This window comes from Ranitomeya imitator, chromosome 3, assembly GCF_032444005.1.
Source record: "Ranitomeya imitator isolate aRanImi1 chromosome 3, aRanImi1.pri, whole genome shotgun sequence".
Lineage (NCBI taxonomy): Eukaryota > Metazoa > Chordata > Amphibia > Anura > Dendrobatidae > Ranitomeya > Ranitomeya imitator.
The window spans coordinates 425,962,361-426,106,539 of NC_091284.1; the positions used below are offsets into that span (position 1 = coordinate 425,962,361).

At 43.4% G+C, this 144,179-nt stretch overlaps 1 protein-coding gene across 1 annotated transcript; it reads right to left on the bottom strand.

Annotated features, from left to right (window-relative positions):
• Nucleotides 1-19,044: 19,044 nt before the first annotated feature.
• CA4 (carbonic anhydrase 4) lies at nucleotides 19,045-108,409 on the bottom strand. The gene is made up of 8 exons (XM_069757229.1): nucleotides 108,296-108,409; nucleotides 65,961-66,005; nucleotides 61,462-61,626; nucleotides 43,769-43,923; nucleotides 33,245-33,328; nucleotides 30,131-30,194; nucleotides 28,904-29,061; nucleotides 19,045-20,275 (listed from the first exon to the last, which is right to left on the bottom strand). Exons 1-8 carry the CDS (start codon nucleotides 108,354-108,356, stop codon nucleotides 20,096-20,098), a joined length of 912 nt encoding a protein of 303 aa, XP_069613330.1. The 5' UTR covers nucleotides 108,357-108,409; the 3' UTR covers nucleotides 19,045-20,095.
• Nucleotides 108,410-144,179: the final 35,770 nt, after the last annotated feature.

Here is a 144,179-nt window from a genome sequence, read left to right on the forward strand (position 1 = left end):
CCCCTTAGACCCTAGTCCAGAGCCTCTCACCTAGCCAAATCAGTTCTCATGCTTCGCACTGACGAGGGTCAACAGCCCGAAACACCGTGTCTGCGAATTGAGATATTGATTTGGCTTTTATCCTAAGTCATATTGCACGACTCGTTAAAGGGTTGATTGTGACTTGTAGGATTGCTACTTCCAACAGGTGGCGCTATAGAGTTTAAGTCCTCTTTTTCTCAGAAGAGGCAATTTGCATATCTCTAATTTGTGTAATTAACAGCACCTGTAACTTACTTGTGGCACCTAACAGGTAATAACTAAATCACACTTGCAGCCAGTTGACATGGATTAAAGTTGACTCAACCTCTGTCCTGTGTCCTTGTGTGTACCACATTGAGCATGGAGAAAAGAAAGAAGACCAAAGAACTGTCTGAGGACTTGAGAAACCAAATTGTGAGGAAGCATGAGCAATCTCAAGGCTACAAGTCCATCTCCAAAGACCTGAATGTTCCTGTGTCTACCGTGCGCAGTGTCATCAAGAAGTTTAAAGCCCATGGCACTGTGGCTAACCTCCCTAGATGTGGACGGAAAAGAAAAATTGACAAGAGATTTCAACGCAAGATTGTGCGGATGTTGGATAAAGAACTCGACTAACATCCAAACAAGTTCAAGCTGCCCTGCAGTCCAAGGGTACAACAGTGTCAACCCTTACTATCCGTCGGCATCTGAACGAAAAGGGACTGTTCGGTAGGAGACCCAGGAAGACCCCACTTCTTACCCCGAGACATAAAAAAGCCAGGCTGGAGTTTGCCAAAACTTACCTGAAAAAGCCTAAAACGTTTTGGAAGAATGTTCTCTGGTCAGATCAGACAAAAGTAGAGCTTTTTGGTCAAAGGCAGCAACATAGAGTTTACAGGAGAAAAAAAGAGGCATTCATAGAAAAGAACACGGTCCCTACAGTCAAACATGGCGGAGGTTCCCTGATGTTTTGGGGTTGCTTTGCTGCCTCTGGCACTGGACTGCTTGACCATGTGCATGGCATTATGAAGTCTGAAGACTACCAACAAATTTTGCAGCATAATGTAGGGCCCAGTGTAAGAAAGCTGAGTCTCCCTCAGAGGTCATGGGTCTTCCAGCAGGACAATGACCCAAAACACACTTCAAAAAGCACTAGAAAATGGTTTGAGAGAAAGCACTGGAGACTTCTAAGATGGCCAGCAATGAATCCAGACCTGAATCCCATGGATCACCTATGGAGAGATCTAAAAATGGCAGTTTAGAGAAGGCACCCTTCAAATATCACCTGGACCTGGAGCAGTTTGCCAAAGAAGAATGGTCTAAAATTCCAGCAGAGCATTGTAAGACACTCATTGATGGTTACCGGAAGTGGTTGGTCGCAGTTATTTTGGCTAAAGGTTGTACAACCAAGTACTTGGCTGAGGGTGCCAATACTTTTGTCTGGCCTATTTTTGGAGTTTTGTGTGAAATGATCAATGTTTTGCTTTTTGTATTTTTTCATTTAAGACAAATTAAATGAAGATAATAATACCAAAGAATTTGTGTTTGCAATCATTTTCAGGAAGAAACTGAGTATTATCTGAAAGAATTGTAGGGGTGTCAATACTTTTGGCCATGACTGTATAAATATATACATGCCGTACATATATATATATATATATATATATATATATATATATATATATATATATATATATATATCCCAGTATGATAACTGCCAATTCCACAATAACAAAAGTAAATACTACTACTACTGCCACCACCAATCGTTTATTCAAGCCAATTGGACACCGGTTACAGGTAGCGTATGGCTTCAGGGATGCGGTTTACAGAGCAAGAGCAACAAAAATATTACATTTTATATATTTAATCTGGAAAGGTAGGCAGTGTTTAAAAAAATATACAAAGATGATACAAAATGGGATAAAAACAATATGGTATATACAATGGCATGCGATAAAAGGGATAACAAAAGAAAAGTACTAAAATCTGTGTCACGAAAATGGTACTCCTTAGGAAAATGGATAGAACTACAGCAAGCTGGATCTTCCAGGACTGACAAATTACAGAAAGCCAAACTCTGATTTGTATTAGATCAAGGTTATGCCCACATACCTCTCCTTGGTGAGCTAATATGAGAGATGGTTGTGGGATATGCTAACTGTTCTATATGTTTATGAGATCCACAACTTAAGGATATCCTTGCTTCTGCAGGTCCCAGGTGGTAGATTTAGTCATCATGTTTCCTATCACGGTTTTACCTTTCTATACAGATGAAATATGGCATCGATAGCATCATCCACCTGTTCAATATTAAGTTGGAGGCACTCAGCTGGCCTCAAGGTGATATAAGTGAATGTGTTATGTTCATCCCTTGGCTATGATGCCGAAAATATGCCTTCCATAAATGTCAGATCGATCGATGCAAACCTCAATATTCATCACTGGCCACTGGCTCCAGAGCGTCTGAGACAGATCCTTTGAACAGAGGAAGCTGATTCCTTTGAAGACAGAAAGTGCTTGCACTTCTCTGCCTCTGAGTATATGAATCCTATACTTGTTGGCTAGTTCTCATCAGATTCCCGTGGTAATTACCTGTTCACTTTAATGGAGGTTGAACTTTCCGCTCTTTTTCACTTCCCCAGTCATAGTTAACCCAATGTGTTCAATGGGAGTGTGATATGTTCCCTCTTCGGAGATGTCTTTATGGATTTTACAATTTTTCTCTACGACAAGGGTGAAATTTCCTAAAATATAGATTCTATTCTACAATAATGCAATGTCACCACTGACAGTGGTAGATATATTGAAAAAAGTTGCTTAGTACATAAAATAGTAATTCATAGAAAATTAACTGAATAAATAATACAAAGTATAATACTATACACATACAGGTCCTTCTCAAAAAATTAGCATATAGTGTTAAATTTCATTATTTACCATAATGTAATGATTACAATTAAACTTTCATATATTATAGATTCATTATCCACCAACTGAAATTTGTCAGGTCTTTTATTGTTTTAATACTGATGATTTTGGCATACAACTCCTGATAACCCAAAAAACCTGTCTCAATAAATTAGCATATCAAGAAAAGGTTCTCTAAACGACCTATTACCCTAATCTTCTGAATCAACTAATTAACTCTAAACACATGCAAAAGATACCTGAGGCTTATATAAACTCCCTGCCGGGTTCATTACTCAAAACCCCCATCATGGGTAAGACTAGCGACCTGACAGATGTCAAGAAGGCCATCATTGACACCCTCAAGCAAGAGGGTAAGACCCAGAAAGAAATTTCTCAACAAATAGGCTGTTCCCAGAGTGCTGTATCAAGGCACCTCAATGGTAAGTCTGTTGGAAGGAAACAATGTGGCAGAAAACGCTGTACAACGAGAAGAGGAGACCGGACCCTGAGGAAGATTGTGGAGAAGGACCGATTCCAGACCTTGGGGAACCTGAGGAAGCAGTGGACTGAGTCTGGTGTGGAAACATCCAGAGCCACCGTGCACAGGCGTGTGCAGGAAATGGGCTACAGGTGCCGCATTCCCCAGGTAAAGCCACTTTTGAACCATAAACAGCGGCAGAGGCGCCTGACCTGGGCTACAGAGAAGCAGCACTGGACTGTTGCTAAGTGGTCCCAAGTACTTTTTTCTGATGAAAGCAAATTTTGCATGTCATTCGGAAATCAAGGTGCCAGAGTCTGGAGGAAGACTGGGGAGAAGGAAATGCCAAAATGCCTGAAGTCCAGTGTCAAGTACCCACAGTCAGTGATGGTGTGGGGTGCCATGTCAGCTGCTGGTGTTGGTCCACTGTGTTTCATCAAGGGCAGGGTCAATGCAGCTAGCTATCAGGAGATTTTGGAGCACTTCATGCTTCCATCGGCTGAAATGCTTTATGGAGATGAAGAATTCATTTTTCAGCACGATCTGGCACCTGCTCACAGTGCCAAAACCACTGGTAAATGGTTTACTGACCATGGTATTACTGTGCTCAATTGGCCTGCCAACTCTCCTGACCTGAACCCCATAGAGAATCTGTGGGATATTGTGAAGAGAAAGTTGAGAGACGCAAGACCCAACACTCTGGATGAGCTTGAGGCCGCTATTGAAGCATCCTGGGCCTCCATAACATCTCAGCAGTGTCACAGGCTGATTGCCTCCATGCCACGCCGCATTGAAGCAGTCATTTCTGCCAAAGGATTCCCGACCAAGTATTGAGTGCATAACTGAACATTATTATTTGTTGTTTTTTTTGTTTGTTATTAAAAAACACTTTTATTTGATTGGATGGGTGAAATATGCTAATTTATTGAGACAGGTTTTTTGGGTTATCAGGAGTTGTATGCCAAAATCATCAGTATTAAAACAATAAAAGACCTGACAAATTTCAGTTGGTGGATAATGAATCTATAATATATGAAAGTTTAATTGTAATCATTACATTATGGTAAATAATGAAATTTAACACTATATGCTAATTTTTTGAGAAGGACCTGTACATCCAATAAAGTGCAAGAGGTTATAGAAAATAGGTAGGCAAAAAGTGACTGCAGAGTGCAAGAGGAGTGCTACATAAAATATGCTGCATGCTATAGCAAAAATGACTATGTCTCCCTCATACATATATAATTGTGTGAGCCAGTCCCGATGCATCCATACAAGAGACATACAGGGACAAAACACAAGTGCTTTGCCATTGTTTTAACATGGGGCAGATAAGAACAAATTAACCTCCAGCTACCAGGAGGAAATGAACTTTAATCCTCCCAGCAGCCTCAGGCTTTCAGTCATAGAGTAGTGGCTGGAGGAGTTTCACTCACCACTTAGTACATAGTGAGTAGCGGATGTAACCACTCTCCGGCACTAACTGACAGGCGACACTCCATCAGTGCTGAGCAGGCTGTCAGTCAATGCCGAGGTTTTGTTACAGCCACTGCTCACCATGTACTCAGCGGTGACAGAAACTGCTCCAGACATGCTTCTGTAACTGAAAGCCAAGACTGCCGGGAGGAAAAAAAGTTAATTCTATTTGTAATTGTTGTAAAGTAATGAAAAATACAAAAAAAAATTGTCTCCACAATTACACAAAAAGAATCTACTATTAATTCATATATCAGTTGTAACTCTGCACATATCATTTATCTAAAAACATGCAATGTCTGCCGTATACAATAGGTAGGCTGCACAGGTGGTCCTTTAAAAGTGAGCATTAGATGGCATATGTCCGATGCTGGGAGCAAACTCCTACATAAGAGCTAAGCAGCTTCAAAACATTTTGCACAAACTCATAATGGTAATATTTATAGAACTCATTTATCATTATGAATACTGTAATGTTTCTCCTGTTTAGTTGGTTACGCCTATGTTCCATCTATTTTTCTTCAGTATTTATATACTGCACAAAGAATGAAAAAATATTCTTTTTCACATGTTTCATTCTACTATATAATGTAATGGTTATACGTGATCTATATGCGGTGCACGCATTGCAAAGTGTTAAATAAGCGTTATCTTTAGTTATAAGGGATGATAGACATTGGTGCTAGGTAATTCAAATGATTTAAATGCTACATAGGATGTGATGTAACATGCTGAGATTTCTTTCTTCATACTTATCAGTGCATTGTTGCATTGATTCAAATCCTTTAGATCGAAATACATCTCTGAGACTGCTATGTCGACTTATTTTTATTCAAGTTTTACCCACCACTGACATTGTTTATACATTCACTTAAAATTTTCTGAATAAAAATGGACTTTTAGGAGATCTTTTTGATACTGGACCTTGCTTTTTCTTGAAGAAATTAAGTTCTCCATCTTCTTTACACCTGTGCTGTGATTCTCTCATGTGAGATAATGGGATCACTGTAAGATGACACTCAGCTCCTGTCAGTGTCATTAACATTTTCACCTATACACACTTCTTAGCATGTGACGTGGAGTGCGCCTGCAAGGGTTAATTTATCTCCTCTAGCTCAATCCAGCTCTCAGCCTCTGTTTTAGGTTATAAAGTGATCATAAATCACACTCCAACACACATACAAAGGGAGAAATAACAGAAATATCTAAAGGTTTCTAACTACAGTTATCTTCTGTTTCCTTCAGGGAAGGAGAAATTAACTATGGATCACATCAGCATCCTAGCCAGTCCCACATGTGAACAACTTCTCTTGTGTCACCCAGCTTTTTATAGTCCTGACATAGGCTTATATTTCCAGGATCACCTGATTGGACTATTTAAAAATTGCTGTTTAGTGACTGGAAGGTCAGCTAAGGACCTGTGAGTGTACCCTAAGTATTAGACTAAAATAGCCCCAAATTGTCAGTGTGAAAACTGCAAGATTAATAATTTTGTTTTTTAAATAAAGATCATATGAAAAAAAATTCCAACTAGTTGTAAACAAAAATACATTTAACACAAAAATCTGATTTAAACATTCGATAATTTTCTGATAATAGCTTCCCTTGAAACCGGTAACAGAACTACAAGTTAAAATCATTGCACTTGCGTTTACAGAATTTGGCATCTTACTATAGCTATGTTAAATTAATCACTGATCTGGCCTTCATTGTTACATTGTTACAAAATGCGATTAAGCACCTACTTGAACTCTAGTGCAAAATGTTGCATTTTTAACTAGAAAGACCAATGTTATTGACCACTTTGTTCCTTGAAGCCATTGTTTTATTTTAATATTGTAAGTCATTTTACATTTCAAAATAATCATTAACAGGTACCGTTTTGTCTATAAAGGTACCTTCACACATAACGATATTGTTAACGATATCGTTGCTATTTGTGACGTAGCAACGATATCGTTAATGAAATCGTTATGCGTGACAGCGACCAACGATCAGGCCCCTGCTGGGAGATCGTTGGTCGCTGAATAAAGTCCAGAACTTTATTTCGTCGCTGGACTCCTGCTGACATCGCTGGATCGGCGTGTGTGACACCGATCCAGCGATGTCTTCACTGGTAACCAGGGTAAACATCGGGTTACTAAGCGCAGGGCCGCGCTTAGTAACCCGATGTTTACCCTGGATACCATGCTAAAAGTAAAAAAAAACAAACACTAGATACTTACCTACAGCCGTCTGTCCTCCAGCGCTGTGCTCTGCACTCCTCCTGTACTGGCTGTGAGCCGGAAAGCAGAGCGGTGACGTCACTGCTCTGCTTTCCGGCTCCCAGCCAGTACAGGAGGAGAGCAGAGAAGCAGAGCGCAGCGCTGGAGGACAGACAGCGGTAGGTAAGTATCTAGTGTTTGTTTTTTTTTACTTTTAGCATGGTAACCAGGGTAAACATCGGGTTACTAAGTGCGGCCCTGCGCTTAGTTACCCGATGTTTACCCTGGTTACCGGGGACCTCGGGATAGTTGGTCGCTGGAGAGCTGTCTGTGTGACAGCTCTCCAGCGACCAAACAGCGACGCTGCAGCGATCCGGATCGTTGTCGGTATCGCTGCAGCGTCGCTTAATGTGAAGGGGCCTTAAAGAAAAAAAATCCTATGCACCAATAGCCTTCTTTTAAACAGTTTGTCAGTTTATCTGTTATCATAATAACCTTGAATATTCTATGGCATGCAAAGGGCATACATGTCTGCTTCTATTTAAATGCAATTTATATTACTTGGACATTATGATAAGCTTTTCTTGCTAATGAAAAGAGATTTTCTAACATTTCTCAGGCAAATGAATGCGTGACATTCCCGGATAAACTAGATGATTCCAGGCATAAACACATTTTTTAGACTACCCCAACTACAATGAAGTCTTTATAAAGGGCTATGAGTTGTATCAACCTCATGCAGCAGGAGAAATGCCAGACTGCATTTGAAATTGAGAAATGTCACCAGGTAGGAATGTGACGCAATCACAAGTTTGCAGAAATTTGATCTATTTGTCTATCTGACTGTACGTGATTCTATCTATCTATCTATCTATCTATCTATCTATCTATCTATCTACCTATCTATCCCATATCTATCTATCTATCTATCTATCTATCTATCTATCTATCTATCTATCATTATCTCACCAACCACCCGAGCTGCCGCCTCACCAACCACCTGAGCTGCCGCGTCACCACCGCCAGAGCTGCCACGTTACCACCGCCAGAGCTGCCGCATTACCATTGCCAGAGCTGCCGCGTCACCACCGCCAGAACTGCCGCCTCACCACCACCAGAGCTGCTGTCTCACCACCACCAGAGCTGCCGCTCCCCCGACCTTCTGTCTCTTCCCCATTATGCCGTAGAATTTTTTTATCATTTGCGCATCACTACCATGTCTGTCGATCCTGTGTTTTCTGGCATGATAGAGATCTGCTGTTTCCTCTCTGGACTGGTCATGTGGGAGTTAATCCCCTCGTCTTCGTTTTGGAGCTGGCTGGGCTTTTTAAGTCCTCTGTAGTCTGCTGGCCGGTGTCAGTGAGAGTTCATGCTTCCTGGTTAGAGCAGCTTACCCGTATACCCTGGGGTTCCTTCTGCCTCTGACTTTCCTTATTTATTAGACCTGTTCCCTATAATCTTTGGCTCGGTCTGATCTCTGACCCCACCTCTTGTTTTCCGTCTCTGTACCACTTTCCCCGACTGGCTTTTGACTCTCTGGCTTGTACCCTGACTTAGTCTTACGTCTCACATTTTGGATACCGTGCTCCTGTTTGGCTCTGACTTCTGGCGCTACACGGTGAGTGCAACCTTGTCCCCCTTACCTGCACCCCCTGGGGGAGGTTATATTTTCTATAAATCCATGACTTTTCTCTCTTAGTGTTGCCATTTCAATGAAGAGGAGTGTATCTACAGTATCTATGTGATATTCTCTGGGGCATTTTATTTTTTTCTACCTACATGTCGCCTCTTGCTTATGTTTGGGCAACATCACACAGGGAAAAAGTAAACGCCCCAGGAAAGAATCTTTGCTAACTGGCCAATATACTGGAGGGAGCTGTGGAGCCATTAAACTGTTTGGGGGTTCTGTTGGGGCCATCTTACTGTCTGGGGGAGCTGTTAGGTTCATAATATGAGGTTTAGTTTAGAGGCAAGCATACTGTAGTGGAGCTGTGATGGCCATCATACCGTATATGGTGGGAACAACATTTTTTCCAGCATCATACTTTATGGAGGGCCCTAAAAAAGGCAGAAATAGTGGCTGCAGCCAAGTACACCCCCTATTGAATGAAATAAGGGTTGGATGTGCAGTATCCAGCTGTGGCCACTATGTGGTGGATGTAGCTGTGTAGCTCTGTAAGTGACCAGTTCTGATTGCCGTCAACACCGGGATCAGCTGATCGACGAGGGTGCCTGGTGTCGCACCCCCACTGATCATACATTGATTACCTATCCAAAGGATAGGCCATCAATGTTATAGTCCCTGACAATCCCTTTAAAGAAAAATAGGAAAAGCTGCATACAGTATACTCCAGTTGAGCATTCCTTTTCTTAAAGAAGCCCATAAAAGAAATGTTCATTTTCAAATCTGTTTATAAATCAGTAGAATAATGTTTTACATACATTTTTCAGACATTTTTAGTAAGTGTAAAAGCCTGCTAGAGGCTGTTGTATGTCTAATTAGTCCTTACACTGTTTAAATGAAAAATGACTGTATGCCCCATATTTCTTGAGTGTGGATGTTATTATTAATATCAGGTGCATACGCACCCACAACAAGAGTGTGATACCCCTACATCCTTCCACAGTCATTTAGTAATACATTAAAACAATAAAAGATAAATATACGATTTATAATTACCACCCAGCAATATTATGCAAACATATAAATATCCAGGCTGGACTCTGAAATACATTTGCGCATCAGATAAATATTTCTTGAGCAGTTTAGTGTACATTTTTATCAATAGAAATGTGATATTCTGACCCCTCATCTAAAATATGAAGTGCTAATGCAATTCTACATACCTGGGGAGATTAGAGGACTTCTGGCTCTCCTCTCCCTGGCAGCTGTATCTTTACAATGTTTTGGTCTGATCGACTGGAATACTGTAAATTCCTCAATAATAGCATACTGTAACCCATTAAGAATGCACCATATCTTTGGCCGAAGCAACAACTTTTTTTTTCATATATGAATTCTAAAAGCTATAGCTTTTTATATTACTGTTGACCTAGTCATAAGGGGGCTTGTTTTTGCTGGATGAGGCACCATTTGGGTGTACATACAACATAAGGTAATGAATAACTTGAAAGAAAGGGGGTTAGAAGAAACCCCATTGTTTTCAGGGTTTTGTTTTAGGGTTTTGTTTTTAGGATGTTCACTGTAGGCTGAATAAATAATACATTAACTTTATTCTGTTGTCATTACAGTTAGGCTCCCTTCACAAGTCCGTTTTTTATGTTTGTATGCGGTCCATTTTTTAAGAACCGCAAGCACGGACACACAGGTTTTTTACATGGACCATGTGGTCTGGCAGCGGGGGGAAAGCAGTACTGTTAGCGCTTTTCCCAGCCGCTGGTGACTACAACTATCATCATACTCGCCTAGTCTCCTTGCTATCAACAAGACCAGGCAACGCTAATGAGAATTGTAGTCAGCACCCATCATCTGTGAATAGCGTGCATGAAATAAACAAATTTAAAAAACGATGTGGGGGTCTCCCTTATTTTTAATACCCAGCTGAGAGAAAGCAGACAGCTTGGTACTAGTGTTATTATTCTAGGAAGGGGGGAAGGAAACAAAAGAATGAGAAGGTCCCCCTATTTTTAATAACCAACAAAAGGCTAAACAGACAGCTGCAGATCTTAATAGGCTGAGAGGGGCCATGGATATTTACCCCCTCTCAGATTAATAATGCCAGACCTCAGCCGCTCCAGAAATGACGCATCCATTAGATGTGCCAATTCTGATGCTTAGCCTTGGCTCTTCCCACTTGCCCTGGTGCGGTGGTAAGCAGGGTAATGGTTTTGGGTTTGATGTCAGCTTTGTAATGTCAGCTGGCATCAAGCCCAGGAGCTAGTAAAGGAGAGGCATTTTGCAAATTGTTTTGGACTTGCTGTCACATGACTATTTTAGACCATATGATTTTGCTGTGAATAAAACAACCAAAGTGCAACGTCACATGCAACTTGCATCCCACGACAGAAAATCCAACACATATTCAAACATTTTTACTCTGTGTCGCAATCGCGGTAGGTCACAGGTTGCAATGTGACAGTATAGGAAGTTGTTAGATGTGATGCAATGCATCACTACAATATCGATACAATCGCACAATACATGTCGTCCTGTAGCCCTAGCCTTCCGTTGGCAAGTAGCCTATTAGGTCCTACCACCAATAAGACCTAATATGCTCTAGTTTATAGCAAGCCTTGGAGCCATTGTTAGGAACATCACACCTCATAGTTATGACACAGAATACTGATGGACCTACAATAGAAGATCTTTCCCTCTGTAAAACTGTTTAGGTGCTCTAGTCAGCACTGACCATGGCATCTGATAAGTTAAATGGCCATAACTGGAGTACATTGATCTCAGCACATATAGCAGATTTTCTGCTGTTTGCTATCTCTGAATCCTGCATCAGAAGGCAAGGACATACAGTAGTTCCTATTAATCCTGCCCTATCTCTGTGCTATATATATACAAAGCTATGTAGGAACAACGTCTTGCCAGCACCATAAATGTACACTGCTTTGCGAGAAAAAGGTAAAGGCTATTATGAATACAAAGGGTGCACAGATTTTTAGAGATAAAAGAAGTCCAAGACTTTCTTTTGTTAGTGCAGCTTTCCTCACAAAAGGACCAGCACTTCTGTCCATAAAAAAGCTGCTGATGGAGGAACATGTGACCAGATCATCATAAGCCTCCTTCAATAGAAAGCAAATTATTCATGTGAGATGTTTTGCCACTGTAGGAGACTGATGAGCAGGTTTTGTCACATGCTCCTCTATCGGCCATTATTTTATGGATAGAAATTCTGATTTAGTGTTTGAGGAAAAATGCATAAACAAGAGAGAGTGCTGAATTCTTCAAAGGGGTTTTCCCACAATTAAACACAATTTTAATCAATATATTTTGGAATAATAAGTTCCACAATTGCATGTGTTTAAAAAAGTGTTCCTGTGCTGAGATAAGATTATCAGTGTGCCCATGTTATGTACTGTGTAATGGCCGTGTCTGTCCATCCAAGGTCTGATCATACTACATGTCAGATCATACAGAAAGAGAGAGGCTATTCACAGGAAAGCATGAGATCGCAGATGATTCTTTCTGTGAGGTAAAACATTTCCCTGCTTGTTTTTAAACATGTTTTACCACACAGAAAAAGGAGATGTGATATGATCAGACCATGTTCCTGCCCGGTCAGAGACAGTCATTACACAGTACACAGCAGGGGCACATTTATAAATTATATCTCAGCACAGGAGCATTTTATTTAACACATCCAATTGTGGAGCTTATTATTCCAAGATCTAATTATTAAAATGTACTTTCTTCATTAGAGACCACATCACATTTGAAGTGACTTTGAGTGGTCTATATATATACCCAAAATCGGCACCATTCTAAAAACTGTACCCCTCAAGGTGCTCAAAACCTTATTAAAGAAGTTTTTTAACCCTTCAGGTGCTTCACAGGAAATTAGAATGTGCAAGGAAAAATGAATGTTTTACTTTTTCCCCCTCAATTTTACTTTTTTACTTTTTAGACATGTTAGACATGCAGATATCACATATGTGGGGGAAAATCACTGTTTGGGCACATGGCAGGGCTCGGGAGGGAAGGAGCACCATTTGACTTTGAGTGCAAAATTTGTTGTAATAATTAGCAGATGCCATGTTTTTTAGCCCCAAATTTTGCAGTTTCACAAGGTTAACAGGAAAAATTGCACAATGCAATTGACAATTTCTCCTGAGTACAATGATAAAAAGTCACAGAGAAAAAAGCAGAGATGTTTTACCTGCTGAAGCCTCCAACCAAATGCACCAGCAGGGTGCAGCGGACCCGATAAATGATGGCAAACACACAGGTGCAAAAAATACCGATGAAACAACCACTTTCAATCCAGTGTTGGCTGTTTGGCATTAGTGCACAAAAAGATAAGAGATACTAGTCTGTATATGGCATAATTCACACAAACAATGCAGAGCATCTGGTTTACAGCCTATTAGTAACGCACATACAGGCGGGCTGCCCAGTGCTACAAAATGCATGCTGTGCGAACAGGGGCCAATAGTTTACAGAGCCATCTTGGTCCGACTGCGCCCTGCAAGATAAAGTGCAAAAAGAAAACCACATATCAATGTATGTAAGGTATTAGTTTATATTGGGGCCTCAATACGTAAGCTGGCAACCCACGTCAAGGGTCCTTACAATTTGCCAGTCCTAACGCTAAACATTGAATAAAAGCTCACCGACACAAAAAGAGGACTTAAAAATCCTCCAAAAAATTCAAAAAAGTCACAGAGAAAAAAGCAATGATACCCAATATGTGGAGTAAAACAACTGCTTGGCGCACAGCAGGGCTCGGAAGGGAAAGAGTACCATTTGACATTTTGAATGCAAAATTTTCTGTAATAAATAGCAAATGCCATGTTGCATTTGGAGAGCCATTGTTGTGTCTAAACAGTGAGAACCCTCCAAAAGTGACACCGTTTTGGAACCTAGATCCCTCAGAAAACTTACGTAGGTGTGAACTGTGCACCTTGAAATCCCAAGAGTTTCAAAGAAGTTTATCATATTGAGCCTTGAAAATAAAACAATCTAATTTTTCCCACAAAAATGTTTTTAGTCTCAATTTTTTTATTTTGACAGCAGAAAATGAATCCCAAATTGCGTTGTGCAATTTCTCCTGAGTGCGCAGATATTCCATATGTGGTGAAAAACTACTGTTTTGGAATGCAGATATTGATTTAATGGTCTGCAGGTGTCATGTCGTGTTTGGTGAGCCCATGATGTGTCTAAACACTAGACATTCCCCACAAGTGATCCCATTTTGGAAACTAGACCCTTTGAGGAATGTATCTAGATGTGTGGTGAGCATTTTGAACCCCCAGGTGCTTCACATAAGTTTATAATGTAGAGCCATGAAAATAAAAAAAAAAAATCACATTTTTCCCACAAAAATGTTATTTTAGCATCATTTTTTTATTTTCACAAGGGTGACAGGAGAAAATGGAACTCAAAATTTGTTTTGCAATATCTCCTGAGTATGATGATACCACATATGTGGTCGAAAGTTAGTTTTTAGGCAGAGTGCAAAGCTCAGAAGGGAAGAAGCGCCATATTGGAATTCGCATTTTGCTGGACTTGTTTGAGGGTGCGATGTCACATTGGCAGAGCAGAAACCGTCATATGAGGCACCATTTTACAAACTACACCTCTCAATTAATTCGTCTAGGGGGGCAGTCATCATATTGACACCACAGGTGGGTCACAGAATTTTATACCATTGGGTAATAAAGAAAATAATTTTTACCATACAAATTTTGTTTTAGCCCCAGATTTTACATTTTCACACTGGGAAATGGGTAAAATGGCATAAAAATTTGTTCCACAATTTCTGCTGAATATAGAAATTCCCTATGTATGGCTGTATAGTACTATTTAGCCACACTGTGAGACTTGGGACGGACTGAGCGCTATTTGCCTCCTGGAGCGCAGATTTTCCTAGAACAGTTTGGAGACTCAATATACAGAGCCCCTAAGTGCTAGAAGAGCAGAATCCCCCCTGAAGTGACCCTATTTTGGAAAATATACATCTTTGGGAATTTATGTACAGGTGTAGTGAAGATTTTGACTCCATGAATGTTTTCCAGAAACAAGCAGCAGTAGATATTGTGGAGTGAAAATTGCAACCTGACATTATAGTGACCAGGCGGGCTCTCATGGCTACAGGCATGTGGACACTAAGTATAGTCTAGGCACACTGTGCGAGGAGCCATTTCACTTTTACAGAGCTTTTGTGCTACCAGTAACTATCATTTTTTTCAGGCTGATCGCTTTTACAGCATGGGGATGCAGCAGCATCCCCATCCTGTAGAAACTGCCACCTCTGCACTGACAGAGAAACTTGCTGATCATGCACTGCGCATGTGTGGCACCCCTGAGGGTTCAGTCACCACAGAGGTACTGCACCTCATCCAGAGGTGTGGTAACCAACTCTCAGGTAAAGAAGGGGCACTACCCAGGACTCTAACACCAGCATCCAACACCACACCACTCCAGTTAGGGCATCTGGGCATACCCCAAGGGAGGATTGCCTCATCCCAGACTGGAGAGGGTAACTAGGTAGAGGGTGTGGGTGGAGTGAATAGCTAGGGGAGAAGCTAATTAGGAGGGAAATTTAGTTAGATTGTGAGAGGAGCAGAATGGAGTAAGATGTGCAGAACGAGGCTCCCTGTCAGAGGGAGCTAGAGAAAGAAGAGTAGAGAGAAAGAAGCTTCAGAATAGAAAGAAGGGGTCCTAGTGGCACGGGTAGTGAACAATCCACCCGTGGGGCCTGAATCCATGCTGACCATAGTTGGGTGGAGGGACAAGGTTGCAGTGGGGGGACTCAGAGTACGTCGCCCAACAAGGTCCACGGCTGCTGGCTTGGGATACTGTGTGTGAGGGTGCAGGGCAGAAGAGACGGGAGCCAGTGCAGTGAGACGGCCAGTAAAGGAACATAAGAGAGGAGTCCTGGAGAAGTGTACCCCAAATCATCCGGGGGTTGGCTGGATCACAGACCCGAAGGACACAGCACACGGCTGGAGTCAGTAATCTGCAGAACTGTGAGTAAAGCATTGAAAACTGCACCCAGCTGTGTTTTCTGAATTATTTCTGCACCACTTACCCTGCATTCCAACTACCACAATCACCATCATCAGTACAATTAACACCTATATCTACCCTGGGGACTAGCTCTGCCCGTGGAAAGCTGAAACATTTTTGCTGTGTCACCAACTGCCCCAGTGGATCTGAACTGCAGTGCTGATCATATTGACCGAACACCATGGGTGGCGTCACGCACAATTCCCCTTTTATCATCTTTTTTATTGGACGCCCAGGGCCACGGACCGGGTCACTGCTGCCGTCTGGTCTTTGTAGTGTGCGCACACTACATAATTTTATTTATCTGGTACCATTATCTTTAACCTTGCATCCTATTCCTACATCAAAATGACTAATTATGGTTGCACTTTTTTGATGTTACTATGTTTTTTGCACATTTTGCACCTTTCTTATCCACTTTCATACTTTTTTTTAATACAGATAGAACTATTTTTACTGGAGGTACTACATTTCTTATTATATATCTTTTTTTTTTTTGGGGGGGGGGGGGAGGTCCAGTAAGTCACCTTTGGTCTTAATACATACTACTTTATTTTTTTCCATTTTAAGTCTGGCATAATTAATATTCTCATGTGTGCACACTTTTAATTTACTACTTTTTGTATTTCTGTCACTTGTATTAATAAAGGAAAGAAATATATCTTGGTACCGTGTTAGCCAGTAGATAGAAAAATATTTAGAATTGAGGGTCCTCAGTGGTTGATACCTTTTAATGGCTAACTGAAAAGATGGTAACACATTGCAAGCTTTCAAGACTACATACGTCTCTTCATCAGGCAAAGACTAAAACAAATTCTGAAGAATCACATATTTGTGCACAACATCGTATAGAAAAAAAAAAAAAACACCATGGATGAGCCAGGGGACATGAAGCAGAATTACCATGGGTGATTTCACCCATGGTAATTCTGCTTCATGTCCCCTGGCTCATCCATGGTGTTTTTTTTTTTTTTTTTTTTTTATATACGATGTTGTGCACAAATGTGTGATTCTTCAGAATTTGTTTTAGTCTTTGCCTGATGAAGAGACGTATGTAGTCTCGAAAGCTTGCAATTTGTTACCATCTTTTCAGTTAGCCATTAAAAGGTATCAACCACTGATGACTTTCAATTCTAAATATTTTTGTATTAATAAAGACATTTTTATATTAGTATTTCCCCTGTCTGGGATTTTTTATGATCTTCCATAGTGTTGGTCTCTTTCACTCCGTGAGTAATGACTTACTCAATTGTTCTGTAGTACACCGGGTGTTTTTATGTAATACTACACTTTATACATTTATATTTATATATATTTTAATATTGTATAATTTCTATCCCAGAAGGTGTTACTATTGTGGTTTTTCAAATCACAAACAGGAGGTATCATGAGGGGAAGACAAAAAAAAAAGAAGAAAATAACCCCAAAGAAGGTCATAACTGGCCCGTTAGTGTGATATTTTTAGACGGATGTGTCTAACATGGTCATATAAATCTCACTGCCAGAACCAATCTGCTTCTAACCTAGACATCAGGGAATTATCTGTGCTAAGAGAGTCAAATAGCGCTTTTTCCATCAAGAGTCTCACCATGTGGCTGAGCAGTACTGTACAGACACATTTTGGGTATTGCCACATTGAGCATAAATTGTGTGACATATTTCCCTGAGTGAAAATTTAAAATCTAGGGCTAAATCTAATTTTTTGGGGGTAATAATAATAATAATCTTTATTTTTATATAGCGCTAACATATTCCGCAGCGCTTTACAATTTTGCACACATCATCATCACTGTCCCTGATGTGGCTCACAATCTAGAATCCCTATCAGTATGTCTTTGGAATGTGGGAGGAAACCGGAGTGCCCGGAGGAAACCCACGCAAACACGGAGAGAACATACAAACTCTTTGCATATGTTGTCCTGGGTGGGATTAGAACCCAGGACTCCAGCGCTGCAAGGCAGCAGTAAAAATTAAACATTTTCTCCTATTAGCCCTTTTTAAAATTAAAAACTTGGGGCCAAAGCAACATTTTAGTGGGAAAAAAATGGTAAAATTATCTTTACTTATCCCAATGTTATAACATTCTGTGAATTGCTTGAGGATCAAAAATACTCACAACATCTCTAGATGAATTGATCAAAAGATGCAGTTTCCAATATAGGGTCACTATAGGGTTTCTGCTGTTTTGGCATGTCAATGACTCTTCAAAATGTGACATGGCGTCCACAATCTATTCTAGACAAAATTGTGCTCCAAAATTCAAATTGCATGCTTTCCCTTCTGAGCAATCCACCCAAACAATAGTTTTTGACAACATTTGGAGTATAGTTGTATACAGGAGAAATTGTAAAACAAATTGTATAGTCCATTTTCTCCTGTTACCCTTTTGAAAATAAAAATTTGGGGGCTAAAGCAACATTTTTATAGAAAATAATACATTTGTCATTTATTGTTTCTCCTTTGTTTTAATTCCTGTGAAGCATCTGAAGGGTTCACAAACTTCCTGAATGCTGTTTTGGACACCTTGAAGGGTGGAATTTTTAAAATCAAGTCACTTTTGGGTGTTGTTTTTTTTTACATATAGATCCCTAAAAGCCGCTTCAAATATGAAGAGGTCTCTAATAAAATAAGTTTTGTAAATTTTGTTAGAAAAATTGATGCTAAACTTTTAACCCATCTACATTTCATTATTTTACAAAACATTTTTTTGAAAATGGTGCTGATGTAAAGTAGACATGTGAAATGTGTGACTATCTGTGTATGACCATTTGTGTTAAGAGCATAAAAATTTGAAGCTCAAAATTTGCATCAAATTAATTTTTTTTTAAAATAAACTATTTCATAAATATTTCAACCTAAAGCTACCACTTATATAAAGTGCAATTTGTAATGAAAGAAAAAAAAACAACAACCTCAGAAACAGTGGGATCTGTTGAAGCGTTCGAGATTTTTACCACATAAAGTGACACCGGTCAGAATTTAAAAATTTGGCCTGGTCAGGAAGGTGAAGACAGGGTTTATTGATAAGGGGTTAACATGTAAAAAATGGTAAAAGGTTCTCTTTTATGTCATCTAAACTGGTCTACTGTTTTATGATTTGCATCTACTACAAATTTTCACACTTACACATTTTAACATTTAATGTTAATAAAATCTGACCGGAGCACAAGGGTCATTACAGTACCATCGTAAAAGTAGTTTTTAACATGACCCATTGCATGGTAAAACATTGACTTAGATAACATATAAATCATCTAAAAAAACTTTGTTTTTTTCAAGAAAATGTTTCATTTATTGCAATATTTTTAGATACAGCATTGTATTTTACAAAATAATGTCATAATTTATTTGCAAAGTTTGTATTAGAAAAGAAAGAAAAGCATACCAGAGCGGGATATGGTTCTGATAGCATAACAATTCAATATTAAGTTCTTTTAGTGTGACAGCGGATGTCTTATTTATTGCAAATAATAATTTAGAAGAAGTAACAAGACATATATATGATATTTATTAACATCAGACCTTATATAGAGCATACAAATCATTTTGATGTATTAAGTCACAGTTTCCTTGCTCATCTGAGTTTACAATCTTATCTTTAGTGGGATACAGAATAACTTTTCCAAAGGAGATAGTGAAATGGTATCATTGGTATTAAGATACTGTATGGAAAAATTCACAATATATTAACCTGAGATTTTCATTTGGTTGTTTTTAAATACTACTTAATAACCTTAAAAAGAGATAACATTGCACTTTCTCATTATAGTCTTTTTTTCCTATGTATTTTAGATTATTAAATAATTGTACAGCCATAGTATTGAAATGTAAAATAACTTAAAATATATTAATATATTCTACACACTTTAATAAATTCAATATATAATTATTTCTTTATGGTTATTTTTACATAACTTTAATTACATTGCGATTGTTTACATAGTTATAACACAAGGTTGAATTTGGAGATGGTCTATTAAATGGTTAATCCGGAGCCACCTCCACTGTATCAGGAGGTGAGCAGGGCAGGTGGTATCGTGCCTACTAATATGCATGCAAGCTTGTTGTCTGAGTAGGTATCAGTGATCTCACCTGCCCACACACCTCGAAATGTAGATGTGGCTGAAACAGTATTAACTCTTTAATAATATAATGCCTAAGGTGCGTTCTGTCACAAATTTAGTGCAAAGCGAAGAAGTAAAATGGTATATTTAGTGGACACGGTTCAGGATATATTTTTTTCTAATACCCATATGTACATCCAATCTGTTCGTCAGTATTTTTGACAACAACTCAACATGAGTTTAAGGTAGAGTTTCAACCACTTTAGGATACTAACGTAAAATAAAATGCAAACAATGAGATCAACAAATATCTGGTATGAGGCAATACGGCATCTACGCCTGAAGTAGAGATTGTTCTACCATTCAATTGTTGAATAGGCCTGAAATTCTCAACCATTTGTAAGTTATCACCGTATTTTAGGTTTCCATAGAAAGCATTAATCTGTAAAACAAAAACAATGAGAACATAAGTTTATCAGATATATACACTACTAGCTGAAGAGCCCGGCGCTGCCTGGGCATAGTAAATATCTGTGATTAGTTATAGCACCTCACGTCTCTTATTTTTCCATCATGCCTCTCATTTTCTCCCTTACACCTCTCATTTTCTCCCTTACACCTCTCATTTTCTCCACACTCCTCTTATTTTCCCCCTCACTCCTCTCATTCCCCCCTAACACTTGTCATTTCGACCTCACATCTGTCATTTTCCGATCACTCCACTATTTTCCCTCACTCCTCTCGTTTTGCACTCACACCTTTTCATATTCACCTCACACCCCTCATTTTCACCTCAGTATATACATGTTTGTCATCTCCCTTATATATAGTATACACCTGTATGTCTTCTCTTGTATATAGTATATACCTGTATGTCATCTCCCCTGTAAATAGTATATATCTGCTGTATGTCATCTCCTCCTGTATATTGTATATACCCATGTGTCATCTCCTCCTGTATATAATATATACCTGTATGTCATCTCTTCTGTATATACTATATACCTGTATGTCATCTCCTCCTATTTTTGTATATACCTGTATGTCATCTCCTGTATATAGTATATACCTGTATGTCATCTCCCCTGTATATAGTATATACCTGCTGTATGTCATCTCCTCCTCTATATACCTGTGTGTCATCTCCTCTTTTATATAGCATATACCTGTAAGTCATCTCCTCCTGTATATAGTATATATGTGTGTGTCATCGCCTCCTGTATATAGTATATACCTGTGTGTCATCTCCTCCTGTATATAGTATATACCTGTATGTCATCTCCTCCTGTATATAGTATACTAGATTGTGGCCCAATTCTAACGCATCGGGTATTCTAGAATATGCATGTCCCCGTAGTATATGGACAATGATGATTCCAGAATTCGCGGCAGATTGTGCCCGTCGCTGATTGGTCGAGGCAACCTTTATGACATCATTGTCACCATGGCAACCATTATGACATCTACGTCGATACTGTGCCCGTCGCTGAATCAGAAACGTGGGATTTCTACGTCCTTTATGACATCATCATCGCTGTGCCCGTCGCTGATTGGTCGAGGCCTGGCAGCCTCGACCAATCAGAGACGCGGGATTTCTACGTCGAAACTGTGCCCGTCGCTGATTGGTCGAGGCCTGGCAGCCTCCACCAATCAGAGACGCGGGATTTCCTGGACAGACAGACAGACAGAAAGACAGACAGACGGAAAAACCCTTAGACAATTATGTATATAGATATGTGTGTCATCTCCTGTATATAGTATATACCTGTAAGTCATCTCCCCCTGTATATAGTATACTAGATTGTGGCCCGATTCAAACGCATCGGGTATTCTAGAATATGCATGTCCCCGTAGTATATGGACAATGATGTTTCCAGAATTTGCGGCAGACTGTGCCTGTCGCTGATTGGTCGAGGCAACCTTTATGACATCGTCGCCATGGCAACCATTATGACATCTACGTCGATACTGTGCCCGTCGCTGATTGGTCGAGGCAAATTCGCGGCAGACTGTGCCCGTCGCTGATTGGTCGAGGCAACGTTTATGACATCATCGTCGCCATGCTGTGCCCGTTGCTGATTGGTCGAGGCCTGGCGGCCTCGAACAATCAGAGACGCGGGATTTCCAGGACAGACAGACGGAAAAACCCTTAGACAATTATATATATATAGATACCTGTGTGTCATCTGCTCCTGTATATAGTATATACCTGTGTGTCATCTCCTCCTGTATATAGTATATACCTGTGTGTCATCTCTCCCGTATATAGTATATACCTGTGTGTCATCTCCTCCTGTATATAGTATATATCTGTGTGTCATCTCCTCCTGTATTAGACCGCGTTCACACGTTATTTGGTCAGTATTTTTACATCAGTATTTGTAAGCTAAATTGGCAGCCTGATAAACCCCCAGCCAACAGGAAGCCCTCCCCCCTGGCAGTAAATATTAGCTCACACATACACATAATAGACAGGTCATGTGACTGACAGCTGCCGTATTTCCTATATGGTACATTTGTTGCTCTTGTAGTTTGTCTGCTTATTAATCAGATTTTTATTTTTGAAGGATAGTACCAGACTTGTGTGTGTTTTAGGGTGAGTTTCATGTATCAAGTTGTGTGTGTTGAGTTGCATGTGGCGACATGCATGTACCGACTTTTGTGAGATGAGTTTTGTGTGGCGACATGCATGTAGCAACTTTTTGTGTGGCGAGTTGCATGTGACAGGTTAGTGTAGCAAGTTGTGTGCAGCAAGTTTTGCGCATGGCGAGTTTTGCACATGGCGAGTTTTATGTGTGGTGCGTTTTGAGTATGTGCAAGTTTTGTGTGAGGCAACTTTTGCATGTGTTGCAACTTTTGTGCATGTGGCAATTTTTCCGCGTGTGCAAGTTTTGCGTGTGGCCAGTTTTCCATGAGGTGAGTTTTGCACCTGTGGCAAGTTTTGCGTGAGCCTAGTTTTGCATGTGGCGAGTTTTGCGCGTGGCGAGTTTTGAGCGGCGACTTTTGTGTTTCGACTTTTATGTGGCGAGGTTGGTGTATGTGTGGTGAAATGTGTGCTGAGGGTGGTATATGTGTTCAAGCACGTGGTAGTTTGTGGCGCCTTTTGTGTGTGTTCATATCCCCGTGTGTGGTGAGTATCCCATGTCGGGTCCCCCACCTTAGCAACTGTACGGTATATACTCTTTGGCGCCATCGCTCTTATTCTTTAAGTCCCCCTTGTTCACATCTGGCAGCTGTCAATTTGCCTCCAACACTTTTCCTTTCACTTTTTCCCCATTATGTAGATAGGGGCAAAATTGTTTGGTGAATTTTAACGCGCGGGGTTAAAATTTCGCCTTACAACATAGCCTATGACGCTCTCGGGGTCCAGACGTGTGACTGTGCAAAATTTTGTGGCTGTAGCTGTGACGGTGCAGATGCCAATCCCGGACATACACACATACACACACACATACACACATTCAGCTTTATATATTAGACTAGCTGAAGAGCCCGGCGTTGCCTGGGCATAGTAAATATCTGTGGTTAGTTACAGCACCTCACTTCTCTTATTTTCCCATCACGCCTCTCATTTTCCCAATCACATCTTTCATTTTCCCCCTCACATCTCTCATTTTCTCCCTCACATCTCTCATTTTCCCCCTCACTCCTCTCATTCCCCCCTAACACTTTTCATTTCAACCTCACATTTGTCATTTTCTGATCACTCCATTATTTTTCCTCACTCCTCTCATTTTGCACTCACACCTTTTCATTTTCACCTCACACCTCTCATTTTCACCTCATCACCTCAGTATATACATGTTTGTCATCTCCCTTATATATAGTATACATCTGTATGTCATCTCCTGTATATAGTATATACCTGTATGTCATCTCCCCTGTATATATTATATACCTGCTGTGTGTCATCTCCCCTATATATAGTATATACCTGAATGTCATCTGCTCCTGTATATAGTATATACCTGTGTGTCATCTCCCCTGTATATAGTATATATCTGTGTCATCTCCTCCTGTATATAGTATATACCTGCATGTCATCTTCTATATATAGCATATACCTGTATGTCATCTCCTCCTGTATATAGTATATACCTGTAGGTCATCTGCTCCTGTATATAGTATATACCTGTGTGTCATCGCCTCCTGTATATAGTATATACCTGTATGTCATCTCCTCCTGTATATATATGTACCTGTATGTCATTTCCTCCTCTATATAGTATATACCTGTGTGTCATCTCTCCTGTATATAGTATATATCTGTGTGTCATCTCCCCTGTATATAGTATATACATGTGTGTCATCTCCTCCTGTATATAGTATATACCTGTAGGTCATCTCCTCCTGTATATAGTATATACCTGTAGGCCATCTGCTCCTGTATATAGTATATACCTGTAGGTCATCTCCTCCTGTATATAGTATATACCTGTGTGTCATCTCCTCCTGTCTATAGTATGTACCTGTATGTCATCTCCTCCTCTATATAGTATATACCTGTGTGTCATCTCCCCTGTATATAGTATATACCTGTAGGTCATCTCCTCCTGTATATAGTATATACCTGTAGGTCATCTGCTCCTGTATATAGTATATACCTGTGTGTCATCTCCTCCTGTATATAGTATATACCTGTGTGTCATCTCCTCCTGTATATAGTATGTACCTGTATGTCATCTCCTCCTCTATATAGTATATACCTGTGTGTCATCTCTCCTGTATATAGTATATATCTGTGTGTCATCTCCTCCTTTATATAGTATATACCTGTGTGTCATCTCCTCCTGTATTAGACCTCGTTCACACGTTATTTGCTCAGTATTTTTACCTCAGTATTTGTAAGCTAAATTGGCAGCCTGATAAATCCCCAGCCAACAGGAAGCCCTCCCCCTGGCAGTATATATTAGCTCACACATACACATAATAGACAGGTCATGTGACTGACAGCTGCCGTATTTCCTATATGGTACATTTGTTGTAGTTTGTCTGCTTATTAATCAGATTTTTATTTTTGAAGGATAAGACCAGACTTGTGTGTGTTTTAGGGTGAGTTTCGTTTGTCAAGTTGTGTGTGTTGAGTTGCGTGTGGCGACATGCATGTAGTGACTTTTGTGAGATGAGTTTTGTGTGGCAACATGCGTGTAGCAACTTTTTGTGTGTCGAGTTGCATGTGACAGGTTAGTGTAGCAACTTGTGTGCAGCAAGTTTTGCGCATGGCGAGTTTTGCACGTGGCGAGTTTTGTGTGGTGCCTTTTGAGTATGTGCAAGTTTTGTGTGAGGCAAATTTTGCATGTGGCAATTTTTCCGCGTGTGCAAGTTTTGCGTGTGGCGAGTTTTCCATGAGGTGAGTTTTGCACTTGTGGCGAGTTTTGCAAGAGCCTAGTTTTTGCATGTGGCGAGTTCTGCGCGTGGCGAGTTTTGAGCGGCGACTTTTGTGTTTCGACTTTTATGTGGCGAGGTTGGAGAATGTGTGGTGAAATGTGTGCTGAGGGTGATATGTGTTCAAGCACGTGGTAGTGTGTGGCACATTTTGTGTGTGTGTTCATATCCCTGTGTGTGGTGAGTATCCCATGTCGGGGCCCCACCTTAGCAACTGTACGGTATATACTCTTTGGCGCCATCGCTCTCACTCTTTACGTCCCCCTTGTTCACATCTGGCAGCTGTCAATTTGCCTCCAACACTTTTCCTTTCACTTTTTTCCCCATTATGTAGATAGGGGCAAAATAGTTTGGTGAATTGGAAAACGCGGGGTTAAAATTTCACCTCACAACATAGCCTATGACGCTCTCAGGGTCCGGACGTGTGACTGTGCAAAATTTTGTTTCTGTAGCTGCGACGCCTCCAACACTTTTCCTTTCACAAAATAGTTTGGTGAATTGGAAAGCGCGGGGTTAAAATTTCACCTCACAACATAGCCTATGACGCTCTCAGGGTCCGGACGTGTGACTGTACAAAATTTTGTTTCTGTAGCTGCGACGCCTCCAACACTTTTCCTTTCACTTTTTCCCCATTATGTAGATAGGGGCAAAATAGTTTGGTGAATTGGAAAGCGCGGGGTTAAAATTTCACCTCACAACGTAGCCTATGACGCTCTCAGGGTCCAGACGTGTGACTGTGCAAAATTTTGTGGCTGTAGCTTCGACGCCTCCAACACTTTTCCTTTCACTTTTTTCCCCATTATGTAGATAGGGGCAAAATTGTTTGGTGAATTGGAAAATTTTGTGGCTGTAGCTGCGACGGTGCAGATGCCAATCCCGGACATACATACACACATACACACATACACACATTCAGCTTTATATATTAGATTGCTGGGGTATTTAACCCCTACCCGCTGCAGCCCATTTTATTTTTTTTCTCACCTTCTTCCCAGAGCCATAACCGTTTTATTTTGCTGTCCACATAGACATATGAGGGCTTGTTTTTTGTGTGCGACAAGTTGTACTTTTGAAGGACACCATTAATTTTACGGTGTACTTGAAAACAGGAAAAAAATTCCAAGTGCAGTGATATTGTGAAAAAACACAATTCTGATAATGTCTTTTAGGAATTGTTTTTACAGTGTACATTTTTAACTAAAAAAGACCATGCAATATGATTCTCCTAATCAATACGATTATGGCAATATCAAACATGTCCAGTTTTTTTTATTATTTCAATGGTGAAAAAAAATCTGAAATTTGCAAAAAAAAATTGGGGGGCTTGTGTCACCACTTTCCGAGCTGTATGATAGCTTATGTTTTGTGGGGCGAGACAAGATTTTTATTAGTATCATTTTGGTGTAGATGTGACTCTTTGATCACTTGTTACTTGTTGTTTTTTGTGCAATTGTGGCGATAAAAAGTGTAATTTTGGAGTTCTTGAATTTTTTCTGTTTACATTGTCTACCGATTTAGATATAAACGTTTTACATTTTGATAGATTGGACTTTTCTGAACTTGGTTATACAACATATGTGTATTTTTAATATCTTTATTTTCAATTGGGGGAAACGATGTTGATTTAAACTTTTATATATTTTTTTTCCAAAAATTTGTATTTACTTTTCACCGATGGGCTGATGTAAGGACACTTGCACTCGTGAGCAAAGTAAAATGCTGTTGTCAGAGATTGATATCGGCATTTAACAGGTTAACAATTGTGGACCGAGCTCTGCTTCGCTCCACCTGCGATTGTTAGCAGCAGGTTCTGGCTGTGATAAACAGCCATCGCCTGCTGGGTATGGAGCGGGCTCTCTCCAAACCAGACCTTTAATTCCTAATGATCATCTGCATAGCACCCTAGAGTTACATGTATTAGGTTATCAATTAAATTGAGATTTATGTACAAACTAGATGGTGGCCTGATTCTAACGCATCGGGTATTCTAGAATATGTATGTAGTTTATTTACAAAGTTTTCAGAATAATGCAATTTACACACAGGATTCGGCCGGCCGGGCGCGACCAATTAGCGAAGCGTGGTTCATATTGCCACGTAGTATATTGCCCAGCCACGTAGTTTATTGCACAGCCACGTAGTATGTAGTACAGCCTACATAATATATTGCTCAGCCACGTAGTATATTGCTCAGCCACATAGTATATAGCACAGTCACGTAGTATATTGCCCAGTCACGTAGTATATTGCCAAGCCACATAATATATTGCTCAGCCACATAGTATATTGCCCAGCCACGTAGTATATTGCCCAGCCATGTAGTAAATAGCACAGACACGTAGTATATAGCACAGACACGTAGTATATTGCCCAGCCACGTAATATATTGCACAGCCACGTAATATATTGCACAGCCACGTAGTATATAGCACAGCCATGTAGTGTATAGCACAGAAACATAGTATATAACACTGCCCATGCAGTATATAACACAGGCCAAGTAGTATATAGCACAGCGATATATATTGCCCAGCCATATAATATATACCACAGCCACGTAGTATATAGCACAGCCACGTAATATATTGCACAGCCACATAGTATATTGCACAGCCATGTAGTATATAGCAGAGACATAGTATATAACACAACCCATGCAGTATATAACACAGGCCACGCAGTATATAGCACAGCAATGTAGTATATAGCACAGACACGTAGTATATAGCGCAGGCACGTAGTATATAGCACAGACACGTAGTATATTGCCCAGCCACATAATATATTGCACAGCCACATAGTATATAGCAGAGACGTAGTATATAACACTGACCATGCAGTATATTGCCCAGCCACGTAATATATTGCCCAGCCACGTAATATATTGCCCAGCCACGTAGTTTATAGCTCAGCCCACATAGTATACAGCACAGAGATGTAGTATATAGCACAGCCCATGCAGTATCTAACAGCCCACGTAGTATATAGCAATGTGGGCACCATATCCCTGTTAAAAAAAAGAATTAAATAAAAAATAGTTATATACTCACCTTCCGTTGGTCCCCTCGGATCCAGCTGAGGCATTTACCGATGCTTCTCACAATGCTCCGGTCCCAAGAGTGCATTGCGGTCTCGCGAGATGATGACGTAGCAGTCTCACAAGACTGCTACATCATCATCTCGCGAGACCGCAATGCATGGACCGGTCACCAGAGCGTCGCGAGGAGCGGGAAAGGCGCCGGAAGGTGAGTATATGATGATTTTTTATTTTTAAATTATTTTTAACATTAGATCTTTTTACTATCGATGCTGCATAGGCAGCATCAATAGTAAAAAGTTGGTCACAGAGGGTTAATAGCAGCGTTAACGGAGTGCGTTACACCACAGCATAACGTCGTCCGTTAATGCTGCCATTAACCCTTTGTGAGCGCTGACTGGAGGGGATAATGGAGCGGGCACTGACTGCGGGGAGTGAGGAGTGGCCATTTTGCCGCTGGACTGTGCCCGTCGTTGATTGGTCGTGTCCGTTTTGAAACGACCAATCAGCGACTTGGGATTTCCATGACAGACAGAAAGACAGACAGAAGGACAGACAGAAAGACGGAAGTGACCCTTAGACAATTATGTAGTAGATTGTGTGAATATGTTTGTGAAGATTGATTTGCAAAGTTTTAAAACAATTTACCTGGGCTTTAGACAGCTCAATTGGTTCAGCAAACACTGTCCATGTGACAGTCTCATCACATTGAGGAGTAGTAAGTGAGCCTTCATATCTGTAAAAAATTTTCAGATTTCTTGGAATCAAGTCTTGCAGCTTGACTTTAGAAACAGTAGTAATGTTGCCTGAAGTGCAAAAAAATAAGGTTATTTTGTTTTCTAAATAATTGAATATTTGCTATAAAAATGGAATGACATTTTATTAAAGATGAACTGTCACACAAGAACAAGCAGCAAGGGCCATACAGTTTCACTACATAAACACTATATCACTATACAAGGTTTGACCTTGATAATACCAAAATCTGTTATCCATAACGCTAATGGAGTTATTCCAAAACCAAAATTTAGAACCTATCTACAAAATAGATTCTAATTGTATGATTGCTGGGAAGGCCAGGCTGCTGAAACCTTGAGCTCAAGAAACATAGGTCCAACAGTCCATTGGAAATGAAGTGAGTGGTGGTGAGTATTTATGACCACCACTTCTATACACAATAGAGTGGTGGTCGCACATACTGTTCCATTTAACAGAGAAGACTGTGGGACCCCACTTTTCGTAATTGGGGAAGGTTCCAAAGGAAGGACCTCCAGTGATCCCCTGTATTTTGTTAATGGAACAACCCCTTTAAGTGCTAGACTCTATGTAAACGTTATACCTCTAGAGGGAACTCACTTTGACTTCATGCTGTGCCTTTAACAGGCACAGTACATTGCATATCTAAATCTAATCTAATATCTATCTATATCTAATGAATGTAAGGGGGGAAAAGTCTCATAATACACTTTCCTGTGACAGTGTTTTCTTGGCTTCTTTGGTGGTTACTAAATTTGAGAATATAAATGCTTCAACTTTCATAAGACAATTAAGTAAATATACTGAGCCACTTGGCTTGCATAGGTCATGGTAAATATGTCCTATAAATGGGATTGCAAAGTAATCCTATTATTTTAACACGAGAAATAAAAGTAAAGATAATTTCCCAAAAAGCCAATAATATTCTGAAAGGTTGTGCAATGATTATATAATGATTGTTCACTATAGAAATTACATATCTACTCATTTAAATGTCGTTAAATGCTGCATTTAAACCATTAACTTGTTACAACCATAATAGATATATGTTTGACTGGTTTATTATTCAACATAAAGTCACTGAAAATATTATATATATAGTAATAAATTCTGTAATACCCTCATTGCTGATCTTGCTGAGGCCATTAACTAAATTAGTGTAACCATCATTGGATTTACCCTCCTGCAAAGAGAATGGAAAATTACATATATGTATTATATTGCAATAAGATATAATGAAAATATATTTGGATTGATATTTTATTCCCTAATACTCAACTAAATTCACTCTCTATGTGAAGTGCAGATGTAGCGGTTGCCACAAAAAAACATACCAGTATATTAAAAATAGCATATGACAGGTGGGTAGCCCTAATACACAGTTTTTGTATTGGGGCCAAGGAGCTTTAAATTAATTAAACTACTGTAACTGTATTGAACTCCTTCAATTATATTACTTTTAATCTTACTATGACACTGTATATACCAGGATTTACTATGAAATGTCAGGCAAGTATTTCCCTCCTTTTAATGTCAAATCATGGTCCTCTTGAAGAGTGAAAGGGTTATTGACCCAAAACGTTCCTTATAAATTGGATAGGGGATAACGTATAGATCTCTAACACCAACCCCTCTCCCCCCCCAAGGCAATGCCGAGATTAAAACTTTGAAAACCCATGAACAAGGCTCTGCAGACTCATCCTGCCTAGATTGTCTTGAGGACTGCCAGTAATAGCTGAGTTCTGTACTTGGCTATCCCACAGGCAATGAATGGGGTAGATTTTGAGCATGGGTACCTTTACTCCATTCAGGATGAGCCTTCAGAGCCTTGTTTCCAAGCAAGCTTCTAAAGCTCTGATTATGGTATTGCTGGGGGTCCCAGTAGTTGAACGCCCCCTGCAATCAGAAAAATATCCCATATCCAATGGATAAGGGATAGCTTTTTTTTAGAGGAATAACATTTTAGAGGAGTTATCCCCATAACAAACAAACAAAATAAACACTTGTCACCCTTTCAAATATTCACAGGATAATTGACAAATTTCAAATCTGCTAGGACCCCTACATTATTATTAGCCCTTATTATTGTCTATAACAGGGCTAGCAAGGAAAGGCAGGGAGAACCGCCAACTAGTTGGGGCATCACATCTAACCAGTGTGCCAACCTCCACTGTGAGGCAGAATCAGCCATAGGTTAAGAAAAAGGGATGTATAGTTATCTGGAAGTTCACTCTCCCTAATCGTCTATCCTTTCTTTGTCAGGCTATTTTGCCTCTACCATGTACTCACCGTAGACAAAATCCACCACATTCTATATATTGATTTTTCATCTCTAATTATACACCTGTCAGACAGCCAGATAAGATAGAGGCAGCCGCTGACGATGAGGGCGAGCACCGCATCTGATATCTTTTAGAGCACCAACCTCCACACTCAGTTAGAATCAGTCTAGGATAATAGTAAGGGGCTTTGTAGGCGTTTATGGACTGTTATCATATCTGGATATAGTAGTATCTTTATTATGTGGAATTATCCATGGTCTGATTTTAGATAATTTTGTATCTTATATTTTCACTTTAGCTAAGAGTTTGTTACACTGAGTTTTGGTATTTTTTAAGAAATCAAAAATAATAAAAAGATTATTTTAAGGGATTATATGTTCACACATCAATTATTTCCCTTGTTTCATATACCTATTTTCTACAAAAAATATTCCACTGTGACATGTGCACATACCCAATTCTTTTCCATCTGCAATTATTCATGCACTTGATGATTTTTAGCTTTACATCTCTCAAGTCAGAATTTATAACAAAGTGATCAAATTAACTTACAGTACTTTATGTTTAATCAAAGTTCATTAATTCGTTCCAAGAACATTAACGCCTTCACACCGTAGCCCTTTTTCATTTTCATGTTTCTGTCTTTAGCTCCCTTTTTTCCCAGGGCCATAACTTTTTTATTTTTCCGTCACGTCGCTATGGCCATGCGAGGGCTTGATTTTTGTGGGACGAGTTGTACTTTTGAACAACACCATTGGTTTTACCATGTCATGTACTTAAAAACAGGAAAAAAATTCCAAGTGCTGAGAAATTGCGAAAAAAAGTGAAATTCCACAACTGTTTTTTGGATTATTTTTTTTACCATGTTCACTAAATGCTAAAACTGACCTGCCATTATGATTTTAGGATCATTAGGAGTTTGTAGATACCAAACGTGTAGATTATTTTTTATTTAAATTGTGAAAAAAAGTCCATAGTTTGTTAAAAAAAATTGCATAATTTTCCGAGACCCATAGCATCTCCATTTTTCGTGATTTGCGGCTGGGCGAGGGCTTATTTTTTTGTGCGACAAGCTGACGTTTTTAAAGACACCATTTTGATGTGGATACAATCTTTTGATCGCCCATTATTGCATTTTAATGCAATGTTGTGGTGACCCAAACATTTTTTTGTTCACTACGCCAGTTACCGATTGGATTGATTCATTTTATTTTATAGCTTGATAAATTGGGCGATTCTGAATGTGGCGATACCAAATATGTGTATATTTTATTTTTTTTAATTGTTTCATTTTGAATGGGGCGAATGAGGGGTGTTTTGAATTTTTACATTTTTTTTTAAAAATATTTTTCCAAACTTTTTTTTTACTTTTCACTTGATTCAATAGTCTCCATGTGAGACTAGAAGCTGCGATGATCAGATCGCCTGTGTGTAGCAGAAATGCTTACTTGTTATGAGCACTGACCACCGGGCGGGGCTCATAACAATCTGGCTATGACAGCCATAGAAGTCTGCTGGAGACCTCTGGTTGTCATGCCATCCCATCGGTGATGCGCTTCTGGCACAATCACATTAATTGCCGCTGTTAGAGATTGACAGCGGCATTTAACGGGTTAACATCCAAGGGTGGATCGTGATTCCACCCACGGCTGTTAGGGACACATATCAGCTGTTCAAAACAGCTGAAACGTGTTGGGAAAGATGTGGGCTCAGCGCCGCCCACATCAAAGGGAGGGACACGACATGTGCAGTACATGTACGGCTCATGTTGTGAAGGGGTTAAGAAACAAAAGAAAATAGAAACGGTTACTCAGAAACAGAAAGATACAATGGTTACAAAACAATAATAAATGAATAAGGCGTGACCACTTGCCCCAATCCCAAACACAAGTAGCATTAGAAACAATGAGTCGAGTACTCAATTCCTTTTAATTCAAACATATTAACTTACTTTAAAGAAGAATCCAAGAACTCCATAATCTACACCGCCGCTAGGTTCTGATCTTGCCTCCTTTTTAGTGTGTACTATATGAAGCTGTATTAGAGACATGAGTTACTGAAAGTGGGATCATATTACTAAAAGAGCAAGGTTATCCTTACTTATTAAAAGGGCTAAAGAAGTCAAAATATCAGTTACCAGCAGGAAGCAGAAATAGTGATAAAACGAGGAATTAGCTAATTTGCATAATACTGATGACATCCAAGAGCTATTCACCTAGGACATACTAGGACATCTGGGACTTACTAGGACATCTGGGACATACATAGTGGCAGGCAAAGCTGTATTCCTAATTCAAACACCATTTTATTCTATATATTGGGCGAGCAAGTGAAAGGGGAATTAAGCCCAAGTTTACATGGGTACCTGGCGGAGAACAACAATGTGTTTGACACCATAAGGAAGATGAATGAGCTTAATTCTAAAGCTACATTTAAATTTTAGGTCACTATCTTGATACCTAAAGGCATGAGTTATTGATCCAAAGCTTTAAAGGGACTCTGTCACCTGAATTTGGCGGGACTGGTTTTGGGTCATATGGGCGGAGTTTTCAGGTGTTTGATTCACCCTTTCCTTACCCGCTGGCTGCATGCTGGCTGCAATATTGGATTGAAGTTCATTCTCTGTCCTCCATAGTACACGCCTGCACAAAGCAATCTTGCCTTGTGCAGGCGTGTACTATGGAGGACAGAGAATGAACTTCAATCCAATATTGCAGCCAGCATGCAGCCAGCGGGTAAGGAAAGGGTGAATCAAACACCCAAAAACTCCGCCCATATGACCCAAAACCAGTCCCGCCAAATTCAGGTGACAGGTTCCCTTTAAGTAGTAAATGAACAAAAAAGTAGCATGATCCAACACCTTTTATCTAATTAAAAAAATAAAATCTTCATGTAAACCATATTAAAAAGTCCAAGCTGAAACTGAGATAGCAACATCATATAAATACATCAGAAGAGGATATGGAGAAAACTACCTGGATGTGAGTCTTCCAATATATGCGGATAATAGGGTGAAATTTATTAATTAAAAAGAAACACTTAAAGAAGCACTCTTTTTTTTTCCCCTTAAACCTGTGTAAATGTATAAGTAATACAGCTGCATTAGGATACTCATCGATTGCCATCTTCCCCATTTTCCAATGCTGCTCTGGTCCTCTCCTGGGTCACGTGATAGATCTTCTGAGTAATCAGTTCACACTTACGTGAGAGTTGGAAGCAGGGGCGGATTATAATAGGGTCAATCTGGGCGGTAGCCCAGGGCCCAGTGGTGTGGGGGTGCCCTGGGCTACCGCTCAGATTGCCCGCCGCCATTAGGGCATTACTGCTCTGACTTGGGTATGGGCCCGGTGGGCAGAGGGGGCCTGCATCGGGCCCCGTCTCATCTGCTCACCGGGCCCCTACCGGCGCTGCAGCAGTTAAACGCTATTGATGTGCGGGCATGCGCCCGCACGTCAATAGTTAACAGCCGACAGCCAATCGGAGGCTGGCAACTGACATCAGCCGCAGCGCGCATGTCGCCGGCGTCTGATGTCATTGTCAGTTGCGGAGAGTGCGCGCTTCAGCTGCGAGGAGGGAGCTTTGCAGCTTTGCGATCGGCAATCCGGGGGGCCCATGCCAGAATGCTGGGGGCAATATGCTGGACACACTGGGGACAATATGCTGGACACACTGGGGTCAGAGATGCTGGACACACTGGGGGCAATATGCTGGACACACTGGGGGCAATATGGTGGACACACTGGGGGCAATATGCTGTTCACTGGGGGCAATATGCTGGACACACTGAGGGCAGAGATGCTGGACACACTGGGGGCAATATGCTGGACAGACTGGGGGCAATATGCTGTTCACTGGGGGCAATATGCTGGACACACTGAGGGCAGAGTTGCTGGACACACTGGGGGCAATATGCTGGACACTAGGGGCAATATGCTGGACACACTGGGGGCAATATGCTGGACACACTGGGGGCAATATGCTGGACACAGGGGGCAATATGCTGGATACACTGGGGGCAATATGCTGGACACAGGGGGCAATATGCTGGACACACTGGGGGCAATATGCTGGACACACTGGGGGCAATATGCTGGACACAGGGGGCAATATGCTGGATACACTGGGGGCAATATGCTGGACACACTGGGGGCAGGATGCTGGACACACTGGGGGCAATATGCTGTTCACTGGGTGCAATATGCTGGACACACTGGGGGCAGAGATGCTGGACACACTGGGGGCAATATGCTGGACACACTGGGGGCAATATGCTGGATACACTGGGGGCAATATGCTGGACACACTGGGGGCAGTATGCTGGACACACTGGGGGCAATATGCTGGACACACTGGGGGCAATATGCTGGACCTGCTGTTTTAATTTTCCAGGTCATTACGAGTTCATAGACACCATACATGAATAGATTGTAGGTGGTGGTTTAAAAAATCCAAAGTTTGTTTAAAAAACAAAATAAAGTTGCGTCATTTTCTGAGACCTGTAGCGTCTCCATTTTTCAGGATCTGGGGTTGGGTGAGGACTTATTTTTTGTATGCCATGCTGACGTTTTTATTGATACTATTTTGGTGTAGAAACGTTCTTTTGATCACCCGTTATTGCATTTTAATGCCATGTTGCGGTGACCAAAAAAGCGTAATTCTGGCATTTTAACTTTTTTCGCTACGCTGTTTACCGATCAGGGTCTTTTTATATCTTGATATATAGGGAGATTCTGAACCCAGCAATACCAAGTACGTGTATATATATATATATATATATATATATATATATATATATATATATTTTTTTTTTTTTTTTTAATTGCTTTATTTTGAATGGGGTGAATGGGGGTGATTTGAACTTTTATATATATTTTTTTTATATTTTTAAAAACATTCTTTCAACTTTACACTTGCTTCAATACTTCAATAGACTCCATGGGAGATTAGAAGCTGTGATCATCCAAACGCTTGTACTACATAAAGCAGGGCTTCAGCTCTGCTCTTAGTAGCCGAAATGCTCACTTGCTATGAGCGCCAACTGCTGGGTGGTGCTCATAGCAATCCGGCAATGACTACCACAGGGGTCTGCTGCAGACCCTGGGTTGCCATGCCAACCCATGGGTGACCCACAGTCATGTGACACGGGCATCTATGAGAGGGATTTGTGACACTTCCGGCGTGATCACATTAAATGCCTCTGTCAGAGATTGACAGCGGCATTTAACAGCCGTGGGTGGATGGTGATTCCACCAGCGGCTGATAGGGGCACATGTCAGCTGTTCAAATCAGTTGACATGTGCTGCGAAAGATGTGGGCTCAGTGCCGGCGCCGGAGCCCACATCAAAGGGAGAGACACGGTATGCGCAGTAGAGGTACGGCGCATTTCATGAAGGGGTTAAACTCATATTATCTAAAATGTTTTTTTTTTATTCATTATTATTTTGTGCATATAAATGTGGAAAATAATAAGGCAAGTGAGAATTTTGTGCATGTCAATATTTTTATGCAGATTTTTCAACTTAAAGCTGTATAAACTTGAATGCTTATTGGATGGAGCAGATCAGGTGATTTGTATCTGTTCCGGTCCGATAGGCGTCGTAGGTCCGGGTCCGGCGCCTCCCATCTTCATACGATGTCATCCTCTTCTTTGCTTCCTGTTGCGGCTCCTGCACAGGCATACATTATCTGCCATGTTGAGGGCAGAGCAAAGTAATGCAGGGCGCAGTTGCTGGGAAAGGGCAGAGAGGCCCAGCACCTGCACACTGCAGTACTTTGCTCTGCCCTCAACAGGGCAGATAAAGTACGCCTGCGCAGGAGCCGCGACAGGAAGAAAAGAAGAGGATGACATTGTATGAAGATGGGAGGCGCCAGACCCGGACCTGCCCATCGGACCGGACCACAGCGGGACCGCCCCTGAGTGAGTATATCCTAACTTGTCTTTCTTATCCTTCAGGTTATATCGGGGGCTTATCTACAGCATTACAGAATGCTGTAGATTAACCCTTGATGGCGGTGGCCGCAGTTTATAGGGCCAAAATTAGGTGACAGATTCCCTTTAAAGAGGAAAGAATAATGACATAACCCCCTTCCTTTCCTGGCCTAAGCCCAATTGAGAACTTGTGGGCATTTCTTAAATGGGAGATTTACAGCGAAGGTAAAGAGTACAACTTTCTATGCAGTGTCTGGGGGGCTGTGGTTGCTGTTGCCCAAATAGTTTGTCAACAGAATAAGAAACTGAAAGACTCCATGGATTAAAGGTTTATGACTGTTATTGAAAAGAAGGGTGGCTAGTAGTGTTGAGCATTCCGATACTGCAAATATCGTGTATCGGCAGATATTCGCTGTATTGAATTTCCGATACTGAGTTCCGATACTTTTAAGATATCGAATACCGGAATCGGAAGTTCCTATAGTGCAATGATGCACTATAATGGAGTGCGGTGCGTGGGCGGAGACTGCGTGTCTGTGTGTGCGGGCGGGGTCTGTGCGTGACCGTGGGGGGTCTGTGCGGGCCTGCTGGGGGTCTGTCCAGCCTGCTGGGAGTCTGTGTGGGCCTGCCGGGGTTCTGTGCGGGCTGCCGGGGGTCTGTGCGGGCCTGCCGGGGGTCTGTGCGGGCTGCTGGGGGTCTGTACGGGCCTGCCGGGGGTTGTGTGTGCAGGCATCGTCTGATGGGACTACAAGTCCCATCGTGCTATGCCTGCTACAATGACAGTGATTGACACATTAGCCAATGATGGGACAGTAGTAGTCCCATCATCCGGCTAATGTGTTGAATGTAAAAAAAAACACAAACATACATACTACATAGAACATACTACATGCACACATACTACATACATACAACATACATACTACATACATGCATACAACATACATACATACATACTACATACATACAACATACAGTACAACATACATACTACATACATACTACATACATGCACACTACATACATACAACATACATACTACATACATACAACATACATACTACATACAAACTACATACATACTACATACTGTAGCATGGCTAAAGGGTGTGTAGTTGACGGGAGGTATGTGTCACATAGGTGGCTTGTCGCTATGATGTAGCCCGGAGTGTTTTCTTTATTGCACATAATCATGTATATATTTATGTGTTTCAGGACCTGTGGTGATGTCAAACCAACTGTCTAGTCATGTGATCGGTTCCTGGGTGTGGTTAGCTCTATATAAGACAGGCTGTGTTGCCACACCCAGAGACAGACAGGTTTCCTTTTTGTGTTCTGGTTGAGGATGAGGAGGAAGTGTCCCCTGCATCTGACATTATGGAGTTAGAGGTAACCGGTGAAAATTTTGGGACTGCCCAACATAGGGACCCCACTCTGAGGGAGGCCTTTAATAATGTCACAGTTATTAACGGGGTGGTACAGGAGCCAGGGGCAGACACAAGATTTCCCCATTTTCTGATGAGTGGGGAGTTGTAGTACCGGGTCACGAAAATAATGGAGGAGTTGGTAGAGCAGTTGGTAGTGCCGGGTCCATATAGATGGAAGGTGTTGCACATGGCCCATTCACACATCTTGGTTGGACACCTAGGGGTGGAAAAAATGCAGGAACAGGTTGTGCAGAGGTTATATTGGCCTGGGTGTCACCGGGAAATAGTGAACTATTGCAGGTCCTGCTCTACATCTCAGCTAACTACTCCCACTCCTCATTTCCGGAACCCCCTTGTGCCATTACCATTATTGAGGTGCCGTTCGAGAGAATTGCCATGGACTTGGTCGGTCCCTTAGTTAAATCAGCCAGTATATATTAGTCATCCTGGACTATGCCACATGCTATCCTGAGGCAATTCCCTTGAGAAATTCTTCCGTGAAGAGTATAGCCTGCGAGTTGGTCCATGTGTTTTCCCGGACAGGTCTGCCGAAAGAGATCCTGACTGACCAGGGGACACCTTTTATGATCAAGGTGATGAGGGAGTTATGCAAAGTGCTGAAAATCTCCCAATTGAGGACCTTGGTGTACCATCCCCAGTCAAATGGCCTTGTTGAGAGATTTAACAAGACACTGAAGAGCATGCTGAGAAAAGCTATAGAGAAAGACGGTAGAGACTGGGATTGTCTCTTACCATATCTGATGTTTTCCATTCGTGAAGTTCCACAGGCCTCCACAGGGTTCTCACCGTTTGAGCTTCTATATGGCTGACATCCGCGAGGACTCCTGGATATAGCCAAGGAAACCTGGGAAGCCAAAGTCACGCCCCACAGAAGCGTCATTGAGCATGTGGCCCTGATGCAGCAGAGGATTGCAAAGGTGATGCCTATCATGAAAGAACACCTCCTCCGGCACAAGAAGCTCAGGCCAGGGTCTACAACCGGTCTGCAAGAGTTAGGAAATTCAATCCGGGAGACCGAGTTCTTGTGTTAGTTCCGACGGTGGAAAGCAAGTTCTTGGCCAAATGGCAAGGGCCATATGAGGTCATCGAGAAACTTGGTGAGGTAAATTATAAAATTCACCAACCGGGAAGACGGAAACCATTCTAAGTTTACCATGTCAACCTCTTCAAGCCATGGCAAGATAGAGAGCCGGCAGTAACTCCATCTTTGTTAAGCAACCCAGAAGGTGAGGTTGGAGCGGTTACTATAGCGGAGACGCTATCGAAGACCCAGAAACAGCAGTGCCGGGAGTTACTCCAGAAAAACAGGGACCTGTTTTCAGAGTTGCCAGGACACACGAAGGTCATAGAGCACAAGGTCCTAACAGAGCCAGATGTGCGGGTGAACGTGAAGCCCTATCATATTCCTGAGGCTCGTCAAAAAGTAATCTCCAAGGAGGTGGAGCGTATGTTGAAGCTTGGAGTCATTGAGGAATCCAAGAGCGGTTGGTCGAGACCAATTGTCCTGGTCCCAAAACCTGATGGAGAGTGGAGGTTTTGCAACGACTATCAGAAGTTGAATGAGGTCTCCAAGTTCGACGCTTATCCCATGCCCCGCGTTGATGAGCTCATCGAAAGGCTTGGGCACGCCAGATATATAACCACCTTGGATTTGACGAAGGGGTATTGGCAGATCCCCATGGCACAGGAAGCCAAGGAGAAGACGGCGTTTTCTACACCAGATGGATGCTTCCAGTATGTCCGGATGCCGTTTGGCCTACAGGGAGCTCCGGTGACCTTCCAGAGGGCTATGGATAGAGTCCTTGCACCCCAGAAGCCATACGCTCCTGCGTACCTGGATGATATCATCATCTTTAGCCCAGACTGGGAGAGTCATCTGGAAAAAGTCCAAGCAGTGTTTGATGCTCTAAGAGAGGCAGGGTTTACAATAAACCCGAAGAAGTGTGCCTTGGGTAAGGAAGAAGCTAAGTACCTAGGCTATATAGTGGGTCGTGGAGAAATAAATCTGGAAAGTGGAGGCAATCCAAACATGGCCGAAACCACTCTCCAAAAAGCAAGTTAAAGCCTTTCTGGGGATCGTGGGATATTACAGGAGGTTCATCCCGAACTTCGCCACAGTGGCTGCGCCTCTGACTGATCTGCTAAAGGGGACAAAATCACTGATGGTTAAATGGTCCGAAGAGACAGTCAGCCTTCCAAGAATTGAAAGGGGCTCTATGTTAGCAGCCCGTTCTCATGGCCCCAGACTTCAAGAAAGAATTTATTCTTTAGACAGATGCCTCAGATGTTGGGGAAGGAGCAGTCCTTTCCCAAGAGCTACATGGGGAGGAGCATCCTATTCTCTATCTGAGTAGAAAGCTGTCCTTATCTGAGAAGAACTACTCAGTCGTAAAAAAAAGAGTGGCCCATAAAGTGGGCGGTGGACACGTTACGGTACTATCTGCTGGGGCGTAAATTCAAACTAATATCCGACCATGCCCCACTTAGATGGATGAGGGAACCAAAGGGTAGAAATGCTAGGGTCACCCGTTGGTTCTTAGCCCTCCAGGACTTCAGTTTCCATGTGGAACATAGGGCCGGAAAGCTGCACGGTAATGCGGATGCCCTATCAAGAATCCCATGTTTAGTGGGGGAAAGTGCCAAGCCCTACGGCTTTAGGCAGAGGGGAGGTATGTAGCATGGCTAAAGGGTGTGTAGTCGATGGGAGGTATGTGTCACATAGGTTGCTTGTCGCTATGATGTAGCCTGGAGTGTTTTCTTTATTGCACATAACCATGTGTATATATATATATATATATATATATATATATATATATATACATACTACATACATACAACATACAGTACAACATACATACTACATACATACTACATACATGCATACTACATACAAACTACATACATACTACATACTGTAGCATGGCTAAAGGGTGTGTAGTCGACGGGAGGTATGTGTCACATAGGTGGCTTGTCGCTATGATGTAGCCCGGAGTGTTTTCTTTATTGCACATAACCATGTATATATATATATGTGTTTCAGGACCTGTGATGTCAAACCACATGTCTAGTCATGTGATCGGTTCCTGGGTGTGGTTAGCTCTATATAAGACAGGCTAATGCTTTACACAGCAGATATGCTCTATAGGACCTTCAGTGACACAATGACAGGAGACAATGGCTCCTGCAGTGCATCACTGAGAGGTTACTATAGTTCAGAGTCTCACTTTATGGCAGTTGCTGCATGGGAAACTTTCTCACTCAGCAATGCCAAAAGTGAGACTAGGGACTATTTTTTTACAGCGGCGGAGGAATACAGTGTGGAAGGATACCTTCCACCCGTCATTGTATTTCTGGAGCCCCTAGAGAGCGGTCGCATCAGCTGATGCCGCCGTTCTCCATGGGAGATCGTCGTGGGACACTCGTGGATTTCTGCGGATCAGGGAGTATATTGTTTCTTTGCTATTTTCATATTTTTTACAGATGACACTGGCTTCGGGGAACAAATTGACAAGTAATGGTGAGTATGTACTCTATGTTATATGTACTGCATATATTGTATGTAATGTATGAATGTACTGTATGTAGTATGCATGTAGTATGTGTGCAGTATGTTATATGTATGTAGTATGTATGTAGTATGCATGTATGTAGTATGTATGTAGTATGTATGTATGCAGTAGGTATGTAGTATGTATGTATGTAGTATGTATGTATGTAGTATGTACGTAGTATGTATGTTGTATGTATGCTGTATGTATGTAGCATGTATGTGTGTTGTATGTAGTATGTATGTATTTAGTATGTATGTGATATGTTGTATGTATGATGTATGTATGTGGTATGTTGTATGTATGTATGTATGTTGTAAGTATGTATGTTGTATGTATGTTTGTGGGTTTTTTTTTGACATTCAACACATTAGCCGGATGATGGGACTACTAATGTCCCATCATTGGCTAATGTGTCAATCACTGCCATTGAAGCAGGCATAGCACGATGGGACTTGTAGTCCCATCGGACGATGCCTGCACACAAACACAAAGACCCACGAGAGGCCCGACAGACCCCGGCAAGCCGCACAGACCCCCGAGAGGCCTGTACAGACCCCCGGCAGGCCGCACAGACCCCCGAAAGGCCCGTCCAGACCCCTGGCAGGCCGCACAGACCCCAGCAGGCCAGCACAGACCCCCGAGAGGCCCGTACAGACCCCCGACAGGCCGCACAGACCCCCGAGAGGCCTGTACAGACCCCCGGCTGGCTGCACAGACCCCCGGCAGGCCGCACAGACCCCTGAGAGGCCCATACAGACCCCTGCCAAGTCCGCACAGACCCCCGAGAGGCCCGTACAGACCCCCGGCAGGCCTGCACAGACTCCCCACGGTCCCACACAGACAAGCAGTCTCCGCCCACGCACCGCCCACACTCTTCCCCCCCCTCCGGAACTGGATGTGCAAGGAAAGAAAGGGTTTATTTTCATTCCAATATTTGTGTCCCTTTGACTTGCATTGGTTTCCAGTATCGGTATCGGCGATATCCAATATTTTTTTGATATCGGCCGATCCAATCCGATCCCGATATTTCCAGATATCGGAAGGTATCGCTCAAAACTAGTGGCTAGATTGGTCACTGATATTTTTTTTTAAATGTGAGATGTCAGATGAAAATCAACAATTGTGATTGGAAATTTTACATTTTTCATTTTAATTGCATAATAATTCTGCACACTAATAGTTGCTCAATAATTTTGAACACACAGATATTCTTCTAAGAAATATAAAACCTAGTTTTTACTTCTATAGTTGTTCATTGATAAAATGACTCATCAAAAATCCAAACACTCAATAATTGTGCTCACTCACAGTGTACAATAATTAAAAAAAGGATGGCTATATTGGTATAGGCTACGTTTGCCCTAGAAAGAAAAAAAACTCTTCTTTGTCTACCACTACAAAAACTTTTACTTTCTTAAATATTTAGATTTCAAGTTTATTAACCTTTTGTATTGATCTACAGCACAGTAGTTGTTCAATAATAAAATGAATCATCAAAAATACAAAATGCTTAATAATTGTGCACACAGAGTATAACAATATCTTACCTCCATCGGATATTTTTTTCCATTTAGACTATGTTCTGATCCAGACTTTTCTTTACTTCCCCAGTGAAAGTGGAGCTGTGCAGCTATGTATGTACCTGAAAGGCCTCCTCCAGAAATTTGGATAGTTTCTTTATCTTGACTTATCCCTAGTTTAGCTAAAAATAAAATATCGACAATACTTATCATTATTTCAACACAAAGCGTGAACTAAAGTAATAGTATAGACTTCAGTGCCACCAAAAAATACTGGACATGTTTAGTTCCATATATTCTTAGTACTACAATATAACTAGAAGTTAGCCAGATTATTTTACATAGTACCCTAAATATCTAACGTCCAGTATAGTATTTTAACGTTAAACATTGTAAATGTTTCACAATTTGGAAACAGAAAACCCCCCAAAATTAGTATATTAAAGAAAGATATGACTGTTTGATTAACCAATACATTACAGAAATTATACCACTGTAATAGAATAGAGAAATGAGTCAGTTTTGAACATTTCTAAAGATGAAACGCAAAATAGTTTTGCATATATGCATCCAAATGCAAATCAAAACTAAATGCAACACTTATATAGGGCTTATTTAAACAAAGATGTGTACAACCCCTGGCCTTGGAGGAGGTTCATTCAGTGGTTTAATTTTGTAGAAAAAAGCAGATCACAGACATGGCACAAAACTAAAGTAATTTCAAGTGGCAACTTTCTAGCTTTAAGAAACACTAAAAGAAATCAAGAACAAAAAATGTGGTAGTCAGTAATGGTTACTTTTTTGCTTGCAGTCTCTGGGGCATGGACTTAATGAGTGTCAAAGAGTACTCTTCATCAATCTGGCTCCAACTTTCTCTGATTGCCTTTGCCAGATCAGCTTTGCAGGTTGGAGCCTTTTCATGGACCATTTTCTTCAACTTCCACCAAAGATTTTCAATTGGATTGAGATCCGGACTATTTGTAGGCCATGACATTGACCTTATGTGTCTTTTTTCAAGGAATGTTTGCACAGATTTTGCTCTATGGCAGGATGCATTATCATCTTGAAAAATAATTTCATCATCCCCAAACGTCCTTTCAATTGATGGGATAAGAAAAGTGTCCAAAATATCAACATAAACTTGTACATTTATTGAAGATGTAATGACCGCCATCTCCCCAGTGCCTTTACCTGACATGCAGCCCCATATCATCAGTGACTGTGGAAATTTGCATGTTCTCTTCAGGCAGTCATCTTCATAAATCTCATTGGAACGGCACCAAACAAAAGTTCCAGCATCATCATTTTGGCCAATGCAGATTCGCGATTCATCACTGAATATGACTTTCATCCGGTCATCCACAGTCCACGATTGCTTTTTCTTAGCCCATTGTAACCTTGTTTTTTTCTGTTTAGGTGGTAATGATGGCTTTCGATTAGCTTTTCTGTATGTAAATCCCATTTCCTTTAGGCGGTTTATTACAGTTCGGTCACAGACATTGACTCCAGTTTCCACCCATTCGTTCCTCATTTGCTTTGTTGTGCATTTCCTGTTTTGGAGACATATTGCTTTAAGTTTCTGGTCTTGATGCGTTGATGTCTTCCTTGGTCTACCAGTATGTTTGCCTTTAACAACCTTCCCATGTTGTTTGTATTTTGTCCACATTTTAGACACAGCTGACAGAACAACCAACATTTGCAACTTTGCTATGATGATTTACCCTCTTTTAAGAGTTTGATGATCCTCTCCTTTGTTTCAATTGGCATCTCTCATGTTGGAGACATGATTCATGTCAGTCCACTTGGTGCAACAGCTCTCCAAGGTGTGATCACTGTTTTATTTCTTTTAATGTTTCTTAAAGCCAGAAAGTTGCCACTTGAAATTATTTTAGTTTTGTGCCATGTCTGTGATCTGCTTTTTTTCTACAAAATTAAGCAACTGAATGAACATCCTCCGAGGACGGTGATTCCATAATCTTTGCCAGGGGTTGTATTAGGGCAGATGCGGACGACCATAGATTATTTTGTCCAAGAGAATTGGGATGATTATGCAAATAACACCCTGATCAGAGTTTGATCATAGCGTGATCTGATTCTTTGGGATGAGGAGAAGCTGGAGAAAATAAATTTATCAATCATTCCCATTCCATCAGTGGAAATCAAGCTGCACTCATATGTCATCCGAGTGCAATCCAATGTTTCCCACGCACTCATTAACTTGTATGGGCAAATACGATCTGAACATTGAATCAAACGCGGGCATGAAACAATATTTTCCTTGGACCGGGGTGTTCCGAGAAACAAAATCTGACGTGTAAAGCCCCACCGAATAACAGTGGTTCAATGAGATCCTATGTTTTGTTGTATCGCGCTCAGATAGAAAATACCCTAGTCTGAAACCTAGATGTAGTGAAGTCTGAAGTCTTGTGTCTGCACTGGAGATATCCCTTCCCTCTGCTTCAGTTGTTGGATTGACAGCTTTCACAATTCACAAACATGGTACCTGACATGTGGTTGTAGAGAAGAACTGATGCATTAGTAAATTTGGTAAGTATTGTGATTATGATAAGCTAACATTTTCATATTAGTTTCTGCGCTAGAGATATGAACCACTTATCATCTTAATTTAATGTTTTGTTGTCCAATTTATATTTGCGAATACTTTTATGCCCAACAATGACAAAAGTATTTTCGGAGTGATACCTTAATTGTTTAACCAGAAAGCTTTTTTTTTCTATTTAGCAAATAAAGGTATCACTCCGAGAATAATTTTGTCATCGTTGGGCATAGAAGTATTTAAATCAATTTTTCTCGCTAACACAATATAATTTGCTATTTTATATTAATAATAATCTTTATCTTTATATAGCGCTAACATATTCCGCAGCGCTTTACAGTTTTGCACACATTATCATCACTGTCCCCGATGGGGCTCACAATCTAGAATCCCTATCAGTATGTCTTTGGAATGTGGGAGGAAGCCGGAGAACCCGGAGGAAACCCATGCAAACATGGAGAGAACAAGCTCTTTGCAGATTAGAACCCAGGACCCCAGCGCTGCAAGGCTGCTGTGCTAACCACTGCTAAGAGATCAATTTATTGAGGGACTCTACACCCCTTCTCACCGGGGGCATGTGAGCATGCTTGTTTTTAAGAACCCTGAATTGACATTTGCCCAATTAAAGGAGAGCGCTATACGTCTCCAGCTGGCAGAGGCACCTCGGGATCAGGATCCTGCGCAACCCATGGCAGAGGCACCTCAACAACAGGGAGTGCCAGTGACATCAGCTATGTCCGGGGCCATTGCTAAGCCCCTGGGGTCCAGTACTAATGAGGCTCTTCAACAAAAGCTTGACTCTTTAACTGATGTTGTTGCTTCAATGGCTAAAACCATGCAGGAGATGAGAGGACCCAAGATGGAGTTGGCAAACCGTAGAGAGGATGTTCCATGGATGAGACCCCGGAGATACCCGACATGGAGAGGACGACCCCGCGACCGCTACCAACCGGATGGACAGCCCATTTGCCACCATTGCCAGCAGCCAGGCCACTTTGCACGAGATTGTGATTTAAACGAGAATCCCCTGGGAATGCGGGCCGCTTCGCAGGAATGAACTTTCAAGGCCCAACACCCTGGCACGACAGGTACATCGGAGGATGACCCATTATCCCTATCGTGCTGGACGGAATTCCCCTCAACGCTTTGCTGGACACAGGTTCCCAGATTTCATCTATACCGTATATCCTTTATAAGAGGTACTGGGCTGATGCAGATATTGATAAAGGGCCCTCTGATGTTGAACTAGATATATGGGCTAGTAATGGTAAGTTGGTACCGAAACTAGGATTCAGGGAGATGACCATAAAGATTGGTAAAGTAGAATTGAAGAAACAGGGTATAATTGTTGTTGATGTTGACCGGCGGAACTGTGAACCAACTGTATTGATAGGAATGAATGTGTTAGAGAACTGCTTTTCCTAAGTTATTTCTGTCTTACAGCAAATTGCTGAAACTGCCCAATCCTGCCAGCAGAGAGTTCTCCAAAGGGAAATAAAAGTATTGATGTTAAGGCAACAGGTAGAAGTTGCAAGTGGAGAAATCGGCAGTGTGAGGGTAAGTGATCCAACGTCTATTGTAATCCCACCAAAAACAGAAATGCTGGTATGGTGTAGAGCAGCCATTGGTACTAAGGGACGAGATTATCAAGCCTTAATAGAACCAGTGTACACCGACAGCAGGCCCACTATACTCACAGCACGAGGGGTAGTCGAGGTACACCGGGGACGAGTGCCGGTACGACTTTTGAACTGTGGAGAGGAAGAGGTCACTTTGCCAAGGTATGCTACAGTGGCAAAGCTATATACTGTTGACAACAATGCCATCACAACCATTGAGCCCTTAGAACCAACCTGTCAGGTGGAAGGCAACGGCTCAGACGGAGAATTGGAGGATTGGTGCCAACAGCTACACGTGGGCATAAGTTCAACACCTACCCATCAAAAACAAGGGGTGTATAGGCGAGTGACAGAATATGAACAAGTCTTCAGTAAACACCCATTGGACTTCGGACGGATAGGAGGGGTAGAAAACACAATCCCCACCGGTGACCATCCCCCAATAAAAGAAAGATATAGACCCATACCGCCCGCTCACTATCAATGTGCAAAAGATATGCTGAGGGAGATGAAACAGGCCGGGGTAATAAGAGACAGCTGTAGCCCCTGGGCGGCCCCTCTAGTGATTGTCAAAAAAAGGACGGAACCATGAGAATGTGTGTAGACTACCGGAAGATTAATAACATCACCCATAAAGATGCCTACCCCTTGCCTAGGATAGAAGAGTCCTTGACTGCTTTGAAATCTGCTAATTATTTTTCCACCTTAGACTTAACAAGTGGGTATTGGCAAGTCCCTGTGGCTGAGAGAGATAAGGAAAAGACGGCATTCACCACACCAATGGGTCTAAGTGAATTTAATTGCATGCCGTTCGGACTCTGCAATGCATCCGGTACCTTCCAGCGGCTGATGGAATGCTGCCTCGGACACAAGAACTTTGAGACCGTCCTCCTGTACCTAGATGATGTGATCGTCTACTCAAAGACTTACGAACAACACTTAAAAGACCTGGCAGAAGTGTTTGAAGCCTTATCCAGGTATGGCATGAAAATCAAGCCATCCAAATGTCACCTTCTCAAGCCAAAGGTACAGTGTTATGAAGGCAATCCAGTGACACAGTGTGCCAGCAATCAGAGCACATACAGTGATCTGACAATAACCCAAAAACAATAGAACGAGCTCTGAGACGTGGAATCTCTGTAGACCGCAATACCTGAACCTATCCTAAACACAACTAAAGGCAGCTGTGGATTGCGCCTGACAATACCTATGCAACTCGGCACAGCCTGAGGAGCTGACTAGCCTGAAGATAGAAAAACAAGCCTGACTTGCCTCAGAGAAATACCCCAAAGGAAAAGGCAGCCCCCCACATATAATGACTGTTAGCAAGATGAAAAGACAAACGTAGGGATGAAATAGATTCAGCAAAGTGAGGCCCGATATTCTAGATAGAGCGAGGATAGCAAAGAGAACTTTGCAGTCTACAAAAAACCCTAAAGCAAAAAACCACGTAAAGGGGGCAAAAAGACCCACCGTGCCGAACTAACGGCACGGCGGTACACCCTTTGCGTCTCAGAGCTTCCAGCAAAACGAATTGACAAGCTGGACAGAAAAAGTAGCAACAAAAGCAAAGAAGCACTTATCTAAGCAGAGCAGCAGGCCACAGGAAAGATCCAGAAGCTCAGATCCAACACTGGAACATTGACAAGGAGCAAGGAAGACAGAATCAGGCGGAGTTAAATAACAAAGCAGCCAACGAGCTCACCAGAACACCTGAGGGAGGAAGCTCAGAAGCTGCAGTACCACTTGTGACCACAGGAGTGAATTCAGCCACAGAATTCACAACAGTACCCCCCCCTTGAGGAGGGGTCACCGAACCCTCACCAGAGCCCCCAGGCCGACCAGGATGAGCCACATGAAAGGCACGAACAAGATCTGGAGCATGGACATCAGAGGCAAAAACCCAGGAATTATCTTCCTGAGCATAACCCTTCCATTTAACCAGATACTGGAGTTTCCGTCTAGAAACACGAGAATCCAAAATTTTTTCCACAATATACTCCAATTCCCCCTCCACCAAAACCGGGGCAGGAGGCTCAACAGATGGAATACATTATGAATGGAAAAGGAGTCTGGGAGGGTCAGACGAAAAGACACAGGATTGAGAATCTCAGAAATCCTATACGGACCAATAAAACGAGGTTTAAATTTAGGAGAGGAAACCTTCATAGGAATATGACGAGAAGATAACCAAACCAGATCCCCAACACGAAGTCGGGGACCCACACGGCGTCTGCGATTAGCGAAAAGTTGAGCCTTCTCCTGGGACAAGGTCAAATTGTCCACTACCTGAGTCCAGATCTGCTGCAACCTGTCCACCACAGAATCCACACCAGGACAGTCCGAAGACTCAACCTGTCCTGAAGAGAAACGAGGATGGAACCCAGAATTGCAGAAAAATGGAGAGACCAAGGTAGCCGAGCTGGCCCGATTATTAAGGGCGAACTCTGCCAACGGCAAAAAGGACACCCAATCATCCTGGTCTGCAGAAACAAAACATCTCAGATATGTTTCCAAGGTCTGATTGGTTCGTTCGGTCTGGCCATTAGTCTGAGGATGGAAAGCCGAGGAAAAAGATAGGTCAATGCCCATCCTACCACAAAAGGCTCGCCAAAACCTTGAAACAAACTGGGAACCTCTGTCAGAAACAATATTCTCAGGAATGCCATGCAAACGAACCACATGCTGGAAGAACAAAGGCACCAAATCAGAGGAGGAAGGCAATTTAACCAAGGGCACCAGATGGACCATTTTAGAAAAGCGATCACAGACCACCCAAATGACTGACATCTTTTGAGAAACGGGAAGGTCAGAAATGAAATCCATCGAAATATGTGTCCAAGGCCTCTTTGGGACCGGCAAGGGCAAAAGCAACCCACTGGCACGTGAACAGCAGGGCTTAGCCCTAGCACAAATCCCACAGGACTGCACAAAAGCACGTACATCCCGCGACAGAGATGGCCACCAGAAGGATCTAGCCACTAACTCTCTGGTACCAAAGATTCCAGGATGACCAGCCAACACCGAACAATGAAGTTCAGAGATAACTTTACTAGTCCACCTATCAGGGACGAACAGTTTCTCCGCCGGACAACGATCAGATTTATTCGCCTGAAATTTCTGCAACACTCGCCGCAAATCAGGGGAGATGGCAGACACAATGACTCCTTCCTTGAGGATACTCGCCGGCTCAGATGAACCCGGAGAGTCGGGCACAAAACTCCTAGACAGAGCATCCGCCTTCACATTTTTTGAGCCCGGAAGGTACGAAATCACAAAATCGAAGCGGGCAAAAAATAACAACCAACGGGCCTGTCTAGGATTCAAGCGCTTGGCAGACTCGAGATAAGTAAGGTTCTTATGATCAGTCAATACCACCACGCGATGCTTAGCTCCTTCAAGCCAATGACGCCATTCCTCGAATGCCCACTTCATGGCCAGCAACTCTCGGTTGCCCACATCATAATTACGCTCAGCAGCCGAAAACTTCCTGGAAAAGAAAGCACATGGTTTCAACACTGAGCAACTAGAACCTCTCTGTGACAAAACCGCCCCTGCTCCAATCTCAGAAGCATCAACCTCGACCTGGAACGGAAGAGAAACATCTGGTTGACACAACACAGGGGCAGAACAAAAACGATGCTTCAACTCCTGAAAAGCTTCCACAGCAGCAGAAGACCAATTAACAAAATCAGCACCCTTCTTGGTCAAATCGGTCAATGGTTTGGCAATGCTAGAAAAATTACAGATGAAGCGACGATAAAAATTAGCAAAGCCCAGGAATTTTTGCAGACTTTTCAGAGATGTCGGCTGAGTCCAATCCTGGATGGCTTGGACCTTAACCGGATCCATCTCGATAGTAGAAGGGGAAAAGATGAACCCCAAAAATGAAACTTTCTGCACACCGAAGAGACATTTTGATCCCTTCACAAACAAGGAATTAGCACGCAGGACCTGGAAAACCATTCTGACCTGCTTCACATGAGAGTCCCAATCATCTGAGAAGATCAAAATGTCATCCAAGTAAACAATCAGGAATTTATCCAGATACTCACGGAAGATGTCATGCATAAAAGACTGAAACACAGATGGAGCATTGGCAAGTCCGAACGGCATCACTAGATACTCAAAATGACCCTCGGGCGTATTAAATGCAGTTTTCCATTCATCTCCTTGCCTGATTCTCACCAGATTATACGCACCACGAAGATCTATCTTAGTGAACCAACTAGCCCCCTTAATCCGAGCAAACAAGTCAGATAACAATGGCAAGGGATACTGAAATTTAACAGTGATCTTATTAAGAAGGCGGTAATCAATACACGGTCTCAGCGAACCATCCTTCTTGGCTACAAAAAAGAACCCTGCTCCCAGTGGTGATGACGATGGGCGAATATGTCCCTTCTCCAGGGATTCCTTCACATAACTGCGCATAGCGGCGTGTTCAGGCACGGATAAATTAAATAATCGACCTTTAGGGAATTTACTACCAGGAATCAAATTGATAGCACAATCACAATCCCTATGCGGAGGTAGGGCATCAGACTTGGGCTCTTCAAATACATCCTGATAATCAGACAAGAACTCTGGGACCTCAGTAGGAGTGGATGACGAAATAGACAAAAATGGAACATCACCATGTACCCCCTGACAACCCCAGCTGGATACCGACATAGAGTTCCAATCCAATACTGGATTATGGGTTTGCAGCCATGGCAACCCCAACACGACCACATCATGCAGATTATGTAGCACCAGAAAGCGAATAACTTCCTGATGTGCAGGAGCAATGCACATGGTCAGCTGGGTCCAGTACTGAGGTTTATTCTTGGCCAAAGGTGTAGCATCAATTCCTCTCAACGGAATAGGACACCGCAAAGGCTCCAAGAAAAACCCACAACGTTTAGCATAATCCAAATCCATCAGATTCAGGGCAGCGCCTGAATCCACAAACGCCATGACAGAATACGATGACAAAGAGCATATCAAGGTAATGGACAGAAGGAATTTGGATTGTACAGTACCAATGACGGCAGACCTATCGAACCGCTTAGTGCGCTTAGGACAATCAGAAATAGCATGAGTGGAATCACCACAGTAGAAACACAGACCATTCAGACGTCTGTGTTCTTGCCGTTCAACTCTGGTCATAGTCCTATCGCACTGCATAGGCTCAGGTTTAATCTTAGACAATACCGCCAAATGGTGCACAGATTTACGCTCGCGCAAGCGTCGACCGATCTGAATGGCCAAAGACATAGACTCATTCAAACCAGCAGGCATAGGAAAACCCACCATGACATCCTTAAGAGCCTCAGAGAGACCCTTTCTGAACAAAGCTGCCAGCGCAGATTCATTCCACAGAGTGAGTACTGACCACTTCCTAAATTTCTGACAATATACTTCTATATCATCCTGACCCTGGCACAAAGCCAGCAAATTTTTCTCAGCCTGATCCACTGAATTAGGCTCATCGTAAAGTAATCCGAGCGCCAGGAAAAACGCATTGACATTACTCAATGCAGGGTCTCCTGGCGCAAGAGAAAATGCCCAGTCCTGAGGGTCGCAGCGCAAAAAAGAAATAATAATCAAAACCTGTTGAATAGGATTACCAGAAGAATGAGGTTTCAAGGCCAGAAATAGCTTACAATTATTTTTGAAATTAAGAAACTTAGTTCTATCACCAAAAAACAAATCAGGAATAGGAATTCTTGGTTCTAACATAGATTTCTGATCAATAGTATCTTGAATCCTTTGTACATTTGTAACGAGATTATCCATTGAAGAGCACAGACCCTGAATATCCATGTCCACACCTGTGTCCTGAAACACCCAAATGTCTAGGGGAAAAAAAAGACTTAACATAGAGCTGAGAAAAAAAAATGATGTCAGAACTTCTTTTTTCCCTCTATTGAGAATCATTAGGGTGGCTCCTTGTACTGTTATGAAGGCAATCCAGTGACAAAGTGTGCCAGCAATCAGAGCACATACAGTGATCTGACAATAACCCAAAAACAATAGAACGAGCTCTGAGATGTGGAATCTCTGTAGACCGCAATACCTGAACCTATCCTAAACACAACTAAAGGCAGCTGTGGATTGCGCCTGACAATACCTATGCAACTCGGCACAGCCTGAGGAGCTGACTAGCCTGAAGATAGAAAAACAAGCCTGACTTGCCTCAGAGAAATACCCCAAAGGAAAAGGCAGCCCCCCACATATAATGACTGTTAGCAAGATGAAAAGACAAACGTAGGGATGAAATAGATTCAGCAAAGTGAGGCCCGATATTCTAGATAGAGCGAGGATAGCAAAGAGAACTTTGCAGTCTACAAAAAACCCTAAAGCAAAAAACCACGCAAAGGGGGCAAAAAGACCCACCGTGCCGAACTAACGGCACGGCGGTACACCCTTTGCGTCTCAGAGCTTCCAGCAAAACGAATTGACAAGCTGGACAGAAAAAGTAGCAACAAAAGAAAAAGAAGCACTTATCTAAGCAGAGCAGCAGGCCACAGGAAAGATCCAGAAGCTCAGATCCAACACTGGAACATTGACAAGGAGCAAGGAAGACAGAATCAGGCGGAGTTAAATAACAAAGCAGCCAACGAGCTCACCAGAACACCTGAGGGAGGAAGCTCAGAAGCTGCAGTACCACTTGTGACCACAGGAGTGAATTCAGCCACAGAATTCACAACAGTACAGTACCTGGGACACATCGTGAGTTCGGAGGGAGTAGCACCGGATCCCGAGAAAATAACCGCCATAAGGGATTGGCCGAGACCTACCAGCGCAAAAGAAGTGAGGCAATTCCTGGGATTGGTGGGTTACTATCGCAGATTTATAAAAGGATTTACCAAGTTGGCAGCACCCTTGCAAGACGCCTTGGTAGGGCAGACGAAGAAACCTTCAAACCGAAACCCTCCTTTCCAGTGGAACGACGAAAGGGAAGACTCTTTTGAACAACTAAAGAAGGCACTAACCGGTGAAGAGGTTCTGGCATACCCAGATTACCATCAACCTTTCATCCTCTACACCGATGCCAGTAATGTGGGACTAGGAGCGGTGCTGTCACAAAAGCAAGAAGGTCGGGAGAAAGTCATCGCCTTTGCAAGTAGAAAGCTCCGGCCTACTGAAAGAAATCCAGAAAATTATAGCTCCTTCAAATTGGAACTACTGGCAGTAATTTGGGCTGTGACTGAACGTTTCAAACACTATCTGGCTGCTGCAGAATTTATTGTCTATACTGACAACAATCCATTGACCCACCTGGACACAGCCAAATTAGGTGCGTTAGAACAGCGATGGATAGCCCGGTTATCTAATTACAACTTCAAGATCAAGTATCGAGCAGGTCGCAAGAATGGAAATGCCGATGCCCTATCCCGGATGCCACACTTGAGAGATGTAGAAGAAGAAATGGGGGAGCTTTAAGAAATTGAACTACCAGCCTTCCATCATCCCAAGGCAAAACATCATCAGTCAAGTACCTATCAGAAACAACAAGAGGTGAATTTTAATCCGTTAGCACACCATAGATGGGCTGACACCCAAGACAGCAATCCGGCTGTGAAGTTGGTGAAGGAACTGTTAACTGAGCAAAGTGCATATCCCGATGAGGATGCCCCAGAAGAGACGCATCAACTCTGGAAAGAGAGAGGCAAAATGTTCCTGTATCAAGGGAAGCTCTGTAGAAGGTACACCAATCCGCAAACACATGAATTGGTTTGGCAGATTATCGTGCCTAAACAAGATGTCAAGATGGTCCTCGAAGCTTACCATAATGGTGCTGGTCACTTCGGTTGGAAAAAGTTAGAAGTACTTCTAAGAGAAAGATTTTATTGGGTCGGGATGAGAAAATCAATCGAACAGTGGTGCAGAAATTGTGGCCCGTGCAACCTTAGAAGAAACGATCAAAAGAACCAAAGAGCACCACTGCAGCCCATAATCACCAAACAACCACTTGAACTTGTAGCCATGGACCACGTGAAGTTGACACCAAGCCGGTCCGGCTATGTCTATGCCTTGACCATCGTGGACCATTATTCACGCTTCTTGGTAGTAGTACCGGTAAAAGATCTGTCAGCAAAAACAGCAGCCAAAGCGTTCCAAACGTACTTTTGTAGACCCCATGAATATCCGGAACAGGTTCTCACCGACCAAGGTACAGCCTTTGAATCAGAGATCTTCAGAGAATTCTGTAATATGTATGGTTGCAAAAAGATCCGGACGACGGCCTATCATCCACAAACAAACGGCTTATGCGAGAAGATGAACCATATTGTAATAGACCTACTAAAGACTTTACCTGAGACAGAAAGGAATCAATGGCCAGAGAAATTGCCTGACTTGGTGGATCTGTATAATCATGTCCCGGTGAGCTCCACCAACTGCACCCCAGCTTACCTTATGCGTGCAAGACCCGGCCAATTACCAATTGATCTAGAAATGGGAATTCTGAAACCAGACGCAGAAGTTCAAGACTCCAATTGGGATATCATACGGCAAAAGCAGCATCGCCAAGTGCAAGAGAGTGTGGAAAGAAGCCTTCAGCAAACTAGAGAAAGACAAGAGCGAACTTTCAACCAGAATGCTCTAGCGACCCCATTAAGACCGGGTGACCAAGTGCTCAAGAGAAATCGTCGAACCAATAAACTAGACAATCAGTGGGAAGCCGTACCCTACACAGTTTTACCAACAAGAATGGATAATCCTAAAGTGTGTCTCATTAGCAACAACGGAGGCTTAACATCTGTACTAGTGTCAAGAGACAATCTTAAATTATGTCCGGAAGCATTGAAAGAGCCAGAAGTTGTCCAGCCAGAACCAGAAGTTATTCAACCCATGCAGGTCCAACCAGTAAAGGAAAAAGAAGAGGAAATGTATCACACCTGTATAGGAGACTTTCCCAAAACCCTACTAACATACCATGGTGCAGTAGTGGTTCCCATGGTGGCCTTTTACCCAACACCGAACCCAATACCAGAAGTCCCAAGACAGGAAGAGGCTGACCCCGTACTACAGGAGGTTCCAGGCCAGGAAGAACAGATTCCTGATCAGAGTAATCCCATTCACGGTGACTTGCCAACTCCATAGTCATGGAATTATCTTTAGCAGAGCGGGCAGATACTACATCCGCAGTAGACAGTAGTACACCACATGAAGAGATACCGCTATTACGTAGATCACAGCGTAGTACCCAGGGTCAATTACCGGCCAGGTATGCGGATTACCAACTATAAAACTATAGTCATTGTTATCATTCTGTAACGTTTAAGCCCAGTACCTACAGAGACTTGTCTGTATGAACTTCTTGCATATTCTTGAACTTTTTATCAGCCCGGAGGCACTAAATCAAAGCTCCGGAAAGACTGCTTTTTGAACTTTGCTTTTTGCTCTTTTTGAACTTTCTTTAGACTTTATATTGATAACTCCATTGGAAAAATGGAACTAAATTCCTGGACACAAAGTGCAGTGCCTTTCCTAGTACCTTCAAGGATAGAACTTGTATTAATAGACGCTATTTGAAGTGACTTTTTACAGAACTCTATTTTTTTTTCCTTGAGTGGTTTTTGTAACTTTTCATTTTTAAGACTCTGTACATATTAATTGTTATTTCAAAATGTTATCGTCCCACAGTCCCGGAGTACTGTTCTTAACTAAGGGGGAATGTGGCACCCCTAGGGGTATTTGCCACAAAAATAGTTACTGACACTAAATACAAATATTAAGATAGCAAAACTGCACTACCACCTCCGGTCAGAAGAGGGAGCTCCAGAGACTCCCCTTGATCCATTCTGGTCTGAGAGAAGAAATGGCAGTTGGGCTAAGGAGCTGAAAGTGAGAGGTCATACAGCTGAATTTCTAACAGCCCTATGACGGTTTCCAGGCCCAAATCACCGGCCTGAGGAGAAAAGGGACAGAGAAAAAGGATATTGTGAGAACCGGGTAGCATTAATCACTACCCAGAACAGGCGCAAAGACGGATACCGGATCCGTGGCTGTATTCATTATATATAATACAGCAACCGGAAAAACGTGAGGTGATATCAGCTTCACTAGGGCCGGACGCAGCAACAGACACAGAGTTCAGCGGTACTCCTGGAGGGGGTAAGCCGATAAAAGGACTCGGGTTGCCCGTCGAACCAGGACCCGGAGGGGACAGATTGGGCCGGCAGCCAGTTCATATACAGCAGCAGGGCCATACAGAAACTGCGTACAATAAGAGGCGAAGACCCCAGCAAGGTCGAAGTAACTCAGAGTTCCCATACAGACTCCGGTGACAGGACTGGTTGTAAATCCCTTTATGTTGAAGTAAATTGGTTAAATGTTTCAGTGCCTCAGTCTTTCATTTGGACAATAGCCATCTATCTAGGATCGGGATCATCACCGCTGGGAGAACCTGCTGCTGATCAAGTAAGTGTCTGTTCCCTCACAATACCCTTACACTGTGCATTGCCTGAGGCCACAGCACCGGGTCAAGCCACCCGTTACATCTCCCTCAAGAGACAGACCCCATTGGTCCGGTGCTGGGTACCCCGGTCTCTTGGGCGTCACATGGTATATCTTGAAGCTCTAGGAGCCTCAATGCAAAATCCCCAACAGGGCAGCCAACTATCTTAGGTTTTTAATAGAATTGTTGTCATATGGTCCACAGAGACCTTATGGATCCACTCAGGTTCCAGGGCTTGGGTGCGGCTGCCTCCCCTTGCACCCACTATTGTTACACCCCTGAGATCATAAGTATCCTACATAGACCTAGGCAGAGGAAATGTAAATGATTCACTGAGGGAGAAATTATGCATCCTCCTTCTCCTTCCTCACTATCTACTATTGACTTTAGTAAGGGTCGAGGAGGTTTGTAAAAATATACAGAGGTCCTGCATAGAGATAAAAAAGGCATAAGTTGCTGAAAAATTGAAAAGATACCAGATTCTACAACTTAAAGGAGGTGTCCACTACTAGGACAACCCCTTCTTGATTTGAATGTTTGGCGTCGATGAAATAAAAACACTTACACTCATGTCCTGTGCCTACACTGATCTACTGGTGTCGGTGCTCGCGTTGCTGGGGCTCTCATGCAGTTATGACATGTAAACCCTGTGCCTGATCAGCACTGGCATCACCTTTGGTCCAATGGAACATCAATAGGAAGTGAGCAGCCAGCCACAGCCTTGACTTCCTATTGATGTTCAATTTGACCAAAGGCATGGACAGTGATGCCAGCGCTGGTTGGACACAGGGCTCACATGTCATAACAACTGCACAAGAGCCCTGGTAATGCGAATGCTGACATGACTGGAATGGCATGGAGGGCAAGTATGTCTTTTTATTTTATTTGCACCAAACATTGAGATAGAGAAGGGGTTGCGCTAGTGGTGGACAACTCCTTTAACCCCTTAGTGACGGAGCCAAATTTTTGAAATCTGACCAGTGTCAATTTATGTGGTAATAACTCTGGAACGCTTCAACAAATCCCAGTGATTTTGAGACTGTTTTTTGTGACACATTATACTTTATGATAGTTATAATTTTAGGTTGATATGTTTTGTCTTTATTTATAAAAAAATATCAGAAATTTGAGAAAAATGTAAAAAAAATTAGCAATTTTCAAACTTTGAATGATTATCCCTTTATTCCAGATAGTCATACCACAGCAAAACATTAATAAATAACATTTCCCTCATGTCGGGTTTACATCAGCACCATTTGTAAAATGTTATTTTATTTTGTTAGCATTTTAAGAAGTTTAAAAATGTAGCAGTAATTTTTTATTTTTTCCAGGAAAATTTACACAGTTTATTTTTTTAGGGACTTATCCATGTTTGAAGTGCCTTTAGGGGTCCTATATATTGGGAAACCCCCAAAAGTGATACCATTTGAAAAACAGCACCCCCAGACATATTGAAAACTGCAGTCAGGTAGTTTATTAACCATTCAGGTGCTTTTCAGGAATTAATGCAAAGTGGCACAGCAGAAATGAAAATGTGTATTTTTACCACCTAAATGCTTTTAACTTATGAACAGATTACTATAGCCGTCTGAGTCTAGGGCTGCTATTTGGTCGTGATTTGCCATGCCAAACATCAGGACCACAAAATCATGATCTGAGGGCACTAATTGGGATAAAGAGGAAGCCCCCACACTCTGTTAACCATTTATAATGATGTAGTCACTATTGACAGCAGCATCTAAGGGGTTAAACAGATTTGGACGGTGCAAACACTGATTGTGGCTGATGCAGCAAGTTGTCAGCTATAGTGCACAGCCAACAGCTGCTGGATTGTTACCTGTATGGGGATTCTATTCTCTTAGGCCAGTTTCACACGTCAGTGGCTTCGGTACGTGAGGTGACAGTTTCCTCACGTACCGGAGCCACTGACACACGTAGACACATTAAAATCAATGCATCTGTGCAGATGTCATTGATTTTTTGCGGACCGTGTCTCCGTGTGCCAAACACAGAGACATGTCAGTGTTCATGGGAGCGCACGGATTACACGGACCCATTAAAGTCAATGGGTTCGTGTAAAACACGTACCGCACACGGACGTTGTCCGTATGCAGTCCGTGTGCCGTGCAGGATACAGCGCTACATTAAGCGCTGTCCCCCCCACTGGTGCTGAAGCCGCCATTCATATCTTCCCTGCAGCAGCGTTTGCTGTAGAGAAGATATGAATAATTGTGTGTAAAATCAAGATCCAGGTCATCACCCCCCTCCCACCCCCTGTGCGCCCCCCCGCTGTGATTAAAATATTCACCCGGCTCCCGACTCCGTCACAGCGTCCTGTCCTGGCTGCACCTTCTACTGTATGAGCGGTCACGTGGGGCCGCTCATTTACAGTAATGAATATGTGGCTCCACCCCTATGGGTGGACTTGCATTGGCGAGACTCGGCCGATATATGCGTACAATCGCAGCATGCTATTCACTCGCATGCTGAATACGCCCGAGAAAAAAAAGGTGATGTGAGCTGCCCCATAGATTAACAGTGGTCCGAGTGCTTTGCGATGTTTTCTCGCATATCACTCGTCTGTGTCATATGGCAGTGTGACTCCAGCCTAACATAGAAAATGGTACTTAATCATGTACATTTTAAACCGTTGAAGTATAGATACCCATGCCATATGGATGTCACAGGGATGTAAAAAATGGACACACTAATGGTACGTGGATGGCACACGGATAATAATTCAGATGAAAATCAGGTTTTTCATATGCTTGTCTGAATCCAGTCTGAAATGGATTGCAGATGGATTGCAATTAAAGGGATTCTGTCCTCAGATATTTTTGCCATGTGTTCTGAGAGCAGCATGGTGTATGAGCTGAAACCCTGATTTCAGGAATGTATCACTTATGGGGTTGTGTGTTTCTGTTTCAATAAATTCAGTGTTTAATCAGCAGGAGATTATCATTGACTAGCTGTTGTGTGCCTCTTAGTCCAACCACACCCCTAGCACTGATTAATAGCTCTCTGTCACTATACAATGTACACACAAAGCTGACACTCCGTGGTGAATTGTATTTATCTACATGACAAAACTTACCTGTATGACCATTATTTGTTAATTCTAATTCCAATTCCTTATCGTATCCTTCAAATTTAAATGCTATTAGGTTTGAATCAAACTTGGCTTTCTTTGTAACAATGTCAATTGGAGACTGTTTTTTCCCTCCACAAGGGACACCAATATCACTCCATTCATTTGGCCCTTATGTTAAAAAATACAAAACTATATTAATAAAATAATAATGCTCAAGTATTGAACTCAGACAGTATATGTATGAAGGTAACAGAGCAACAGCATACGGAGCACGTACACAATATATATAGCAACAATAGGTGTTCTCCAGCAAGCCAAGCAGTACCTCATACAAAATTAGAAAATAATACTTTTATTGTATTTTTTTTCAGATTATTTTGTCTAAAAATAAAGCTTTAACCGCTTCCCACAGCAGACAATTTATTTTTTATTTTTTTTGCTTCGCTTTTTCTTCTTCCAAAAGCCATAACTTTTTTTGTTTTTTTTTCTGTTTACATTGATGTATGAGAGCTCATTTTTTGCAAGATGAGTTGTACTTTTCAACGACACAATTCTTTTAACCATATAGTGTACTGGAAAAAGGGAAAAAAATTGTCAAGTGTGGTGAAATTGCAAGAAAACTTCGAGTTTCTGACATTGTTTTTCAGAATTATTTTTGCGGTGTGAATTGTGTGGTAAAAACAACCTTTCAATCTTGATATCTGCAATCTGATGTCTTGATGTATTCCAGAGAAATCCACATTGTTCTTAATATATAAAGGAGATAAAAGGAGATGTTAAGATCTATGGGCTAGACACTTATCTGCCTGAGAATCTGCCTCCAGAGTTTATTAGTGACGGAGCCAAATTTTTGAAATCTGACCAGTGTTACTTTATGTGGTAATAACTCTGCAACGCTTCAACAAATCCCAGTGATTTTGAGAATGTTTTTTCGTGACACATTATACTTTATGATAATGGTATATTTAGGTCAATTTGTTTTGTGTTTATTTATAAAAAATATCAAAAATTTGAGAAAAATGTTAAAATATTAGCAATTTTCAACATTTTAATGATTATCCCTTTAATACCAATGGTCATACCACAGCAAACCATTACTAAATAACATTTCCCACATGTCGGCTTTACATCAGTGTCATTTGTAAAATGTTATTTTATTTTGTTAGCATTTTAGGAGGGTTAAAAATGTAGCAGCAATTTTTCATTTTTTCAAGGAAGTTTACAAAATGTATTTTTTAGGGACTTATCCATGTTTGAAGTGACTTTAGGGGTCTCATATATTGGGAAACCCCCAAACGTGATACCATTTTAAAAACAGCACCCCCTGACATATCGAAAACTGCTGTCAGATAGTTTATTAACCCTTCAGGTGCTTTACAGGAATTAATGCAAAGTGGTATGACAGAAATGAAAATGTGTATTTTTACCAACTAAATGCCTCTAACTTCTAAACAGATTTCTACAGCTGTCAGACTCTAAGGCTGCTATTTGGTCATGAATTGCCATGGCAAACATCAGGACCACACAGTCATGATCTGAGGGCACCAATTGGGATAAAGAAGAAGCCCCCACACTCTGTTAACCATATATAATGATGTAGTCACTATTTACAGCAGCATCTAAGGGGTTAAACAGATTTGAACGATGCAAACACTGATCGTCGCTGATGCAGAAAGTTGTCAGCTATAGTGTGCAGCCGACAGCTGCTGGATTGTCACCTGTATGGTGTCACCTGTATTCTCTTATATGTCAGGTCAGTTAAAAGATGTAGTGGCGGTCATTAAGGGGTTAAATGAAAAAGGGTGTTACCAGTGTGATGTGTAGTTGCTGCTCTCTTTTGATTTAAAAGCATAGTTGTGTGTGATTATAACTAACACCGTACAGCTGAACTGAAATTTGTCCCATTACATACACATTTGAAGCTTCACCTCTCATGTTCTATTGCAAGATCAGCTGCAGAGCTGTGCTTGACTACAATTAACACTACAAACTTCTTTAGTTTTCATTTCACAGAGAGCCAGTGTGAGGGTAGGTCCAGTACAGCAGAGCTGACAGCACTGTGAGAGGAGCGCTACAATTGCAGATGAATTTTTAATGAAGTAATATTCTGCTCTAATTCCCTTCCCCGTTACACTGGCTGCCTGTGAGATGGAAGGTGAAGACGTGTCATCTGTAATCAGTTAATCAGCTCTACAGCAGAGGAGATAGCACTATAAGCCTACTTTCACACTTCCGTCTTTTGTCCTCCATCGCAATCCGTCGTTATGGGCAAAAAACGGATCCTGCAAATGTGCTTGCAGGATGCGTTTTTTGCCCATACACTTGTATTAGCGACGGATCGCGACGGATGGGCACATGTCGCATCCATTGTGCGACGGATCCGTTGTGTTATGGTGGACGTGATGCACAAAAAACGCTCAATGTAACATTTTTTGTGCGACGTGTCCGCCATTTTCGACCGCGCATGCACGGCCAAAACTCCGCCCCCTCCTCCCCGGACTGCAGAATGGGCAGCGGATGCGTTGAAAAACTGCACCCGCTGCCCACGTCTTGCAGTAATTTCACAACGTCTGTCCGTACGTCGGCCCGACGCATTGCGACGGGCCCATACCGACGGAAGTGTGAAAGTAGCCTTAGAGGACAACTGTAGATGTTTTTGTAATGAGACAAAGATCCGTTCGGCTGACTGTGAATATAACTATCAGCCATTACATGGTTCTCTTTTTTCTTGACTTGACATAGGTTCTGCATGGCCTAAACGTGGCCAATTTTCCTGTCTGTACACTGGTATTTATAAAAATAATTTTTGTGGAAGGAAGATACCCGGTGCCTTGGATTTTTGGTTTACATGGTTCATTCCTTTCATTTAAAATAAGCTCTGGGTGCGAACTCTCATGGAGATCTATGTCGGGCCCATACATCGTAATAGCTCTTTTTCATGTTAAGAAAGAAAAGTGTGGATTTCTCTGGAATAAGAGAGCAGATCACATATATCCTTATATCATTATATTCAATTTTAATCCTACAGACAGGTTTCCTTTAACCCCTTTCCGACATTAGGCGCAATAGTACACCCATGTCGGACTCCCCCTGTTTGGGCGGGCTCAGTGCTGGAGCCTGCACCTTTCCAGGCACATGACAGCTGATCTATACAGCCGACACACTCCTGCAACAACTGTGGGTGGAATCACAATCCACCCGAGGCTGTTAACTAGTTAAATGCCGCTGTCAATCTCTGACAGAGGCATTTAACTCGCGCTTACCGGAAGCGCTTTGCTAGTCCTGCCCATCGGTGACCTCGTCACATGATTGCGACTCACAGATGGATCGGCATGACATCCAGAGGTCTGCAGGAAAACTCTGTGCTTGTCATTGCCAGATTGCTATGAGTGTCGTCCTATGGATGGCTCTCGCGCTCATAGCAAGTGAGCATTTCTACTACACAGGTGATCTAATGATCGCCTGTGTGTAGAAGAGGCGATCAAAGTATTGCGGCTTCTAGTCTCCCATGGAGACTATTGAAGCAAACAAAAAGTAAGAAAAATAATTTTTAAACTATTAAAAAAATAAAAAACATATAAAAGTTCAAATCACCTCCCTTTCGCCCCATTCAAAATAAAACAATAAAAAAAATCAAATATACACATATTTGGTATTGCTGTGTTCAGAATCGCCCAATCAATATAAAAAAAGAATTAACCGAATTGCCAAAGGCGTAACGAGAAAAAAATTCTAAATGCCAAAATTACTTTTTTTGTTTCGGCTGCATTGCAATTAAATGCAATAACGGGCAATCAAAAGATCATATCTACATCAAAATGGTATCAATAAAAATGTCAGCTCGGCAAGCAAAAAATAAGCCCTCACCCAACCCCAGATCATGAAAAATGGAAAAATTGAGACGCTACAGGTCTCGGAAAATGACATCATTTTTTTTGTATTTGTTAAAATTTGGAATTTTTTTCACCACTTAAATAAAAAAGAACCTAGACATATTTGGTGTCTATGGACTTGTAATGATCTGGAGAATCATAATGGCAGGTCCATTTTAGCATTTATTGAACATGGTAAAAAAAAATCAACAACTGTGAAATTGCAATTTTTTTGCAATTTCATCGCACTTGGAATTTTTTTCCCGTTTTCCATTATGTGATTTGTTAAAACCAATGGTGTCATTCAAAAGTACAACTTGTCTTGCAAAAAACAAGCCCTCACATGGCCATATTGATGGAAAAACAGAAAAAAGATGGCTCTGGGAAGAAGGGGAGCAAAAAAAAGACCTTCAAAAACTGAAATACCTCTGGTCTTTAAGGGGTTAAGGGTGAAATATTTTATTTTTTTATATAGAATTTGATGTTAGCATCATATAAAGTCTTATTTGGATATGACCAAATTAAAGTAGATTTTGTTAACATTATTATTAACTTTTATTTCTCAGAGACTCGGATACTTGATCTTATTACCTCGACCTGACAATCTAATTATTAGTGTTAAATTCTTACCTTTACAAGAAGGGGGTTTTGTCGCCTGAATATCATAGCACCATTCTGTAAGAGAGTTGAAATACAAATTCAGGTTATCTACAATATGCATGAGGTAACAACCAAATTACTTTTATTGGGTTGTATTCTTTACTTGATGCGAAGATTCCGTTTTCTTGATGTAACAGGTGAACTTTAGTACCCTTACAGTTATGTGATCACCTGTTTTTAAAAGTCACTGCGACGTTTGATTTTATCTGCATTTTCAATAAAAGTTACATTTTATGATACTTCTCACAATTTGCTATTGTTACTATTATCTAGTTTGTCACATTTAATATATTTCTAACTAAGATATTTCTTTATTTTTTGCTTGTATGTTATACGCTTAGAATCTACTTAAAGGACAAGTTCACCTTCAGACGAGATGGGTAAAATTTTTGCCACTTAGTGATATAACTTAATAATTTATTTCCTCTCACTATTAGGCCGGAGTCACACTACAGCGAGATACGGCTGAGTCTCGCAGGTTAAAACCAAGCTCTGGCACCGGGACTACAGAGCGGAACGTGCGGCTCCATGTATTGCTATGAGACCGCACGCTCCGCTCTGGAGTGCCGGTGCCAGAGCTTGGTTTTAACCTGCAAGACTCGGCCGTATCTCGCTGTGTGTAATCCCGGCCTTAGGTGCATTTGTTCCTGGTGAACAGAATTATGTGGGTAAGGCCGGAGTCACACTACTGTAGAATATGGCCGAGTGCTGTGCAAGGAAACATCGCATAGCACTCGGCCCAGTGTTAATCTATGGGGAAGCTCAAATCAGCGTTTTTTTACTCAGGCGTATTCGATGTGCGTGTAAAATCGCAGTAGGTGTTAGGTGTCGAGTTCCCGCCTCTGCACAGGGGGAATCTCGAACCATCTCTGCTGCGGTCTCCCATTCTTCTCCAGCCACAGTGGAGTCTGCTCAGCGGAGACGTCATTCCCAGCGTCTTGCTCAGTCTCACTCGGTGCATAGGATTACTGCTGCTTTGCCTGCTTCTGCCATTGAAGCCAGTGCTGGGCAGCGGCGAGCAGATGCTTTTGGGATCTAAGTCCTGCTTTTTCCCTTCTGAGCATGCCCAGGGTGAGATCTCCCATTGGAGATCGAGGGTCACATGCTCAGATGCTGCAACGGTTCCCATTGGTCCTTTATTGGAAGGTCCTGAACGTGCTGCAGCTATATAAGCTGCGCATGACCGCATGGCCATGTGCTAGTGTACTTTTGTAAACGTGTGTGTGTTGTGAGTGAAAGTCGTTCATTAAAATCCCCTCCCTATTGGATAACTGATCGCGGAAGGTGGGTGATTGCTATCTAGCGCCCAACTTAGCTACCAACACGTTACACACCATACAGCGTCTAATTGCTGTGACCGCCAGTGCGGCGCCATGCGCTTTCACAGCACTTTCCTGACCCAAGCCTGGGTGGTTAGTGGCGTCCGCAAGTGCGGCACCGCATGCACTCTCGTGCATCTGTTATTATTACTTTGGTTATGCTGACACCCCCTTAGCGGTGTCGAGCGCAAGTAGTCTAGTCGGACTCGGATCCCAAGTCTTGGGACTGAGCTTGGTGACTCCTTGCTTGCGCTCTTGTGTGCGGTACCGCAGCCCTGTGACTTAACAGGGTTCGCTTCCTTCACACAGGGTGAAGTTAACCCATGTGTGTATTCACACTGTACCGCCATATAGTCCGTCATTACATGGCAGCAGGTTCCATCTCTGCACGGTGGACCCCCGGCTGTGAACGCACCTTAATCTATCTTATTATTTGGTGCGTTCCGCTAGCCCTAACAGTAGGTTGCGATTGTACACGTACATCTTTCGAGACTCGAGATAAAAAAATAGCACAGCACTCGGACCATGCGAGTTCTGTCCGATTTTTATATACCCATTTCCTTTGAAAAGCTAGTAATTTATCTGTCGCGTACAGTAAAATCACAGCGTGACAAGCTTAGAATAGACAAGATAGAATAGATATATACACATAGAATAGATAGATAGATAGATAGATAAATGTCATATTTAGATGTCAGTGACACACACACATATATATACAGACATGTGCTGCTCGCCATTTTAGAACATCATCAAAAAGTTAATTTATTTAAGTTCTTCAATACAAAACGTGAATCCCATTCATTCAGTAAATGCACTCAATACTTGGTCAGGGCTCCTTTTTCATCAATAACTGCATCAACGCAGCGTGGCATGGAGGTGATCAGCCTGTAGCACTGCTGAAGTGATATGGAAGCCCAGGATGCTTTGATAGCAGCGTTCAGCTAGTCTGCATTGTTAATAATTCCCCATAGATTCTCTATGGGGTTTAGGTCAGGCGAGTTTGCTGGCCAATCAAGCACAATGATACTATTTTTTATCCTTTTTAAACCAGATATTGGTATTTTTGGCAGTGTGGACCGGTGCCAAGTAATGCTGGAGAATGACATTTCCATCTCCAAAAAGCTTGTCAGCAGAGGGAAGCATGAATTGCTTTAAAATTTTCTTGGCAGAGGGCTGTGCTGACTTTGGTCTTGATAAAATGCAGTGGGCCTACACCAGCAGATGGCATGGCTCTCCAAACCATCATTGATGTGAAAACATCACACTAGACCTCAAGCAGATTTGATTGTGTGTGCCGCTCCACTCTTCCTCCAGACTCTGGGACCTTGTAATGCAAAACGTTACTTTCATCTGAAAATAACACCTCTGACCACTGAGCAACAGTCCGGTTCATTATCTCCTTGGCCAAGGTAAGACGCTTCTGGCGTTGTCTATTGGGTGGCTTGACACAAGGAATGCGACACTTGTAGCCCATGTCCTGGATATGTCTGTGTGTGGTGGCTCTTGAAGCACTGACTCCAGCAGCAGTCCACTCCTTGTGAATATACCCCAAATTTTTGAATGGCCTTTGCTTAACAATCCTTATAAGGCTGCGGTTATCTCGGTTGCTCATGCACCTTTTTCTACCACACTTTTTCCTTCCACTCAACTTTCCATTAATATGCTCAGATACAGCACCCTGTGAACAGCCAGCATCTTTAGCAATGATTTTTTGTGGCTTACCTTCCTTGTGGAGTGTGTCAATGACTGCCTTCTGGACATCTGTCAAGTTAGCAGTTTTCCCCGTCATTGTGTAGCCTATTGAAACAGACTAAGGGACCTTTTTAAATGCTCAGGAAGCCTTTGCAGGTGTTTTTTGTTAATTATTCTAATATGTTGAGATAATGACTTTAGGGTTTTCATTGGCTATAAGCCATAATCATAAACCTTAACAGACTTAAACACTTGAAATAGATCACTCTGTTTGTAATGACTCTATATAACATGAGTTTCACTTTTTGTATTGAAGAAACTAAATAAATTAACTTTTTGATTAAATTCTTATTTCGTGAGAAGCATCTGTATATGTATATTACATAGATAGAAGAAAATCAGTCAATTTAGCAGCTGTGAAAAAACAGCAGGAGCTGACAGGATAGAATAGTTGTCACTCACTGTGGCATCAGAAAGGTACTGGGAGTTCAAAGCCAATGAGCTCTCTTCATCTAATTGATGTCAGTGCAAGATCTGTTAGACAATTTCCCACCGCGCTCGCACTGGCGTCAGTTAGGTGAAGTGAATTCATTGGCTGTGAAATTCCTAGGACCTTTCTGATGGCACCATGGAGAAGTTCTGCAGTGATTTTACAGAAGCTGACAAATGAATTATCCGCTATTCTGCTATCTATGTCTCTATGAAATATAAAGATATATATCTATACAGTGCCTTGCAAAAGTATTTGGCACCCTGGAACTTTTCAACCTTTTCCCACATATCATGCTTCAAACATAAAGATATCAAATGTAAATTTTTGGTTTAGAATCAACAACAAGTGGAACACAATTGTGAAGCTGAACGAAATGTATTGGTTATTTAAAATTTTTGTGGAAATTCAAAAACTGAAAAGTGGGGCGTGCAATATTATTTGGCCCCTTTACTTTCAGTGCAGCAAACTCACTCCAGAAGTTCATTGTGGATCTCTGAATAATCCAATGTTGCCCTAAATGCCTAATGATGATAAATATAATCCACCTGTGTGTAATCAAGTCTTTGTATAAACGCACCTGCTCTGTGATAGTCTCAGGGTTCTGTTTGAAGCACTGAGAGCATCATGAAGACCTAGGAACAAAACAGGCAGGTCCGTGATACTGTTGTGGAGAAGTTTAAAGCTGGATTTGGATACAAAATGATTTCCAAAACTTTAAACATCCCAAGGAACACTGTGCCAGCGATCATATTGAAATGGAAGGAGTATCATACCACTGCAAATCTACCAAGACCCGGCCGTCCCTCTAAACTTTCATCTCAAACAAGGAGAAGACTGATAAGAGATGCAGCCAAAGGCCTATGATCACTCTGGATGAACTGCAGAGATCTACAGCTGAGGTGGGACACTCTGTCCATAGGACAACAATCAGTCATACACTGCACAAATCTGGCCTTTATGGAAGAGTGGCAAGAAGAAAGCCATTTCTCAAAGATATCCATAAAATGTGTTACAACAAGCTACCTGGGAGACACACTAAACATGTGCAAGAAGGTGCTCTGGTCAGATGAAACCAAAACCAAACTTTTTGGCAACAATGCCAAACAATATGCTTGGTGTAAAGGCAACACAGCTCATCACCCTGAACACACCATCCCCACTGTCAAACATGGTGGTGGCAGCATCATGGTTTGGGCCTGATTTTCTTCAGCAGGGACAGGGAAGATGGTTAAAATTGACGGGAAGATGAATGGAGCCAAATACAGGACCATTCTTGAAGAAAACCTATTGGAGTCTGCAAAAGACCTGAGACAGGGACGGAGATTTGTCTTCCAACAAGACAAAGATCCCAAACATAAAGCAAAATCTACAATGGAATGGTTCAAAAATAAATGTATCAAGGTGTTAGAATGGCCAAGTCAAAGTCCAGACCTCAATCTAATCGAGAATCAGTGGAAAGAGCTGAAAACTGCTGTTCACAAACAATCTCCATCAAACCTCACTGAGCTCAAGCTGTTTGCCAAGGAAGAATGGGCAAGAATTTCAGTCTCTTGATGTACAAAACTGATAGAGACATACCCCAAGCGACTTGCAGCTGTAATCGCAGCAAAAGGTGGCGCAACAAAGTATTAAGTTAAAGGTGCTGAATAATATTGCACGCCCCACTTTTCAGTTTTTGAATTTCCACAAAAATTTTAAATAACCAATAAATTTCGTTCAACTTTACAATTGTGTTATACTTGTTGTTGATTATTCACCAAAAATTTACATTTGGTATCTTTATGCTTGAAGCATGATATATGGGAAAAGGTTGAAAAGTTCCAGGGGGTCGAATACTTTTCCAAGGCATTGTATGTGTGTCACTGACATATACAGTATATATATATATATACATATATATATATATATACACACTAGATTGTGGCCCGATTCTAACGCATCGGGTATTCTAGAATATGCATGTCCCCGTAGTATATGGACAATGATGATTCCAGAATTCGCGGCAGACTGTGCCCGTCGCTGATTGGTCAAGGCAACCTTTATGACATCATCATCGCCATGGCAACCATTATGACATCTACGTCGATACTGTGCCCGTCGCTGAATCAGAAACGTGGGATTTCTACGTCCTTTATGACATCAAAGTTGCTGTGCCCGTCGCTGATTGGTCGAGGCCTGGCGGAAAAACCCTTAGACAATTATATATATACTAGATTGTGGCCCGATTCTAACGCATCGGGTATTCCAGAATATGCATGTCTCCGTAGTATATGGACAATGATGATTCCAGAATTTGCGGCAGACTGTGCCCGTCGCTGATTGGTTGAGGCAACCTTTATGACATCATCGTCGCCATGGCAACCATTATGACATCTACGTCGATACTGTGCCCGTAGCTGAATCAGAAACGCGGGATTTCTACGTCCTTTACGACATCATCGTCGCTGTGCCCGTCGCTGATTGGTCGAGGCCTGGCGGCCTCGACCAATCAGAGAGGCGGGATTTCCAGGACAGACAGACAGACAGACAGAAAGACAGACAGACAGACAGAAAGACAGACAGACGGAAAAACCCTTAGGCAATTATATATATAGATTGTGGCCCGATTCTAACGCATCGGGAATTCTAGAATATGCATGTCCCCGTAGTATATGGACAATGAGGATTCCAGAATTCGCGGCAGACTGTGCCCGTCGCTGATTGGTCGAGGCAACCTTTATGACATCATCGTCGCCATGGCAACCATTATGACATCTACGTCGATACTGTGCCCGTAGCTGAATCAGAAACGCGGGATTTCTACGTCCTTTATGACATCATCGTCGCTGTGCCCGTCGCTGATTGGTCGAGGCCTGGCGGCCTCGACCAATCAGAGAGGCGGGATTTCCAGGACAGACAGACAGACAGAAAGACAGACAGACAGACAGAAAGACAGACAGACGGAAAAACCCTTAGGCAATTATATATATAGATTGTGGCCCGATTCTAACGCATCGGGAATTCTAGAATATGCATGTCCCCGTAGTATATGGACAATGAGGATTCCAGAATTCGCGGCAGACTGTGCCCATCGCTGATTGGTCGAGGCAACCTTTATGACATCATCGTCGCCATACTGTGCCCATCGCTGATTGGTCGAGGCCTGGCGGCCTCGACCAATCAGAGATGCGGGATTTCCAGGACAGACAGACAGACAGACGGAAAAACCCTTAGACAATTATATATATATATATATATATATATATATATAAATATATATATATGTACCAGCTATTGAACCCATTCTACGCCCGGGTGGTGAGCAGTTATATTGGTATATGGTCTCCATCCTGGTGTGTGCTGCTTCCATCTTGTGTCCTAATTTTGTCATGTGCTGCTACCATCTTGCACTCCCATCCTGTTATATGCTGCTCCCTTCCTGCGCCCCCTTCCTGCCATGTGCAGCCCCTATCCTGTGCCCTCATCCTGTTTTGTGCGCCTCCATTTTGTCATGTGCTACTATCTTCCTGTGCCCTCATCCTGTCATGTGCTCCCATCCTTCGCCCCATCCAGTCATGTGGTGCTCACATCCTGGGCTGCGCGATGCGTCTCTCGTTGTGCCAGGTAGGCATACTGCGATCCCCTGGGCTGCACGACACGTCTCTCTCACTGGTCACTGCCAGGTAGGCATACCGCGATCTCCTGGGCTGCCAGGTATTCATACTACGATCTCCTGGGCTGCCGGTGAGGCATACTGCAATCTCCTGGGCTGTGCAACGCGCCTCTCTCTCTCGTTGTGCTGGGTCCAGTCAGCGCAGGCGTGTCGAGCTTGCGCAGTCTATAAGGGCTTCGGACAGAGTTACGCTCCTACCGTTATATTATAGATTCTATGTGTATATATCTATTCTATCTTTTCTATACTTAACATGTCAATGTGATTTTTTCAATGTGATGTCAATGTGATTTTACTGTATACCGCACATGAATTACCGGCTTTTCAAAGGACACCGGTGCGTGAAAATCAGACAGCACTCGCATGGTGCGAGTGCTGTGCGATTTTTTTCTTGCACCCATTGACTTACATTGGCAAGTCTCGTCTGAGATAAGCAGCAATACGCAACATACTGTGATTTTCTTCTCAGTCCAATTTCAGCTGAGAAAAAAAATCGCAGATGAGATGTAACCCATTGAATAACATTGGTCCGATTTTTTATCGGATTGCACTCTGCCGTATTTCTTGCAAGTGAGTATGAGACCTTAGTGTGACTTAAGCCTAAGGCCAAAGTCACAATAGAGCGTAATACGGACGAGTGCTATGCGATAAAAAAATCGAATAGCTCTCGGACCAGTATTCTTCTATGGGGCAGTTCACATAAGGGTTTTTTTTTAGCTCGGCCGTTTTCAGTGTACGAGTGAGTGAGACAACGCACATCACTCAGATATCATCCGAGTGATGTGGGTTATACGCTGACCCCGGCAAAGGAGGAGATGGAGAAATTAATTTCTCCGCCTCCTCCGTAGCTGTGCTCCGATCCGCTCTCTGCGAGAGGCTCGGAGCACAGACGCATGACACTCGGCTTTTGCTCACAGCATCGGATGCAATACGCTAGTGTTACCCTGGCCTAACTAGTGGATCCTGATTACAAATAGTCATCTCTGTAGTCAAGTTCTTTAGAACCTCCACAGTAAAGATTTTTTTTAATTGTCACTTAAAGTAGCATTCCTTTAATTGTCCCTTTGTTAGATATAATATATGTAAGTGTAGGGAAAGCAGTAACATACTCACTGGTCACTGTCTTTAGCAGTTTTCTAGTCTGCCGCGGCACCAGGTGAGCACATCTGTAACCTCTCATATCACTGATTTAAGCAACAGTTACTGACTCGGAACTACCTTCATGACACTTAACCCCTTAGGCCGGGTTCACATTAGTGTTTCTGTGTGCAGTGTATGATCCGCACGCGTCATGCATACATATCTTTAACATGGTGTACGCAGGGACATGCATTTGCATGCGTTCGCATGCAGATGCGTGCGCATGCGTCATTTTGCGGTGTCCGGCGTACGCAACAATCTTGCCTTGCGCAGGCGTGTACTATGGAGGACAGAGAATGAACTTCAATCCAATATTACAGCCAGCATGCAGCCAGCGGGTAAGGAAAGGGTGAATCAAACACCCAAAAACCCCGCCTCTATGGCTGAAGATTGTTCCCTCCAAATTCAGGTGACAGAGTCCCTTTAATGATCAGTCCAAATTTTGGAAATCTGATCAGTGTCACTTTATGTGGTAACTTTGGAACACTTCAACGGATCCCAGTAATTCTGAGATTCTTTTTTCATGAGATATCGTACTTCATAATAGTGGTAAAATTTATTTGATATGACTTGCAGTTATTTGTGAAAATATCAGAAATTTGTCAAAAATGTTAGAAATTTTGCAGTTTTCAAACCTTTATCTTATGCCCTTAAACCAGGGAGTTATGTTACACAAAATAGTTAATAAATAACATTTCCCATATGTCAACTTTACATCTGCATCATTTTTTAAATATTTTTTTTTCATTAGAAGAGTTAAAAATTGACTTGCAATTTCACATTTTTCCAACACAATTTACAAAACCATTTTTAGGGATCACATCACATTTAAAGTGACTTTTGGGGGGTTATATGACAGAAAATACCCAAAAGTGACACCATTCTAAAAACTGCACCCCTCAAAGTCCTCAAAATCACATTCAAGAAGTTTATTAACCCTTCAGGTGCTTCACAGGAACTAAAGCAATGTGGAAGGATAAAATGAACATGTAACTTTTTTTGCAAATATTTTACTTTAGCCAGACATTTTTTTATTTTTACAAGGGTAACATGATAAATGAACCCTAAAATTTGCTGTGCAATTTCTCCTTTTCGCCATGTTGCGATTGGAGAGCACCTGATGAGCCTAAACAGTGGAAACCTCCACAAAATAACCCTATTTTGGAAACTAGACCCCTCAAGGAATGTATGTAGATGTGTGGTGAGCAATTTGAATCCCCAAGTGATTCACAGAAGTTTATAACGTAGAGCTATGAAAATTTACTTTTAGCCCCAAACTTTTGTTATTTTCACAAAGGTAAGAGAAAATGGACCATAGAATTTATTGTGCAATCTCTCTAGAGTACAGCGATGTCCCATGCGTGGGGTAATATTACTATTTGGACACACGGCAGGGCTAGGAAAGGAAGGAGCACCGTTTGACTTTTTGAAATCGCTGGAATCGAGAGCGTAAGCCATGTTTCATTTGGAGAGCCCCTGATGTGCCTAAACAGTGGAAGTTCTCCACATGTGACCCCATTTTTCAAACTAGACCCCTCAAGGAATTCATATAGGGGTGTACTGAGCATTTGTAACCTGCAGGTGATTCACAAAAGTTTATTACATTTAGATGTGAGAACAAAAAGTTTTTTTCTTCATTAAAATACTGTTTTAGCACCAAATTTATTATTTACATGAGGGGTAATGGGAGAAATGAGACCCAACAATATGTTATGCAATTTCTCCCAAATGCGGTAGTACCTCATATGTGGTTCTGCCACATATGTTGTCAGAAATTACTGTTAGGCCACACGTCAGGGCTGAGAAGGAAGGAGCGCTATTTGGCTTTTGAAGCACGGGTGACCCAGGACCAGGGGCTCCTTCCCTGTCCCTACCACTAGGGGGTGCCCTAGCTCCCTCTGCTCCCCGGGATACTTCAGATGGCAAAGATGCCGGCCTCCGCCCTTGCCTTATATCCTGAGTTAGCCCTCCGGCTGTTCTCTTCCCCCACCCAGGGAAGAGGGGGCACTACTATTCACCATAGTACCCCAAGCAGAAAAACAAGGTAACACACACAAGGGTTAACAGAAAACTCCAGGCATACAAAATATTCACTCGCATATAACAGAGGAATGAATCGGGGTGTGAAGGTAGGGGAATAAACTAAAACAGAGAAGGATAAGGAATTACCACGCATAGAAACCAAGCAACAGTCATTAATAACTCCTTCAACTCTCCTTCTCATACGAACTCCTCTCGCTCTGTTAGCCATGCAGCAATAAAGCTAGCTCTGACAAGGATTTGTATCAGAGCCCAGATTATAAAGGGAAAAGGAGTGGCTAACCAAGCATAGCTGTGAGCACATGGATTTCCAACATGGCCAGAAGGAATAAACACATTTAAAATCAAGAAGAAGTGCTTCTTCTCAGCGCCGGTCTTCTGGCTCCACACAGTTTCGGTAACCCCGTGACACAGTTTTTGCTACAATAGTTTGCGGGTGACATTTGTTGAGCCCCGAAGGTGCCAGAACAGCAGAAAAACCCCAAATGTTACTCCATTGTAGAAATTGCACCTCTCAATTAATTCATTTATGGCTGCATTGACTATTTTGAAACATCCATGCCAGGCTTTGATTCTGGAGAATAGCAAATATACCAGTTCAGTGCCCATACATTTTGCCGCCATACAGTGTGAAGCCTCCATATATTGTAGCTCTCCCATACATTGTGCCCAGCTTGTAATTGTGGTGATACACACCCAGTAAATTCTTTTGTGCTCTCTCACCACTACAATAATGCCAAACATGTGGCCACTTATTGTGGTTTAGGCACATTGGGGGCCAGAAGGAAGGGGTAATTTGGATTTGGGAGAGCAGAATTCACTGGATTTTATTTGAGAGGGTGGGAGCCATGTCACTTTTCCAGAGCCTTTGTTCTACCAGTAACGTGGGAACCCCCTATACTTCTAGTGACAGATGACAGACCAGAGTGGGGGCTAGTTTTGTACAGGATAAATTAAGGCTTTTTTCTGAATATTTTGGGGTTCATAATAGTTTTTGATCACTTTTAGTATAAGGCTGGGATCACATTTTTTTTGTTCTATGCTGAGCAGTTAAGTAAATATCACAAAAATATGATTCAGACAAAACCCCCAACATAAACACTCACCATAGGAGGATTTGGGGACTTTATATGACAACCCGACATAAGTTCTCAGCGGAGAGTGCAGGATAAATGTGAGCCAAGCCGTGTTCCAATTATTGGGAGGTAGAATGAGCTAATAGACAGCAATACTATAATAATAATAATAATATAATTCCTATAAAAAGTAGTTTTTACATCTCCAAATTCTGAGAGCTGTAACTTTTTAACTTTTTTTGCCAAATTAGCCATGTTGTGCTTGTTTTTTGCGGTTTGGCATTTTCATCTATACCACTTTTTACACATGACTTTTTCATCGCTTTTTATTAACTTTTTTTTGTGAGTCAGTATGATGAAAAAGCAACATTTTTGACATTTTTTATGGCGTTTGCCATACGGAATAAATAACGTGCCAATTTTATAGGCCAGGTCGTTCCGGACACCACAATATCAATTATTTGTACTTCTTTTTGTTTATTTTGTTTTATCACAAACGCTATGTTTTTTTTAACTTTTTTACATAGTCCCACTGTGGGACATGTATAATTTTTGTTTGGATTTCTGGTCTCGTACACTGCAGTACTTGTGCAGTCAGTGAGTTACTGACCCAGCCTGTGAGATCCAGGTTATAGCTGAATCTCACAGGCCACCGCACCGAGAGATTAACATTAGCGATGGGCGAGTGTACTCGATGCTCGGGTTTTCCTGAGAATGCTCTGGTAGTCTCCAAGTATTTTGGCATGCTCGGAGATTTAGTTTTCATCGCCTTAGCTGCATGATTTGCGATTGCTAGACAGGCTGAATACATGTGGAAATTCCCGAACAAACAGGCAACCCCCACATGAATTCAGGCTGTCTAGCAGTTGAAAATCCTGCAGCTGAGGTGGCAAAACTAAATATCCGAGCACGCTAAAACACTTGGAGACCACCCAAGTATGCTCGGGAAAACCCGAGCAACAAGTATACTCACTCATCACTAATCAACATCTGACCAAAGAGTACCATGATAACCATCGGGGCCAGCGATTCTCATTTCAGGGGTCCAATGGTCTCTTGGAAACAATGAAATACAGCTGTTGCGATTGACAGCAGTATTTAAGAGGTTAATCAGCCCAATCGGCTTGAAAACCACCTGTGAACGATACAATAGGGTGTCAGCTGACGCCTGTGCTATTCCTTTTATTCCTCAGTGCTGTTAAAAAGTGGTGCTGAGGAATAAGACCCCTTAATGACCAACATTAGGCGTAACAGTTGTCGTTAAGGGGTTAAAAACATGATCCCGAGCACATGAAAAGGTAAAAACAAAATCACTGGAGTTGTCCTTTAAGCTGTCACATGGAAGACTGCAGAGACTGAAAAGTACTATCTCAGCAGCACTGCAGAGACTGAGAAGTACTATCTCGGCAGTAGTGGGAGAGAGAAAGGGAGGGCTAGGGAGACATTACAGCCTACTGTGTTGATATGGAGAAGAAAGCTGTTGGTGCACACTTCTTCACAGTCTAAACAGCTCTCGTCAACAAAATGACTATTGCTGGAGGAGCATGTGACCAGGCCTGTTCATCAGCCCCAGGGGTGTAACTACAACAGGTGCAGGGGTTGCAATCGCACCCGGGCCCTGGAGCCTAGGGGGCCCTAAAAGTCCCTTTGGCCTATAGAAAAAGACTATGGCTATTAAAGATTTAAAATATTTGGGGGCCCCGTTGGAGCATTCGTATCGGGGCCCATGAGTTTCAAGTTACGCCACTGATCAGCCCCATCCAATTTCTAAAACACTACACACGGTAAAGCTGTTTTTCATTTGAGGGAAGTGGATGGGCAGGAAGTAGTCACATGCTTTCCCCCGTAATTTCCCCCGGGATCAATAAAGTGTGTCGTATCGTATCGTATCATATCGTATCGAATGCTTTTCCATCAGCAGCCATTTATGAAAAAATGAGAGCTGTGTGGTCTGTGAGGAAGACTGCATTAAGTGCAGAAATAAAACCTGTAATACTTATATATTAGTAGGAGCCACAAAATCATGTCACTTATACAACTTTTAAAGTAAGATAAAGTGAACAAACCCCTTTAAGCTATTTCTGTGGCAGATGCCTGCGCCAGCCAAGCATGGCACTGAATAAGCCCCTAAATCTGTCCCATACAACTCCTTCTGACCTGCCACACATACTCAGGCAGAGGTGTGTCTAGGTTTTCTGGAACCTGGTGCAAGAATCCAGTTTGGCGCCCCTCCCCCCCCCCCCCCCAGAACGTATGCGATTTGCACACTTAGTCATGTACCGACGAGCTCCTCTCCCTAATGCTCTCAATGTTCAGTGAAAAACTGAGAGAAGCAGAAGAGAAGCTCGTTGCCACAGGACCACAAGTATGAAAATCACATATGAGTGACGTGTCCATGTGACGACTACTGGAACCTGCAGAGCTGAATCCTGACATCGCAGGCAATTTGAAAATGTCTGGCCACATTCCAACTAGATGTGCCCAGCCTCACTCAGTTCATTTTCACTGAGTGATGCCACGCATGTCTAGTCAGCAAGAGACTGTGTATCGCACAGGGCGGGGTACTCAGGTCGCCGGGCAGCATTGGATTCTGGAGGTCACGGGGATGGCAGCCATACCCAGTGCCTGTGCTCCGGGGACAGTGAAGTAGGGATTAAAAATAAAAAGGAAAACAAAAATTAGAAAGAGTTCATGATGCCAGTTGGAGTGTTCAGCTGTAAGATGGCCGGCACTGCAGATGATCTCTGGGGGGTTGGTGATGATGGCAGTGCAGGTGTTTAACCCCCTCCAACTAGGGCTGGCCCCCAAGGATAGTGATAGAAGTAGATGGTGCAGAGTAATAAAGCAGGAGACAGGGAAAGTCACTTTACCATTTACTGAAGTCCAGATGCAGTTTCAGAGGATGGATTACAACTCTTAATAGGTATACAGTCTGCTCTGCATGATGGGAATGATCTCTCTCTGCTATGATTCAGTATAAACTCCCTGTTGCTCTAATCCCTTCTGGGACAAAGGTTTCCTGGAGTCTGAAACTTCCAGTACAGCCAAATACTGACTGTGTTTTCTCTCCCCCCCCCCCCCCAGCAGCCCGCAGCGTGAATCCTATGTGAAGCAAGTGTTTGTTCTTGTACAATTTCTCACTGATTCTCTGTTTGCTGTGGAGCTCCAGGAAAAACACTTCACTGCTGGTTATGAAAACCGCACAGCATCTCAGCTTACCACCCAACTCTGGAAGTCTGGATGGCCTAGGGGCTGATACCCTGATCCTTCTCAGCACTGTCCCTGGAGAAAGCACATGTCTCTCCTCCATGAACATTCTCCATTTTTTTCTCACTCTTTCCTCACAGACTAAAGCTGCCGTCACACTAGCAGTATTTGGTCAATATTTTACATCAGTATTTGTAAGCCAAAACCAGGAGTGGGTGATAAATGCAGAAGTGGTGCATATGTTTCTGTTATACTTTTCCTCTATTTGTTCCACTCCTGGTTTTGGCTTACAAATACTGAGGTAAAATACTGACCAAATACTGCTAGTGTGATGGCAGCCTCACTAAGCACCTCCCCTCCCAGTTAGGGTATCTCTGCAAAGCTCTAAGGTTCAGGCAGAGTAAGGGAGCGGGGTAAATTGTGTGTGCAGATGTCCCCAGCAGAGAAAGCATAGCTCCAATCATTTACAATACACATAAAATAGTACATATGTGACGAGAGAATCCTAACAGCGTGCAGTGAGCACTGTGAGAATTCAGAAGTCTGCAGTCACAAAGAATGACTGCAGACTCAGCACAAACCTGGACAACCCCTTTAACCCCTTTCTGCCATTAGACGTACTATTCCATCCATGTGGGGTGGGCCTTACTTCCCATGAAAGGAATAGTATATCATAGGCGATCGGCTGTGCTCACGGGGGGAGCACGGCCGATCGCCGCCGGGTGTCAGCTGATAATTACAGCTGACATCCAGCACTATGTGTAAAATAAAACAAATTGGAGCTAAAGTAAATTTTTTGTGAAAAAAAGTTAAATGTTCATTTTTTTTTTAAACATTCCAAAAATTCCTGTGAAACACCTGAAGAGTTAATAAACTTCTGGAATGTGGTTTTGCTCACCTTGAGGGGTGCAGTTTTTAGAATGGTGTCAGACTTGGGTATTTTCTATCATATAGACCCCTCAAAGTGACTTCAAATGTGATGTGGTCCCTAAAAAAATGGTTTTGTAAAAATGAGAAATTGCTGGTCAACTTTTAACCCTTATAACTCCCTGACAAAAAATATTTTTGGTTCCAAAATTGTGCTGATGTAAAGTAGACATGTGGGAAATGTTACTTATTAAGTATTTTGTGTGACATAACTCTGTGATTTAAGGGCATAAAAATTCAAAGTTGGAAAATTGCGAAATTTTCAAAATTTTAGCCAAATTTCCCGTTTTTTTCACAAATAAATGCAGGTAATATCAAATAAATTTTACCACTAACATGAAGTACAATATGTCACGAGAAAACAAGATCAGAATCACTGGAATCCGTTGAAGCATTCCAGAGTTATAACCTCATAATGAGACAGTGGTCAGAATTGTAAAAATTGGCCCAGTCATTAACGTGCAAACCACCCTTGGGGGTAAAGGAATTAATGCAACTAACATTCAAAAAATGAGAATTGGTCAAGATCACAAATAATAATTGCATCCAGGTACCTTACACTGTGTGCAGAATTATTAGGCAAGTTGTATTTTAGAGGATTATTTTTATTATTGATCAACAATTATGTTCTCAATCAACCCAAAAGACTCATAAATATCAAAGCTTAATTTTTTTGGAAGGTGGAGTGTTTTTTTTTTAGATTTGGCTATCTTAGGAGGATATCTGTTTGTGCAGACAACTATTACTGTGCAGAATTATTAGGCAACTTAATAAAAACCAAATATATTCCCATCTCACTTGTTTATTTTCACCAGGTAAACCAATATAACTGCACAAAATTTAGAAATAAACATTTCTGACATGCAAAAACAAAAACCCCCAAAATTAGTGACAAATATAGCCACCTTTCTTTATGCTGATACTCAACAGCCTTCCATCCATAGATTCTGTCAATTGCTTGATCTGTTTACGATCAACATTGCATGCAGAATCCACAGCCTCCCAGACACTGTTCCGAGAGGTGTACTGTTTTCCCTCCCTGTAGATCTCACATTTTATGAGGGACCACAGGTTCTCTATATGGGGTTCAGATCAGGTGAACAAGGGGGCCATGTCATTATTTTTTCTTCTTTGAGACCTTTCCTGGCCAGCCACGCTGTGGAGTAGTTGGAGGCATGTGATGGAGCATTGTCCTGCATGAAAATCATGTTTTTCTTGAACGATACTGACTTCTTCCTGTACCACTGCTTGAAGAAGTTGTCTTCCAGAAAATGGCCGTAGGTCTGGGAGTTGAACTTGACTCCATCCTCAACCCGAAAAGGTCCCACAAGTTCATCTTTGATGATACCAGCCCATACCAGTACCCCACCTCCACCCATCAAGAGTCACTATCATTTCATCAGTCCATAAAATCTTTGAAAAGTCAGTCTTAAGATATTTCTTGGCCCAATTGTCATGCCGCCGCTGCCACCATCCTCCTCCCCGCCCTGTCATACTTACCTGCCTTCGGCGTCCCGGCGCTTCTCACCCTCTGCAGCGTCCTCTTCTCGGCGCTTGCTCCCGGTCTCTGCTGCTCGCACGCGCGCACTCTAGCTTCAAAGCGGCGCATGCGCACTTCTAATTTCCGGTCGGCGCTCCTTCTCGTCCTCTCTATGGTTCGGGAGGCCTCATTTCCAGAACTCCCGCGCTGCATCAGGTACTTAAGCTGTTTCCTGTCGCCCCTCTGTTTCTGATAATTATTTGTGCTTTGCAAGTGCTCGTGGCCTTCCTAGGTCGTTGTGTGTTCTATTTCCTCTGACTTAGGCTAATTCTTGTTTCCACAGAATCTCGCCGTTTGCCGTGTCTCTGCTGTGCCACTACAGTACCAGGTCTCTTCCTGTGTCACTGCAGTCCCTGTGTCTCCGTACTATTCCTGTCTGTCCTTGTGCCGCTGTTAAACCTGGTCAGTCTCCGATCCGCAGCTATACCTCAGCAGCTCCTGTGTCTCTGTAGTGTTTCCGTCAGTCCCTGAGTTGCAGTAGTTTTTCCATCCTGGTCCTCCAGCTTCCGTGGTGATAGTCCCTCACGGGCCTACCCCTAACTCTCCCTGTATAGGGGGTGGTCCACCTGGTTAGCTCGTCCATGGGGGGTTCGTCGTCAGTCCAGAGGGTCCACCTTTTTGTATAGAACTGTCACACCAGTCTTGATGTTTTATCTTATGTTTCTTTTTCTTACCTTGGCCATGTCCCTGAGTATCGCACACCTTGTGCTTTTTGTCACTCCAGTAACGTTGCAGCTCTAAAATATGGCAAAACTGGTGGCAAATGGCATCTTGGCAGCTTCATGCTTTATTTTCCTCAATTCATGGGCAGTTATTTTGCGCTTTTTTTTCCCAACACCCTTCTTACGACCCTGTTTGCTATTTGCCATGAAACGCTTGATTGTTTGGTGATCACGCTTCAAAAGTTTGGCAATTTCAAGACTGCTAAATCCCTCAGCAAGACATCGCACAATTTCGGACTTTTCAGAGCCCATCAAATCTCTCTTCTGACCCATTTTGCCAAAGGAAAGGAAGTTGCCTAATAATTAAGCACACTTTATATAGGGCTTTGATGTCATTAGACAACACCCCTCCTCATTACAGAGATGCAAATCACCTGATTTACTTAATTGGTAGTTGGCTCTCAAGCCTGAACAGCTTGGAGTAGGACAACATGTATAAAAAGTATCATATGATCAAAATACAACTTGCCTAATAATTCTGCACACAGTGTATAGATGGCGTTGTATCTGGTGTCATTCTTCTTTTCTTCATCTTGTCCAAACCCCATGATGAGTTTTCTCATCCACAGCCATCTCTGCAGACTTCCATTTTCTCCGGTCTTCTGCTGCAAATCTGCATATGATGGTCTTAAAGATAGCAGTATTATTATAATGCTCCTGAATAAAAATATCTGCCCTACGCTGAGCCCCTGAATAAATAATTGTCCCTCACTATATTGTCTGCACAAATTATGACCCACACTGTCCCTCTTATGGCACATGCTCTTCACACTGACCTCTCCATTCCAACCTCTTCACACTGTCCTCTCACACTGTGTCCTCCCTCTAGGGCCCAGTCTCTTTATTGTTCCCTCTCATCACACTCCCCCGTTTTTGCACACATCCCATCACCTTCACTCCCCATACTGTGTCCACATGCATTTTTTCCAATCACTACTCATACTGTGTCTGCATACATTCCCCCCATATTGTCTGCAGCCATCACCCCTCTCACCATACTGTGTCTGCACCTATCCCCATACTGTTTCTTCATACATGCCCCCTTACTGCATCCTCATACATGCCCTAAATCCCTCCATCTCCAGTCCAAATTTCCCCTCACACAATAAATCCCCCCATCCACAGTCCAAATTTCCCCACACACTTTAAATCCCCCATCTCCACTCCAAATCCCGCCACACACATTAAATCCCCCCATCCCCACACTAAATCCCCCCGTGCATTTAATCTTCGGTGTCTTCGGCTCCACTGGAGCACTTACTACCAGTATTCACCTTTGCAACGTGGACAAGTGACATCAGCAGCGTGATCAAATGACCTGATCGCGCTGCTGGTGTCACTCTCACCCGGCAGTCAGAGCTTAATCGTATTCGCATCTGTTAGACGATGGTGCTATTGAACACTGGCAGCTGGTGCACTGCAGCTTCTCTGTGCCGGCTGTCAGCTTGACAGCCCACGCAGAGGATAGCCGACTATCAGTCCGAGGGTGGCAGAATGCTGCCACCGGAGGATACACTGCGGACCGCCGCATGAGGCAGTCCAACAGCGCCCCCTGCCCCCCCCCCAGATACGCCTCTGTACTCTGGGAATATTTGGAAAGAGTTAAAAATATTGTATTATATGATTAAGTTTTGTTCTTTGATATAAGGACCTTTAACTGTATTTATTACTGCTATCTCCACTTAGCTACTTTATTTGCTCTGTATTGTGGGGATATGTAATCTTTGTCAATGGGCTACAAATCCTTAAAACAAAATACTGAATCATAGATATTTTTTCCCGAGAGAAGTGAATAGTGGAACTGCATGTGTTCATTTTTACCACTTCAAGATATAAGGGACAAATTTCCCATTTAAATAAAAAAGGAAGAGCTTCATAAACTTATATATGGTAGAAACTTTATTAAAGGGAATCATTCAGCGCAGGTTTTTTGCTACATTATCTGTGAACAGTATGATGTAGGCAAAGAGACCCTGAATCAACTGATTATCACTTAGTTTAAGGTACCATCACACATAACGATATCATTAACGATATCATTGCTTTTTGTGACGTAGCAATGATATCGTTACCGAAATCGTTATGCGTGACAGCGACCAACGATCAGGCCCCTGCTGGGAGATCGTTGGTTGCTGGGGAATGATCAGAACTTCATTTTGGTCGCTGATCTCCCGCTGACATCGCTGAATCGGCGTGTGTGACCCTGATTCAGCGATATCTTCACTGGTAACCAGGGTAAATATCGGGTTACTAAGCGCAGGGCCACGCTTAGTAACCCGATGTTTACCCTGGTTACCATTGTAAATGTAAAAAAAAAAAACACTACATACTTACATTCCGGTGTCTGGTCACGTCCCTCGCCTTCAGCTTCCCACACTGACTGTGAGCGCCGGCCGGCCGTAAAGCAGAGCACAGTGGTGACGTCACCCCGTACCCGGGGACTTCGGCATCGTTGGTCGCTGGAGAGCTGTCTGTGTGACAGCTCTCCAGCAACCAAACAGCGACGCTGCAGCGATCGGCATCGTTGTCTATATCGCTGCAGCGTCACTTAATGTGACGGTACCTTTAGTGGGTTCAGCTGTTCTGACACAATCAAAATGTTTAGATTTAGCAATGCAGCAGAGCTGGAAAGCTACCCCCACCCACCCACAGTTAAAGCCTCCCACACCAGGCTCTGTATTTACATTTATATTGTCTATAGACAATTAGCTGCTTATCACGGGAGGGGGCGGAGTTGGACTAGTATGCATAGGCTGCTGTAGCTGATGTAGTCCAGACAATGATAATCAACAGGTGATAAAACCTTCAGCGTAATTAAGCAACAGCATGACATGTGACACATCATTGAAATCTGTGTTTTGATCCCTACCTCATGCTGTCCTCAAATTACAATGCAAAATCCAGCTGATAGAATCCCTTTAACAGATACTGCATGCACCTTAAAATGCCTCCCCCCGCCTCTCTCCCCTACTTTTTCCTTTCTGATTGGTTTGGTTTTTCTCCTTCCTTATTTCTGGTCATTTTTAGTTGACCTCTGTTACTGTTATTAAAGTTTGACTGCACTGTGTTGTTTTGGAAATCTTCAATAAACACTAATTGATAAAAAAAAATGCTCATTGATTCGTGCACTTGTTATTCAGAAGATCACTTTCTAACTTTTGAATGCAAAACCCTTTTGGCATTAATGCTTGATTTACAGGCCAATCTTTCATGATAAGTGCATGGATGTTATTTGTTTTAGCTTACTGCAAACAGCGGGAAAATGCTTATCTATTTCCAGCTTCTCGCAGTCTAAAATAGACTATTTACAAAAAAGTTAAGCTTGAAACATTATATCCTGGCACATTTTCAGGCACGTTGTCGCAGTAAAGAAGCTCACTTTCTTTCCCCAAAAGTAGCACAAACCTTTATCAACCTTTAACAAAAACAGATATTTTTGTCGAATTTGGTTTAAGAGAAGGTACTAAGCATTCAATTACAAATTACAATGTAAAACAACTTTTTACGCTTGACTTACATATAAGATCAGTGGTGAGTTCATATTGATTAGCTGGGTTTCTGGCTCTAGGATCATTTATGTAAATTCAATATCTCATACTCCAGGTATTCAACATTAACAATTATTTTAAATTAACTTATTTTTTAATGTACACTCAAATTTAAATTTTAATTATAATTTAATATCATATTTTTTTAACAAAGTTGTGATGAACTGAAGAAATTTGCATTAATCTAAGGAGTGCTACTTGCAGCTTGTACTCAGTAACACATAGAGATTAATGCATCGGCACATCATCAGTGCTGTGGGTGAAGGGGGCTGTCTTATTATTTCAATAAGCTAAATCACCCTTGATTTCTGTCTATGAATCGGGCTTGACAGAAAAAGGGGGATGGCTTAGCTCTTGAACAAGTAAGCTTGACGGCGACCTTCACACTGAAATATGATGATGTGCCGACCAAGGGAACTCTCTCCTGTGTCGAAGACGTGGAGCCGTTGGGAATGTCACTGATGTATTTAGATCAGGGCCCCTTTTTTAAAAGGAGTGGTCTAGGACATCATCATTGATGGCCTATCCTTAGGATAGGTCATCAATGTTTGATCGGTAAAGGTATGGCACCTGGCATCTCGCCGATCAGCTGTTCCCAATATTGGCAGCAGCTGAAACTGCTCGCTTAAAGAGCTGCACACTACAGCTCTGTTGATTGAATAGTGGCCAAGGTCAAGTACTGCACAATCACCTTACTGATTTAAATAGAGGGCGGATGTGTAATAGGCGGCCGCAGCCATTATATAGTTGACAGAACTGTGCTGTACAGCTCTGAAACTGAGCATTTCCGGCCCCTGCCGACACCTGGAACAGCTGATCAGCTTATTGCCTGGAGTGCCAGATGTTTCACACACACCCCGATGAGATATTGATGACCTATCCTAAGGATAGGCCATCAAATTTAAAGACTCAGATGACCACTTTAATTAAAGTGTCTTAATAAGTTCTACATCTTGCTATTGTAAACACGTTTACTCACAATTATTGGAGCTGGACAACCTCATTGACATTTCTATATCACTGGATATATGTACTATAGTTTATGAAATGTCATTGATGATACATAACTGTACTTAAGCTTTAGAAGGGATGTCTAAAATCTGAAACAAAATGTAGACACACCCCATTAAGCACATTCCAACATCTGGAATTCTAACTACTACTCAACTAATATATCTGTACAAATAATTCTGGATTTATATTTAATTTAGATCAACACAATTTATAGTCAGATAACATTCTAATATGTATAGGGGTTTTATCACAGAGGATATCGGAGGGAGAAGGGTTGGTTAGTTTGAATTTACACACCAAATCATTTTGGTCTTCTTGGACATAGTCCGCCACCATTGGTGTCTGGTAAGAGCATTCTCACTGTTTCCAATGCAAAATACATAAATGTTAGTGTATGAGGAAAGGGGAGAAATTGAATGAGCTAGCCAACAGCTATCTAATGTGCATGGCCGCCTCTAGTAGTGAATGCCACAGGGGGTAACTCACAAACTCTGGAGCTTTCTCCTGTGTATTTGTAATTATATTAGTAAATAGTGAGTGGAGTGCATTCCTATGCACCTCTAGTTCCATATTGGGTCACTAAGAATGGAATAGGCCCTCCAGTTTCCCAACCACGAAGTTCAGGTTCCTTGGTAGAGCATAGGCTGAGAGTAGACAATATATTTTTCCTAGCAGTTCAATTTCAATGTTTAATAATTTAAAGGGGTATTCCCATGTCCAAGATCCTATCCCAATATGTAGTAGGTGTAATAATAATATTAGCAAATAACTTCAGTTAGAAACGTAGTATAGTTTTTCTGATTCGCTATGTCTCTTTCCTCATGTAAACTCTAACAGATATACAGTTGTAATCAAACGTTTACATACCCCTGTTTAACTGTAAAGCGCTGCGGAATATGTTGGCGCTATATAAATAAAGATTATTATTATTACTATTATTATTATATCCTGGCAGAATTTTATCTTTCTTGGCCTTTTTTCAGGGAATATAAATGATAACGCCAAAACCTTTTCGCCACTCATGGTTAATGGTTGGGTGAAGCAATTTATTGTCAAACTATTGTGTTTTCTCTTTTTAAATCATAATGCCAACCTAAAACATCCAAATTACCCTGAAAATTCTGCCGAGTACGTAAACTTTTGAGCACAACAGTATATATTGTGATGATAGATAGATAGATAGATAGATAGGTAGATAGATAGATAGATAGATAGATAGATAGATAGATAGATAGATAGATAGATACATACAGTGGGGAAAAACGTATTTAGTCAGCCACGAATTGTGCAAGTTCTCCCACTTAAAAAGACGAGAGAGGCCTGCAATTGACATCATAGGTAGACCACAACTATGAGAGTCACAATGAGAAGATAAATCCAGAAAATCACCTTGTCTGATTTGTAAAGATTTATTTTGCAAATTATCGTGGAAAATATGTATTTGGTCATTAACCAAAGTTCATCTCAATATTTTGTTATATATCCTTTGTTGGCAATGACAGAGGTCAAACGTTTTCTGTTAGTCTTCACAAGGTTAGCATTAGACCGTATGACAATCTCCCAATACTCTTCTAGATAATCCAAATGCTCTCTAGCAAACTTCAGACGGGCCCGGACATGTACTGACTTAAGCAGGGGGACACGTTTGGCACTGCAGGATCTGAGTCCCTGGCAGCGTAGTCTGTTACTTATGGCAGCCTTTGTTACGGTGGTCCGAGATCTATACAGGTCATTCACTATGTCCCCCCCGTGTGGTTCTGAGATTTTTGCTCAATGTTCTTGTGATCATTTTGACTCCACGGGGTGAGATCTTGCGTGGAGCCCCAGATCAAGGGAGATTATTAGTGGTCTTGTATGTCTTCCATACCAAGCTGCTTGCCTATTGCAGATTCAGTCTTCCCAGCCTGGTGCAGGGCTACAATTTGTTTCTGGTGTCCTTCTTTGGTCTTCACCATAGTGGAGTTTGGAGAGTGACTATTTGATGTTGTGGACAGGTGTCTTTTATACTGATATCAAGTTCAAACAGGTTACTACAGGTAATGAATGGAGGACAGATGAGCCTCTTAAAGTAGAAGCTACAGGTCTGTGAGAGCCAGAAACCTTGTATGTTTTTAGGTGACCAAATATTTATTTTCCACCATACTTTGCAAAATAAATCTTGCCAAATCAAACAAGGTGATTTTCTGGATTTGTTTTCTCATTTTGACTCTCATAATTGTGGTCTACCTATGATGTCAATTACAGGCCTCTCTCATCTTTTTAAGTGGGAGAACTTCCACAATTGGTGGCTGACTAAATACTTTTTTCCCCACTGTAGGTAGATAGATAGATAGATAGATAGATAGATAGATAGATAGATAGACCCAGGAGAAACATGAGTGTTCATTTAACTGTAGGTTGATAGTCCGAGAGTGGCATATACAGTAGAACAGGGACACACCAGAGGGAGGTCACCTTGCCGTGGTTGATGTGCATACATGAATTAGCCAATTTATGCGCTAAGAACCTTCATTTTCATTCATTTTTGTAAGTACATCTTTTTGAGTAGCAAAATCTATATTCCATATTTTTCATGTTTTTCAGTGTTTTCACATGGCCTACACTTATGCATAGTGCTGTTGTGTGTTCATTTCCCTATGTAATGCAGTCTCGCAGCTTGCACATGTTCACACTTAGGAGGTGCTGGTCAGTTTTTTTCTGTATATTTCACTATTGAATGTTGGCTGCCTCCAGCCTGATTCCGCACTCCTCCCATTGACCTGCAGGTGGCCATAATCAGTTCTACCTGCCCATAAATTGTAGGCTAAACCCAGGAGAGACATGAGTGTTCATTTAACTGTAGATTGATAGCCAGAGAGTGGCATATACAGTAGAACAGGGAGCCATCAGAGGGAGGTCACCTTGTCACGGTTGATGGGCATACATGAATTGACAAATTTATGTGCTAAGAACCTTCATTTTCATTCATTTTTGTCAGTACATCTTTTTGAGTAGTAAAATCTATGTTCCATATTTTTTTCACTGTTTCACATGGCCTTTTATATGTTTTTCACTGTTTTCACATGGCCTAAACTTATGCATAGTGCTGCTGTGTGTTCATCTTTCTATATAATGCAGTCTCACAGCTTGCACATGTTCACACTTAGGAGGTGCTGGTCAGTTTTTTCTGTACAGATAGATAGACATGGGGTTGCTAGATAGATAGATAGATAGATAGATAGATAGATAAATGTGGGACAGATAGATATGTAGATCTTTATTTAGGACTTAACAAGTGATCATGGTTATTGACCTTACTTCAAAGGCCAAACAATGGATTTATAATCCTTTAGGTTAATAAAGTTTTAATTGGCATCATATAAAACAGTGTACAAGTGTGCCAAAGATCAATTCAGAAAAATGGCTGTGTTATCTGCTGAGATTTGTTCTCTCCCCAGTTTACAACCTCTTTTCTAATGTAGTTAGTAGCATGAAACCAATACAACCTTGTGCTGTATTTATTAATAGTGATTTGATGGCTAGAGATGAGACATGACAGCTTTGCTCCAGATAAGCCTTTCATATATTTTTCTGTAGTTCTCTTACCTTGAGGGAAATGTACTAATTTACCACAGAAAACAAGTCTCATTGTAAAAAACACACCCAAAGCAAACATTGTTATTTATAAGAAAAAATGCACAAAGTAAATGCTTATTATGCAGCAAATCAGTCAGTATCTCTAACGCATTTACCCATTTAAGGGTTCTTTTATCATATATCATATATATTAATTCCAATATTTCTCAAACTCAAATTCAATAGTGTCCATATGTACATTGTTTGATCTACAGATATATGATGTCATTATATCACATTCTCAATAGCTATTAATGTGATACCAATGCTTCTAACTACAAGCAAAGAGCACAAGGCATTGTAATATGGGGTCTATTGTGTCACCATAATCTCTACAGATATAATGTATAGCACACAATAGGTTAAATGGGGGTAAGATATGGTGGTATGGGTCACATGAATGATAATCATCACATTCTTCTTTTTTATGAGAAACAGAATATGTTTCTGAATGCATAGAAATCTCCATGTGACTATATCTCTCCCCCAATGGTGTGAGTAATCGGGGTTATTAGATATCATTGGGTGTCTGCTTTAGAGCAATCTATTACTGGTATTGTGACTAAGTAATTTCAATTAAACGAACAAAATACTACTTTTTCAAACATTTCATTCCACTACTGTCAAGCCTATATTTACATAGCATGAGTGTTGTACTGACTGTCAGAGAGGAACATGTATTGATATACTTTATCTTGTATTTTTATTAATATAGGATAACCCATAGTCAATGTCAATTTACTCTTATAAAATGACATTCAACATTTGGGATTATATCACTTTATGTAAACTGTGGTAGAAACAAAAAAATCTTTATAATCTCTCCACATGATGTTAGTAATTTGTCTAATTATGATGACTGACAGGCAGTAAAATATTCAGCTTAGGCTACTTTCACACTAGCGTCGTACTCGGCCCATCGCAGTGCGTCGGGCCGACGTACCGACGCTAGCAGTGAATGCGCCGCACAATGGGGCAGCGGATGCATTTTTCCAGCGCATCCGCTGCCCCATTGTGAGGTGCGGGGAGGTGGGGGCGGAGTTCCGACCGCACATGTGCGGTCGGAAATGGCGGACCGTCGGCAGCAAAAAACGTTACATGTAACGTTTTTTGCAGCCGACGGTCCGCCACAACACGGCACAACCGTCGCATGATGGTTGCGACGTGTGGCAAAGCGTCGCAATGCAACGCTAATGCAAGTCAATGGAGAAAAAAACGCATCCTGCAAGCACTTGTGCAGGATGCGTTTTTTCTATAAAACAACGCATAGCGACGTGCAGTGCACGACGTTAGTGTGAAAGCAGCCTTAAATGTTCTGATATTTGGCACCGTGTGCTGGAAGCTTTCCTCTTATCAGTTACGTACAACAATGCCTATAATCCGGGCCGTATATGCTGCCCTAGGCACTTTTCGTGCTGCCTCCCCATTGGTGAGTATGACTAATACAGACACTGTCGGCAGTGACTTAGGCTACTTTCACATCAGCGACTTTTGCCATTCGCGGCAGATCCGGCAGTTTTTCCGCATCCGCATAAAAAAAAAAACCTTGCTCAGGTGCCCCCCCCCCCTGCATCCTGGTGCCTTCAAGTGCCTAGTGACAAATACGGCACTGCACATGGGGTACAGCAGTGCAGGAGGCACAGGGCACCAGAACACACGTGGGACAGCAATGCAGGAGGCACAGGGCACCACAATACATGAGGCACAGCAATGCAGGTGGCACAGGGCACCACAACACACGGGGCACTGCAGTGCAGGAGGCACAGGGCACCACAATACATGGGGCACTGCAGTGCAGGAGGCACAGGGTAAAACAACACAAGGGGCGCAGCAGTGCAGGAGGCATAGGGCAGCACAACACGTGGGGCGCTGCAGTGCAGGAGGCACAGGGTACCACAACACAAGGGGCGAAGCAGTGCAGGAGGCACAGGGCAGCACAACACACGGGGCACAGCAGTGCATGCAGCAGAAGACACAGAGGTGCATGAGGAGAGGATGCAGCAGCACAGTACTGTAGGGTCACAGCAGCACAGTGTACAGTAGTGTAGGGGGCACATGGTACAGTAGTGTAGAGGGCACAGCAGCACATGGGGCACAGGGTACAGTAGTGTAGGGGACACAGGGTACAGCAGTGTAGGGGGCACAGCAGAACATGGGGCACAGGGTACAGTAGTGTAGGAGGCACAGCAGCACATGGAGCACAGGGTACAGTAGTGTAAGGGGCACAGCAGCACATGCAGCACAGAGTACAGTAGTGTAAGGGGCACAGCAGCACATGTGGCACAGGCTACAGTAGTGTAGGGGGCACAGCAGCACATGCGGCACAGGGTACAGTAGTGTAGGGGGCACAGCAGAACATGGGGCACAGGATACAGTAGTGTAGGGGCACAGCAGAACATGGGGCACAGGGTACAGTAATGTAGGGGTACAGTAGCACATGGTGCACAGGGTACAGAAGTGTAGGGGGCACAGCAGCTGAGTACAGTAGGGCAGGGGGCAAAGGGTACACTAGTGTAGGGGGCACAGCAACAGAGTACAGTAGGGTAGGGGGCACAGGGACAAGAAGTATAGGGGGCACAGCAGCAGAATACAGTAGGTTAGGGGGCACAGGGTACAGTAGTGTAGGGGCACAGCGGCAGAGCACAGTAGTGTAGGGGGCACAGGGTACAGTAGTGTAGAGGGCACAGCAGCAGAGTACAGTAGGGTAGGGGGCACAGCAGAAGAGTACAGTAGGGTAGGGGGCACAGCAGCAAAGTACAGTAGGGTAGGGGGCACAGGGCACAGTAGTGTAGGGGGCACAACAGCAGAGTACAGTAGGGTAGGGGGCACAGCAGAAGAGTACAGTAGGGTAGGGGGCACAGCAGCAAAGTCCTGTAGGGTAGGGGCACAGGGCACAGTAGTGTAGGGGGCACAACAGCAGAGTAAAGTAGGGTAGGGGGCACAGGGTACAGTAGTGTAGCGGGGCACATGGGCACAGTAGTGTAGGGTGCAGTATTGTAGGGGGCACAGTATCACAAGGTACAGTAGCATAGGGGGCACAGGGCACAACAGCACTTGCCCCCTGGTCAATATACAGATCAGAGAAGGGCGCTTGATACTCACGGTGCCTCCGCCATTTTTCTCTTCCTCCTTCACCCGCTCCTCTCGTTACATCAGTCCTCCGAGCAGCAGAGAGTGCCGCCCCTGGCACAGCCCCTCTATCCCTGCAGCCACCAATGAGAGGCGCCCAGTCCTCCAGCACCACTGAGATGACGGCGGAGCGTCCTGCATCAGGGGCTGCTCTATCCCTGCAGCCACCAATGATAGACGCCCGGTCCTCCAGCACCACTGAGATGAGGGCGGAGCATCCTGCTTCCGGGGCCACTTTATCCCTGCAGCCACCAACGAGGCACCCAGTCCTCCAGTACCACTGAGATGAGGGCAGAGCGTCCTGCTTCCGGGGCTGCTCTATCGCTGTAGCCACCGAGAGGCGCATGGTCCTCCAGCACCACATATGAGGGCGGAGCATCCTGCTTCCGTGGAAAAAAAGGTCTTAAAAAAATACAACCTTGCTCAGGTGCTGCTGCCGCCCCCCCGCATCGCGGCACCCTAGGCACGTGCCCTCAAGTGCCTAGTGGCAAATACGGCCCTGCCTATAATAATATTCTGTATACAGAATAAAATATTTTCAATAGATCTGCTCTGGGGTGCAAAAAATACAGCCCCTGAATGTAAAAAAGTAGCATTTGCTTCTTCTTAGCATGTGATTTGGTATCCGGGGGATTTATGGCATTTATTATTTTATTTATTTATTATTGTACATTTTTATAGTGCCATTTATTCCAAGGCGCTTTACATGTGAAAAGGGGGCAAATATAGACAAATACAACTAAACATGAGCAAAAAAACAAGGCACACGGGTACATAAGGATCTAATTTGACTTATTTTGTTAGATTAGTCACCTTTCTTCATGTAGTTTAATTTCACTACAACTCTATATAACTAATATATAAAGATAGATATGAGATAGATATATACAGTATTTTGCAGATTATAAGACGCACCCCAAATTTTGAGGAGAAAATTTGGAAAAAAAAACTTTTTAAAATAAAATTATGGTGCTTTTTATAATCCATGCCTCTTATTGCTTACTGGGGGTGGTGGCTGCAATGAAGTGAGGTCTCAGGGTCGATGCTGGAGGAGGCAAGAGTGGAGCATTGCTGCAGGCTGAGATGAGGGGTTGTTCAGATGTGCAGCACGCCGCTGCAGGTCTTTGGTGCTGTAGGGGCTCTGCTGACATTTTGGGAAAGCCCAGAGCCCCTGCACTTACATGATTTACCATATGGTCGACTCCAGGAAAATGGCTGCGGGGGTCAGCGCATGCGCAGTTTGAGATCTCAGCACCAAGATCTCGGGAGATGAGATGCGAGTTCTCATCTCCCGTGATCTTGATGCCGAGATCTCCATCTGCGCATGCGCCGCACAGTCCACCGCACAGTAAACCATGTAAGTGCGGGGGCTCCGGCCTTTCCCAAAATGTCAGCAGGGCCCCCCACAGCACTGGACACACGCAGCGGTGTGCCACACATCTGAACACCCCCTAATCTCAGCCTGCAGCAACGCTCCACTCTTGCCTCCTCCAGCAGTGGCCCTGGACCCTGCTCCACCGCGGCTGGTAAGGTATATCCGCATTATAAGACTCACCCCCATTTTCCACCCAAATGTCCTCCTAGGTATAAAATAATAGAATGTTAGAGTTGGAAGGGACCTCCTGGGTCATCTGTCCAACCCCCTGAACATCAGGCATATCCATAGAGCCCTAGCAGAGAGGATTTGAAGCACAGCATTTATTTGTGATTACCTTGATATTTTTTCATTTTTATAAAAGCCAAAGACAGATTTACTAGAAGACCATTCCATAACTTTTGGAGATTGTCACGATATGGTATGAAATATCATATAAGTTTAGTTGCTCTTCAGCTCATGAGGTGGGCTAAGCCCCCCTCCTTGGAGTGATGCTGCAACAGTTGTAGCTTCAAATTCCTTCCCTTTCACTCAACAAAGAGCTGCTTTGCCAATGTATGGGGGAAGAGAGGTTTTATTGCCCTGGGGTCGTAAATTCCAGGTTCGGACGAAAGTCCCTCGCCCCTCCCACCTGCACTGGCTGGACTGGAAAAGTGGCTCCAAAATTCATGAAAGATTCTTTGTTTGGTTTTGGTACGATATTATGCACCATGTTTACGATAAGAGCATGAAAATATATATTCGTATTCTCAATCATCACTGTATCTACCCATCCCTTGAAACACGGGCTTCTAACTCCGTCTGGTAAAGATGTAGGGTTTTCTCTGTAAATATGTATCCCAGATAGGACATATTTGATATCATTAGAATGTTCATGTTAATCCGAGATGAATGATGGGTTTGTTAGAACTATGACATGTTTTGTAGTGAAGTTATAGAAATTAGAGAAAATAGTTTAAAGTTTACTCAGAATGTAGAGAGAGGAGGGTCTGGATAAGCCAGCCTTTCTGTGATGTCACAGCCTTAAGGTATTAAGTTTGTGACAGGCTTCCCCAGCTCAGATTTCTTCCTGACTTCTTGTCTTCTCCTGAAGCCAGCAGCACGTCCAATGAGTTGGGACGTATGGGAAAACTCTACTAGCCTGCTTGCCTGTAATGCTTTGAACATGTGAGTGTTACTTTTTCTCATTTAAACCCTGTTTATTTCATAATTACCCTTGTACATATTTGCAATTGTCTCATTTGTAACATCTTTGTAAAATATTTTGATAAAACACTGCCTGAAACTTTTGATGGGGTATATTATTTAATACCAGTTCTTTCTCCTGTTCTAAACCGTACCCTAAGTCTCTTGAAGGGAAAATACGCTACTGTTGTGTTGGGTTAGCTTCGGACCCGTTTAATCGAAGCTGGTGGCAGCGAGAGTGTGCTGACTTTTGGGGTTATGCTGAAGCGACTGCGGTGTTGCTAATTATTGTTCCTGCCTGAGTGGGAGTAGTTATCGCGTCGCTGCAGCGTGCCCAATAGCCAGTACATAGCAGGCAGCCTTTCTGGCGACTACTTACCCAGGGTGCAGTACCTAATCTGACCTGAGAGTAAGGGGGCGCCAGAGAGCTGCAAGTGTTAAGTGGTACTGTAAGTGGGATATACATAAATCCCTGCAGTTCGTGGTATATAGAAAAGCAGTGGGATACCTAGAATAAGCCCCTGCTGTAAACTAAGAGGTCAATAGCCTTGTGTGTGGTTTTTCATCACATCGTGGAGTGGAGGGATAACCAAGATAAGCCCCCCTGCACATGTGATAGCCGTCTGTTGGCCTAAAGTCACCTCAATCCGTGACGTAGGGGTGACGGTCACGGTGGGAATCCTGACCAATTGGTGACAGCGGTCAGGGGAATCGTGACATTTGGTGGCAAGGCGGTGGGATATCTTAGAGCATTAGTGATTTGGTTTGAGTAATCATTCCTCTCACTAAAAACTTGCAGAAAGTTCTTGCGAGGACTCTGCGCAAATAAGTTTGGAGAACGAACTCAGTGTTTTATTAGTCTTGAGAGAATTGCGTACTGGTAATTATCCCTTCCCTTCTCTTCGTTTTTCTATCCTATCTTTTATTTGGCAACCATGGCTGCGAAAGGGGAAGCCTGGTACAACCAGCAGAAGAAGGACATTCTTGCTGGGATATGCACGTACCATGGCCTGAACCCCCAGGGTAAGACCAAGACTCAAATGGTCACTGAACTGGTGCAATTTGAAGCCGACCAAGCCAGGCCACAGAGCCCAGAGGCCGCAGAAGCCAGCACAAACGAACATGAGGCTGCAGCAGAGGTCCAACCACTGAATACGGGCCCTACTGGCAACCAGGGGGGTGCAGACCTCCTCCTGCAGCTGGCTCTGCAACAATGCGCCGCAGATGACCTAGAGGGACGTCGGCAGCTGATTCAGCAATACCATGAGCGAGCCGAGCGGCAAGCTGAGCGGGAGTACCAGCTGCAGATGGCCCGACTGCAAATGCAGGGGTCGTCCCAGTCCAGCCGTGAGCCCAGCAGCGCTCAGATGCCTAAGCCCCGGCCCGATCACTTCCCTGTTATGGAGAAGGACGGGGACTTGGACACTTTTCTGCGGGCCTTTGAAAAAGCCTGCAGACAGTACCGGCTGCCTACAGATGAATGGGCACGATACCTGACATCAGGGCTGAGAGGCAAAGCTCTGGAGGCGTTTGCTGCCCTCCCTCAAGAACAAGATGGTGACTATGAGGCCATCAAGCAGGCTCTGATAGCCAAGTACCAGCTTACACCCGAGGTGTACCGTAGAAAGTTCCGGACCCTCCAACGTGGCCCACACGACAGTTACAGTGATGTGGTGCATGGACTGGGGACCCACTTTGACCAGTGGACCCAAGGACTGTCAGTGACCACCTTTGCACAGCTGCGAGACCTGATGATCAAAGACCAGTTCTTTCATCTTTGCCCAGCTGAGGTGCGACAGTTCGTGATGGACAGAGAACTCAAAGACGTGACGAAAGCAGCGCAGATTGCCGATGCCTATGAGGCCAACTGTAGATCGGAAGTGCGGAAGCCAGTCACCACCAGCTGGAGAGGGGGTAAGCCTGCAACCAACGCCAGTATCCCTGCCAGCCAGCACACCAGAGGTCCTGTCCCCGTAGCCAACAGCACCAGACCTACCACCGAACCTCGCAAGTGTTCCACCTGCAATCAGACTGGTCATATCAGTCCCTCCTGTCCAGCCAAGCAGAAGAACACCCCAGCCAAGGCCCCAGGGCCTAATGCCGCAGTTCTTTTGGTGGGTGGTGTGGTTTGGAGGGTGTGTGACAACGTACAGCCCGTCACTGTGGGAGGCTATGTTGCTACAGGCCTCAAGGACACCGGGGCTGAACGAACCCTCATCCGACCCGAACTGGCGGCCCCTGAAGAAATCATTCTGGGGAAAACCTTAACTGTCACTGGGATTGGGGGCATCAGCTGTCCCTTACTGATGGCCCGGGTTTTTATTGATTGGGGTGCTGGGAGCGGGGTGAAGGAAGTGGGGCTGTCTGATTATTTGCCCACTGATGTTTTGTTGGGGACTGATTTGGGGAAGATGGTTGCATACTACGTTCCTGACACCCCTCCCCAATCTACTAATGAGGGTAAAGTTAACCCTGATGATGATGATGATGGGAAATCGCATGTGTTACCTGACCATGCTTTATCTTGTAATGATGCATCTAATAACCATTTTTCCCCTAGGATTGATGGTGAAAATGTTGTACCTGTGCCAGCTGAACCTGATAATGATTTTTCTGTGAAGGTTAATGTGTCCTTAGGTACAGGCGTGCCCAGCCACGTCGCTCTGCGGAGTGAGACGGCTGAGGAACCCCTAACAGGGGCAAGTGTCAGTGCTACAGGAAATGGGGAGATGCATGGGAACCGTGAGGAAGGTGATGCCATGAAAGTGACCAGTGCCACCAAGGAAGGTAACTGGCCCATAAGTAGCACTGCCCCTGGAGTGTTGGGGGTGGATGGGGAGGTAGAGCCCATAGCAGCATCGGCTGATGGGCCTGTAGAAACCCCCGGGGAGACAGCCTACGTAGCTGCTGTCACCCGCAGTCAGAGTGCCCAGAACGCAGATAACTGTCAGCCTTCCGGACCCTCCTCAGTCACCACTGTGACTGAACCAGAGGTGGACCCAGAGCAGGTCCAAGAGGGTTCCCGTGGGGAAGGGACCCTGACGTCGCTTCTGGCTTCCCCTAGCCAGGAGTTTCAGGCCGCTCTGCACACAGATGCGAGCCTAGAGAGTTTGAGACAACTCGCCGGGACGCGCTTCTCCGACACTGATAAGGAGAAGGTGTTCTGGGAACAAGGAAGGTTATACCGGGAGACAGTACCCGGAGAATCACAGAAGGAGTGGTTGAGGGAAAGACAGTTGGTCGTTCCACAGCAATTCCGGGGTGAGTTGTTGCGGATTGCCCATGAGATCCCGCTAGCTGGACACTTGGGGATCAGCAAAACTAAGGCCCGGCTGTCTCAACACTTCTATTGGCCTAAGATGGGCACAGATGTGTCAAACTACTGCCGCTCCTGTATCACTTGTCAAAGAGTGGGGAAGGCGGGGCCTGCTCTTAAGGCTCCCCTGATCCCTTTGCCAGTGATAGAGGAGCCTTTCCAGAGGATCGCGGTGGACATTGTGGGCCCGCTGGCCGTCCCCAGCAGCTCTGGAAAGCAATACCTCCTTACTGTGGTAGACTACGCTACCCGGTACCCCGAGGCAGTAGCTCTGTCATCAACTAGGGCAGATAAGGTGGCGGATGCCCTGTTGGCCATCTTTTCACGTGTAGGGTTTCCCAGGGAAATGCTTACTGATCAAGGGACCCTATTTATGTCTCGCCTAATGGAGGCTCTCTGTAAGAGAATGCAGGTGAAGCACCTGGTATCAAGTGCGTATCACCCACAGACCAATGGCTTGTGTGAACGCTTCAATGGTACCCTCAAACAGATGCTACGCATGCTGGTTGAGACTCAAGGGCGCGACTGGGAGCGGTACCTTCCACACCTGCTGTTCGCTTACCGAGAGGTTCCGCAGGCCTCGACGGGGTTCTCCCCCTTCGAGCTCCTGTACGGCAGGCGAGTCCGGGGACCCCTTGGGTTGGTAAGAGAATCCTGGGAAGAGGAGCCGAACCCTCCTGAAGTGTCCATAGTGGAGTATGTCATGCGCTTCCGTGACAAGATGCAGACCTTGACGCAGTTGGTGCATGACAACATGACGCAGGCTCAGGCTGACCAGAAGCACTGGTACGACCAGAACGCCTGGGAGCGGACCTACCACGTGGGTCAAAAGGTGTGGTTGCTGGTTCCCGTACCAACGGATAAGCTTCAGGCAGCCTGGGAGGGCCCGTACGTCGTCCACCAACAGCTCAACCCGGTCACTTACGTGGTCACGCTTCACCACGCTCGGGGTAGGCGAAAGGCCTTTCACGTCAACATGATGAAGGCTCATCACGAACGTGAACCTTTTGTCCTACCGGTCTGCAGCTTGCCCGAAGACGGTGAGGAAGACACCCTCCTGGACATGCTGGCCCAAGCCAAGGCCAATGGGTCCATCGAGGACGTGGAGGTAAGCGCCTCGTTAACTGAATCCCAGTGGTTGCAGTTGCAAACCACACTGGAACCCTTCCGGGTCGTGTTCTCCAACCGACCTGGGAGGACTCAGTAGCAGTCCACGAGGTGGACACCGGGAATCACGCCCCACTACGGCGAACACCCTATCGAATCTCTGACCAGGTGCAGCAGATTATGCACCAAGAGATCGATGAGATGTTACAGCTGGGGGTGATTCGACGGTCAAAGAGCGCGTGGGCATCACCTGTAGTTCTCGTGCCAAAGAAGGACCACCCGGTTCTGCGTGGACTACAGGGGGCTCAACGCCATTACAGCCTCTGACGGGCACCCCATGCCGCGCATCGAGGAGCTGCTTGAGAAGTTAGCTGGCGCAAATTACCTAACAATAATGGATCTGAGTCGAGGATACTGGCAGATTCCCTTGAGCCCTGAGGCACAGGAGAAGTCCGCCTTTATCACACCCTTTGGACTGTACGAGTCCACGGTCATGCCCTTTGGCATGAAGAATGCCCCTGCCACTTTCCAGCGGATGGTCAACCTCCTGCTTCAGGGACTGGAGACGTACGCCGTGGTATACTTGGATGACATTGCCATCTTCAGTCCCTCCTGGAAGGAACACCTGCAGCATCTCGAGGAGGTGCTCAGGCGAATTCACCAAGCAGGACTGACTATCAAGCCGGGAAAGTGTCAGATGGGCATGAGGGAGGTTCACTACCTGGGGCACCGGGTAGGCGGGAACACCCTGAAGCGAGAGCCTGACAAAGTGGGAGTGATCGTGAACTGGCCCACTCCCGTGACCAAGAAACAGGTGATGTCCTTCTTGGGCACTGCAGGGTACTATAGGCGCTTCGTACAGCACTATAGTAGCCTGGCAAAACCTTTGACGGACCTCACCAGGAAGAAGCTACCCCACATCGTCAACTGGACAGATGGCTGTGAGGGGGCCTTCCAGGCGTTGAAAACCGCACTGTGCAACGCCCCTGTGTTGAAAGCAGTCGACAGCAGTCGACCGTACTTGGTGCAGACTGATGCCAGCGAGTTTGGCCTTGGTGCTGTGCTCAGCCAGGTTGACTCGGAGGACCAAGAGCACCCCGTGTTATACCTGAGCCGGAAACTTTTGCCGAGGGAAGTGGCCTACTCCACAATCGAGAAGGAGTGCCTGGCCATAGTCTGGGACCTGCAGCGCTTGCAGCACTACCTGTACGGTCGCCCCTTCACTGTGGTGACCGACCACAACCCTCTGCGCTGGCTAAACGCCATGTGTGGAACCAACGGCAGGTTGCTACGCTGGAGCCTTGCCCTTCAGCAGTTTGACTTCACCATTGAACACAAAACGGGCAAAGAACATGGGAATGCAGATGGACTCTCCCGCCAGGGTGAACCTACTGAGGTGCCCATGGAGGCATACCGTGGGGTACTGCCTCCCTAGCACACACCAAAAGGGGGAGGTGTCACGATATGGTATGAAATATCATATAAGTTTAGTTGCTCTTCAGCTCATGAGGTGGGCTAAGCCCCCCTCCTTGGAGTGATGCTGCAACAGTTGTAGCTTCAAATTCCTTCCCTTTCACTCAACAAAGAGCTGCTTTGCCAATGTATGGGGGAAGAGAGGTTTTATTGCCCTGGGATCGTAAATTCCAGGCTCGGACGAAAGTCCCTCGCCCCTCCCACCTGCACTGGCTGGAACTGGAAAAGTGGCTCCAAAATTCATGAAAGATTCTTTGTTTGGTTTTGGTACGATATTATGCACCATGTTTACGTTAAGAGCACGAAAATATATATTCGTATTCTCACTCGGTGTATCTACCCATCCCTTGAAACACGGGCTTCTAACTCCGTCTGGTAAAGATGTAGGGTTTTCTCTGTAAATATGTATCCCTGATAGGACATATTTGATATCATTAGAATGTTCACGTTAATCCGAGATGAATGATGGGTTTGTTAGAACTATGACATGTTTTGTAGTGAAGTTATAGAAATTAGAGAAAATAGTTTAAAGTTTATTCAGAATGTAGAGAGAGGAGGGTCTGGATAAGCCAGCCTTTCTGTGATGTCACAGCCTTAAGGTATTAAGTTTGTGGCAGGCTTCCCCAGCTCAGATTTCTTCCTGACTTCTTGTCTTCTCCTGAAGCCAACAGCTAGTGTTGAGTGATACCGTCCGATACTTGAAAGTATCGGTATCAGATAGTATCGGCCGATACCCGAAAAGTATCGGATATCGCCGATACTGATATCCGATACCAATACAAGTCAATGGGACACCAAGTATCGGAAGGTATCCTCATGGTTCCCAGGGTCTGAAGGAGAGGAAACTCTCCTTCAGGCCCTGGGATCCATATTAATGTGTAAAATAAAGAATTAAAATAAAAAATATTGATATGCTCACCTCTCCGGCGGCCCCTGGACATCACGCTGGTAACCGGCCGGCTTCTTTGTTTAAAATGAGCGCCTTTAGGACCTGCGAATGACGTCGCGGATTCTGATTGGTCGCGTGCCGCTCATGTGACCGCCACGCAACCAATCAGAAGCCGCGACGTCATTCGCAGGTCCTCGATTCCTAGAATTAGGAGTTTAGTGAATGAGAATGACGTCGCGGCTTCAAATTGGTCACGTGGCGGTCACATGGGCGGCACGCGACCAATCAGAATCCGCGACGTCATTCGCAGGTCCTAAAGGCGCTCATTTTAAACAAAGAAGCCGGCCGGTTACCAGCGTGATGTCCAGGGGCCGCCGGAGAGGTGAGCATATCAATATTTTTTATTTTAATTCTTTATTTTACACATCCCTATGGATCCGATACCGATACCCGATACCACAAAAGTATCAGATCTCGGTATCGGAATTCCGATACCGCAAGTATCGGCCGATACCCGATACTTGCGGTATCGGAATGTTCAACACTACCAGCAGCACGTCCAATGAGTTGGGACGTATGGGAAAACTCCACTAGCCTGCTTGCCTGTCATGCTTTGAACATGTGAGTGTTACTTTTTCTCATTTAAACCCTGTTTATTTCATAATTACCCTTGTACATATTTGCAATTGTCTCATTTGTAACATCTTTGTAAAATATTTTGATAAAACACTGCCTGAAACGTTTGATGGGGTATATTATTTAATACCAGTTCTTTCTCCTGTTCTAAACCGTACCCTAAGTCTCTTGAAGGGAAAATACACTACTGTTGTGTTGGGTTAGCTTCGGACCCGTTTAATCGAAGCTGGTGGCAGCGAGAGTGTGCTGAATTTTGGGGTTATGCTGAAGCGACTGCGGTGTTGCTAATTATTGTTCCTGCCTGAGTGGGAGTAGTTATCGCGTCGCTGCAGCGTGCCCAGTAGCCAGTACATAGCAGGCAGCCTTTCTGGCGACTACTTACCCAGGGTGCAATACCTAATCTGACCTGAGAGTAAGGGGGTGCCAGAGAGCTGCAAGTGTTAAGTGGTACTGTAAGTGGGATATACATAAATCCCTGCAGTTCGTGGTATATAGAAAAGCAGTGGGATACCTAGAATAAGCCCCTGCTGTAAACTAAGAGGTCAATAGCCTTGTGTGTGGTTTTTCATCACATCGTGGAGTGGGGGGATAACCAAGATAAGCCCCCCTGCACATGTGATAGCCGTCTGTTGGCCTAAAGTCACCTCAATCCGTGACGTAGGGGTGACGGTCACGGTGGGAATCCTGACCAATTGGTGACAGCGGTCAGGGGAATCGTGACAGAGATATTTAGGAATAAATATTGAATTTTACTTTTATCCATCTGGTAAAAACGTAAATATGTGGAAATGATATCCAATGTAACCAAATGATCATGATATTATGTGTATGGCACGTTGCGATTTTGTGATATTACTACTGAACTCAGCTACTGAAAGTAATTGATATATTTGTTTGAAAGTTAAGGTACCGTCACACTGACCAACTTCACAACGATATCGCTAGCGATCCGTGACGTTGCAGCGTCCTGGATAGCGATATCGTTGTGTTTGACACGCAGCAGCGATCTGGATCCTGCTGTGACATCGTTGGTCGGAGCAGAAAGTCCAGAACTTTATTTCGTCGCTGGATCTCCCACAGACATCGCTGAATCGGCGTGTGTGACGCCGATCCAGCGATGTCTTCACTGGTAACCAGGGTAAATATCGGGTTACTAAGCGCAGGGCCGCGCTTAGTAACCCGATGTTTACCCTGGTTACCAGTGTAAATGTAAAAAAAAAAAAAAAACACTACATACTTACATTCCGGTGTCTGTGGCGTCCCCCCGGCGTTCTGCTTCCCTGCACTCCTCCTGCATCCTGTGTCAGCGCTGGCCAGCCGTAAAGCAATTACAGCGGTGACGTCACCGCTCTGCTTTTACGGCCAGCACTCACACAGTGCAGGGAAGCAGAAAGCCAGGGGACGCGACAGGAATGTAAGTATGTAGTGTTTGTTTTTTTTACATTTACACTGGTAACCAGGGTAAACATCGGGTTACTAAGCATGGCCCTGCGCTTAGTAACCCGATGTTTACCCTGGTTACCCGGGGACTTCAGGATCGTTGGTCGCTGGAGAGCTGTCTGTGTGACAGCTGTCCAGCGACCACACAGCGTCGCTGCAGCGATCGGCATCGTTGTCGTTATTGCTGCAGCGTCGCTAAATGTGACGGTACCTTTAGACAGACAGGACAGAGATGAAGATTTGTTATGTAAAAATGGCCCAGGTGTTAAAAGTTACACAAGTTCCAGAAATGAGACGTTTGCATAGATAACTTGACATATTCAAGGTTATACTGCAGCTGTTTGGTTATAAAGTTTGGGAGGAATGTACTCAGCTTGATAAGACCCCCTACCCAGAAAGAAAAAAACAGGAAGGCAAAATGTGACAGTTAAACTTATTTTTGGTTCTTTCAAAAGGTACAATAGTAGTGCCTTCATTCTAAGCCTAGCATGCTCATATACAGTATATTGTAGTTTGCATCTTTATGATATTAGAAGGAATCTGACAAAGTTGTTACCCAGACATTTATGGGGCCAAAAGTATATTTCAATCCCACCAGAAAAAAACGAAATCCACATCATAGGAGAGTTCTGATAGCATAGGTGGTTGAAAAAAGACTGATATTGGACACAGTGGTGTAACTGTCCTCCATGCTGATGATATTCAGACCAGAGAAAAAGCTGGGCTTTTTGATACAATAAATAGATATATTTTTACCCCACAGGCACTAAAATTGTTCCCATGTATTAATATGAATTTCACGTCACACTAAATGCTAATTCTCTATATCTTATATGTCTTCAGATAGAATCAATGCTCACCCAAGTCTAAGTCAGCAAACTGAAATATTCAAAGACTTGAATAATTGTGACATTGAAAGAAACTGATCTATATGTAAAAGCAAAGTTAAGCCTTGGGCACACATGATATTTTGCATGCCATAGTTACTATGGTATGTATATGTATCTATCTATAGATCTATCTATCTACCGCATGTCTATCTTTCTATGGATCAATCTATGTCTATCTATAAATCTGTTTATCTATATTATCTCAACGAATAAGCAAATAAAACAATATGGAAAACACGCATCCCACGTCTTCATGTACCGTTTACAATGTGAACAATAACCTACTATATCAGTGGTTTCTTGACTCTAAGGTGGAGTTTGGTCACATCAAAAGGGTAATACTGGTTTGCACTGACACTGATTCAGTGGTAGATTTTCTGTCTGTGTAACTTGTATCTAGTCTTAAGTACACTACACTTTTATACGACAGAAATACATCTAAATTACATTAATATAATATACGAATGTTAAATTAATGTGAACTTCGATCTGTGATTACAAAGCATAATATAATAATTAACTACTTTAGATATCATGTTAATTGACAAGAATAACTTGATGTCATGATTTCCAGCCTCCCCTAACTTTTCCCAGTAGTTAACATCATCTTTATCTGTCAGATAAAATAAATAATAGATTTCGTTCGCTGGGAGTTTAGCTGTTTCAATTGTCACATCTTCATATAAATTCAGCAACGCAAAATCAATAATTTAGCATTTTTCACTTCAGCCTTTCTGTGAAAATGTTGCACTGATAAACGATGTATGAGTTCTGTAATAATTTGCAATCTTTTCCTTATTTGTGTACAATGAACAGAAGACAATGCAATTTGTCAATGAAATTCAAGGCAGCAGGAAAAAGATGAAACCTGGCTTACCTTCTGCTGCAGAAGACGTGACAGCGTGCAGCATGAGGGAGAGGAACAAGTAGAATGTCATTTCTGCATAAACTGATGCCTTCAGTCAGGATCAATCAGCACCTTTACACTGTAATCATATCTCTGCTGAGACTTTTTATACAGGAGAGGGCATATTGCAAGGAAGGTGAACTCCTCCTTTCAACTCCTCCTTTTACTGAGAATTTCTTGTATCCACCAATAAATAAAACTACTTCATTGTGAAATTTCAATGCCAATAGATAGATTTATTTCTAGCAATAACAAGGAAACTGTATGCATGTTTTATGATATGCTTGAAATCAGAGAGATGATAAAAGGTAACCTGTCAGCTGATTCACGCTTCCCATACTACCATCAGCATCAGAGAATGGCTCCTGCACTACAAACGCCGGATTTACTCTGAAACACTATGGCATTTTAGGGAAAAACTTAGTTGAAAGTGTGGCCGGAGACAAGGAGGCTAGTCTCTGCCAGTTTCATCCTGCTCGCTCAGTTAGATTGACAGGTCTCTCCCTATATACACAAATAGTGAGATGCAGCCAGCAAAGATGCAGTATGAGCCTGATTCATGAAAGCTTTCCTAAACTTTTGGTGCACCAAAATTGTGCAAATTTTTGTATTTTCACTACAAAATAGATGGAGCTGGGGCGTAGATGGTGTGTGATTCAATAACTTGTCTAATTCTTGATGAGCTGTTGCATTCAATACGCTAGAAATCTCACTCCGGTCACTGACTAGAGCAAGATTTCTGGTGTGGAGCATGAGACACTTCAGATGCATAAAGAGGCAGGCATCTCTTCATGATTAAGGAGTGTCTGACTCCATCATACCCTCTCATGAAATCACCGGTTTTGAGGAATCTGGTCCTATGTCTCTTAGATTATTCAACTTATCTCCAGCCGTGCTCTGAACTATGTTTTTTTCTCATATCTATATATATACATGTGTATGAGTGTACATATGCAGTACATAATGTGTGTCTGTATATGTATATGTATCTATATATATATGATTGCCTAAGGGGTACTTCCGTCTGTTTCTAACTTCTGTCTGTCTGTAACGTAAATCCTGGGTCACGGCCAATCAGCGAGATTGGGGCGGGATTTAAACACTGCTTCACTTTTTACTATTGATAGTGCCTATGCAGCATCAATAGTAAAAACATACAATGTTAAAAAAAAAATTATATTCTCACCTTCTGAAGTCCGCCGCCCGTGCCAGCCTTTCCCTCTCCTCACACTCCAGTCCCAAGAATGCATTGTGGCAATGACCTGAGATCACGTGGTGGTCTCGCGTGACCGGTACATGATCACAGGTTATTGCCGCTAGGCATTACTGGGAACGGAGCATCGCGAGGAGCATCGGTAAAGGCCTCGCCTGGAACCGGGGGGCCGACGGAAGGTGAGTATATAACTATTTTTTATTTTAATTGTTTTTTTAACAGGGATATGGTGCCCACATTGCTGAATACTACGTGGGCTGTGTTATATACTATACTACGTGGGCTGTGTTATATACTGCATGAGCTTTGTTACATACTACGTGGCTATGCTATATACTACATGCCTGTGCAATATACTACGTGGGCTGTGCAATATACTACGTGGCTGTGCTATATACAGCGTAGGCTGTGCTATATGGAGCGCCCCCAAGGGCTGTGGGGTACTCGGATCCAGGCCCTACTGTTCTCAGTGGGGATGTCACGGTGGCTGACCCGGTCCATGGCCCTCGGGAGGTCCGTAGATGAAATGGGGGAAAGGTCTTTAAAGGGATAATGTTCGTGACGCCACCTGTGGTATTCGGTCAGGGTGACCGTCGCTGCTTAGGGGTCCGTTGGGGTGATGTTATGGCAGCTAGATGGTATGCCTTCACACAGGCGAAGTGTGTCCCCAGGGCTTCCCAGAGTGTAGTTGGTAGATAGTGGATGTTGTAAGGCGCAGAGAATAATGAGGACACAGGGTTGCAGTCTCTTTACCTTTACTGAAGGCTTCAACATCCACAGTCCAGGGCACGAGACCACAGGGTAGGCAGAGTCCTGCCGGTCTGAAGGCACATCCAGAGTCCCCTTATCCAGGTGGAATTCAGTAGCCTTCCTATAGCACTTGTGCGTTGTAGTACCTCCCTGCTGAGCAACTCGGTAAGGTCCTCACAACTGTTGTAGATGTTCTAGATGTTATTTTTTCCTCTCTGTCCCCCAGATGGTATGGATAGGACAACTCGTATGACTGATGGCCTGAGGCTTGTTTATAGGGACCCTAGAGACGCCCCGACCCCCACAGTTGCCACCGTGCCTCCTGGGTATATGGTTGGGCAGCCAACTTGGAATTGACTGTCCTGCCAGTCTCTGAAGTAAAGCGTAGAGTCTATTACTCCCTCGTTGTTCTGGCTACCGGCTCTGCGCTCCAGAAAGAGGCAGCCTTTTACAGGGCAGGACTCCTTCTGGTTTTCTTCTCCTTGTGCTATGACTTCGTTTCTCACTTTCTACAATACAATTCTCTTCGTATCCTTTCTTAGGATGCTGCCACACGTGGGGCAGGCGCAGCTCCGTGTCTTTCTGTCTAGGCCTCTGACAGGATCCCACCCCTGTCTGGGGCCCTCTGTCTGCAGCTTTGTGGTGTTCCTCCTTTCCCGCTGTCTGCCTGACAGGCAGCGTCTGACTCACTTTCTATCCAACCCACCAGTTTTACCCTAATGTGAGGAGTGCCCTAGTAGATAGGAGCAAGGCTCCCCCTGGTGGACTGGAGTGTGAAGTGTAGTGTATGGTTTGTGATACCTGGCAAGGTGAACTCATTAGTGCCATCAGATGTAATATCACTCCCCCTAGTGGAAGAATAACATTACTGCAACGACCAGGACTCTGGGGCGCTGCATATATACTACGTGGGCTGTGTTATATACTGCGTGGGCTGTGCAATATACTACGTGGCTGTGTTATATACTGCGTGGGCTGTGTTATATACTTCGTGGGCTATGCTATATACTATGTGGGCTGTGCTATATACTATGTGGGCTGTGCAATGTACTACGTGGCTGTGTTATATACTGCATGGGCTGTGTTATATACTATGTGGATGTGCAATATACTACGTGGCTATGCTATATACTACGTGGCTGTGTTATATATTACGTGCCTGTGCTATATACTGCGTGGGCTGTTATATACTACGTGGCTTTGCTATATATTACATGGGCTGTGTTATATACTACGTGGCTGTGCATTCTAGAATATCCAATGCGTTAGAATCGGGCCACCATCTAGTGTGTGTATAACTGTGTAAACATACACATGTATACTGTGTGTGTGAAGATATATATAATGAATTTGTGTTTCTATATACACATATAGTGTAATGCACTCCCATAGTCCTTCAATTAGTATAATGCACTGTAATTAGTCCTCCATATACATCCCATGTTCCTCCATATAGTATAATACACCTCATATTCCTCCTTATAGTATAATGCATTCCTCCTCATCTTCCATAGAGTATAATGCACTCCCCTTAGTCCTCCATATAGTATAATGCACTTCTCATAGTCTTCCATACAGTATAATGCACTCTGCACAGTCCTCCGTACAGTATAATACTCTCCATTGTTCTCCATACAGCATAATGCACTTATAATAATTCTCCACTCGGTATAATTCACTTGTCATAGTCCTCCATACAGTATAATGCACCTCCCATAGTCCTCCATACAGCATAATAATGCACTGACCATAGTCCTCCGTACAGTATATATGTGCAAAAAATGAAATTTACCTCCTGTAGGTGATGGTGCCAGCCACCACAGGAGGTAAATTTCATTTTTTGCACTATTCTCACCACCCGTACAGGATAGTTTGCTATTATTGTAGACATTGATTATACCTTGGGGAGGTTTTCCTCACAGCTACTTAGCTTGTTTGAGGAACAATTATTGGGGATTTTTTTGACATGTGCAGCCTCTTATGATTATAGATGTGGGGTGTGGTGCCTTTTTTGGGTTACCCACTCTTAACTTTTGTGTGTGGTTTTTCTATGTACTTTTGTGAAATACAATAAAGGTTTATACTTTTTTAAATTTATGGTTCAGGTTCATATGTGTTTATCGGAGCAGTATAATACACTCTCTATAGTCCGCCATACCGTATAATGCACCTCCCATAGTCCTCCATACAGTATTATGCACTCCACATAACCCTCCATACAGTATAATAATTCACTTCCATAGTCCTCCTTATAGTATAATTCACTCCCCATAGTCCTCAATATAGTATAATACAATTTCAATAGTCCTTTATGCAGTAAAATGCACTCCCCATAGTCCTCCATAAAGTATAGTGCACTCTCCTTAGTCCTCTATGCAGCATATTGCACCCCATATAGTCCTTCTTATAGTATAGTGTACTCCCAATAGTCCTCCATATAGTTTAATGCACTCCCAATAGTCCTCCAGACTGTATAAAGCACTTCCTGTAGTCCTCCATATAGAATAAGGAACTCCCCATAGTCCTCCACATAGTATGATTCACTCCTCATAGTCCTCCATACAGTATAGTACACTCTAATAGTCCTCTATACAGTATAATGCACTTCCCATATTCCTCCACATGGTAAAATTCACTCCTCATAGTCCTGCATGCACTCACCATATTCCTCCATATAGTATACTAATGCACTCATTATAGTCCTCCATGTAGTATAATGCACTTCCATAGTTCTCCATATAGAATAATGCACTCCTTATAGTCTTGCATATAGTATAATACACTCCCTATAGTCCTCCATACAGTATAATACACCCCCATAGTCCTCCATATAGTATAATGCACTCCTCTTAGATCTCTATACAGCATATTGCACCCCCATAGTCCTACTTATATTATAGTGCACTCCCCATAGTCCTCCATATAGTTTAATGCACTCTCAATAGTCCTCCATACAGTATAATGCATTTCCTATCATCCTCCATACAGTATAATGCACTCTCCATAATCCATAGTATAATGTACTCCCCATAGTCCTTCACATAGTATAATGCACTCCCCATAGTGTTCTATATAGCATAATGTACCCCCATAGTCCTTCATATAATATAATGCACTCCCAATAGTCCTCCATACAGTATAATGCACTTCCCATCATCCTCCATACAGTACAATGCACTCTCCATAATCCTCTATATAGTATAATGAACTCCCAATAGTCCTCCATACAGCATAATGCACTCCCCATAGTCCTCCATATAGGATAATACACTCCCCTTAGTACTCCATACAGTGTAATGCACTTCCCATAGTCCTCCATATAGTATAATGCACCCCATACTCCTCCATACAGTATAATGTAGTCCCCATTGTCCTCTATACAGTATGATAATACACTCCTCATAGTCCTCCATGTAGTATAATGCACCCCTCATAGTACTCCATACATTATATTGCACTCCCCAAAGACCTCCACACAGTATTATGGCGACCACAATAAAAAAAAATACAGCACTCACCGTTCTTCATTCTCACACTGCTCTGGGCGACACATCTTAGCACAGTAAGCGCCATATAGTGATGTCTGTTGTGAATTCTGCTTTTGGGTTCCCTCCAGTGGTTGTAGGGGGTAATGCAGTTGTCCCTGAGTTGCAGTCCTGGTCAGGTGTTTCTGCTGATTGCAGTTCTGACTGGGGTATTTAGGTGTGCAGGATTCATTAGTCCTTGCCAGTTGTCCATGGTTCTGGGAGGTTTTGGATCTTTGTCTGGTTCCTCCTGCCTTGCTGCCAATTCAGCAAAGATAAGTGTCTTGTTTTTGTTTCTGTGGCACACATGCTGTGTGCTTAATAATTCTGTGCTATTCATTTGTTTTCTCTTGTCCAGCTTAGACTGTGTCAGTGTTTTCTCAGTCTTGTTGGATTCTCTGGAGTTGCAGATATACGCTCCACATCTTTAGTTGGATGGTGGAATTTTTGTATTTTCTGCTGTGGATATTTTTGGAAGGATTTTAATACTGACCGCTTAGTATTCTGTCCTATCCTTTCCTATTTTAGCTAGAGTGGCCTCTTTTGCTAAATCCTGTTTCCTGCCTGCGTGTGTCTTTTCCTCTACTACTCACAGTCAATATTTGTGGGGGGCTGCCTATCCTTTGTGGTTCTGCTCTGAGGCAAGGTAGAATTCCTATTTCCATCTATAGGGGTATTTAGTCCTCCGGCTGTGTCGAGGTGTCTAGGATTTGTTAGGCACACCCCACGGCTACTTCTAGTTGCGGTGTTAAGTTCAGGATTTGCAGTCAATACAGTTTACACCAACTCCAGAGAAAGTTCCATGCGGCTCCAAGGTCACCGGATCATAACAGATGTCATTGTGTCCACGGCACTTAGACTCCAGACGCTGAAGAATTATGGACAAGGAACCATCATCTGACGCTCCCTCTTCGATGACGGGTGGATGAGGGGTCCCAGTGCCGGCACTGACACTCATAGCAGCCATGTGGTGACTGATATGTGCATGTACAGTGTACAATATATATATGTTTTTGCTGCATGTATAGTACTGTAGTTGTAGTGTCAAAAATAAGGTCCAACTGTACGCGACATTCATGTCTAATGTCTGCGTTTTACAGCAGGGTCTGTTCACACTGTGTTTCTGCAGTGTGCCATAGGCTCCTTTAATAAAAAAAAGGATAGTCAATTTAAGAAAAAAAAACACAAATGGAATTCATTTGAACTCTGTATCATTGCGGTCTATGGCCCCCATTGGGGATTTTTCAGAATCCTGTTTTAGGGGGATTCAGGCAAAACCCCCGGACACTCCTCAGAAACAGTGTGATTATGGCTTAAACCCTTTCCAGCATTGGGCATATGGAGGACTATGGTGGGTGCATTATACTATATGATGGTATGGAGAACTATGGCATTATTTTATATGGAGGTCTATGGGGTGCATTATACTACATGGAGGACTACACCCCTATATGGATGACTATAAAGGGGTGCATTATACTGTATGGAGGATTATGGGCAGTGCATTATACTGTATAGAGAAATATTGGGAGTGCATTTTACTGTATGGAGGACTTCCTGATTCCCTCCCTTTTAAGGGGGCACCGGCGCTGAGCCCACATCTTTTCTGGCACATGTCAGCTGTTTTGAACAACAAACATGCTCTCCATGCATGTATTGTGACTGTCACACAACCACAACCCATGCAGCTGATGAGCCAAACAGCTGATCAGCCAGAGTGATCCAGGAAGCCTGGTTCCCTCTGCAGCTTATTTGGTATGCGCTATAGCTTGCCGAATAAGCAGGTACTAAATCAAATTTGCTCATCTATAGTGTTGATAACCTTAGGTTGTATCCTCCCTCATTACAAAAATACACATTACCTGATCTGTTTCATCCAATATGAATCCAAGTTTATATAGCTTTGAGTTGGACATTCTGCAGAAAATAATGATATGGTCAAAATATTCTCTTGTCCAATAATTCTTCACACAGTATAGAAACTCCAATTAGATAACGCAGCAAATAACAGAAATACCTTTTAGGTGAGTAGTTGGAGTGTTTGACACCGGCAGGGCATGTGATGTGGGCGCTAGGTTTTTGGGGTGCCACTCTGTCTTGATAGAAAAAAGCACACAACAGTCAAGAAAAGCTCTAATTTCTATGTTGTAAAAGATATGCAGTAAAAAAGGTGATTTAAATCTATACAGTCATGGTCTAAAGTGTTGGCCCCCTTGAAATTGTTTAAAAAATGAAGTTTCTCACTCAGAAAATTATTGCAATTAAATTTTGTTTTGTTATACACATGTTTATTTTGTTTGTGTGTGTTAGAACAACACAAAAAAAACAGAAAAAAAAAGCAAACTGGACATCATTTCACACAAAACACCCCAAATGGGCCAGGCAAAATTGTTGGAACCTTTCCAAAATTGTGGATAAACAACTTTGTTTCAAGCATGTGATGCTTGTTCATAGTCACCTGTGGCAAGTAACAGGTGTGGGCAATATGAAAATTACACCTGAAGTGGTGTATCTATGTGTGCACCGCTAATCAAAGAGAACTGAAAGAGGAGAATAAACTATCTGAGGACATGAGAATCAAAATTGTTGAACAATATCAATAATCTCAATGTTACAAGTCCATCTCAAAGATCTTGATGTTCCTTTGTCCACAGTGCGCAACATAATCAAGAAGTTTACAACTCGTGGCATTGTAGCTAATCTCACTGGACGGGATGGCAGAGAAATATTGATGAAAGGTGGCAAACCAGGATAGTCCACGTTGTGGATAAGCAGCCCTAATCAAGTTCCAAAAAAATTCAAGCTTTCCTGAAGGCTCAGGGAGCATCTGTGTTAGCGCCAACGATCCATTGACATTTGAATTAATGAAACGCTATGTCAGGTGACCAAGTAAGACACCACTACTGACACAAAGACATAAAAAGCTAGACTGCGGTTTGCCAAAATGAGTATGCCAAAATCCTTGTGGGGAAATGTCAGATGAGACCAAGATAGAAAACAGTATGAAAGTCACAAAGAAATGAACACAGTACCTGCAGTCAAATATGGTGGACATTCAAAGATGTTTTGGGGTTGTTTTGCTGCCTCTGGCAGTTTCTGCTTTGACTATGTGCAATGCATCATGAAATTTGAAGATTATAAAAGGATTTTGGGTCGCAAGGAAGTGCCCAGGGTCAGAAAGCTTGGTTGATATCCTAGGTCATGGGATTTTTGACTATGTGCAAAGCATTATGAAATATGTGTCACTGGGTTACTGCAACAGAGAGGAGCCAGAAGACCGCAGCGTTAATTTATTTTGGCAGAACAGGGGTTAATCAGCCATTTTTTTTTCAGCTCTGGGACTGAGAGTCAAGCTCGGTTAGCCACTCCTTTCCCCTTTATAATCTGGGTCCTCATTGAAACACATCGTCAGATCTAGCTTATGCTGAATGGCTTAGAGAAGAGATGTTTTGGAGGTTATATGAGGAGTTTCGAGGAGTTATCTGTGACTGTTGCATGGGTTTGTAAACGTGATAATTAATTTCCCTTCTCTACTTTGGTTTTTCCCCGTCCTCCACTCGCCAATGCATTCCTCTGTTATATGTGAGTGAATATTTGTATGCATGGAATTTTGGGTTACCCCCTGTTCGTGTTGCCTTGTTCGTCGCTTTGGTGTGCTGCGGAGCCCGACAGCGTCCCTCCTCCCTGGGTGGGGGAGAGAACAGATGGAGGGTTGATTCAGGAGATAAGGCAATTGTAGAGGCCCCGACATCTTCACCTTCAGAAGTATCCTGGGGAATAGGGTGAGCTAGGGCCCTAGTTTTAGGGACAGGGAAGGAGCTCCTCCTCCCAGGTCACCCTGAGTCGTGACATATGAAGGATACCGAAGGATTTTAGGTCATAATATAGGATACAGTGTCAGAAAGCTGGGTTTGCGTACTTGCTCTTGAGTCTTCCAGAGGGACATTGACCCCAGACATACTTCAAAAAGCACCCAGAAATGGAAGGAAACAAAGTGCTGGAGAGTTCTGAAGTGGTCAGCAATGAGTCTGCATCTAAATCCCATTGAACACCTGTGGAGAGATGTTAAAATTGCTATTGGGAAAAGTCTCTCTTCAAATTTGAGAGACATTGAGTAATTTGCAAAAGAAGAGTGGTGAAAAAATTCCAGGTGAGAGGTGTAAGAAACAAGTCTATGACTATAGGAAGTGATTGATTGCAATTTTTATTTTCCAAGTGGAGTGTAACCAGATATTAACCCCTTTCTGACATCGGACGTACTATCCCGTCGAGGTGGGGTGGGCCCCTATGACCACCGACGGGATAGTACGTCCAGCGCGATCGGCGGCGCTCATGGGGGGAGCGCGGCCGATCGCGGCCGGGTGTCAGCTGTGTATTGCAGCTGACATCCGGCACTATGTGCCAGGAGCGGTCACGGACCGCCCCCGGCACATTAACCCCCGACACACCGCGATCAAACTTGATCGCGATGTGCCGGCGGTGCAGGGAAGCATTGCGCAGGGAGGGGGCTCCCTGCGGGCTTCCCTGAGCCCCCCGCAGCAACGCGATGTGATCGCGTTGCTGCGAGGGTCTTACCTCCCTCCCTGCCTGCTCCAGACCTGGATCCAAGATGGCCACGGATCCGGGTCCTACAGGGAGGGAGGTGGCTTCACAGAGCCTGCTCAGAGCAGGCACTGTGAAGCCTGCAGCACTGTAAGTCAGATCGGTGATCTGACAGAGTGCTGTGCAAACTGTCAGATCACCGATCTGTGATGTCTCCCCCTGGGACAAAGTAAAAAAGTAAAAAACATTTTTTCCAAGTGTGTAAAAAAAAAAAAGAATATTCCTAAATAATGAAAAAAAAATATTATTCCCATAAATACATTTCTTTATCTAAATAAAAAAAAAAAACAATAAAACAATAAAAGTACATATATTTAGTGTCGCCGCGTCCGTAACGGCCCGAACTATAAAACTGGCCCACTAGTTAACCCCTTCAGTAAACACCGTAAGAAAAAAAAAAAAAAAACGAGGCAAAAAACAACGCTTTATTATCATACCGCCGAACAAAAAGTGGAATAACACGCGATCAAAAAGACAGATATAAATAACCATGGTACCGCTGAAAATGTCATCTTGTCCCACAAAAAGAGCCACAATACAGCATCATCAGCAAAAAAATAAAAAAGTTATAGTCCTGAGAATAAAGCGATGCAAAAATAATAATTTTTTCTATAAAATAGTTTTTATCGTATAAAAGCGCCAAAACATAAAAAAATGATATAAATGAGGTGTCGCTGTAATCGTACTGACCTGAAGAATAAAACTGCTTTATCAATTTTACCAAACGCGGAACGGTATAAACGCCTCCCCCAAAAGAAATTCATTAATAGCTGGTTTTTGGTCATTCTGCCTCACAAAAATCGGAATAAAAAGCGATTGAAAAATGTCACATGCCCGAAAATGTTACCAATAAAAACGTCAACTCGTCCTGCAAATAACAAGACCTCACATGACTCTGTGGACCAAAATATGGAAAAATTATAGCTCTCAAAATGTGGTAACGCAAAAAATATTTTTTGCAATAAAAAGCGTCTTTCAGTGTGTGACGGCTGCCAATCATAAAAATCCACTAAAAAACCCACTATAAAAGTAAATCAAACCCCCTTCATCACCCCCTTAGTTAGGGAAAAATTAAAAAAATGTATTTATTTCCATTTTCCCGTTAGGGCTAGGGTTAGGGCTAGGGTTAGGGCTAGGGTTAGGGCTTGGGTTAGGGTTAGGGCTAGGGCTAGGGTTGGGGGTTGGGTTAGGGTTAGGGTTAGGGCTAGGGTTAGGGTTAGGGCTAGGGTTAGGGTTAGGGTTAGGGCTAGGGTTAGGGTTAGGGTTAGGGCTAGGGTCAGGGTTAAGGCTAGGGTTAAGGTTAAGGCTACAGTTTGGGTTGGGGCTAAAGTTAGGGTTAGGGTTGGGGCTAAAGTTACAGTTAGGGTTTAGATTACATTTACAGTTGGGAATAGGGTTGGGATTAGGGGTGTGTCAGGGTTAGAGGTGTGGTTAGGGTTACTGTTGGGATTAGGGTTAGGGGTGTGTTTGGATTAGGGTTTCAGTTATAATTGGGGGGTTTCCACTGTTTAGGCACATCAGGGGCTCTCCAAACGCGACATGGCGTCCGATCTCAATTCCAGCCAATTCTGCGTTGAAAAAGTAAAACAGTGCTTCTTCCCTTCCGAGCTCTCCCGTGTGCCCAAACAGCGGTTTACCCCAACATATGGGGTATCAGCGTACTCAGGTCAAATAGGACAACAACTTTTGGGGTCTAATTTCTCCTGTTACCCTTGGGAAAATACAAAACTAGGGGCTAAAAAATAATATTTGTGGGGAAAAAAAAGATTTTTTATTTTCACGGCTCTGCGTTATAAACTGTAGTGAAACACTTGGGGGTTCAAAGTTCTCACAACACATCTAGATAAGTTCCCTGGGGGGTCTAGTTTCCAATATGGGGTCACTTGTGGGGGGTTTCTACTGTTGAGGTACATTAGGGGTTCTGCAAACGCAATGTGACGCCTGCAGACCATTCCATCTAAGTCTGCATTCCAAATGGCACTCCTTCCCTTCCGAGCCCTCCCATGCGTCCAAACGGTGGTTCCCCCCAACATATGGGGTATCAGCGTACTCAGGACAAATTGGACAACAAATTTTGGGGTCCAATTTCTCCTGTTACCCTCGGGAAAATACAAAACTGGGGGCTAAAAAATAATTTTTGTGGGAAAAAATTTTTGTTTTATTTTTACGGCTCTCCATTATGAACTTCTCTGAAGCCCTTGGTGGGTCAAAGCGCTCACCACACATCTAGATAAGTTCCTTCGGGGGTCTACTTTTCAAAATGGTGTCACTTGTGGGGGGTTTCTACTGTTTTGGTACATTAGGGGCTCTGCAAACGCAATGTGACACCTGCAGACAATTCCATCTAAGTCTGCATTCAAATGGCACTCCTTCCCTTCCGAGCCCTCCCATGCGTTCAAACAGTGGTTCCCCCCACATATGGTGTATTATCGCACTCAGGACAAATTGGGCAACACATTTTGGGGTCCAATTTCTCCTGTTACCCTCGGGAAAATACAAAACTGGGGGCTAAAAATTTTCACGGCTCTGCGTTACAAACTGTAGTGAAACACTTGGGGGTTCAAAGCTCTCACAACACATCGAGATGAGTTCCTTAGGAGGTCTAGTTTCCAAAATGGTGTCACTTGTGGGAGGTTTCTACTGTTTAGGTACATTAGGGGCTCTGCAAATGCAATGTGACACCTGCAGACCATTCCATCTAAGTCTGCATTCCAAATGGAGCTCCTTCCCTTCCGAGCCCTCCCATGCGTTCAAACAGTGGTTCCCCCCACATATGGTGTATTATCGCACTCAGGACAAATTGGGCAACACATTTTGGGGTCCAATTTCTCCTGTTACCCTCGGGAAAATACAAAACTGGGGGCTAAAAAAATAATTTTTGTGGGAAAAAATTTTTGTTTTATTTTTACGGCTCTGCATTATAAACTTCTGTGAAGCACTTGATGGGTCAAAGTGCTCACCACACCTCTAGATAAGTTCCTTAGGGGGTCTACTTTCCAAAATGGTGTCACTTGTGGGGGGTTTCAATGTTTAGGCACATTAGTGGCTCTCCAAACGCAACATGGCGTCCCATCTCAATTCCTGTAAATTTTGCATTGAAAAGTCAAACGGCGCTCCTTCCTTTCCGAGCTCTCCCATCCGCCCAAACAGCGGTTTACCCCCATATATGGGGTATCAGCGTACTCAGGACAAATTGTACAACAGCTTTTGGGGTCCAATTTCTTCTCTTACCCTTGGGAAAATAAAAAATGGGGGGCGAAAAGATAATTTTTGTGAAAAAATATGATTTTTTATTTTTAATGTTCTGCATTATAAACTTCTGTGAAGCACTTGGTGGGTCAAAGTGCTCACCACACCTCTAGATAAGTTCCTTAGGGGGTCTACTTTCCAAAATGGTGTCACTTGTGGGGGGTTTCAATGCTTAGGCACATCAGTGGCTCTCCAAACGGAACATGGCGTCCCATCTCAATTCCTGTCAATTTTGCATTGAAAAGTCAAACGGCGCTCCTTCCCTTCCGAGCTCTCCCATCCGCCCAATCAGTGGTTTACCCCCACATATGGGGTATCAGCGTACTCAGGACAAATTGTACAACAACTTTTGGGGTCCAATTTCTTCTCTTACCCTTGGGAAAATAAAAAATTGGGGGCAAAATGATAATTTTTGTGAAAAAATATGATTTTTTATTTTTACGGTTCTACATTATAAACTTCTGTGAAGCACTTGGTGGGTCAAAGTGCTCACCACACCTCTAGATAAGTTCCTTAGGGGGTCTACTTTCCAAAATGGTGTCACTTGTGGGGGGTTTCAATGTTTACGCACATCAGGGGCTCTCCAAACGAAACATGGCGTCCCATCTCAATTCCAGTCAATTTTGCATTGAAAAGTCAAATGGCGCTCCTTCGCTTCCGAGCTCTGCCATGCGCCCAAACAGTGGTTTACCCCCACATGTGGGGTATTGGCGTACTCAGGACAAATTGTGCAACAATGCTTGAGGTCCATTTTCTCCTGTTACCCTTGGTAAAATAAAACAAATTTTAGCTGAATTAAATTTTTTGTGAAAAAAAGTTAAATGTTCATTTTTATTTAAACATTCAAAAAATTCCTGTGAAGCACCAGAAGGGTTAATAAACTTCTTGAATATGGTTTTGAGCACCTTGAGGGGTGTAGTTTTTAGAATGGTGTCACACTTGGGTATTTTCTATCATATCGACCCCTCAAAATGACTTCAAATGAGATGTGGTCCCTAAAAAAAATGATGTTGTAGAAATGAGAAATTGCTGGTCAACTTTTCACCCTTATAACTCCCTAACAAAAAAAAAATTTGGTTCCAAAATTGTGCTGATGTAAAGTAGACATGTGGGAAATGTTACTTATTAAGTATTTTGTGTGACATATCTCTGTGATTTAATTGCATAAAAATTCAAAGTTGGAAAATTGCGAAATTTTCATAATTTTCGCCAAATTTCTGTTTTTTTCACAAATAAACGCAGATACTATCAAAGAATTTTTACCATTGTCATGAAGTACAATATGTCACGAGAAAACAATGTCAGAATCACTGGGATCCGTTGAAGCGTTCCAGAGTTATAACCTCATAAAGGGACAGTGGTCAGAATTGTAAAAATTGGCCCGGTCATTAACGTGCAAACCACCCTTGGGGGTAAAGGGGTTAAGTCCAGCTCATTTTGTCCAGCTCATTTTGTCTAGCTCATTTTGGGGATGTGTGTGAAATGATGTTCAATTTGCCTTTTTTCTTTGTTTTTTTTTGTTATTCCAACACACACAAAAATAAAATAAACATTTGTATAACAAAACTTATGTAATTGCAATCATTTTCTAAGAGAAATACATAATTTTCTGGAACAATATCAAGTATACCAACACTTTTGGCCATGACTGTATATGTTGCTGTCTCTGGCATAAATTGTAGCAAACATAATAGCGACTACTGAAAAAAAGTTAAAAAAGCCAACATGGTCACTCTGAGCTTTTGGATGCGGCAAATGAAGAAACTTTGTTATTTTAGGCTATGTGCACACGTTTTGGATTTTTGTCGCATTTTTTTGGCGGTTGTCCACTGCAAAAATGCTTAAAAAACACTCACATCCTATCATTTTTAATGTATTCCGAAATTTTTGTGCACATGTTGCGTTTTTTTCCATGAGAAAAACACATCGTGGAAAAAAAACACAGCATGTTCATTAATTTTGAGAATTTTTCGCAGATTTGCCACTATACTATTGCATTGGGAAGCTCCGGAAAAAAACACCAAAAATCTGCAAAAAGATGTGTGAAAAAACGTGAAAAATACACGTGCGGATTTCCTGCGAAAGTAGTCAGGATTTACTCAAGAAAATTCTGCACACTTTCCTGAACGTGGGCACATAGCCTTAAGGTGACAGAAATTCCTGTACAGTTTGTAAAAAGAGGGTATTTTTTCTCCGTCTGTAAAAAAAAACATTGGTGCGCCCACATATTTTTTTTAACCTGGAGAAGCCTGTGCAGATTATTATGATTGTAAGTATTATCTCTTTACTGTTAACAGGGAATGCTCCTAATGTGGTCAGATAAGCATTATGGGCTCTAGGCTTATATCATTGAAAATGTTATTATTTTTGCTATTTTTTCATAAAATATGTTGAATTCTGTGATATTTAGATAAGTATTCCTGAAAGAATAAAAAAAATCAAGTTGGCAACCCTGGGTGAATGTACGGCATCACATACAACACTTTATTCCAATAATTTTTGCGTTTTATATAATAGAAGTACTTTCTTACTTCAAGACTATACTGGATTCAACACGTACAGTTTTTACTAACCCACTACACGTCACACCCCTTAACCTTGGTGCTGTCAACATACTTTGAGATAAGTACAATGATATAGCAATAATTCGTTTAGTCAACCCACATGCCCAGAAAAAAAATCGAATATGCAGATTTGATGATATACAATAATGAAATCAATGTCCTTTTTCTCACTTTCCTACTAATATGTAAACTAAAACTGTAGACTTGCAGAGATCAGGATGTTGTCACAGACAGGAGGCAGACCAAGGGTTAACAAATTTATTAATAGTTGAAACTCCAAGCAGGGAGGACGTGGATATGAGAGGCAAAGATTCTAACGATATGGGTGTTGGAGGGGAGAACGGGGTAAACAGGTATAAGGCGTATGTTCAGGAAGGGGAAAGAAGAGTACAACTTATCAGTCTGTCGGTACGTGATCTCTCGGGGTTGTCCTGGTTAGGTGGAGATCCGGTCCCTTGATGCAGATGGAGAGTCTTTGTTACATTCTTCTTTTTCACAATCTGCTACAACTGGTGGGACCGTTTCTGGAACATTTAGCACTTCTTCAACTAAGTCAGGATCATTGGACAGGCAGGGTCGTAACATATTTCGATGAACTATTCGAGTGGGACTGTTCTGATTTCCCTCAGGTTGGATCTCATAGATGGGTCCTTCAGAGTTGACTCTCCGCTTCACCTTGTATGGGTTCTTTTCCCACCGGGACTCCAGTTTATCTTGATGACATTTATCTCGCACCAACACATGATCCCCAGCTTGTAGAACTGTCCCACACATAGAAGCTTTTTCTGCATGCTCTAGTTCCTGGAACCTGTTATATACTAGACGATGTAAGGTCTGTACCTGATGCTGATGTTTCCAGACCCAGGTGGATACCCCCGTCCGTGGGTTGTCCTCCTCTGGTTCCAACTAAGTAATCTCTCTTCCCGGTCTGCCGAACAGTAGGGTATATGGTGTGTAGCCGGTGGTGCTATGCCTTCGGTTGTTGTACACCCACACTAACTCTGGTACGAACTCAGGCCACCAAGCTTTTCTGTCTTACTCCTGTGTCCTTAACATCTGAATCAAGGTTCGGTTGAACTGTTCGCAAGCCCCATTCCCTTGGAGGTGGTAAGGCGTTGTCCGAAACTTCCTGATCTGATACAGCCGGTGTAACTCTTCCATTACTTTACTGAGAAATCAGGCACCTTGATCATAATGAATTCCCTTTGGACACCCATACACTTGGATGAAGTCTTTATAGATGGCGTATGCAGCAGATTCGGAGGTCTGGTCTTGTGTCGGGGTCACAACGGCAAACTTTGTGAAGTGATCCGTCATCATCACCAGGCAATGTTCATATCCTTGATGAGCTGGGCCAATAGTCAGATAATCTACCATTAACACTTTCAGTGGAGCCGAAGTCACTATGGTCAGAGTGGGAGCCCTCTGTTTTGGTGGCTTGGCCAATTCACAGTTTCTACATAGCGGACAGGTTTCTTCTACTACGGCCTTCAATTGAGGATGGTAAACTAGCCTTTGCAGCCACTGAAATGTCATTTCGGGACTGAAGTGGGCTCCTCCTCCATGTGCTTCTGTGGCCACCTTGGATAGCAATGCTTCAGGGATCAACGTCTGCCATGTAACGCCCAACTCCCACTGTAGTTGGACTCTCCGACACAATACTCAATTTCCCATCTGTAGTCTTTCCCACTGCCGCAGCATCTGTAGGGCTTCGAGGGACAGAGCATATCTCTCCTACTGGCTGGGTAATAGCTTTGTCAACACCCATTGTCTCATTCAAGCAATATCTTCATCCTCTTGCTGTATTCAGACCCATTCATCACAAGATTGACCCAAACTGCACTCTCGAGACTCTGTCCACACCTGTTCCATCGTGGCTGCCACCATCCTGGCAGAATCTCGAAACTCAGGGACTTCTTCAGCCTCCAGCTCTTCATCCCAGTTAGGCCCAGGTCTCCTATGGGACACTCGGGACAAGGTGTCAGCGTGGGTATTCTCTGCCCCTCTCTTATAGGTGATCTTATAATGAAACTTTGGCAACTGAGCCACCCTGCATTGCTCCAACGCCCAAGTTTTGCCTTTTCCAGATGGGCCAAAGGGTTGTTTTCTGTGCGCACCAGGACCTCGAAGCCAGACAAATATTTGGCAAACTTCTTTGTCATGGCCCACACTACCACCAACAACTCCAGCTTAAAAGAATTGTAGTTATCTGGGTTTCTTTCAGAGTCATGGAAGGACCGACTTGTGTGGGCAATCACTCGTTCTTTTCCGCCCTGGATTTCAGACAGCACAGCTCCGAGTCTATGTAGGCTCCCGTTAGTGTGAAGGATAAACGGCTGGGAAAAGTCAGCATAGGCCAGCACTGATGCCTAAATCAGAGCCAATTTCAGGGCTCGAAATGCCTCCTCTTGACGCTCCCACCATTGAACAGGACTGTTTTTGGCACTGGACGGTACTCCTTTCAACAGTTCTAACAACGTGTTCACAATTCGAGTGACGTTGTTCACAAATCGTCTGAAGTATCCAGTGAGTCCTAAGAAGGCCCGCACATCTTTTACAGTCTTCGGAGTGGGCCAATCTTGCACTGCCACAATTTTCTCACTAGATGGTCTCACTCCTTCCGCAGAGACTACATGTCCCAAGTATTCGATTTGGGTGCAAAACAGATGGCACCTCTGAGGCTTTACCTTTAATCCATGCTGTTGTAAAGGGCCCAAGACCTGTTCCAGCCTTCGGAGATGTTCCTCAAATGAAGCCACAAACACGATGATATCATCTAGATAAATGAGGGTGGCCTCAAAATTCAGGTTGCCTAAGCCCCTCTTCATTAGACATTGAAACGTACCCGGAGCGTTAGCCAGGCCAAATGGCATTCGATTGAACTCAAATAACCCCATGGGGAGTATAAAGGCTGTTTTGCTCGATCCTGTTCGGACATGGACACTTGCCAGAATCCACTGGCCAGATCTAACGTGGAGAAATATTTGGCACTGCCCAGGGTAGACTGTTATGACCTGGTGGTCAGGACAATAATGGACCTGGTGGTTAAGAGCACACGGAATGACCTGATAGTTACTGATAATAAGGACGAGCTCTGGGATGTGGGAACTCTGCTGACCGCAATCCCTAAACCTATCAAACACACTAGAAATAGCCGTGGATTGCGCCTAACGCTCCCTATGCAACTCGGCACAGCCTAAGAAACTAGCTAGCCCTGAAGATAGAAAAATAAAGCCTACCTTGCCTCAGAGAAATTCCCCAAAGGAAAAGGCAGCCCCCCACATGTAATGACTGTGAGAAAAGATGAAAATACAAACACAGAGATGAAATAGATTTAGCAAAGTGAGGCCCGACTTACTGAACAGACCGAGGATAGGAAAGGTTACTTTGCGGTCAGCACAAAAACCTACAAAAAGACCACGCAGAGGGCGCAAAAAGACCCTCCGCACCGACTCACATGCGGGGGCGCTCCCTCTGCGTCCCAGAGCTTCCAGCAAGCAAGACAACAAATTAAATAGCAAGCTGGACAGAAAAATAGCAAACCAAAGAAATACAAGCTGGAACTTAGCTTCTGATGGGAAGACAGGTCACAAGAAAGATCCAGGAATGAACAGACCAATACTGGAACATTGACAGGTGGCATGGAGCAAAGATCTAAGTGGAGTTAAATAGAGCAGCAGCTAACGAATTAACCTCGTCACCTGTGAAACTCAGAAACACCCACCAGAGGAAGTCCATGGACAGAACCAGCCGAAGTACCATTCATGAACACAGGAGGGAGCCCGACAACAGAATTCACAACAGTAACCCCCCCTTGAGGAGGGGTCACCAAACCCTCACCAGAGCCCCCAGGCCGACCAGGATGAGCCAAATGAAAGGCACGAACCAGATCGGCAGCATGAACATCAGAGGCAAAAACCCAAGAATTATCTTCCTGACCATAACCCTTCCACTTGACCAGGTACTGGAGTTTCCGTCTCGAAACACGAGAATCCAAAATCTTCTCCACCACATACTCCAACTCCCCCTCAACTAACACCGGGGCAGGAGGATCAACGGATGGAACCACAGGCGCCACGTATCTCCGCAATAACGACCTATGGAACACATTATGGATGGCAAAAGAAGCAGGAAGGGCCAAACGAAATGACACAGGATTGATAACCTCAGAAATCTTATACGGACCAATGAAACGAGGCTTAAACTTAGGAGAGGAAACCTTCATAGGAACATGACGAGACGACAACCAAACCAAATCCCCAACACGAAGTCAGGGACCCACACAGCGCCAGCGGTTAGCGAAACGTTGAGCCATCTCCTGGGACAATGTCAAATTGTCCACCACATGAGTCCAAATCTGCTGCAACCTATCCACCACAGTATTTACACCAGGACAGTCTGAAGACTCAACCTGCCCTGAAGAGAAACGAGGATGGAAACCAGAATTGCAGAAAAACGGCGAAACCAAAGTAGCCGAGCTGGCCCGATTATTAAGGGCGAACTCAGCCAACGGCAAAAAGGACACCCAATCATCCTGATCAGCAGAAACAAAGCATCTCAGATATGTTTCCAAAGTTTGATTAGTTCGTTCGGTTTGGCCATTTGTCTGAGGATGGAAAGCCGAGGAAAAAGACAAATCAATGCCCATCCTAGCACAAAAGGATTGCCAAAACCTTGAAACAAACTGGGAACCTCTGTCAGAAACGATGTTCTCCGGGATACCATGTAAACGAACCACATGCTGGAAAAATAATGGCACCAAATCAGAGGAGGAAGGCAATTTAGACAAAGGTACCAAATGGACCATCTTAGAAAAGCGATCACAAACCACCCAAATGACCGACATCTTTTGAGAGACGGGGAGATCCGAAATAAAATCCATAGAAATATGCGTCCAGGGCCTCTTCGGGACCGGCAAGGGCAAAAGCAACCCACTGGCACGAGAACAGCAGGGCTTAGCCCGAGCACAAGTCCCACAGGACTGCACAAAAGAACGCACATCCCGCGACAAAGACGGCCACCAGAAGGATCTAGCCACCAAATCTCTGGTACCAAAGATTCCAGGATGCCCAGCCAACACTGAACAATGAATCTCAGAGATAACTCTACTAGTCCATCTATCAGGGACAAACAGTTTCTCCGCTGGGCAACGGTCAGGTCTATCAGCCTGAAATTTTTGCAGCACCCGCCGCAAATCAGGGGAGATGGTAGACAAAATTACCCCCTCTTTGAGAATACCCGCCGGCTCAGGAACACCCGGAGAGTCAGGCACAAAACTCCTTGACAGGGCATCAGCCTTCACATTCTTAGAGCCCGGAAGGTACGAAACCACAAAATCAAAACGGGAGAAAAATAATGACCATCGAGCCTGTCTCGGATTCAACCGTTTGGCAGACTCAAGATAAGTCAAATTCTTGTGATCTGTCAAGACCACCACGCGATGCTTGGCTCCTTCCAGCCAATGACGCCACTCCTCGAATGCCCACTTCATGGCCAACAATTCACGATTACCAACATCATAGTTACGCTCAGCAGGCGAAAACTTTCTAGAAAAGAAAGCACATGGCTTCATCACCAAGCCCTCAGAACTTCTTTGCGACAAAACAGCCCCTGCTCCAATCTCAGAAGCATCAACCTCAACCTGAAACGGAAGCAAAATATCTGGCTGGCACAACACAGGGGCAGAAGAAAAACGACGCTTCAACTCCTGAAAAGCCTCTACAGCCGCAGAAGACCAATTGACCACATCAGCACCCTTCTTGGTCAAATCAGTCAACGGTTTAGCAACAGTAGAAAAATTAGCGATGAAGCGCCGATAAAAATTAGCAAAGCCCAGGAACTTTTGCAGGCTCTTCACAGATGTCGGCTGAGTCCAATCGTAAATGGCCTGGACTTTAACAGGGTCCATCTCGATAGTAGAAGGGGAAAAAATGAACCCCAAAAATGAAACCTTCTGAACTCCAAAGAGACACTTTGACCCCTTCACAAACAAGGAATTCGCACGAAGGACCTGGAACACCATTCTGACCTGCTTCACATGAGACTCCCAATCATCCGAAAAGACCAAAATATCATCCAAATACACAATTAGGAATTTATCCAGGTACTCTCGGAAGATGTCATGCATAAAGGACTGAAATACTGATGGAGCATTGGAAAGCCCAAAAGGCATAACCAGGTACTCAAAATGGCCCTCGGGCGTATTAAATGCTGTTTTCCATTCATCGCCTTGTTCAATACGCACAAAATTATACGCCCCTCGAAGATCTATCTTGGTGAACCAACTAGCCCCTTTAATACGAGCAAACAAATCAGACAGCAACGGCAAAGGATACTGAAATTTGACTGTAATTTTATTAAGAAGGCGGTAATCAATACAAGGTCTCAAAGAACCATCCTTCTTGGCCACAAAAAAGAACCCTGCTCCTAACGGTGATGACGACGGGCGAATATGGCCTTTCTCCAAGGATTCCTTTATATAACTCCGCATAGCGGTGTGTTCTGGCACAGATAAATTGAACAATCGGCCCTTAGGAAACTTACTACCAGGAATCAAATTAATTGCACAATCGCAATCCCTATGAGGAGGTAGGGCACTGGCTTTGGGCTCATCAAATACATCCCGATAATCCGACAAAAACTCTGGAACTTCAGAAGGAGTGGAAGACGAAATAGACAAAAATGGAACATCACCATGTACCCCCTGGCAACCCCAGCTGGACACAGACATAGATTTCCAGTCCAATACTGGATTATGAACCTGTAGCCATGGCAACCCCAAAACGACCACATCATGCAGATTATGCAACACCAGAAAGCGGATATCCTCCTGATGCGCAGGAGCCATGCACATGGTCAATTGGGTCCAATACTGAGGCTTATTCTTGGCCAAAGGCGTAGCATCAATTCCTCTCAATGGAATAGGATACTGCAAGGGCTCCAAGAAAAAACCACAGCGCCTAGCATACTCCAAGTCCATCAAATTCAGGGCAGCGCCTGACTCCACAAATGCCATAACAGAATAGGATGACAAAGAGCAAATCAGAGTAACAGACAATAGAAATTTAGACTGTACCGTACCAATCGTGGCAGACCTAGCGAACCGCTTAGTGCGCTTAGGACAATCGGAGATAGCATGAGTGGAATCACCACAGTAAAAACATAGCCCATTCCGACGTCTGTGTTCTTGCCGTTCAGCTCTGGTCAAAGTCCTATCACATTGCATAGGCTCAGGCCCATGCTCAGATAGTACCGCCAAATGGTGCACAGCTTTACGCTCCCGCAAGCGCCGATCGATCTGAATGGCCAAAGACGTAGACTCATTCAGACCAGCAGGCATGGGAAGCCCCACCATGACATCCTTAAGGGCTTCAGAGAGACCCTTTCTGAAGATTGCTGCCAGGGCACATTCATTCCACTAAGTGAGCAAAGACCACTTTCGAAACTTCTGACAATATATCTCCGCTTCATCCTGACCCTGACACAGAGCCAGCAAGATTTTCTCCGCCTGATCCACTGAATTAGGTTCGTCATAAAGCAATCCAAGCGCCAGGAAAAACGCATCAACATCACGCAATGCCGGATCTCCTGGCGCAAGGGAAAATGCCCAGTCTTGAGGGTCACCACGTAACAAAGAAATAATGATCTTTACTTGTTGAACAGGGTCACCTGAGGAGCGAGGTTTCAAGGCAAGAAACAATTTACAATTATTTTTGAAATTCAAGAACTTAGATCTATCACCAAAAAACAAATCAGGAATTGGAATCCTAGGCTCTGACATCGGATTCTGAACCACAAAATCTTGAATGTTTTGTATCCTTGTAGTGAGATTATCCATCCAAGAGGACAGACCTTGAATGTCCATGTTTACACCAGTGTCCTGAACCACCCAGAGGTAAAGGGGAAAATAGAGACAAAACACACTGCAATGAAAAAAAAATGGTCTCAGAACTTCTCTTATCCCTCTATTGAGATGCATTAGTACTTTGGGCCACCTGTACTGTTATGACCTGGTGGTCAGGACAATAATGGACCTGGTGGTTAAGAGCACACGGAATGACCTGATAGTTACTGATAATAAGGACAAGCTCTGGGACGTGGGAACTCTGCTGACCGCAATCCCTAAACCTATCAAACACACTAGAAATAGCAGTGGATTGAGCCTAAAGCTCCCTATGCAACTCGGCACAGCCTAAGAAACTAGCTAGCCCTGAAGATAGAAAAATAAAGCCTACCTTGCCTCAGAGAAATTCCCCAAAGGAAAAGGCAGCCCCCCACATATAATGACTATGAGAAAAGATGAAAATACAAACACAGAGATGAAATAGATTTAGCAAAGTGAGGCCCGACTTACTGAACAGACCGAGGATAGGAAAGGTTACTTTGCGGTCAGCACAAAAACCTACAAAAAGACCACGCAGAGGGCGCAAAAAGACCCTCCGCACCGACTCACGGTGCGGAGGCGCTCCCTCTGCGTCCCAGAGCTTCCAGCAAGCAAGACAACAAATTAAATAGCAAGCTGGACAGAAAAATAGCAAACCAAAGAAATACACGCTGGAACTTAGCTTCTGATGGGAAGACAGGTCACAAGAACGATCCAGGAATGAACAGACCAATACTGGAACATTGACAGGTGGCATGGAGCAAAGATCTAAGTGGAGTTAAATAGAGCAGCAGCTAACGAATTAACCTCGTCACCTGTGAAACTCCGAAACATCCACCAGAGGAAGTCCATGGACAGAACCAGCCGAAGTACCATTCATGACCACAGGAGGGAGCCCGACAACAGAATTCACAACAGCAGACAGAGACTCTTCAATCCTTGTTAGCGGATTGGAATCTCGCACAGTACAAGCATTGATTTTACGGTAGTCCACACAAAAACGCACTGTCCTTCTGCACCAGCACGATAGGGGCAGCCCACGGGCTCTGACTCTCTAGAACTACACCATTCTGCAGCATCTGCGACAGCATTCCTTTCACCTCCTGATATATCTGTGGGGGAATTTGGCGGTATTGCTCTCTTGTGGGTGCGGTGTTTTCAGTGGGAATCTCATGCGTAATTGCTGTGGTGCACCCAAAATCGTCTCCATGGTGCGCAAACACACCCTGATATCACCCTAAAAGAGTTTCCACTTGCTAGATCTGCTGTGGCATGAGTTCAATGAGTTTGGCCCGCATTTGTTCTAGAATTTGCAGCCCCTCTCGCAAGTGTTGAGGCTGGGCACCAGAGTAGTATCTATAGCAACCATCCAAGGGTCCCCCTGTTTTACTGTCAACTGCACAGCCTGTGATGATATCAATTCTTCCGGCATACCCATGACTTGGGCTACTTCACTTCTGGGTGGGGCTTTACGTCACTTTTTCCTAAATTGACACAACGTACAAGGACCGCACAGTCATGCACAGTAGCTGGTGTACGAGCTACTAATAGTCCCGGAAGTAGTTGTTCCGCATTGGCAGGGTTAATCTGAACTTCGACTCCTTCCAGAGGGGTACAGGCCCGGACGGGCAGGGTAAGTACTGTTGTCCTGGTGGCAGAACTCAATTGATGGAAGCTGAAGCAATTACTCTTCCCTGGGTCTTCCCACCACTGGAGGTTTCTTGGGCTTGGGCCACCCTGATTAGCTGCTGGAAGACTCTCCTCTGTGGAGTGCGAGAGCTCCACTGTCATAGAATCATGTCTGAAGACTCATTAATAAGTAGACTCCCGAATTCTTTTTAACATGTTCCTGCCTAACATAACAGTGTGTCCCTTACTCACATCTTCAGCTGTCAGTGCCACTCCTTTTCACCCTAGATCTTTACTGCAGACCGTAATATTCATCCAGACTACCCCTGAGACTGGGATGGGCAGATGATTGTCAGCCATCATCTTGAGCACTGGGCCCCATTCAGGCCGCATTGCCTGTGTGAAATGTCATTGAAAGTATGCTTCTGGCATCGTTGTCACCTGTGAGTCTGTGTCAACCAGACAGCGCACAGCCCGGCCATTCATTTCAGCCCAGAAGAGAGGACACATGGAAACAAGATTTGAGGGACTTCTTGTACTCCTCCTTGACTGTTCAGGCTTCGAGCTGCGTCCCCCAGGCTCAGAGCCCCCTAGTTTAATGGCCGTGTTGCAGAGGCTTACTCTGTCAGGTGCAGCCCCGGGCTATATCTCCAGTTTCTCCACAGTTGTAACATGGGAGGTCCTTCTCGACGAGGCATCCTTGCCTCACAGTGGGGAACCAGCTCACTTCTGTACCCTGGTGGACTGAGGGTGACGGTGGACATCTTTCTTGAATCAGCTAACTCTTCATGTATCTGCTGGATTTCTTTTCATAACTTTTCCACCCATTGGGGTGTAGTAGCCATCACTGCAGATACCCCTCCGCTCCAGACCTTTCCCGCTAGAACTGTACCGGGCTGTCGTTTTCCCCTCTCCTTGAACTCGGCAGAACAACCACATAAGCAAACTCCCTAAGTCCATAGGATCCCCATGGGTCTCCTCTAAAATCTGTAATACTTTGTCAAAGGTGTCTTGTGCCTGGGGGTCGTAGCATGAGAGTCCCTTGCTTCCCCATCTAAAGCCATTATGGCAACCTCTGCCTCCAGTGCAGTGGTCATGGGGTGCATTCTCATCATCCCCCTGACCCATTCAGCCCAGGCAGCATAGTATTCTTCCCACTACACTTCGGGAGGTTGTTTAGCATGGCCTCCATGGATATACTGGACTTAGGGCCTTCCCCAACTGCTTGGTCTGCCGCCTCCGCGTTGTTGAACGACATCCTGACGACAAATGTAGACTTGCAGAGATCGGGATGTCATCACGGACAGGAGGCAGATCAAGGGTTAACAAGTTTATTAACCATTGAAAACTCCACACAAGGAGGAAGTGGATATGGGAGGCAAAGATTATAACAATATGGGTGTGGGAGGTAAGAACGGGGTAAACAGGTGTAAGGTGTATGTTCAAGAAGGGGAAAGAAGAGTACAACTTATCAGTCTGTCGGCACGTGATGTCTCGAGGTTGTCCTGGTTAGGTGGAGATCCGGTCCCTTGATGCAGATGGAGAGTCTTTGTTACATTCTTCTTTTTCACAATCTGCTACAACTGGTGGGACCGTTTCTGGAAGATTTAGCACTTCTTCAACTAAGTCAGGATCCTTGGACAGGCAGGGTCGTAACATATTTCGATGAACTATTCGAGTGGGACCGTTCTGATTTCCCCTATGTTCAGGAAGGGGAAAGAAGAGTTCAACTTATCAGTCTGTTGGCTTCTTGATTGCAGCGTCTTGGTTTTCAACGGTAGCACGCATAACAGCCGCATGTGATGTCTCCTGGTTGTCCTGGTTAGGCAGAGATCCAGTCCTTTGATGCAGATGGAGAGTCATTGTTACATTAAGGGGGTTCGCGTACCCGGGGTTTCCTCCTACTGGTCTCCGTTCATTATACAGTATCGCTGGAGCATAGCTCTGCTACGCAGCACAGGTGGGGAAGAGATAGGCATATACTGGCTCTGCATGCAGCAGTCACAGGTCCCACGTGTGATTAACCTCCCAGCATAGGGAACATATGGAGAGTAGCCGTCTGATGTCTGTGAGCAGTGGACTCAATTACACAGACTGAGCTAGGTGGGACTGCACTTACAGGATGCCCCGCTACAAAGGCCTGTACTTCACCCTGCTGCATGCTGTGTTTTCATGCCAGAACTCCTGCTTTTCTCCTGTGAGCAGTCATCCTTATCCCTGACCCGCCCTGCTGACAAGTGCAAAAGTCAGACCAGGACAGAAACTCTTCCCTGTGCAGAAATGGTGACAGTCCCGACAGTTCCGGAACCGGCGTGAGAGAGACACCCCGAACTGGATCATCTGCTTACAAAAGAACCCATACAAATTAGATGAAAGTCAGCCAAACATGTGTGGCACCCCTGGAGTCCGGTTGCCACAGTGGCATTACCTCCCTCACAGGGGGTAATGCCATGCCTGGAAGCAAGAAGGGATCCCCTTAGCAGGTAACACTGGCATGCAACACTTTCCTGACTCCAGACCAGAAAGGGGAGCTCTGAACCCGGTTTCATGGTACCTTCCCTATAAGTTCAGGCCTGGAGGCCGGAATAGTTAGTCAGAGGGAGACAGTGAAGGAGGAAGCAAGTGAAGAGAGCCTGGGAGTGGAGCTATGACTGAGCTCACCCCAGGACTGAGCGCAAAAGACCGGACACCAGAGTCCATGGGGACTGTATGCCTCGCAACCGAATCCTGGCCACAACTGACACCTGAAGGCAAGCAGCAGACTAGAGCCCGGAGTCACCACGAGGGAGTGGCACCTGGAAAAGGCTCAAGCTACCTGTCACGCGAGTAGTGTTCCACTTAAGGGACAGATTGAAAGAGGGACTTGAAGAGAGCTTAAGGTATCAAGAACCTAGACAAACAGCGCAGTAGGGAGGACTCCAACCCCACTTGGCTAGGGGGATTCTGAACTGCTTCCAGGCTGCCCAGATCTCCACCTGAACCTACAATTAAAGGTAAAGAAACTACAGTCCCTGTGTCCTCCAACCATTCCTGAACCCCAATGTCAACAACCCCTCATAGACTGTTCCGGTAGCCCTGGGGCCCCGCCAAACCATCTCAGCTGCAACACCATCGGCCCCAGCAGTCTCCTTAAGCAGCATTGGCTATTTATAGCCAAATACCACAGGTGGTGTCACGAACATTCCCTTTATCCCCTACTAACTTTATTTCCATTATCCTCATCTTTTTTATTGCGCGCCCAGGGCCACGGACCGGGTCACCGCTGCCGTGACCACCCCTTTAAGAACCGTCTGACCCAGTTCCGAGTACCCCATGGCCTAGGGAATGTCAGTGGTCAATCTGTTCATTTTCAGAGGTGTAGTCATGTATATGAAAGAGTCAGGAGAGATCGTACAAATGTTAAGTGTCCTGGTTTATCATGGATCGGCACTTCTTAATGCAGAAAAAACCTGTGTAGACATAGATTTACTGCAAATACTAAATGGCCTCAGCATTAAGCCGACGTCACACTACCGTAGAATATGGGCGAGTGCTATGCGAGAAAACATCGTATAGCACTAAAACCAGTGTTAATCTATGGGGTAGGTCACATCACAGTATTTTTTCTTAGGCGTATTCAACTTGCTTGTAAAATCACAGCATGCTGCGATTATACGCGTATATCGACGCCACACAGACCTTCCGTCTAGCTTGCGACAAATACCCACACATTTTCCACATTTCAGCCCATTGAGCAATTAAATTCAATGGGGAAAATCAGGGAGAAATGTAAAGTCTCATACGCATTTCATACAGATGTCATATGGGTGCCATATGGATACATGGGTGGGAGAAAATTGCATCATCGCAGTGCAAACGCATTACACATGGATGACCATACGGAGAACACTCGTTTGACTTTCTGCAGGGAGACTCAGACCGATTTTTCATATGTTTAATCTGACTCCGGCCTTACATAGGGAAATGTACTGTATAACCTAGAAACTATATAAACAGAAGTCAATTGAATGCTGAGCAGATAACTGAGTTTCACAAAATAGTAGTGTTCCTTTAATGACTAGCAACCCATCAATCATCTTTAACAAGCTAAACCATAAAAGAATTTCTTTGACTACTGAGGAGAATGTTGTATACCTCAAAATAGTTGTTCCTCGTAGATAATTAACAAGTCTCTAAAGGAACTTTTACCTTTCTAACACTTATAAAATGAAACAACTCTGAATATGTTGTAAAACAATAAAATCAAGGTACTTCCCATTACACTTCAATTATGGTTGTATTTTAAAATACAAATTCAAACACTGACATGAAATATATAAGATAGGATGCTTAACCCCTTACCGGCATCGGACGTACTATACCGTCCGATGCCGGCTCCCCTGCTTTGATGCAGGGCTCCGCGGTGAGCCCGCACCAAAGCCGGGACATGTCAGCTGTTTTGAACAGCTGACATGTGCCCGTAATAGGTGCGGGCAGAATCGCGATCTGCCCGCACCTATTAACTAGTTAAATGCCGCTGTCAAACGCAGACAGCGGCATTTAACTACCGCTTCCGGCCGGGCGGCCGGAAATGACGTCATCGCCGACCCCCGTCACATGATCGGGGGTCGGCGATGCGTCTGGATGGTAACCATAGAGGTCCTAGAGACCTCTATGGTTACTGATCGCCCGTCGCTGTGAGCGCCACCCTGTGGTCGGCGCTCACAGCACACGTGCAATTCTGCTACATAGCAGCGATCAGGAGATCGCTGCTATGTAGCAGAGGCGATCGTGCTGTGCCTGCTTCTAGCCTCCCATGGAGGCTATTGAAGCATGGCAAAAATTTAAAAAAAAAGTTTAAAAAAATGTGAAAAAAATAAAAAAAACGTAAAAGTTTAAATCACCCCCCTTTCGCCCCAATCAAAATAAATCAATAAAAAAAAAATCAAATCTACGCATATTTGGTATCGCCGCGCTCAGAATCGCCCGATCTATCAAATAAAAAAAAGTATTAACCTGATCGCTAAACAGCGTAGCGGGAAAAAAACTCGAAACGCCAGAATTACGTTTTTTTGGTCGCCGCGACATTGCATTAAAATGCAATAACGGGCGATCAAAAGAACGTATCTGCACCGAAATGCTATCATTAAAAACGTCATCTCGGCACGCAAAAAATAAGCCCTCAACCGACCCCAGATCATGAAAAATGGAGACGCTACGAGTATCGGAAAATGGCGCAATTTTTTTTTTTTTTTTTTTTAGCAAAGTTTGGAATTTTTTTCACCACTTAGATAAAAAATAACCTAGTCATGTTTGGTGTCTATGAACTCGTACTGACCTGGAGAATCATAATGGCAGGTCATTTTTAGCATTTAGTGAACCTAGCAAAAAAGCCAAACAAAAAACAAGTGTGTGATTGCACTTTTTTTGCAATTTCACCGCACTTGGAATTTTTTTCCCGTTTTCTAGTACGCGACATGCTAAAACCAATGATGTCGTTCAAAAGTACAACTCGTCCTGCAAAAAATAAGCCCTCACATGGCCAAATTGACAGAAAAATAAAAAAGTTATGGCTCTGGGAAGGAGGGGAGCGAAAAATGAACACGGAAAAACGAAAAATCCCCCGGTCATGAAGGGGTTAAGCTCTGTTGAAATAATGTTTTTTGCCTTTATTTTCACCACTATCAGTTTAAAAAAAAATTATCACAGTTTTCTGAAGGTCACTTTTTAGCTTCACTGTATAGACTGTAACAAAATAAGTAGAGTAATTTCAATATCATTAGAGGTTAGGGATTAAAAGAGGTTATTCACTACTTTAACACTAATGACCTATCCTTAGGCACTCAGAACAGCTGCTCGACGGAGGGTTGCCATGTGTCGCACCCCCACCAATCAGACATTGATGATCTATCCTAAGGATAGGTCATCAATGTTAATGTACTGGTCAACCTCTTTAAAGGGAATTGGATGTGTCACCAGGAAATATTAACATAGTAACATAGTTATTAAGGTTGAAGGAAGACTTTAAGTCCATCTAGTTCAACCCATAGCCTAACCTAACATGCCCTAACATGTTGATCCAGAGGAAGGCAAAAATAAAACTATGTGGCAAAGAGTAAGCTCCACACTGGGGAAAAAAATTCCTTCCCGACTCCACATACGGCAATCAGACTAGTTCCCTGGATCAACACCCTAACAAGGAATCTAGTATATATACCCTGTAACATTATACTTTTCAAGAAAGGCATCCAGTCCCCTCTTAAATTTCAGTAATGAATTACTCATTACAACATCATATGGCAGAGAGTTCCATAGTCTCACTGCTCTTACAGTAAAGAATCCGCGTCTGTTATTATGCTTAAACCTTCTTTCCTCCAGACGTAGAGGATGCCCCCTTGTCCCTGTCTCAGGTCTATGATTAAAAAGATCATCAGAAAGGTCTTTGTACTGTCCCCTCATATATTTATACATTAACATAAGATTACCCCTTAGCCTTTGTTTTTCCAAACTAAATAGCCCCAAGTGTAATAACCTACCTTGGTATTGCAGACCCCCCAGTCCTCTAATAACCTTGGTAGCTCTTCTCTGCACCCGCTCTAGTTCAGCTATGTCTTTCTTATACACCGGAGACCAGAACTGTACACAGTATTCTAAGTGTGGTCGAACTAGTGACTTGTATAGAGGTAAAATTATGTTCTCCTCATGAGCATCTATGCCTCTTTTAATGCATCCCATTATTTTATTTGCCTTTGTAGCAGCTGCCTGACACTGGCTACTAAATGTGAGTTTGTCATCCACCCTGTTGTGAGTTCTGTTTTTGGGCTCCCTCTGGTGGTTACTGATGGTACTGGGTGACTTGTCTTTCCTGGGTTTCTGGGTTCCACCTGTTCTATCAGCATATGGGAGTTTCCTATTTAACCTGGCTTTGCTGGCATTTCCTCGCCGGTTATCAATGTATCCAGTGTGTCTTGTTACCTCTGCTCCCTGCTCCTAGAACCTTCTGGACAAGCTAAGTTTGGATTTTCCTGTTTTGTGTTTTGCTTAATTTGGTTTTTAGTCCAGCCTGCAGATATGTGATTCTCTGCTGCTGGTTGCTCTAGTGGGCTGAAATTGCTTTTCATGTACCATGAGTTGGCACATGAGTTCAAGTAATTTCAGGATGGTTTTTTGAAGGGTTTTTCGCTGACCGCGCAGTTCACTTTTGTATCCTCTGCTATCTAGCTTTAGCGGGCCTCATGTTGCTGAAACTGTTTTCATACTACGTATGTGCTTTCCTCTCATTTCACCGTCATTATATGTGGGGGGCTGCTATTTGCTGTGGGGTATTTCTCTGGAGGCAAGAGAGGTCTGTGTTTCTTCTGATAGGGGAAGTTAGATCTTCGGCTGGAGCGAGACGTCTAGGATCATCGTAGGCACGTTCCCCGGCTACTTTTATTTGTGTGTTAGGTTCAGGGTCGCGGTCAGCTCAGGTTCCATCGCCCTAGAGCTTGTTTGTATCTGTGCTTGTCCTTTTTGTGATCCCCTGCCATTGGGATCATGACAGTATAACCGGCCAACAAAGTGTTAATTGTATTGGCTGAAGTAGGAGGATAAGTAGTCTGAGGAAGTTTTTTTTTTTTTTTTCTTTCTCTTTCCCTCAGAGTTTGCTGCCTAGCCTTATTGCAGCCTGGCTACTTCCTCCTCCTCTTAATCTTTGAATGGCTCTGATCTCAGCTGTTTATCATGGACGTCCAGAGTTTGGCTTCCAGCCTGAATAATCTTGCCACTAAGGTTCAAAATATACAGGATTTTGTTGTACATGCTCCTATGTCTGAACCTAGAATTCCTGTCCCAGAGTTTTTTTCTGGAGATAGATCTCGTTTTCTGAATTTTAGGAACAATTGCAAGTTGTTTCTTTCTTTGAAATCTCGCTCCTCTGGAGACCCTGCTCAGCAAGTCAAGATAATTATATCTTTCCTGCGGGGTGACCCTCAGGATTGGGCATTTGCATTGGCACCAGGGGACTCTGCGTTGCTTAATGCAGATGCGTTTTTTCTGGCATTGGTTTTGCTCTATGAGGAACCTAACCAAGAGATTCAGGCTGAAAAAGCTTTGTTGGCCCTCTCTCAGGGGCAAGATGAAGCAGAAATTTATTGTCAAAAATTTCGGAAGTGGTCGGTACTTACTCAGTGGAATGAGTGCGCTCTGGCTGCAAAGTTTAGAGATGGCCTTTCTGAGGCCATTAAAGATGTTATGGTGGGGTTCCCTGCGCCTGCTGGTCTGAATGAGTCTATGACTATGGCTGTTCAGATTGATCGGCGTTTACGGGAGTGCAAACCTGTGCATCATTTGGCGGTGTCGTCTGAACCGTCACCTGAGATAATGCAATGTGATAGAATTCAGTCCAGAAGTGAACGGCAAAAGTATAGGCGGAAAAAAGGGTTGTGCTTTTATTGTGGTGATTCAGCTCATGTTATATCAGCATGCTCTAAACGCACAAAAAAGGTTGATAAGTCTGTTGCCATTAGTACTTTACAGTCTAAGTTCATTCTGTCTGTGACTCTGATTTGTTCATTATCATCCATTTCTGTCGATGCCTATGTGGATTCAGGCGCTGCCCTGAGTCTTATGGATTGGTCATTTGCCAATCGCTGTGGGTTTAGTCTGGAGCCTCTGGAAGTCCCTATTCCTTTGAAGGGAATTGACTCTACACCTTTGGCTATGAATAAACCTCAGTACTGGACACAAGTGACCATGCGTATGACTCCCGTTCATCAGGAGGTGATTCGCTTCCTGGTACTGTATAATTTGCATGATGTTCTAGTACTTGGTCTGCCATGGTTACAAACTCATAATCCAGTCCTTGACTGGAAATCAGTGTCTGTGTTAAGCTGGGGTTGTCAGGGGGTTCATGATGATGCACCTCCGATTTCTATCGCTTCATCTACTCCTTCTGAGATTCCTGTGTTTTTGTCTGACTATCGGGATGTTTTTGAGGAGCCTAAGCTCAGTTCGCTTCCTCCTCACAGGGATTGCGATTGTGCTATAAATTTAATTCTGGGCAGTAAATTTCCTAAAGGTCGTTTGTTCAATCTGTCAGTGCCAGAGCATACTGCTATGCGGGATTATGTTAAGGAGTCCTTGGAAAAGGGACATATCCGTCCATCTTTGTCCCCTTTGGGAGCAGGTTTTTTTTTCGTGGCCAAGAAAGATGGTTCCTTGAGGCCTTGTATAGATTATCGTCTTTTGAATAAGATTACCGTAAAATATCAGTATCCTTTGCCATTGTTGACTGATTTGTTTGCTCGCATTAAGGGGGCTAAATGGTTCACTAAGATTGATCTTCGGGATGCGTATAATCTTATACGAATAAAGCAAGGTGATGAGTGGAAAACCGCATTTAATACGCCTGAGGGCCATTTTGAGTATTTGGTAATGCCTTTTGGACTTTCTAATGCTCCTTCAGTCTTCCAGTCCTTTATGCACGATATTTTCCGTGAATATCTGGATAAATTTATGATTGTGTATTTGGATGATATTTTGGTTTTTTCTGATGACTGGGAGTCTCATGTTCAGCAGGTCAGGAAGGTGTTTCAGGTCCTGCGGGCCAATTCCTTGTTTGTAAAAGGCTCAAAGTGTCTCTTTGGAGTCCAGAAGATTTCTTTCTTGGGGTATATTTTTTCCCCTTCTACTATTGAGATGGATCCCGTCAAGGTTCAGGCTATTTGTGACTGGACGCAGCCTACATCTCTTAAGAGTCTACAGAAGTTCTTGGGCTTTGCTAATTTCTATCGTCGTTTTATAACTAATTTTTCTAGTGTTGTTAAGCCTTTGACGGATTTGACTAAGAAGGGTGCTGATGTTGCTAATTGGTCTCCTGCGGCTGTGGAGGCCTTTCAGGAACTTAAGCGCCGGTTTTCTTCTGCTCCTGTGTTGCGTCAGCCAGATGTTTCGCTCCCTTTTCAGGTTGAGGTTGATGCTTCCGAGATTGGAGCGGGGGCGGTTTTGTCACAGAGAAGCTCCGATGGCTCAGTGATGAAGCCATGCGCGTTTTTTTCTAGAAAGTTTTCGCCGGCTGAGCGGAATTATGATGTTGGTAATCGGGAACTTTTGGCCATGAAGTGGGCATTTGAGGAGTGGCGTCACTGGCTAGAGGGTGCTAGATATCGTGTGGTGGTCTTGACTGATCACAAAAATTTGATTTACCTTGAGTCTGCCAGGCGTCTGAATCCTAGACAGGCTCGTTGGTCACTGTTTTTCTCTCGTTTCAATTTTGTGGTTTCATACCTGCCAGGTTCAAAGAATGTGAAGGCGGATGCTCTTTCTAGGAGTTTTGTGCCTGACTCCCTTGGAAATTCTGAGCCCTCTGGTATCCTTAGGGATGGGGTGATTTTGTCTGCTGTCTCCCCAGACTTGCGACGTGCTTTGCAGGAGTTTCAGGTGGCTAAACCTGATCGTTGTCCGCCTGAGAGACTGTTTGTTC

Excerpts from the sequence above, each read along its gene's own strand:
- CA4 (XM_069757229.1), bottom strand. The coding sequence starts at position 108,356 with ATGACATTCTACTTGTTCCTCTCCCTCATGCTGCACGCTGTCACGTCT. Across the intron at positions 66,006-108,295 it reads CACGTCTTCTGCAGCAGAAG|AATGGTGCTATGATATTCAG; the intron begins GTAAGCCAGGTT and ends ACTCTCTTACAG. Across the intron at positions 20,276-28,903 it reads TTGAGCTGTCTAAAGCCCAG|ATTAATGCTTTCTATGGAAA; the intron begins GTAAATTGTTTT and ends TTTGTTTTACAG.